Source organism: Thalassophryne amazonica, chromosome 8, assembly GCF_902500255.1.
Source record: "Thalassophryne amazonica chromosome 8, fThaAma1.1, whole genome shotgun sequence".
Lineage (NCBI taxonomy): Eukaryota > Metazoa > Chordata > Actinopteri > Batrachoidiformes > Batrachoididae > Thalassophryne > Thalassophryne amazonica.
In genome coordinates, this window is record NC_047110.1 from 68,340,912 (window position 1) to 68,453,748 (window position 112,837).

Here is a 112,837-nt window from a genome sequence, read left to right on the forward strand (position 1 = left end):
GATGTTTTTGTGACTTCACTTATACCAATCAATCACAAATATTTTGCTGATTAATGTAAACTTTAGATCATCTCTCTAACCCTAGTAGTTGCAGAGATATAATAGATAATGTTTTGTTCACACCATGTATTTGTTGACCTTGACGTTTGGCCAGTCCCCTCAAAAAATTAACTCTCTTGGGATATCTGTCCATTTAAGTTTGGTGAAAATTTGTCAACCTTTTTTTTTATCTTACTCACAGACAGACACACACAGGATTGATTACAATACCCTGCTTCACCTGCTTACCATCAGGTAAACATGAATGTTTTCAGCACCACTTACATTCATCAAAGTAAACCAGTTTGGCTGAATCCAGAATTTTTAAATCAGCAAAAAAAAACAAAAACAAAACAAAAAAACATACAAAATCTTGCTGCATATGACAACGTTCAGTTTTGGCACTTCTGTGCAACCTTGTTTTGTGCTCCCCAAGTACAAGGTTTGTTTCCATTGATTTTCACGTTGTTTGAAACAGATGACTCTAGAACAAAATGACAGCTGTGATTAGAGCGTCTACTCCCAGTGTATAACTGAACTCAGCATGATAGAGCTGGCAGATTGAATGCAAACTCACAAATACACAATTAAAATGCTGAAGTTAACTTTGTTTTTTTAGAAATCTAATTTTGGGAGAAAAAATGGACAAAAGTGGGTAGGGTTAGGGTTGGTGGAACAACTAATTTTTGTTTTTCAATATGTTTATTCATTTGGTTGTTTTGGGCCAAAATGAAAAGTATATAGCTTTTTTTCAACCTCGGTTCTATTTTTAGATGTTTTGAAGGTCATCTTTTCACTCAGGAAAAAAATGAATTAATTTAGGACATTATTTATTTACAATGAAAACACCCTATTTGCAAGTAGAAGCTAAATGGCTAATTATTGTTATTGGACATGGCAAAAAAAAAAAAAACTGAAAGCAAATGCTTCTGATTGCCACTCAACAGGTAAAACGTCTTTTGAAATAATCAGTTACCCAGACCACCTTTACCCCACTAAGTATACTTTTTAAAAAATTCACAGATGATACAGTTACATTAGACTACCATGTCCTACTTGAAAAGGGGCAGACTCCATCAAACCTAGCCCCTCCACCTCTGTCAATTTGTTAGTATTCTGTAGACAACTGCAACACAGTAGGATGGCTAGGCTAAGGTAAGGCTAACCATATATCGTGAGGTAAAGCAGCATGTGTTTAATTCTGCAGAAAAGCGGTCCATGCAAGTGGACACTTTAATGATGTTTTTCCTTATCGGTAGTGACAAGAAGCATTTACTCTGACTTTTTATTTTATTTTTATTTTTTGCCCAGTCCAATAACATTAATTAGCCGGTTAACTTCTGCTTGCTACCACTGTGTTTGTATTCTCAATAAATAATGCTTTGATTAAATTCATTGTTATCCTGTGTGAAAAGGTGCTACTCAAAACATCTAAAATAAAACAGTGATTAGGATGAAAAAAGGCAAACCTCTTTAAGGAAAGAAAAGCATAGTAGCATGAAACTCCCCCCGCCCCACCGGAAAAAAGAAGAAACATTTCTGTGCCCACATGCAAGACAGTGAAGCAGCTCATATATTGAAAAAGTACAATAGGCTACAAAACTTAAAAGTATTGACGTAAGTGTTATACTATGAAAGTGGCTCCACATGTATACAAAAAAAAAAAAAATCAAAATGCTGATTAGAAAAAGTCGTATCTTTTTGTGCAACATTTATTTTCACCAAACATTTGACTGAGCAGAATACATTTTCCAATCTAATGTAGAGCGCCACACGGAAAAACCTGACTATCTGTTTGTGTAACCATTCGACAAGCCAGGTGATTTCAGTGGAACTGTAAAGCGCTAAGTGCTGGAGGATGAAGAGCGTACTCGCTGTGTGATATGAGCTCTTTCTCTCTCATCTGGACCCTGTTATTGTGAGGAGGCAACAAAGCAATGCATTAGGAAGCGTGCTGGAGCCATGCGGCTTTGATGTGAGCTCGGTAACCACGGCGCAGCAGTGGCCGGTGTGTGAGCTCCTTTCCAATGGCTGTGTTGTGTAATCAGATGTGTTTACTGTGTATTCAAGTAAAGAAGTGGTGTAATCCATCCTCGCGAGAGTGAAGTTATTGAAAAAACTCCAGATGGAAAAAAAAAAGCAGATCAAGGCTCTTTATTCAGGATTTTTACAAATTCTTCATGTGATAATCCAGGTGTGATAGTGATTTAAAATTAGCAAAAAAAAAAAAAATATATATATATATGTATGTTACACACAACTGTGGAAATTTCACTAAACTATATTGATATAAGTTAAGATATTATTTACAGCAAATCCTTATATTAAAAGAAGCACAGTAATATTTGGTGTTCTGTCCTGACAAAACATTAATATTTGCTCTCGTTATTCACAAAACCACTGCAATACGCATGGCCACTCATATTTAATTATATAAGAAAATATTGTCATGGTTTATAACTTTACCTGAAGGGAAATTTCTCACTTTGTCAAAAAAAGGAGTGGAGGTCTAAGGTAAGCCGAACCCGATGCTTTTCATTCCGTTTTTTAAATTATATCCAAAGATGAAGGCTGAGCTTTGCAGCACTCTCTTTTCTTTACCTCCGGGCCTGTGATTGACAGCACCATGTGCTGCCCTCCTAGCCGCTGCAGTTCACAGCTCCTGTCAGAGGGGCGGCGAGCTCACACGTCAGAGAGCGGCTGGCTGCCCCTCAGCAGCAGGGGTTAGAGTTAGGGTGGTATGGAGCGGTGCACGGGGTTGCCGGCTCTGCCGGCACCGGGGCACTGTTGTCAGGTGGAGTGGGTCGTACAGTATTCAAAAAAGGGGTCCAGCCTTTCATCCGGCATGTCTGCCGCGCTTACTTTTTCTTCCGCGACAGGATCTGGCTGGTGGGCGCCTTCACCGTGCTGTACTGCACCTGTAAAAACAAACAGGAGTTTGGTCAGAGGCAGGTAATCCGAGCTCAGCGGAGCGTACGGTAATGGCTCCCCTGAGGAGAGCTGGTGCAGGGGAAAGCGAGGCGGGCTCGCCTGTAATGAATCATTTTTTAAACACAGGAGCAGAGGGGATTAATCACAGAGAGGAAGGATTTGAAGAGTCAAGGATTCCGTACCAGCGTATGCCCCCCACTCCCCCTCTCCGCCCCCCATTCTGCACCACAATCACAATATTAGAAACAGACATTAAGTGTTTCAGATGACCTGCCAGGCCAGAGAGGGAGATGCAAACTGCATAATCACTCCCTATAAGTTATGCCACCTAAAGAAAACTTTGCAGCAGCCTAAGAATAGTATGTGATGTTTAAGTCGAGAGGTTTCCAGCACTGGCTGATGTGTAACTGTCTTTATGGCTGTGGAAGAACCAATCCTGACTTTGATTCCTTCAGGCAAAATAGGACTGAAATATGACATCTGAACTTGTTTCTCTCTGCTACATGATTGTAGAATTAAGCTTCAGGAATGATTTTCTCGTGTGTCTTTGCAGCCTTCCATTTTTCCTTTTCATCAACGCCTTGATGTTGATGCGGATCGACAACATGAACTCATGTTGTAAAATCGTGTTGTCTTTTACATTGACAAAATTAAGATTTAATTTTCAATTTACTTTTTATTCAGATTTGTTACCATAATCCAGCAAAGACTGATCATAGAGTGAACTGAAAAGGAGAAGGGCTGGAATTGGAAAACTTGCGTTTGAAGCCGGCTTGCTGAGCTCAAACAATACGGCAAAATCTGTTGAATAAAGGTAAGAACTGTATGCTAATTAGCTGGTCTCCATTATTAGAATGGGAGATGGAATGTGGGAACAAAGTGACTGCCTCATGCATCAGAACATGAAACTGTCCTCAGAACTGACAGATGCTTCTTATTTCAGGACAGACACGGTGTTGTCAGAAGTCCCCGTTTGAGGGAGACTTTGTAGATGTGCACAGGCACTAATTGCCAAGTCACATTTGCTTGAAAGACAGGAGTCAATTTTCAGTCTTTGTGGTGTTTTTGTGTCCACACCTATCAGAGGATTAAAGCTCTAAGTCAAAAAACAAAATATGTGGGCTATTGTTTTGGGTCTCTTGTGTATATAATGTTGAGGTTATTTTTTTTTACAGAGTACATAATAAAATACACTTATGACGAATCTTAACGGTGTTTTGTTTTATGATTGGAGCTATTTTCAAGATGTAGTTTCGCTTTTAAACCCAACTAAAAAGTATTGTTTCCGCGGGATTTGAAAGTGAGTCGTTTTTCAAAGCGCCAACATTGTATCCCGATGGGAAAAACCCATACAAAGGAGTCAGAATCAAAATGTATTCACTACCTTGTTTTGCCAACTCAGTCAGCCAAATCTCAAACAACACAGGCTCCCGCCAACATCACAGAGAAGTCAGCAATGCCTCGCTGCAAGAGGACACCGCAGCGAAACAGACCCGGGTGGAAGTGTCTTTCCTGACTGTCAGGAATTTTTCGCTCAATTCTGCCTGGTGACTTACTGGGAGATGAAGGAACGGTGGCACTTCATTTCCTGGCTGAGCGAAATTCTCAGTCGGAAAAGAGCGAGCGGTCGAGACCACTTATTGCACCCTGACAGCTCTCCTTAGCTGCGTGATGTAAATGCAAATGACATATCAACCATGGCTAATATGTAATCACATATGGCAGCCAGCAAGAAGATGGCGGCTCATGACTACAATAATTGACTCTACCACCCTGAAGTGACTGAGACCACATCAGAGTTTCGGCACTGACACAACAGCCAGAGACGTCAGGACCCCTCTGTCAGCCCCTCGGCCAATCAGCAACTTTTATGTCACAGCGCTTCAATCAGAGAGGCAGAATTGCTCACAACAGACAAGACTGCAGCAATATTGTTGGGGACAGATCTGAGCGTCTCCTCTCTGTGGCACTACAGCAACAACGCCGAGCTGCACCGACAAATAATTGGGCCAAGGCTGCTTTAAAGGCAAGAGTCCATTAATAATCAAACAAAGCCAGAGGATATATTTCTGCAACACTTGGGAATTCTGGCACAGCAAATAATGCAGACATCTTCAGGGAATTCCCTCCCTATCTGTATGTAAAATTGGACCCTTACCTTTTCAACATCAGAAGGCACCCTCTTGAGGAAATCCAGTATTTTATTATTGTCAATAGAATATGGGCTGCGCAGCTTCTTGGTAAATTTGTTAACGCCTGTGAAAACAAGAACACATTAATAAATAAAGGTGTCACGCTGGTACTCGTATTTTTACACAGTTTCGCAGTGTAAAAATATAAACACATGAAGTTGTGCAGGCTTATCTGTCAAGAGAGTTTCCAGTAATATAGTGTCAGCTAATTCATACGATACTTTTTGAGTTGATATCCTGTATCCAAATGTCAAGTCTGACATAAGGACATCATCCGATGCTCACGCAAAGGTATCTGCTACTTTTAATTGTAAAAACAAATACAACTTTTTTCTTCTAATCACTTAGTTTTCAGTTCTTAGTTTTCTTTCCACAAGAGCTCCGACTGGATTGTTTCTCGCACGTCTATATTTACTCTGCAGTAGTGCAGAGACAACGCATCTCTTGGGTCTTGTAATGGGACCATTATATTCACAGCTTGGTACTGGCTGTAACTCAACATGCAGACAAAGAACCTAAGGACTTAAATATGTGCAAGCAACTTGAAAGGCTTGCCTTGCAACCACAGAGATGGGAGTTAACTGGGGAGGTAGAGGAGTGTCTCAGACTGTGCGTTTTTTGTTTGAAATATTTATTTTTTTTTTTTTTCTGTATTGATTGTGTTGAAGGCAGTGTGGAAGTACAGTGGTTGTGGGCTTACAGCTGGAGGAGGAGAGCCTGTTAAGGGCAGCATATCTCCCTGACCACTGAGATGACTGTCTATTCTCTGAGACTACTGCAGATAATGAGAGGCTAGACCAGGAGCCTACAGACTGCCCAAGGACATCATGTATTATATACAGCTTGCTACTCTACCTCCACTTTGTTTTCACACAAACACTAGGCCTTGTTTCTGCTGGGCACAGCTACACCAGCCCACACTGAGCGAAGGAAACCTCTGCTGCAGTCTGATCTTTGTGCATTTGCAGAGGTGTTGGGATGGAACAGTTCTAAATTGACTGTACTTTATTAAATTGCAGATTTGCAGTAATAAGGGGATGAGTGTTTCATTAAACTACTATTTAAAAGGATGTTTTGGTGACAGTTTTGCAAGGAATGGAGCAAATGTTTCCTAAGTGATGATAATTCAATTTCATTTATGTATACAACGCCAAATCACAACTTAAGTCGCCCTAAGGCGCTACACATGAGTTAGGTCTAAACCTTACCCACCACCTGAGCAAGCACATTGGCAACAGTGGTAAGGAAAAAACTCTTTCAAGCGTTTTTAATTATAGGAAGAAACTTTAAGCAGACCGGACTTAGTGGGGGTGATCATCTGCTTTTACCATACCAGCAAAACAAAATAAAACAAAAAACTCCTTTATAATTTTATAAATGTAAATTTGTTTTCACACTTACCCCATATCAGCACAATATATCGCAGTGGGATATAATATAATACTGCAGTTGCCACAAACAGCACCAAGAAGGCCATGCAAGATAAGAATGGCACCGACCAGTTGAATATGCTGTGAAATCATAATTAGGTCAGCGAAATTGTAAATGTCTTATACTGTAAATGTATAACTTTGGAAAATCAGAGTAAGCAGTAATAGTGAAGTTACTTCTTGATTCGCTCTCCGATGTTTGCGATTTCCTCCAAACAGTTCTGTACAACCAGCACTACTTCCTGCACCATATGGAACTTATCCATCAAGCCCTTTTTTCCAGGTTGCTAAAAATGATTAAAAAAAAAAGCACAAAGCGTGATGAGGCAGACCTTATGTCAATTGTTGGGCAGGGCAGACAAAGAGTAGTTTATCTCTGCCGTGCTATTATGTGTGATTTATCTATTGAATAGCCCATAATGAGCAAACACTGTACTACGCTTTTGAAGATGAGACAAACTCAGTGCTCTGAAGCTGTTATGTGGAGGGCTGCAAGATTCGCATCTTTTGTCCACCACACACAATAGAGCTGTTGCACAAGTGCAGCACAATCAAGACACTCTGGTAGATGAAAAGTGCAGAAAATACCATCCGCAATCAGCAAGACAAGACGACGCACACAAGAAGAGCAGAGGCCTCTCAGGTTAGGAGAGATCCCACTCCGGCCACCTGCATAGGACAAGTTTGGACTTGTATTTTTTAAGCTGTCAGTCCAAATCTTAAAAACTATAGTGCGTAGGATGTGTAACCATCTGTTCATTAGTGTGTAACCTGCAGCAGTGAGTTGAAGTGTTTTCCTGAGCTATATATATATATATATATATATATATATATATATATATATATATATATATATATGGAAGTGGACCCCTTCATGCAGGCCGTCATGTTACATCACCATGCTAATACAGTAGCGCAAAAGGGACATACATAGTCCATCTTTTGCATTAGATTAGACAGAACTTTATTAATCCCTTGGGAAGACTCCCTCAGGGAAACTGAGGTTCCAGCAGCACTGTGTAGCAGCATACAGGGTAAGAAGCACACAGAGTATCAAAAGTGAAAGTAAAAAAAAAAAAATTGCAAATATAAACAGTAAGTATTGCAGCTGGTCTGCTCTGTGTCAGCCTGATCCCGTCAGATCTCAGAAGCTAAGCAGTGCAGGATCTGGTTAGGACTTGGATGGGAGACCTCTTTGGAACACCAGTGGCTGTGTGTGTTTCTCCAGGTAAAACTGGAGTTGCGTCAGGATGGGCATTCGGTGTAAAACTTGTGCCAAATACCAGTGCAGATCTGGCTGTATCCGCTGTGGCAACCCCTAACAAAAACGGGAGCAGCCGAATGGACAACAACAAATAGAAACAGTAAGTCCCTTCGGCTGCTGCCTTGTTTTCACTCGGGGTCATGACAGCAAATCTGTGGTGGATCTGCATGTTGAATTGGCACAAGTTTTACGCTGGATGTCCTTGCTAACGCAACTCCACATAACATGGAGAAATGTGGCAGGGGTGGGGTGGGAACCGGGAACCTTCCAAACTGAAACCAAGTGTACTAACCACTTGGCCACCACCCCTACTGCAACTCTAAATATAAATACTCAAATATAAATACCAGTAATACTACTCACTACTGGCTTACTTGCTACTACTACTGTTCCTCTCCTTCCCGTCCTCTGTTTTCCTGTTACTCGCCCCCCGAGTGAGGAGTTGTACATTTTGCAGTGCGACCAGAAGACTGAAGGAACATGAAGACCCTTGTGAAGCACCTTGGGATGACTTAGGTGGTGATTTAGCGTTATATGGAATTGAAAAGGACTTAGTGGTTGCTCCTTTATACATGGTCTGCTAATTGCTCATGCAAGCTAACAATTTTGAGAACCTTCATTTTTGAGTAATGGAGGAGCATACATATTGCTTATCAGAAGACAATGCATGGCAACATGAATTCTCATTGCCAAAGAAGTGAAAATGTGAAAGCCAACAAAATTGTAATTGGTGACAGAATAGAGTCTGCAATCTCCCCACTAGAGAGAAATGAAAGAAATCCTACATGGTGCGCCTGCTTTCACCTTCCAGCTTCTTATACTATGCATGAGTGCTGCAGATATTTGCTTTTAATGTGCTGACATAATAACGACTGAGTCTGGCAGAGCAATATCTCAACATGTTGTGGGGGGTGGATGGTTCCAAATATAATAAATATGATTGCATCAAGGTTGGAAACAGCAATGACACTGAAGCCTTCCAGAGGCAGAGGAGTAACTAGAAATAACACGAGTAACACAAGCTAAAGAGGGCTGAGAAGCTTCACATCAAAAGGAGGAAATAATGACAGGAATGATGACAGAGAGAAGGGTGGGAGAGGAAGAGTCAGAGGGAGACAGGCAATGAGGGTACTGGGGGAGGATAATCTGATGGACTCTAACAGGAGGCTTCAGGATGTCTATATGTTTACGCTACAAGTCAGCCAAAGCCCAAGTCTGTGCACACTGACAGGGTCCAGACAGAATGCCTTTATCAGAGCTTCATGAGGCAGCCCTTGGGAACACAGCGACTCCCCACCATCAGTCCCACTCTTCTCCGCCAAAAAGAGCAGGAAGAGAGCAATTCCCACACTCATAGAGCACCCCCCCAGCAGGCTCGGATCTGGACAGACACTGGAGGCTCTGCGCTGTCCAAAAAAGGAAAAACTCTCACAAATATGCTTTCTTTCAGATTAACATCTCACAGGGAGTGAAGACTATCAAGCGTGTTTATGCATCGTCTTACCGCTCTCCGCTGCTTTGAGGAACAGAGCAAATCTGCATGCAAGTCCTCTTCCTCTACCTCAGGTGTTAATTGAGCTCTTTATCCTGAGTTTATTTTGAAAACAAGGAAAACTGTTTGAGTTTGCTAAAAGCTATTACAATCTGTGTCGGTGAGCTCCTGACAGACCCACTGCTGTGCACGGTGATCACTCACGTGCCTCATATGGGGCCCTACATAGCTTATATGCTTTTCATATTTCCATTTATGCTTAAAGGTATAGTCCCCTTTGGATTTTTCAGAAAATTGATAGAATTTACTTTTTGCTAGAATGTAGCTTTTTTTTTTAAGTGCCGTTATGTCTGTGGTGTATGTCACAGAGTTGCAGGTAACTTTATTGCTGGTAAGGTATCAACATGGCAAAACAATGAGTTCAATCCATGAGATCTTGCAGACGACATAAAGGAGAATGCACATTCATAAGATTTGAAGTTTATGTTGCCTTCAAAATGTCAGTTTTCCAACACAGAAAAATACATCCAATAAAGCTACAATAAAGTGTGTGTCTTTCCCATTCACACATTTTGGCAAAATTGAGTAACAATTTTGTAGCTGTAAGTAGCATTAATCTTGACAACTGGTGTTTTACCTGTCCAGCAGATATCCAGCAAAACTTCTAGGTGAAACATTTTGTGATTTTATCTGTAGTTTTGCCCAAAGGGATCTCTGATGGCTGATGTCTACTCAGTGTAGGACGTTTCAGGCATGGACATGTTGAATGAGGACAAGTGGGTATAGGATGTTCCAACAAAGGACATTTTGGACAAAGACATTCCATCTTAGGATGTTTTGTTAACAAAAAATCTGCCATAATATGTACATTTCTGCCAGAAATGACATCTTTCACACCCTGAATGAGCTCTAACACTAAATTAACCCTAACACTTTGTTTTAATAAAAAGGGACATGTTGTTTAATCTGAATATTGAAAAAATAAAGATAAAAGAGTGTGGAGGGATTGTCTTGGATGAGATGTCTCTTCAACATTGTGTTGAGGTCTGGGACAGTGCCTAGGGAGTGGCAAACTGGGGTGGTGGTCCCCATATTTAAAAAGGGTGACCAGAGAGTGTGTGCCAATTACAGGGGCATCACACTACTCAGCCTCCCTGGTAAAGTCTACTCCAGGATTTTGGAAAGGAAGGTTCAGCTGAGAGTCGATCTGATTGAAGAGGACCAATGCAGGTTCCAACCTTGCTGTGGAACAACCGACCAGCTCTTCAGTCTACCAGGATCTTGGAGAGTGCCTGGGAGTATGCCCACCCAGTCTACAAGTGTTTTGTGGACTTGGAGAAGGTCTATGATCGGGTACCCCAGGAGATACTGTGGGAGGTGCTGTGCTAGTATGGAGTGAGGGGATCCCTTCTCAGGGCCATCCAATCTCTATACTCACAAAGCGAGAGCTGTGTTCGGGTACTTGGCAGTAAGCCAGACTTGTTTCTGGTGGGGGTGGGGGTTGGCTTCTGCCAGGGCTGCGCCTTGTCAACAATCCTGTTTGTAATATTCATGGACAGGATATTGAGGCATAGTCAGGGGGAGGAGGGTTTCCGGTTTGGTGGGCTCAGGGTCTCATCACTGCGTTTTGCAGATGATGTGGTCCTGTTGGCTTCATCAGCCTGTGACCTCCAACACTCACTGGGTTGGTTCACTGCCGAGTGTGAAGTGGCTGGGATGAGGATCAGCACCTCCAAATCTGAGGCCATGGTTCTCAGCAGGAAACCGATGGATTGCCTACTCCATGTAGGGCATGAGATCTTGCCCCAAGTGAAGGAGTTCAAGTACCTTGGGGTCTTGTTCACGAGTGCGAGGACGTACTATTGTGATGAAAAGGGAGCTGAGCCAAAAGGCAGAGCTCTTGCTCTACTGGTCAATCGTCATTCCTACTCTCACCAATGGTCATGAGGGTTGGATCATGACTGAAAGAACTAGATTGCGGGTACAAGTGTTCGAAATGGGCTTCCAAAATGTCCATGGCTGGAACACCTGTGGACACCATGTTTAGTAACTGTGTTCATTGTTGTCATTTTTGGCAGTTTTTATCAGAGGAAGGCCTACCTCATTTTGTGGGCTATATAATGCTAGCAAAGGTAGTGTAGCAGTGTCATTAGGAACACCCCTTCCACCCCAAAATATGACCTTTGACCCTTGAACAGCAACAGAATGGAAACTGAGTGTGTCATGGCATCTTGTATTATCTTCTTCTTGTATAGTATCTTGTACATCAACTCATGTGGGTCAAAATCTTAAGTTCTTAGCAGGTGAGGTGAATTTCGAGCATATTGGTGATATAAGATTTTGAATCCTTTATTTGAATACTAAGTAAAAAAATTACAATGATGCTGAAGAAACTCTTTTTGTGTAGTTTAAAGCATACAAACTCCAAAGGGACTACAGCTTTAAGTGGTCTAATTACAAAACATACAATTCAAATCAAATTGGAGATATGAAGCATTACTTAACTGCAACTGGTATAAATGCAAGTTAAATTTAGTCAGGAATACAGCTCTGGCAAGAATACAGAGAAACCACTTCAGCTTTCATTTCTAAAAGAAAAACAAACAAATGGATGTACTCTGAAGTGTGCATCAAGAGGCTGAGCTCTTGTGATTATCATTACCCATCTCCTTTAAGATTCCTGAAACCGACTATCTCCACAGTGACCACAATTTAAGCTCTTCGTACATTAAATATGTGGTGATATTCTTCATCTTCGCTCATTTCTCTTTGCAAGGCAACAAAGAAAACAAAATGAGATACAGTGAAAAAGATCCCTCGCTGATACAGGAAGGAACGGTTAAAGCGGGGAAGGACTAAACGAATCCTGAACGTGGACTGATTAGGAAACCTGTGTGAAATCATATTCTCATTTCAGATAAAATTGTAAAAAGGCTTCCTTTTAAGATGGAGTAATAGAGAACAAATTTGATCTCCTGCACAAAAGTAAACATACTCTCACAGACGTGGGCTGTTATCAAATGCTGGGGAAAAAAAGCTCATTTAGCACCATTTTAATTGGAATAAACTGAGCCAAATTTGAGTTCTCGCGTTGGATATTTTTCTAGTGATTTTTTTTTTTTTTTTTTGGCAAACATATGAGATGTGCATCTCAATGAAAAACACCTGTGTTGCTGGCAAATTATCTCACATGGCGCTAAAATAAGCTAACAAACGATTCACTGCACTGAAACACACAAAGGGCTCTCGGAGGTTTAATGTGCCGGAGCGCTCTCATCGTGCGCACCGTGGATCGGTCTGGTTTGGTGTGCTCAAGGAGACATAGTGGTGACTGTGGAGGATCGGGTGAGACCCCCCAGGTCAGTATAGCACCGCTATTACCACCCCTCACAACCTCCACACACCCCACCCCCCCTAACTCCCAACTCCCCGGGGCGTCATGCACTATACGCCAGACCGGCATCACCAGCCGGCGGGCAATGAAAAAAGGCTGTTTCATCTTCTCTGTTGATTCCTGTTGGAGCTCTGCGGAGTTGTTTTGGCTCTCTGTTTCTTTATGTTATGATTAAATATTGTCTATCTGCACAATTGATACCCAAGGCCAAAGGGAAGTCACTTTGCCCGCACATAATTTGTAAGCTGTCTCTTCCCCCCTGAGGACAGATTTGTTCACAGGCAGAGAATCTGTTCTGTATTATCCCGTTGTAATGCCGCCTTGCCTTTCGTCTCTCTTTAACGTTATGCCTTCACATTCTTGGTGCTCTGACTGTGAGGTTTACATATTTCCTTCCTCAAGGGGGGAAAGGGGGAGGTGAGTGGAGGGGTAGAAACATATATGAGTGGTAATCATAACCTTCTCAGAGGAAAAAGCCTTCATTCACATGGTTAAAGGAAAGACATGGAAGAAGGGGGGAACAGAGGCTTTGAAGTCATCAAATTTAACACTGATCACTCTTTAACCCCAAATATTTTTAAAGAAGACTTTGATAGGAGGCGTAAAGCTACACTGCTTGATCTAACCGCACGATATCACATTCAAGTGACAGCGAGACCATAACAAGACGTTCAAATAAGCCACTTTAAATTAAAGCTGACAGCTTAAAACAAACACGTGCGACTGCTTAATTAGTAAATGAAATGAGATATTTCATTTCCTCCGAGTGTGAAAAAGCTTAAGGGGCTCACAGAAAACCTTTTCGAAAACCTTTACGGGGTGAAGAATTGAGTTTGAAAATACATTAAGAGTATTGTTAGAAAGACACCAGCATTCCTGAATGTATGAAAATTAAAATAGCAAACGTTCTTCTGTTATTTCAAGAAAAAAATGTTGATTCTACGATTCAGTAATGATGGAATGAAGCAGTTACATTTAAAAGTGCACAAAGAAAGCCTCGTTGCATTTAAAATTCACTGCTGCGGTTTATAACAATGATAGCAAAAGCAGCTTCCCCACGTTGTGTGCGCAGACATATCATGCAAGTTTCATCTGTGAATTAGACCATGCTTTCAGACAGGATTTGCTGGATGTGCCTGTATTTTATTTTATTTTTTTTTAAAGAAGCTGGCTCTTTCTGTTGCCCCAGGTCTTCACAACAGAATATATTGAGTGCATTATGGATATGAATCCTGGGCCTAGACACACAGCGCAAAGGGTCACTGCTCGGAGGCTTTACGTTAGTTCCATTCTTCATTGCCATAAAGCAATAATACACATTCCTGTTAACACTTCCTTCTTTACAGAACACATTTGGATGAGTATAATTGAATATATTCTGAGGGCAAGTTAACATTCTCAGGTACTTAAAGATTTCCTGTTTGTTTATTTTTTTTTAAAGACACTAGAGACATACATTACACTGCCAATTATTATATTTTGCATATGACCAAGTAAAATGTTGTGACAAAGTATAGTTACTGATGTGTAAATACATCCATTAGACGATGAAAGCACTGGAGGAGGGCTGATGATACCCTGTACAGACATAAAATACTGTGCTCTGAGTATGATGGTTATTTCAACATATAGGAGGAGTAGTAGCAGTGAGACTAATAAGACAAGCACTGTTCATCTGGCCCTATGGATTGCACATATTTGGGGGCTGTTGTTTTTGGAATATAGTGACTTAGCTTCATGATGTTTTCATAATATTATCATGATACCACTTACACCAGGCAATACTGGTGTAACGGATCACAGCTGATCCGTGATCCGTACAGCTGCCAACCACAGTTCGGAATGCATGTGAACTGTGGATTAACAGTATAGTTTACGTAAGTGTGATTTTGTGTCATGTTGCCTTGTTTTTAAAGTGACAACTGCATTAAAAGCAATGCAGTCACAGTAAAATTACAGTCTGGGTGGAGGTTAAAGCAGCTGTGTGTGTTCATGTCATGCCTTCATGATTGCTGCCTGTTAAAAATGGTGTCGTGCTCTGCTTGCTGCACACTCAGGGCACTTGCACATGAAAAAAAAATAAAGGTATGTTAAAATACCCTCGGCCGTATGAGCATTGTGTTCTTTATAATTTGCAGTTGTTTAAGTAATTATTAGGTTCCAAAAACCAGCAACCAGACTGTGATGTCACGGTGCAGCTCTAGTCTGATTGGCTGTCATCCCCCACCACTCAAAAACTAAACTGAAGAGACTGAACGCTAACATCTGCTAAATGTCTTTTAAATTACTTCAGAGGTATTATTAAGTTTGTAAAAACAGCGTTTTCAGTTTTAGAAGTGTTTATTCATCGCTTTTACATAATATATAACAAAGAGGATATATTTACACACAAACAAAACAGTTTTTCAGCGAGCTACCAACCTGTGACGTCACCATGCTAACATCCGCGAAATAACTTCAGAGGTGTTATTAGGTTCCAAAAATGCCATTTTCAGTTTTAGAAGTACAAGTATTTATTTATTTGTTGCTAGCTTTTCCATAATATATGAGAAACATGTATATAAACACACAAAACGAAGTGGTTTTGGAGAGATCTGATTGGCTGTCACAAACACTCACAAACAAAATGGAACAGGTTCTCACAGAATGTGAGATTTTAACCTCTCAAAATACCTCTTAAAGTATGTCAAGGTTCGCCATCATCAAACTTGTCCAAGGTCTGTGTCCCAAGAATTTTCCCTGTGAATTTGAAGACTGTGGCTATAATAGAGCTGTACACAGACACATGGATGGACGGATGGACAGACAGAGAGATGGATGGATGGACGGACAGACGGATGGACACCAGGTCTTCACAATGCCCGATGGCCATATGTTGGCCTCGGGTAAAAAGAAGACAGAAACTCTCAAAAATTAAAGAAGTTGAAGAGAAAGCATGCATCGTCTCTTTCCTGTGCAGCTTGCAGAAACTCCAGAAGACCCGAAAATAACAAGTACTGTATTCCTGACTTTTTTTACGATCATTTGTGCCACAAGACCACTGCCCTGAATGAATTTGGAGGGTAGAATTATGAGTTTACCCAAAAAGAAAACAAATATTAAAAAATTATAAAATCTTTATTATAATTATCTAATTGTTTACAATTCTTTTTTCTCGTTACCCCCCTCGCAAGACAATGTAGACATCCTCATCTCGTTTTAAAAAAAAATAAAACTTTGAAGTTAATAGATCAGCTTTGCTCCATTTCTTAGTTTTTTTTTTTACTTTTAATGATTTTGACAAAGACTCTTTTTTTTTAGTCACTGATACACTTCATACTGCAATTTATAACAACAACTAAGTACTTTTTTAACTTTGGACATTTTTTTCATTTTTCATTCAGCACCACAGGCAAAACGTTCCTTGTTTTCTTTGTTCATTAAGTTTTTTTGTTGTTGTTTGTTTTCTTTCATGAAAAACAAATTTCTGTTTTGTTTGGATTTTTTTTGGGGGGGGGGGGGGGGGTGATCCAAAAATGATCTGATACTTGGCTTGAGAAATCCTTATCCAATCTGAACCATGTGTTTTACAGTTTGTGCTACCTCTACAGTACCACTTAATGGCTAATGATTAGTCGATTTGTAAGCTTTGGATCACCTTACTAACCCCACTGGTTGTGGCGATAGTCTAAAAATGTGATTTTTGCATAATTGCAACATTGTTTCAAGACATATGACATTAGCCTGACATTGCTTATACCATGCCATGTTATCTGATTACCTGATTAATACAAGATTTGGATAAACTAGTGATTGTAGAGATATAAAAAAGTAATTAATTATCTAAACCTGCTTATTCCAGTTAAGGGTCAGACAAACTAGAGACACACAAACTCATTCACACTGTCACTCACAGCTATGCTGTTTTTATAACGTTATGATGGTGTCACTTATACTGTATAATGACAAATGATTAACTGATAAATGTGAGCTTTGAATCATCTCTCTGGCCCTACTGGTTGTTGGACTACCCTAAAAAAAGTTATGATATATATATATATATATATATATATATATATATATATATATATATATATGCATGGCATTATCATGGTATCACATATACCAGGTAAGGACAAATGATTAGCTGGTCAGTTTTTCTACTGGCTGCGGAATTGGCCTAAAAAATGTATTTTTCCTAAGTTTGATGAAACTGTTGTTCTGGGCTGTTTTATACATTGAAAAACACACACACACACACACACACACACACACACACACACACACACACACACCACACACACACACACACACACACACACACACACACACACACACACACAAGCAATGGCAATGCCCTGCTGCACCAGTGGAGTGCAGGGTAATGTTGGTAAATGAAGGTGATGCATTTTTATCACAGACAACTGCAGAAACTGATAATATTGTTTAAATTTGATTCACAAAGATTCAAAGGATAGGTGTATCTTTGTGGAATGCATTTCTGGAGTGACACTGAATACCCAAAGGAACAGAATAAAGACATGTGCTACAACTGTTTCACACATGCTGCCCTCATTTTGGATGCATAAAAATAGTCTATTTTTGGTTCAAAGGAAACTGTGGAGAAGTAACTGTCATTATCAGTGTGCTAAAATAACGCATACAGTACATCCAAATTCCCTGCTAGAAATCATCTTTACTATATATATATATATATATATATACATATATACGAGGGCTGTCAATAAAGTAACTGTCCTTTTTATTTTTTTCAAAAACTATATGGATTTCATTCATATGTTTTTACGTCAGACATGCTTGAACCCTCGTGCGCATGCGTGAGTTTTTCCATGCCTGTCGGTGACGTCATTCGCCTGTGAGCACTCCTTGTGGGAGGAGTCATCCAGCCCCTCGTCGGAATTCCTTTGTCTGAGAAGTTGTTGAGAGACTGGTGCGTTGTTTGACCAAAATTTTTCTAAACCTGTGAGACACATCGAAGTGGACACGGTTCGAAAAATTAAGCTGGTTTTCAGTGAAAATTTTAACGGCTGATGAGAGATTTTGAGGTGAGACTGTCGCTTTAAGGACTTTTCACGGTGCGAGACGTCGCTCAGTGCTCTCAGCCGCCGTCGTCAGCCTGTTCAAGCTGAAAACCTCCACATTTCAGGCTCTATTGATCCAGGACGTCGTGAGAGAACAGAGAAGTTTCAGAAGAAGTCGGTTTCAGCATTTTATCCGGATATTCCACTGTTAAAGGAGATTTTTTTAATGAAAGACGTGCGGACGGATCCGCGCGTCGGGACGCAGCCGACGTGGTGCAGCGGCACAGGAAAAACACCTCCGTGTTGATAACCATTTGTAAAATCCAGGCGGCTTTTGATGGCTTTCAGGGGAGTGAGTATATGAGAAATTGTTTAACAGCAGGACATGTTCCAACTTGTCCTTAAGGCTTTCAACAGAGGTGTTTTTCCTGTGGCGGAGCGTAATGTGGAGGTTTTCAGCTTGAACAGGCTGATGACGCCGCCTGAGAGCGCTGCGCGACGTCTCGCACCGTGAAAAGTCCTTAAAGCGACAGTCTCACCTCAAAATCTCTCATCAGCCGTTAAAATTTTCACTGAAAACCAGCTTAATTTTTCGAACCGTGTCCACTTCGATGTGTCTCACAGGTTTAGAAAAAATTTTGATCAAACAACGCGCCAGTCTCTCAGCAACTTCTCAGACAAAGGAATTCCGACGAGGGGCTGGACGACTCCTCCCACAAGGAGTGCTCACAGGCGAATGACGTCACCGACAGGCGTGGAAAAACTCACGCATGCGCACGAGGGTTCAAGCATGTCTGACGTAAAAACATATGAATGAAATCCATATAGTTTTTGAAAAAATAAAAAGGACCGTTACTTTATTGACAGCCCTCGTATATATATATATATATATATATATATATATATATATATATATATATATATATATACACACACACATAAGCAAGGATCATAGCTACAGGGTCAACCATATTTAACCACCAGCAGCATGCAACTTGGGTTTCATTTTAAACTAAGTACAGCAGTGACAGGAGAAATGTGCTGACATTATTTTTATACAACCAATTCCGCAATTTTTTCCCCTTAAGAGATGATTTGGCCGTACCAATCAATCAATCAATCAATCAACTTTTTTTTTATATAGCGCCAGATCACAACAGACAGTTGCCCCAAGGCGCTCTATATTGTAAGGCAAGGCCATACAATAATTATGAAAAACCCCAACGGTCAAAACGACCCCCTGTCAGCAAGCACTTGGCTACAGTGGGAAGGAAAAACTCCCCTTTAACAGGAAGAAACCTCCAGCAGAACCAGGCTCAGGGAGGGGCAGTCTTCTGCTGAGACTGGTTGGGGCTGAGGGAGAGAACCAGACATGCTGTGGAGGGGGGCAGAGATCGATCACTAATGATTAAATGCCGAGTGATGCATACAAAGCAATAAGAGAAAGAAACAGTGCATCATGGGAACCCCCCCACAGTCTACGTCTAAAGCAGCATAACCAAGGGATGGTCCAGGGTCACCTGATCCAGCCCTAAATATAAGCCTTAGCAAAAAGGAAAGTTTTAAGCCTAATCTTAAAAGTAGAGAGGGTATCTGTCTCCCTGATCTGAATTGGGAGCTGGTTCCACAGGAGAGGAGCCTGAAAGCTGAAGGCTCTGCCTCCCATTCTACTCTTGCAAACCCTAGGAACTACGAGTAAGCCTGCAGTCTGAGAGCGAAGTGCTCTAATGGGGTAATATGGTACTACGAGGTCCCTAAGATAAGATGGGACCTGATTATTCAAAACCTTATAAGTAAGAAGAAGAATTTTAAATTCTATTCTAGAATTAACAGGAAGCCAATGAAGAGAGGCCAACACGGGTGAGATATGCTCTCTCCTGCTAGTCCCCGTCAGTACTCTAGCTGCAGCATTTTGAATTAACTGAAGGCTTTTTAGGGAACTTTTAGGACAACCTGATAATAATGAATTACAATAGTCCAGCCTAGAGGAAATAAATGCATGAATTAGTTTTTCAGCATCACTCTGAGACAAGACCTTTCTGATTTTAGAGATATTGCGTAAATGCAAAAAGGCAGTCCTACATATTTGTTTAATATGCGCCTTCTTATTTGTACCACAGTACAAATAAGAAGAAACTGTGCCTGTCTGCATGCGTCACTCACTCTGTTGTGGGCCGTCCTTAAAGCGACAGTAACACCCCATAATCTGTTTAATCCCCATAAAATCGTCCCTGAAAGCCATATTAATTTTTCGAACGGTGTCCACCTGGAGGTCTCTCACAGTTTCTGGAATAAATTGATGCAGCAAAGCTCAAAATCGTTCAGACATTTATTCGCAATAAAAAATAGATGAGAGGGGTGGACCACACCTCACTCAAAGCCTGCTCACAGGCGAATGACGCAACCGACATACATGAAAAAACTCACGCATGCGCACGAGGGTTCAAGCTTGTCTGACGCAATCACACGTGATTCAAATCCATATGGTTTTTTAAAAAAATAATAAGGTCGGATACTTTTCTAACAGACCTCGTAATGTAGTATATTGATACTAATATGTTTATCAATCAAAGTCCAGCAGCTACCCAGTTAGTGATTTGACTAACAGTAAAACCTGTTGTATTAACATTGCATATGTGCAAATATAATCTTCAAACTGCAAACACAGCAGACTGGATGTACACAACCGTTGCTGAATCGCTAATATGACCACAGCAACAGTGAAATACACGAAGCAAGGGGGAGAAAAAAAATCATGCTGTGAAATAGAAGCAAATGCAAATGCAAAAAAACCCCCAACAACAACAAATTCATTCATTCATTTTCAGTGTATTCCAATTAAGTCTCACAGGGGAGCTGGAACCCATCCCAATGGTCATTGGGTGAGAGGTGGACAGGACGCCAGTCTATTGCAGGGCCATATATAGACAGAAAAACACACACCTATGGTCAATTTAATTTTTTTCCCAGTTTACCTAACCTGTATGTCTTTGGAAGTGGGAGAACCTGGAGCACCAACTCAAACAAGGGTAGAACATGCAAACTCAACACGGAAAGGGCCAAGCGGGAAGTAGTCCCAACAGTAGGAACGGTGCTAACCGCTAAGACACCGTGCTGCATCTGATGTGCAGATTTGCTCACAAATTTATTCATATAAGTTACAATAATTTCTACGTTTGCAAGTCTTTCTAATCCAAATATGCAACAACACTCATCAAATGACTGTATAAACATTGTTAGCTATTTTAAAAGATAAGATCAGTGCACACACCTTTTGGGAAACCATGCAAGCTTCTAGTTAGAAAACATTACAACTTTCAGTGTTTAAGCTACATATTATTATATTATATTTAGGGAAGGTGAAGGTCTAATGGTTAAAGTGTTGGGCTTGAAGCCAGAGGAACCTCGGTTCAAATCCCAGCCTGACTGGAAAATCAATAAGGGCCCTTGGGTAAGGTCCTTAAATCCCTAGTTGCTCCCGGTATGTTGTGAGTACCTTGTATGGCAGCACCCTCACATCAGGGTGAATGTGAGGCATTATTTGTAAAGCGCTTTGAGCGTCTGATGGAGATGGAAAAGCGCTATATAAATACAGTCCATTTATATTATATATGTTAGAACAGGTAGTGCAGTGGGATAAGGAGTTGGGCTGCCAACATGTAGGCCTGGATTCAAGTCATGCTACCAATCTGTGTCCTTGGACAAGACACTTAATTTGCATTGTCCCAGCCCACCCAGCTGTTAAAGGGTACCAGGCTTGGTTAGGGAAGCCTTGGGGTAGCATCCCAACAATCCACTTCATTTTACAGAATCATGGGATAAGCATCAGCACCAATGGAAAAAAAGAGCCAAGATCAGGAATACTACTTCATAGTAGTACACATAGAGAAAACATATTTTCCTTAAGGGGAAGGAAAGTGAAGATAAAATACCTTCTCTTCGTCTTCATCATCATCAACCATGCTTGCATTCACCTATGAGAAAATAAAGGGAGGAAGGTGATTTCAAACAGACGTGACATGTGAGCACCGGAGCATTTTTAACAAACACCTAGTAATGAAATTTTCGTTGAGTACATTCACCCCTATTGGGAGAGGCCTGTTTCCATAGAGACTGCATTACAGGGGTGACCTCACACAAAAGGAGAGGTGAAAGAGGGCCTTCCTCACAAGAGCACTGTCACACCAAAGCAATCTCATTTCTTCACAACATAAGCACACAAAAAAACAGAAAAAGAAAAGGAAAAAAATGCATTTAATTTGGATGCTGTTGCCTAGATCAGTTTATATCAAGTCATCCCTGACCCTGCTGTGCTGCACACTGTGACACTGCCTGAGAACAGATCTGTGTCACTGCCAACCAGAGGGTCGCAGAGGGGTGACGGAGTCTCCACACTGGATATGAGGGTGAGCTTAGGTTTTAACTTTGCCCATGGATAGCATCTTTGCCAGCAGCCATAAACACAATCACAGGGTAGGGGATGTTGCTTCAGGCAGGGTGCGAGAAAAGGTCAGGCCCCCGGCCGGTCAGTGAGAAGGCTTACAACACAGCGAAACCATGTGGCAGCCAGAAGTGTGAACAGCATTAACCTTCACAGAAGTGTAGGGCAAACATCATTTCCATAAGAGTAGATACTGCTCTGTACATTGTGTTGCCTTTAAAGATGTGGTGGGATGACATGAATAGATGATAGGTCTATTCATACAATTTGAATAATGTAATGTAAAAATGAAGCAAAAATCAAACTCATTCTTGCATTGCCACTTCACGCCATCAATATCCTTTTTAAAATTGTTCTGCACTGCCTGATATCTAAAGGCCAGTTTTCATTACTGCACTGCTGTATGTTAGCTTTGCCTTTAGCCGAGGTAGAGAAATTAATTATAGGTAAGTGTTCTGACACGTGTGCATGCCCCCCCCCCACCAACTGTCAGCTCTGCTGCTTCACATTGTTGTTTGAACTGCAACAAGTTCAAGGAGTTTGTTGTTTATGTCAACTGTTAAAAATGCAGGTGAATGTAAGCAGACAGAAATAAAATGCTAGGGTATGCTAACAGGCTGAAAACACGTCTTCTTCTTTGGTGTGTTATACACCAGATGCATTGTGGGTGCGTGGTGGCAGCCCTGCTAACAGGTTACATCTTTGATGAGGGAAGCGTCGTGTCTTGTATTGCAGCTGTTCTCAAACTTTCGCTTGGGGCCTATTTTTAGCAGCATGGCCGCAAAAAATAGAGAAGTGACCTGTAGGCAATCACACTGATATCATACCGGCAACTGTGAATAATGAACACCTTTCATTGTAGTTGCTGTCTCTAAAGAAGAGGTCACAGACATGAAAAACACACTTAAAAAAAAAAAAAAAGCATTTTAGCCATTGCAGAAAGTCATGTGACTGCTATCCAGTTACAACAAGTCAGTTTTCTGATCTTCACTTCACTAAATGCTAGCGCTGGTTATAGCAGCCACACAACATACTGGAAATACAGCCGAAACACCGCCAGTGTCAACATATGTACGGGCATGGGCCGTGACAGTTCAGTAGCTCAGCCTTCATGTGCACACAACAAATACAATTGAATAGAACAGATGTTTATTGTCATTGCATTTCTGCAATGAAATTCTGGTGGCACTTTCCAAACAGCTATACACAAAAAACAACACAACAAACAACGAACACCTTCACAGGATGACAAGACTTGCTTAATATGAAAAAAGGTGCTTACTAAATTATTAAGGTGCTTAATGCTTAGTTGAGTTAGGATAGTTTTAGATATGTAAACAGGCTGTATTATTGATTGCACATGTTGATTGTCCATTAATGAATGTTTGTGTTTGTGGGAGGGGGGCAGGGTGGAGTGATGGAGGCTACAGCTCTGGGGAAAAAGCTGTTCCTTAGCCTATTAGTCTGTGTCCTTATAGTGCGGTATCTCTTCACCGACGGCTGGGGAGCAAACAGGGAACATCCTGGGTGGCTGTTTTCCTTGCAGATGGCCCGTGCCTTCCTCTGCAACCGCTCAACTTCCGCAGAATCAATGTCAGGTGTCGCAGACAGAATGGTCCCCCCTAAAAATTGGTCCACCCTGTCTTCACTGGGCATGCGTCATTTTAGAGCTCAGCAGCATCATTTCTGAGCGTCACCAGCAATTCACTGATTATCACCTCGTTTCTGCTTCAAACTGCACTCCAGTCATCATCTAGCTCAGTGACAGATAGTTGAAGATTTTGTAGAACAATCATTTCCACATAAATTCAGCATTATTTCATGATTAAAGATGGTGGACCGATCAGAGCGCACAGCAGCTGCTGCAGCACCTACGTCATTTCAGAGCATCAATAACAACTCGCCAGTTATCGCCTCATTTCTGCTTAAAACTGACTTTAGAATGATTTATGAGGTTTTACCTTGTCATCTGATGGTTAATAATCACATTATGCCTTTGATCGCTTTGGGTATAGAGAGTCCGTCTCAGACGTGCTGCTGTGGTCCCAAATGGTGCATACTCAGTGAAAGCAGGGCAAACCGATTTTTAGGGGACTGTTCTGTCTGCGAAACCAGGAGCTCAGCTTCAACCCCTGGCAATAATTATGGAATCACCGGCCTCGGACGATGTTCATTCAGTTGTTTAATTTTGTAGAAAAAAAGCAGATCACAGACATGATACAAAACTAAAGTCATTTCAAATGGCAACTTTCTGGCTTTAAGAAACACTATAAGAAATCAGGAAAAATAATTGTGGCAGTCAGAAACGGTTACTTTTTTAGACCAAGCAGAGGGAAAAAAATATGGACTCACTCAATTCTAAGGAATAAATTATGGAATCACCCTGTAAATTTTCATCCCCAAAACTAACACCTGCATCAAATCAGATCTGCTCATTAGTCTGCATCTAAAAAGGAGTGATCACACCTTGCAGAGCTGTTGCACCAAGTGGACTGACATGAATCATGGCTCCTTTTCCCTCTGCTTGGTCTACAAAAGTAACCGTTACTGACTACCACAATTTTTTTTCCTGATTTCTTATAGTATTTCTTAAAGCCAGAAAGTTGCCATTTGAAATGACTTTAGTTTTGTGTCATGTCTGTGATCTGCTTTTTTTCTACAAAATTAAACAACTGAATGAACATCCTCCGAGGCCGGTGATTCCATAATTTTTGCCAGGGGTTGTACAATCCTCTGTGCTGTCTTCACCACCTGGGACACCTGGCATTCACACACAGTTAAATCTTTTTCTCATCAGACCAGAGAATTTTGTTTCTCATGGTCTGAGAGTCCTTCAGGTGCCTTTTGGCAAACTCCAGGTGGGCTGCCATGCACGTTTTACTAAGGAGTGGCTTCTGTCTGGCCACCCTACCATACAGGCCTGATTGGTGGATTGCTGCAGAGATGGTTATCCTTCTGGAAAGTCCTCCTCTCTGCACAGGAATGCTGGAGCTCTAACAAAGTGCCCATCAGGTTCTTGGTCACCATCCTTACTAAGACCCTTCTCCCCTGATCGCTCAGTGTAGACAGGTGACCAGCTCTAGGAAGAGTCCTGGTGTATCTGAACTCTTTCCATTTATGGATGATGAAGGCCATTCTCCTCATTGGAATCTTAAAAGCAGCAGAAATGTTTCTGTACCCTTCTCCAGATTGGTGTCTCAAGGCAATCCTGTCTCAGAAGTCTACAAACAATTCCTTTGACTTCATGCTTGGTTTGTGCTCTGACATGCACTGTCAACTGTGGGACTGTATATGTAGACAGATGTCTGTTTTTCCAAATCATGTCCAATCAACTGAATTTACCCCAGGTGGACTCCAATTAAGCTGTAGAAACATCTCAAGGATGATCAGTGGAAACAGGATGCACCTGAGCTCAATTCTGAGTTTTATGGCAAAGGCTGTGAATGCTTATGTACATGTAATTTCTTAATTTGTTTTTTTTTTTAATAATCTGCAAAAAAAACAAACTTTTTTCACTTTGTCATTATGAGGTATTGTGTGTAGAATTTTGCGGAAGAAACAAGAATTTTGTCCATTCATCCATGCTGTGGATACTTTCCGGGTGCACTGTATCTTTATACAGTACAGTGCATAACTGAATGGCATCATTATTTATCAGTGTGAGAAATAGAGTAACTACAATTCTTAAATGTAATTCGAGACATTCCTGCACTAACATTATTGTAAGGCCTGTACAAACTGCACTTCTAGAAGGTTTACGGCAATGCAATGAATTTCTTGTTAGCTGTTACGGTATGCACACCAGAGTGTAGACACGCATTTCGTTCAATTACTATTTGGTCGTATTATGTATGTTGTTCACTGCTAGACCAGCCATCCCAAAATGATTCTGTTATGGCGGAATGGCAGTTGATGCAATATCCACAGGGTACGCAATGCGACAGCAGCCAGACTCTATATTCTTTGATTTATTCAACACCTCACAGCATTCTCTATATATGTAGTTTGCAGTGGAATAGTTTGCTCATCCCTCACTTGGTTAATTCTGTTTCAAGCACTCTGGTTTTGTGTGGCTCAATACCTTCTTGCACCCAAGTTTGGTTTCCAGTCACTTAATTCCTGTGTGTTCGTTGTGTGTGGAAAATACTCAACAAAAATATAAACGCAACACTTTTGGTTTTGCTCCCATTTTGTATGAGATGGACTCAAAGATCTAAACTTTTTCCACATACACAATATCACCATTTCCCTCAAATATTGTTCACAAACCAGTCTAAATCTGTGATAGTGAGCACTTCTCCTTTGCTGAGATAATCCATCCCACCTCACAGGTGTGCCATATCAAGATGCTGATTAGACACCATGATTAGTGCACAGGTGTGCCTTAGACTGCCCACAATAAAAGGCCACTCTGAAAGGTGCAGTTTTATCACACAGCACAATGCCACAGATGTCGCAAGATTTGAGTGAGCGTGCAATTGGCATGCTGACAGCAGGAATGTCAACCAGAGCTGTTGCTCGTGTATTGAATGTTCATTTCTCTACCATAAGCCGTCTCCAAAGGCGTTTCAGAGAATTTGGCAGTACATCCAACGAGCCTCACAACCGCAGACCACGTGTAACCACACCAGCCCAGGACCTCCACATCCAGCATGTCCACCTCCAAGATCATCTGAGACCAGCCACTCAGACAGCTGCTGAAACAATCGGTTTGCATAACCAAAGAATTTCTGCACAAACTGTCAGAAATCGTCTCAGGGAAGCTCATCTGCATGCTTGTCGTCCTCATCGGGGTCTCGACCTGACTCCAGTTCGCCGTCGTAACCGACTTGAGTGGGCAAATGCTCACATTCGCTGGTGTTTGGCACATTGGAGAGGTGTTCTCTTCACGGATGATGCGAAGGAGATGTGTTGCACTGCATGAGGCAAATGGTGGTCACACCAGATACTGACTGGTATCCCCCCCCAATAAAACAAACTGCACCTTTCAGAGTGGCCTTTATTGTGGGCAGTCTAAGGCACACCTGTGCACTAATCATGGTGTCTAATCAGCATCTTGATATGGCACACCTGTGAGGTGGGATGGATTATCTCACCAAAGGAGAAGTGCTCACTATCACAGATTTAGACTGGTTTGTGAACAATATTTGAGGGAAATGGTGATATTGTGTATGTGGAAAAAGTTTTAGATCTTTGAGTTCATCTCATACAAAATGGGAGCAAAACCAAAGTGTTGCGTTTATATTTTTGTTGAGTATATGTATGTACTGTCAGTTAAGGATTTCCCAATACAGGCATGTTTTGATTCATTCAGCCCGATCATTCTGCGTGCTTCGCCTCATCTCTGCTCCTATGTAATTCTCAGACAGCAGCAACTGAGCTTCGTCACAGTGGCAGATCAAAAGCTTACAGCTGATTAAACACCAGGTAGCAACGCCACTTACAATGTATAGTTTAATTTCATTTCCTTCTTACAGCACATCGTCAATATGTTTCTATAGCTTAGAATCGCACTGACATCAGTGTTAGTGGATGTAGATGATCTCTATAGGAAGCCACTGGGACATTTAAAACTGGAACAATTGTGTATTTTAGCATTTTCAGTTTAAAAAGTTCTATTGAATCTATTCAACAATCTTTTCAATAAAATATAAACACTTTTGTTTTTGCATGCATTTTTAATGTACTGAAGTATGTCTATGAACACAAGTGGTTAATTCCCTTTAAATTTTGTTCAAAAAGTCGTTAAAAAACATTAGTGAGCACTTTATCTTTGCTAAATAATCATCCACCTGGGTAGTGTGGCATATCAAGATGCTGATTAAACAGCATGATTATTGCATAGATCTGCCTTGGACTGGTCACAAGAAAAGGCCATTTGAAAAGGTGAAAAAAGATCTTTATTGGGTGAAGAAGCCGGATGTGGCAAACTTGGTCTGGCTTGGCTACATGTTATATGTGGCATTGTGTTATGTGATAAAACTGTATGTTGGACTTTTATTGTGATCATCCAACGCAGGCATGTGCACTAATCATGCTGTTTAATCAGCATCTTGATATGCCAGCCAAGTGGATGGAATATCTTGGCAAATGTAAAGTGCTCACCAACATGGATTTTAACAAATTTGGGACAAAATTGGATAGAAATAAGCCTTTTTTGTGCACAGAAGAAATCTTAAATCTTTAACTTCGATGTATTAAAAAATGAGAGGGTAAAAAAGTGTTGCATTGGCCTCCCGTGGGCCGCCGGATCCTACGATTAGTCTTATCTGTATTTTGGGTGTTAGAAGATGCCAACATGGCCCAAAACAGAAGGTTCACTGGTCTTCACCTACATCTTTCAGAATATCAGTGTGAAATATAATAATAATAATGAATTTGATTTATAAAGCACTTTACATTAAAAGACAAATCTCAAAGTGCTTGATGGAAATTTTTGCAGGCCCACTCACTGACTCACTAAATATCCAACTCCATCAATCCTAAACTCGCCTGCTAATCGCAAGGAACAAAAAGAATTATAAATTGTGGATAAACAGACCAAACTACTGTCATATCGCTGCGTGTCTACAAGCATGTCAGGATGAAGGCTGATGTGTTCAGAATGCACGTAGCTTACCTGGTCCTGGTTATAGTTGGTTTTCCAAACAGACAGGTGCACATAGTTCCAGCCAATGAGTAGAAGCAGGAACAGGGGCAGCATGAAAAGTTCCCAGTACCACACCGTCAACAGGAAGATCTGAGAAGACAGGACTTGACAGCGTAATCCAAAGCACGTCACAAAGTAACACTCTCACCCAGCTTTCAAATCTTACCCAGTCTGTTCCCAAAACAAAATGTATAATGGATTTAACCACTTCCTAAATCTCATGAAAAGCACTACAGACCATAAAGCCTCTGAGATTTAAAGCCGATGGCACCAGATTTTACTCTTACTGGTTTGAAAGTAACAGACATTCAGGGAAAACTTTTAATATCTTGAAATCCTATTTATATACAGTGATAACAGTGAGCTGGCAGAGTGCCTTGCTGCTGAACAGAAAGTATGACATGGATAGGAATGGTGTGTTGTCTTTTAACTAGCACATCAAATCCTCTTAGATTCGGAAGCGGCAAGGCTCTCCGACGAGGCACATATGGCAACTGGAGAAGCATTTGCAACAATTTACCCCCTCAGTGGCGATGATACCGAGAAAAGCCAAGACCCCTGGTAGAAATAAGATGGATCACACTGAATGAGTAATCCTTCATAATTCTGTAAAGGAGTGGTGCTAAGCACATTGCACAACACCCACTGCATTTCACAGCAGAGCACTAATTGGATGGCTGCATTTAAGCCCATTTAGTGACAGCCTAATGAGTCTGTCTTCAACTTAAATTATCAAGAATGTATGAGAAGGATCACGCCATCGTCACACTGACAGGGATGAAACATAAAAGTTCCCCACAGCAACTTGAGTCTTAAAAATCTATTATTGTGTGACTGTGTGCAAAGGTACCCAACATATGGTCCATTTTCCTTTACCACAAATATATTGAGGTCCATAAGTTTTTGGACAGTGACAAGTTTTGTCATTTTGCCAGGAGCTGAAATGAAACAATCAAGATGCGCTTGTAGTGAAGACTTTCAGTTTTAATTCAAGAGGGTTAACAATACTTTCTTGTATGGTGGTCCAACAGACAAAGGTTGGGCTATGCAGTTTCTCCAGTCACAGACACAGAAGCCTGTAATGCCTTCAGATTTGTCTGAATGTCTTGGTGGCTTCCCTCATTAGTCCCTGTCTTGCTCAGTCATGTAATTTTTGATAATTGCCTGCTCCAGACAGATTGACCTTACAACACCATATGGTTTGTATTTCTTAATTCTTAACGTAAATAAAGTCCAAGACATCATCAGTGACTTGGAAATGTTCATGTGTCATGAAATCTTTTTTCCTATTCGCCTTATTGAGATATCCCATAACCCCTTGGGCGCCAGAGAGTTACTGCAGTCTAAACAATATAGAGAATCCACATGACGACAATTGCCAATGACGATTATACGACCAAAATATAATTTTTTTTTTATGCTTTTCATCACATTAATAAGAGACTGCATGCATGAGGCCCTGAAAACTTGCTAAAACAAATATTCCAAATATTGTTTAATCTGCGTGGAACTTCATAAACACAAACTGAATTTCAGACATTATATATATATTACTCTGGAACAAACAGGACAATAGGACAGTGTTGTAAAGGACAATAAGCAGGGCGTTAAAGAGCAAATTTCACTTTCCCCCAGAACGACATGAACAGGAAGCGATCGCAGCTCACAGCAAATCCCATTGAAAATAACCGGACAAACAAGCTGAGCTTCTGGCATGTTTACATAAAAGAAACACACTAACAATGTCTAAAGACCCAGATAATATATTCACAAGAGTTTTAGGCACAATATACAAACAGTTTTATGTTGCGATATTTATGCTGTTGTCCGTGTGGTTAAAGTGCTGCCTCATCAAAGCGTCTCAGTGCATTTCTCAATGTTACGGACATCTCGCAGAGCGGCGAACTCTCTTAACGTTCTGTGAGATTTTGCAGGATTTGAAACCTCAACAGGTCAAATGTGTCTTCTGACAACTATAGCCAAATTTTTATATTTCTATTCTTTTTAAGAAAATCCTTCTCTGTCCCACTCCACCATCAAACTGTATAACACGATGCTAAAAAAAACAAACAAAAAGCACTGTACAGTTTCTCCAGTCGCAGTGAAAGAGGCCTGTTATTCTGTTAGAGTTGGCATGGGCGTCTTGGTGGCTTCTCTCACTAGTCACGTTCTTGCACGTTCACTCGGTTTTTGAGAACTACCTGCTCCAGACAGAGTTACCATACAGTATTATCCTGTTTGTATTTCTTATTGAATGATGTAAATGAAGTTCAACACATATTCACTGACACGGAAATCTATCCTGTGACTTGACAAATGAAACTGGGTGTGAAAGTAATGATTTTTGTTCAAAATAAATAAATAAATAAAAGTCCTTATATGTATTTTGTCCAGGGGTCTGAAAATGGAGGGACTGTGTATAAAAATGAATACAATTCTGAACTGGTTAATGTGATATTTGTGTTAAACCCCTTGATTTAAAGATGATCTGATTTTTTTTTAAATTCACTTCCATTTGGGTGGTACACAGAGCCAAAAAACCTTATGGAGCTGATTATATCTCATTCTCATATATACACAACATTTCCATAGTTGACAATCGTATGCATGAGTTATATTTGTGTTTATAAGAACATGTTATTCAAGCTTGTTATTCAAAAAAGTTTCCTTATAATTATACCGACATCCTATGCAGGAGCAGCAGCACTGTGCATCACTGCACAGTCTGGGCTCAAAGAGCTGCAGGCGGCATGGTGCAGAACAATATGTTCAAGTTAAGCCTGAGACAGGACGTGAGGCACGGGGGCCTTAAGGCCTTAACAGCAGGCCTGCTGTAAACAGCAGGCTGCTCCTGTCACAGCAACCACGTAGAGTCCGAGCACGACGCTCCGGGGGCCAGTCTACCTACTGCCACACCAGCACTAGGTTCAAATAGCCACCAGGGAAACGTGAAGCATGAGTAATGCAAACAACATGATGGCTTAACTGCCCTGGGCTTCACCGCTGCACCGCTTGTTACCGTTCAATACCAATACCCATGTGACTGAGCAGAAGCCGACGCAGACACGGAAAGGGCTTATCATGGTTAAGAAACAAACAATGTGTTGTATTTTTGGGGTAGGAGTGCAGCCACAAACTAGTACTGCTTGGGAATTCCGAATAAAAGGTAAACAATGAATATGCATGATGTGCAGAAGTAGCTGCAGTACATCTCCTCTCTGTTATGAATAACCTACGTCATGTGTTGTCACCTCAGTTCCCATGAGGTGATTCTAAAGCGACGCTCCTCTCACCCCAGAGGAATTCAGCTGGCTGGCGGACAGGTAGCTTGTCATATTCACGGGATTTGTAGAAAAAAAGGAAAAGAAACTGGGGGGAAAATGTGCCTGGAAACTGACATGAGCACAGCAGGAATGTTGAACCTCCTTGCCCTCCCTGCAAAAGCCGCTACATTAACCACTAAAGTCTAATTGCTTGGTCTCTGTCTTCCTGTGCAAGTCAACAGAGGGAGCCAATTCATTTCCGCCCAGGGAGCCGGCAGAGAGAATCTGTCACAGGTATTCATAATCGCCCACTAATGCAAATTTCTGCTTGCCATGTTCTGGCTCAGTGGACAAGATAAAAGCCTACAGAAATACAATGCCTTGTGTCTAAACCTGAGAGCTTAAATGAGGGTATAAACCAAATCTGTCAGAACTATCTTCTCAATTCTTCCCTCATGGTGTGTCAGCTCATGTGTTCAGAATTTACATGCTTCTTTTTTAAAACGCTAATAAAAAATGATGGAGAGAAACAGCTGGTAAAAACTCTCAGATTCCTTCACTCAGGTGCGCAAACTAAGACTTTCACCGTCAAATACCCAACAGTAATGAGCAGAGGCAGGATTCCAGCGTTCTCTTGTCTCCGCATTCTCCGGAGGTTCTGTGAAATAGACAGAACTAATTCCCCGGTAAGTGGTTTATGTTTTATTATGAAGAATCTAAGTGATTTCAGGGACATGTTGGACAAAACGCAACATTTTAGATGTAACTGTAAACTCATATAAGAAATAATCCAGATTTTAATTGCCATCAAGGTTGACTCTATTTCGGTATTGATTTCATGAATGCGTATTTTTTACCGTCAACAAATTAGGTGTGACAAGTAAAGCGTACGTTTCAGCAAAATGCTAATTTGTTGCTTGGGCACTAAAACAGTCTTTTATTTGGCCAACAAAAGACGTAAAGCGACAAAGAAAAGCAAGAGGAGAAGGTAGTAATTAATGACATACATGAGCATTTAGGTTTGCACACTGTAGAATTGGATAACGAACAACTTGTAATTGAACAAGTGTTAGTATGTATGTCTGGGAAGAGTGTCTCTAATGTAGGAACCCTCCCTTGACAAACACCATTTAGCTGAAAAATGTCCGTATGATTATGCACGGGGTGCCTAGGGAGTGGAAAAAAGAATGGATTAATAAAACTATTAGCACACGGTGGAGTAGATGATGGAGATGCACTCTCCTTAGCCACCTGTAAGCGCTTGGAGAAGGGGGCAACCCTGGGCACAGCAGTTCTGCCAGCGGGGTTAAGAACAGCCTGACAGGTTTGTTTTATTGTGCCATTAATATGATTCTACTAAATGCATTCCTGCGCCTTTGCATGCAGATCCCCTGGCCAGCACAATCCAGCACCTAATAATAAAGCACTCAGCAATTAAAAGTGTGAATAAAATAACTTAAAGCTGAGCAAGCATGGCAGCTCCCACCACCCACACTCTCCCAGGAGAGGGAGAAGAGATCGGAGCAGGAACAAAGGGACAAAAACACCCTCTATAAGGGTTCCTACCATCCAGTAAATTGATTAATGGAGGAGGGGGGGCGGTGCAGTCCACCAACCAAACTACTGACTGGCACGCTTACCACCAGACTCTTAAGGCTGCCAAATGATCTCAGATTATAAATAAAAACATCAGCAAAATAAATAGCTTTGTTGTAACTTCGCCGACTGCAGGGTCACACAGTAACATTAAACTTGTAAATTGTTTTACTGTTAAGATAAAAAAAAAAATACTATTATTAAACAAACTTAAAGACATAATTAATTTTTGGCAATATCTACACTGCTGTTTACTCTGTGTTCTACTAGGAGGAAATTTCCTCCTAGTAGAACACAGAGCAAAGAATGCTCACTGGTGGATGGATGCATATCACATTGTGCAAAAAGTTACAAAAATGTAGTGTTTGATCTTCTTTTCTTCATCGTGGTCTACAGAAAATGAAAATTGGAATGTTCAAGAAATTTCAAATGTAACCCGCCCCCCCCCCCGCTTGTGAACAAACCAAACCGCAGAAGCAGTTAGCACGCTTGCCTCTCCAGCAGAAGGCCTCCACAGCTCAAAGCCACCTGTTTATTATGTACACCTGAAGGAAAAAAAATGGGAGCAGTTAAAAGAAACTGCTTACATGAACAAGATAAACCAATTACCAACTTACAGAAAACATCATCTTTAAACAATTTTTAAAAAAGATTTATTTGTGTGTATACTGCTCAGAAGATTAACAATTAATAATAAAATTACAGTATTATAAAAAATATAATGCAATGCTAAAATACCCTCGGCCGTATGAGCATTGTCTTCTTTATAATTTAACTTTAATTGGTATCTCTCTTTAATTGGCCCCTCTATCAATCAATCAATCATAAACAGTATTTATTTTTTAATGACATCTGCAGGAGGGCGTGCATGTACGCATAACGAGCATTTGACAAAAGCAAAAGTTAGCAGACGTTAGTGTGCACACTGACATCCGCAAAATGTCTTGTAATTTCTTCCAGAGGTATTATCAGGTTCCAAAAGCAGTGTTTTCGGTTTTAGAAGTGCTTATTTCTCACTAGCTTTTACATAATAAATAACAAAGAGGTTATATTTACACACAAATTAAACAGAGTTTGCAGCTAGCTAGACCAGCCTGTGATGTCACGATGCTAACATCTGTAAAATGTCTTGTAAAGCCTTCCAGAGGTGTTATCATGTTCCAAAAACAGCATTTTCAGTTTCAGAAGTGTTTATTTCTCACTAGTTTTTACATAACATATGACAAAGAAGTTATATTTACACACAAATGAAACAGAGTTTGCAGCTAGCTAGACCAGCCTGTGATGTCACCATGCTAACATCTGTAAAATGTCTTGTAAAGCCTTCCAGAGGTGTTATCATGTTCCGAAAACAGCACTTTCAGAAGTGTTTATTTCTCGCTAGTTTTTACATAACATATGACAAAGAAGTTATATTTACACACAAATGAAACAGAGTTTACAGCTAGCTCGACTCTGATTGGCACCCCCACTGATAAAAAAAACAAACGAACAAAAAGAATAAAATGAAACAGAATGTGACTTTTTAACCTCTTAAAATACCTCTTAAGATAGATCAAGGTTAGCCATCTTTGAATTTGTCCCAAGATCTGTGTCCCAAGAATGTTTCCTGTGAGTCTGGCAGTAATAGAACTGGACTTGAGCACGGACAGATGGACAGATGGACAGACGGACGGACACAGTCTTTGCAATACCCAATGACCTATTTCCTTTAAATATAAAAGATATTTCCTTAGAAGTTATATACAAGTAGAATAGAAGTACATGGAATACCTGATGGTTCACCAAAATATGTGAGTTTGAAAAACCACCACCCAAAATTTGCATTGTCTGAATTTTACTATTTTACAATGCTTCAGATCCACGTTGTGTGATTCCAAATACTGTACTGCCAGTATTATGTTTTAAAATTTATATTGAGAATTAAGATTCCAAGAATAACTTATGTTCTGATCAGAATTTTAGCATCATTATTTTACTAAACTTATCTTAGCTACTCAAAATTGAAAATCTTGAATACAGCTTTTGAATATCACCGAAGTGAATTCTCCATGAATTGGAGAATCCTAAAATAAGAACACCCCCTCGCCACCCCCACCGGAGTACCGGTATGCGGTTTCGGATAATGAATGGATGAGGTGAACGGATGGAAATAAAGCTTCTGGAAATGAACTGTACACCTTGAAACTGACTATTGAGAATTTCAGAAAGTTCAATTCAAAACCAAATAAATTCAGAAAGTTCTCTTTCAAACATTTCAGTGAAACAAAATGAAGTATTTCAGTTTAGACATAAGTAGGATATAAAGTATTCAGTAGCAATAACAAAATGTGAAAATGTGTTATTCCACCGCTGCTGTAATCCCGGTCATTACGGAAATGATTTGCTTCCACAGTTACATGATCAGGACTTCCAGAAATGTCCTGATTGTGCAAAATGATGTTCAGGAATAAATTTACAATCCTGTGGTTGTATATCTGAGTACAGATTCAAAAGTCTCAAAGTTCACACATTGTATGTGACACAGAAGTTATAGACGTTTTGGTGTTAAAGCCGAAAATCATGATTCTTATTTTAATATGATTATTTGTCATTTCAGTGTCACATGTTCAGCTTTCTGTCACAGTTTTAATTTTAAATTTGAACTCATACTTCACAAAACAAACTTTGTTCTCAAGCCTGCACTGAGCTGCCTGGAGTGGAATGAAAAGTGGCCGACACGGCCGGGAATCCTTCTGAGCGCATGTTCAGAACGGACTCAAATTTTAGCTCAATTTTGAGTTGCACTTAGCTATGCCAAACAACACGCAAACAGAAGCTGTTCCCAGGTGCTGCTCTGGAAAAATCGGCACCAAAGGCAGCCAGGTGTGAGGATTGCTTAACAACCCGCCTCTTCCGCTCAAAGCTGGAAAAGCCTTTGTTAACAGAGACGAATTCATACTCTTGCCTATTGAGGATCACTAAAGATAGTTTTCATGAAACACGTAACCCAAAGAGCACTGAGACCTGCTCACTACAGGGAGGTTGGCTGCTGGATAAACGACAAAACTTTTCTTGGACGTGACAAATTCAGGAACTTCAATACAACACATGACATGTTGCCCTCCAATTTTGTTATGCGAGTGTTGTTTCAGTAATACCATACTCGCATGTCGGAATGCCCAGGGCTGAGGACGGGGTAGGCAGATACATGAGTGCCGTTGCTATTGTGTTCATTGGAATGCCCACACCTCCATATATTTCAATCAAGTCAAGTCTGGAAACATGTGCTGGTATTGCACTTTGCCGCATCCACAACACAATGGAACCAGCATGGATTCTGGATGGCAACCACCCAGGCAGACATTCCCACATCTCTAAAATAACCGTCTATCTGCAGCATTTCTCAAGCTGCTGTGGACCTCAACACTCAGGCACCTGCGTGCTGGGCCATCAAACGTGCCCCAATCACTCTCACATTTGAAAGTGAGGTGCAGACTGGCACTTAGGGCCCTGTCACACCTGGATGATTTAGTCAGAGTATGCCAACATGTGATGGTCTTGTGGTTAAGCCTTGGGCTTGAGACCAAAGGATCCTCCGTTCAAATCCCAGCCTGACCGAAAAATCACTAAGCACCCTTAAGCAAGGTCCTTAATACCCTAGTTGCATGACATCACCCTGACATTGGTGTGTGAGTGTGAGTGGGTGAATGTGAGGCATCATTGTAAAGTGCTTTGAGTGTCTGATACAGATGGAAAAGTGCTATATAAATGCAGTCCACTTATGGCCAAAATGTCACAGCTAACACTTCCTCACAATGCAAGTGATAATCCTCATCTTCGTCTCTCTTAGTAAATGCTCATTTGATAGAAAGTCATTCCAGTGGTACCCAGGGATCCTCATGTCATTTCATCACAAATAAAAAATAAATCACAAATAACTCACCAGTTCAGTTCCAGACAGTGTCAGATCTGTTCTGCCTTCTGCGCAACTCTCATACTACAAACTCTCAAATTGACATTATTGTCATGCAACTACTGCTTGCGTACACTGATGACGCTGTCGCAGATAACGTGGACACGGCGATAAAAAAAAGTTGTGACTCATCATTTAAAAATCTTGCAACTCATAAGGTGCACGTTGAATCAACTTTAGCAACTTTCATTAAAAGGGGGTTGGCAGATGCTCAAGGAGGGAGGGGGTGTTCCAATGCACGGATATGGTTTTGTTGTACCACCTCAAACCTGTATCTCATCGCTCTGCACCAGGCTCTTTGGACCAGAGGCTGTATGCATAAACATGTGCCCTTCTGATGTATCTTTTTCTCTTGTTTCTTTTTTAGTTATGACTCCATGCTGCTTTCACCTGAGCGTAAAATTTTTGTTTTTTTAAGGTATATATCTCTATTCCAATAGCGTTGTTCACTGTTGGGGGTGAAAACAAGGACAGTGAAATTAATCAGTATTACTTCTTCAATTAAAACCATGAAAGAGATTAATCAGGAATGAAAAACACAAGGCGCTCAGCTCATGCAGGTCTATTTGTTTTCTGCTGGGCTGAAACAGAGTCTGGATGAGTGTTCGTGTCGGGGACAGAGGCGGCAGGCTTTAAAGTAGCTGTAAACGCAGAGCAATGAGACATGTAATTTGTGTTGAGCTTGGGCCAGTATGGGGACAGGCTTTCAGGGGGTGTCAGCGGCAGAGGAAGTGCAGATAAGATTTCTCTTCAGGGCAGGTAGAGTGGTGTGGCAGCCGCGGTGCTCTGAGCTAACGCTGATAAATATTTCACATATACGTTCCAGTCTATCAACTGGGGGAGAGAGAGAGAGAGAGAGTGAGAGAGAGGTGAAAGAAGGAGACAGAAACTCAGAGTGAGAATTTTGTATTCAATTCAGAGGAAAAGAAATGGGGCGCCGTCGTTTTTCGTAAGCTTGGCTAAATCACTTGTAGTAGTTCTGGAGTATAATACAATCTAGAATTAATGTGCAAGTCTAGCTAAGCTAACTAAAGTTAGCTTCAATAGCTGCTAAAATAACTGTGATCACGCTGAGCTGATAAACCACTAACCATATTTTTCTGAAGCTACTGCTAACCACTAACGTTTATATATTATACAACTTTAGCTTGTTTATCCCTTTCCAAAACGCCCAAAAAAACACGCCTAAAGAGCTGAAATTTAATATATTGAAGCCTCAACATGGACGTTTCAAATAAAGGTTTAGCATACCAAGCTCAGATGATAATCAAGGTGTTCATAATAATTACATGAACAATGAAATTAAACAGAAGTTTACATTCAACCTACAGTTCATTAATCAGAATGTATTAAATACTCCAAAAATAATCATAGAAAATAATTTCAATCATGTAATTAATGTATTTAATCTGTTCTTGAACCTATGCTCCTCTACCCCCTCAAAGTGTTGCTTGTTGTCTTCATGCAAAGTGTCCATTACATTTATTGCATTAGTATAGAAACTCCAAAATGAACAAATGTACGATATTTAGGGTTTACATTTTTTACTTTGAAACTTTTATTTAAAAAAAAAATGTTAGTTGGCTGCAGCAAAATTTAGTTTAAGATAATTTTTTAAGATAGCTTAAAAGCTAATCCTTGTTAGCATTGCTAATTTGGTTTTAGCTGATGATTTGAACTGTGCCCACCACTTTGGCAATTAATATTTTCTTATTTGTCAAGTTATGTATTTTGCTATATGCTTTTGTTGTGTATTGATACCAAATAAAATTTAGTAATGTATCCATTTTCGAAACATGTTATTCCAGTTATGGGTCTTGGGGGTCATAATTAGATATCAACATGAAAAATTATATCCACAAGTAATTTTATAACAAAACAACACCACAAAAAAGTATCAAATACTGTCACTCTGATCTAATTGGTGTGATGTAAGTGTTGACTGATATTTCTGTGATTTTAAAAAAGCCACATCTTACAAAGCTGCCTGCACAGTGCAGTGTAACATATCGTGTCTTTATCAATACACTGACGAAGCCAGACTGTGCAAGGCGATGCATTAGCATTTGCTCACAGGGCCAGCTTTGGCCGTTGTCTCCACGCCTGTCTGACACATGCCAGGGCCAGAGCAGCGCGAGTACGAGGCTGGACTGGGGCAATCACGGGGGGCCGTGTGGTGCCTGTCAAGCGGCGCTACACTGACCCCGCACTCCGGCACCGCCACTAGTGTTTAATCCGTGTCGGAGCGGTTAACACTGAGCAACCTCCTGGGGATGACAGATCTGCCATGTGAGCCTTTTCCCGCTCCCAGGAGGTGGGGAGGGGAGTGGCACGGACTCTCCCTCCCTGTCAGCTCGGCTCATGCACACATTAACACGCTGGGGCTGAATCCAGCTTCAGAGCGGCCACACATGGGCGGGTAGGTCGCCGGCACAGCTGCCTGGGGAAAGGTGTCGTCTGTGGCTCGGAAGGTGATGTGTATGTTAAAGGCGGCCATTACGGTGCGACACATAAAGGGGAGAAACACAGAGCGTACTTCAGCTAGGCTGAAAGCGCACAATACAGAACAGTACAACGCGTGCACAGAAACAGCCTTCCTCCCTCGAGTGCCAGCACATGTATTCTGAAGTACACTTGAACGTTACTTAAGTTGAATGGAATGCATTCTCAAACTGAAATCAATGTCCCAAACACAAAAAATGACAACGCATTTACAGCCTGAGTGAAAAAGTTTTTACAAACTAATAAGGCGACATTTTCAAGGTTAGACTTCGCATTCAGCCGATCTCGAGAGCTATCAGCTGACACGCAGCCACTCTAGGCAGCTAAATAATTTTAAATCATCAGGCATTGCTGAGTTGTTTGCATGTATCACTTAATAATTAATGGATTTTGGGTTATTTTCTAAACCGCAGATACACATGAACGGCCATCACTACTGTCCTTCCATTTGGTCTAGACACATTCCCCGTGCACAGCCTGTGTGAGAACTCCCACGGCCATGAGGGAGGGTAAGCATCATCCCCCCGTGAGACCGAAGACACCCGCTCCTCTAAAGGCCTCCAACTTTTTCCAAACACACAGAAAGCAGATGCAAAGCAGAAGCAAGACGACAGTTTGCAGGCGCGTACAAATGCCTCCACTGTTCCAACCAAAATAAAATAATAAGAGAAAAAAACAGACCACGCCGAAACGCAGCAAGGTGCTCACAAAGCCTCTCGTTTTCCAGCAACGGCGTTACAAGAACAATTATGACAACTCTGATTACGGCTTTGATCGTGGCCGCGCTAGTGTTCTACTTAATGCCCCCCCAAAAATGCTTTGGCACTACACAGGTGGTCTCCCGAGACCTATGAAGCCAGATCTGACCCCGTCCTGCCCTCAACTGGTTGGGGTGGGGGTGGGGTGAGACAATTCTATCAGTCCCCCCCCCAAAAAAAACCCCAAGAAAGCACCGGCTGCAGCTGCCAAGTGTGTTTACAGCTGCACCGCATCAAACATTCATCAAATGCCATCTTTACAGTGTGTGATGTGAGGCAATCAGCATCTCACAGCCTGTCAAACAAAGTCGAAAGCGGTCGCTACCTGGCAGTGTCAAAAAGAAAATGGTTCAAATACCCGCAGAAGATATACAGGTTTCTTTCTAGTCTCCACTCCTGACAGATGAGGTACCTCATATGTTAAAATATTAATTCTACTTAAATACTTAAAGCAGACTAATGACAGCAAAGCTGGAAATCAGCTTTAAAGTGTAAATGACCCCCACCACCACAACTTTCAACCATTTCATCTAAACCAAAATTGTACAGACTAATTTGGATGGCAACTGCATGTTCATTTAGGCTTTTTTTTTTTTTTTTTTTTTTTTTTTTTTTTTAATGGGAGAACTTGCGTCTAATGAACAGAATACAGGATTTTAACTCCCTGAGTTGTTCCCACGATTGGTTCCTTTTGGAAGACGTATGTCCCATTTCCAGCAGTGCTGTAGCACCATCTACAGGTCCCGTTGGGTGTGTGCAGCAAAGAACTACTGGCTGACCCCTCTGCAGTCAGTGCTGATGTATAGCACATTCATCTCACTCAGTCCTTAGTGAAAGCACATCTAAGGCCGTTATTTTATGAAGATTTTAGCTGTCACATTTTCTCTTTCTCAGAGAAGGGGACATGCTGTTGTCAAACTCTTGAAAAGCACAGATCCTAGCCTCATTACTGTGGGATAAACAAGCAGGGAGTCAGCAAAAAAATAAAAAAATCTAAATTTCCTGTTTGTATTTTCGTTCGCTGATGAAAATGTTTATGAGGGTTTACGAGAGCATTGTTTAAATGTGCAAGAAATACTTTTCTCTTTATTCTTACATTAGCCAATTAGAAACTCTCTGCTTTAAAAAAAAACGGCAGCCGTTGGCAGAAAAACTGAAGGTAACTTCAAAAAGCAAAGGAGTCGGCTGATGAGAATGCACATTCAAAACAAGCGACCTACAGCCCTCGGAAACAATGACAAGTTTTTCAGAGTTTTTTTCCACAACCCATCCATTTCTCTCCCTGATATGTAACATTCTGGTTCTCACTCGAGAGGGAAAGTTATCTTTCTGTGTGGGGGAAAAAAAAAAAAAGAGTTTACTTTTTCATTCCCAACCACTTGGTTAACACGAGCCAGAAAAGTGATCTCTCATGAAAATCTGAACACCTTACACACTTCATAATGCATACATGAATCTACATAAACAGGGTAGAAATGTGGACGGCGTGCAGCGTGGAGGTCAGAAAATTGGCCTGTGGGACTGAGTGATATAATGGCTAAGTATTCCTGGTAAAGCACTACGCAAGCATCCCGCAGTCCAAGCAGAAACCACAGCAGTGATAATGCATTACAGGATGCATATGGTGTAAAAGGCTCGGACCGGTCTGCCTGCTTGATAAATAATGCATTGTAATGTATATTAAAGCTAGACCCCACCGTCACAGCGTTTCCTACCAGCCGTACCCTGAGAAGCCTCGTGCTGCCTGCCACAGTGGAAAAGAGCAGACACTAGTGGCATAATTATACACATCTGAGAGGCAAGCAGAGGCCATCTGTCAATGTCTGAATCCGTTACCTTATTACCAGTGCCTAAAGATATAAAGATAGGAGAGGGAGCTGCTTTCAATAAGGCACATGGTGGCACGCTGCATCAGACAGCTCGGCTAACTTAATTGCAAATGATGACTGGTGGGGGGGGGGCTTCAGAGTAGTGTGGCCCAGAACGGGCAGAGGTAAGAGAGTGCCCAGTCACGTAACACCAACCCAGCTGACACGGAGGGAACATGCAATGTTGCTTGTAGATCGCGGTTCAGTTTTAACAGGAAAAAAATGTTGCGTCCAGGGCTTGGTTTCATAAAGTGGTCTAATCTTGCTTAGTCAACTAAACTCACTCATCTTCTGACATTAGTCGTTGCACAAAGTGTTTAGTCGGTTAGTTTTGCGTTACCCGACTAAAGTTTTTAGCCTGGTACAGAGGAGGCTAATCTTATTTTAGTCAACAAAACTTCAGTGTCTTACCTAAAAAAAATGGCGGCTATCATATATCACTACTTGATGGAACACTCGAGCATCCCTACGTCACTCATATTCCTCCAAAAGGAGAGCTTCCTCCACTTTTAGCAATGGTTGTAGCAGACGATTGCCATGATGTGTTTGTGACACTTCTCATATTAGCCACTGGGTGTCGCTGTTAAGCTGAGCAGTGTTGTGTGCACAAAAAGGCTTGACGGAAGTGTAGAAGAAGAACTGCTAGGCTAAGAGCTAAGCACATCGTTCTGGAGTTGTATGTGTCCGTAAATGTTAATAAAGCTAGTTAACCAAACAAAGGCTGGATAGTTCATGACAACAGCCGACAACTCTTGCGCATTGGAGGCATTTCTTGGCAACGACACTTGCAAGGCTGCTATACCCATGAAAATCATCGACTAACATACGACGACGAATCTACAAGTTTAGCTGTCGATGTGAAGCAGTGATTAGATGGATAATGTTTGGTGACTAACTGTAGTCGGCTAAGTATGTTTAATAGACTAAAAAAATTAGACTGTTTTTTGAAACCTGACACTGGTTTTGCAAGTTTCCACTGCAACGCTCACTGCTTTGAGTCCTGTAAGGATGGTTCGCAATGTTGTGTGCACATTAGTGGAATGTGTGCAAAAACATACATGTAATAATAAATTAAGAAATATGGCTACAGATCAGTCTAATTAAGCATGGCCATACCATGTATACAGTAACATTACCTTATCATAAATAAATAAATTGGTTACAAAGGCAGGGTCTGCTGTTGGCTTCAAGCTCACCAACCTGGAGGAGGTGGTTGAGGACAGAATGCTGGCAAAACTGCTGGCATTTAAGGACAATGCCTCCCACACCCTCCATAAGACACTGGACAATCTTAAGAGCAGATTAAACAACAGACTCATACAACCACACTGCCAAAGGGAACGGTACAGGAGATTATTCCTACGCAGTGCCATCAGATGCTTTAATATATCTGCCTCTGCTACCTGTGGTCTCTGAACAAGACTAAAAAGCCGATACTATTTACTATTTATCTGTTGAATTCCACATAATACCATGTAACAATACATGCCTTATAACACCATTGCTCCTTAATTAACGCACACTCAAACTGTGACATCAGATCCACTGCACTCCTGTGTGTTTCTACCTCAGGTTTTCTTATTGTTTATTTTTATCTTTTTGAGGTACCTGGTTGCTATGACAACTGATATTTCCCTTTGGGAAAACATATCTATCTATCTATCTATCTATAGTCACTGATCATCATGGCTCCAACAATCTCAATCACAATGAAGGAGCAGATTCTTGGTCCATTTTCAGTAACCTCCCAGCAACATTCTAGAGAGTCTACAAATGAACATTCCTACATAGGGAGGTGATGGTCTAGTGGTTAAGGTGTTGGGCTTGAGACCAGAAGATCCTCGGTTCAAATCCCAGCCTGGCTGGAAAATCACTAAGGGCCCTTTGGCAAGGTCTTTAATCCCATATTGCTCCTGGTGTGTAGTGAGCGCCTTGTATGGCAGCACCCTCACATTGGTGTGAATGTGTACCATTTACCCACAATGTTGTAGTGTCACTATTATTTTAATGCAATGTTCAAGCTTTTTCCATGAGCAGATTAGCTTTTCAGCTAACTTTGAAACCATAAGCAGCCATCATTTTCTATACCTATTTTCTATACCTCCCATGATTTTAATTTGTATGTAGGGAGACAATTTTCCTTCATTCACTGATTCATTAATTCATTTTTTATAGCCAGTTATTCCAATTTAGGGTCAGATGGGGGGTGGGGGTGGCTGGAGCCTATCCCAGCAGTCACTGGGCGAGAGGCATGGGACACCCTGCACAAGCCACCAGTCTACTTCACAGACAGTGCATCCAGAAAGTATTCTCAGCGCTTCAATTTTCCATATTTTGTTATGTTACAGCCTTATTCCACAATGGATTAAATTCTTTTCTTTTTTTTCTCTCAAAATTCTACACACAATACCCCATAATGGCAATGAGAGAAAATGTTTTTTTTTAGATGTTTGCAAATTTATTAAAAATATTTGAAAAAGAAACCCTGAGAAATCACATGTATGCAAGCTTTCGCAACCTTTGCCATGGAGTTGTAAATTGAGCTCAGGTGCATCCTGTTTCCACTGATTATCCTTGAGATGTTTCTACATCTTAATTGGAGCCCACCTGGGGTAAATTCAGTTGACTGGACATGAATTGGAAAGGCACACACCTGTCTACATATAAGGTCCCACAGTTGACAGTGCATGTCAGAGTACAAACCAAACAAGAATTGTCTGTAGACCTCTGAGATAGGATTGTCTTGAGGCACAAATCTGGGGAAGGGTACAGAAACATTTCTGCTGCTTTGAAGGTCCCAATGAGCACAGTGGTCTCCATCAGCCATAAATGGAAGAAGTTCAGATCCACCAGGACTCTTCCTAGAGCTGGCCACTTGTCTAAACTGAGCAATCGGGGGAGAAGGGCCTTAGTCAGGGAGGTGACCAAGAACCCAATGGTCACTCTGTCAGAGCTCCTGCATTCCACTGTGGAGAGAGGAGAACTTTCCAGAAGGACAACCATCTCTGCAGCAATCCATCAATCAGGCCTGTATGGTAGAGTGGCCATATAGAAGCCACTCCTTAGTAAAAGGCACATGGCAGCCCCCCTGGAGTTTGCCAAAAAGTACCTGAAGGACTCTCAGACCATGAGAAACAAAATTCTCTAGTCTGATGAGATAAAGATTGAACTCTTTGGTATGAATCCCAGGCATCATGTTTGGAGGAAACCAGGCATCATCCCTACAGTGAAGCTCTTGACCTCTGACTGGGGCGATGGTTCATCTTTCAGCAGGACAATGACCCTAACCACACAACCAAGATATGAAATGATTGGCTTCAGGACAACTCTGTGAATGTCCTTGAGTGGCCCAGTCAGAGCCCAGACCTAAATCTGATTAAACATCTCTGAAGGGATCTGAAAAGAGCTGTGCACCAACACTCCCCATCCAACCTGATGGAGCTTGAGAGGTGTTGCAAAGAGGAATGGGCAAAATTTCCCAAAGATTGATGCACCAAGCTTATGGCATCATATTCAAGAAGACTTGAGGCTGTAATTACTGCCAAAGGTGGATCAACAAAGTATTGAGCAAAGGATGTGAATACTTATGCACATGTGATTTCATAAGGTTTTTTTTATTTTTAAGAAATTTGTTAAAAAAAATAAATCATGTTGTCATTATGGGGTGTTGTGAGTAGAATTTTGAGAGAAAAAATGAATTTACTCTAGTTTGGAATAAAACTGTAACATAAAATGTGGGAAAAGTGAAGCACTGTGAATACTTTAATTATAGGCAAACTCAATGAAACGCTCACTCCAGCCCAGTGTCACATTTTTGTTGTTTTTTTTCATGCTCCCGTGACGAAATGCGTCAAATTTTCATGGGGTGTTTTTTAACTCACTATTCCTAACCCTACTCTTACCCCCGACCCTAACCTTAACCATAACCTAATCTTACTCTTTCTCCCCACCCTAACCCTAACCACCCTGACCCCCCCTCTTCACTTTTAATTTAGTGCAGCCATCACGGAATGAATGAGAATGAATTTGTGCTGCCGTGACGAAAATGAGACACTTTTCGTCACAATATCACAAACCAATAAATTAATGTATCTTTTGTGCTGCTGAATCACGACTTGCCGTGAGACCGGGTTGCTCACTCACACCTACGGTTAATGTAAAGTTTTCAGTTCATCTAACCTGCATGTCTTTGAAAGTGGGAAGAAGCCAAGACACCTGGCGAGAACCCACACAAACACGCAAACTCCACACACAAAAGAACACCAGGTCAGAAGCGAACCTCGGATATTCTACAGATCTGTTAGCTTCTACTAATTTTTTTCTGCTAACTTTAAGTCAGCTATCTTTTAAAAATAAAATGTAAAAGTCAAAAATGTTTGTGAACCCTAAAATCATACATGTTCTTCCTGAATATTTCCAATTCACTTAAAATTTTTCTGTGCTGTGGATAAATTGTATGTAATGAACAGTAAACCCTATAGCACCTGAAGCCCACTGGTGCAGCTGCTCATCTCATCTCCTGACTCCAAAGCGTGAAGCAGATGAGAATCAATGTTTTCATGGTTTATTTGTTCAGCCTTATCACAGTTAACTTTTCACTTTGCAGATTTAGCGGTTATCGAAGTGACTAGGTTAGATGTGCCCCCCCACCGCTTCTTTCTGCCAATGTTATTTGCTTGAAAATATTTTAAAAAATCACTGAAAATCTCAAACGTTTCCCTTGTTGAACTCACAGTTTGCTTCTTAGTGGGTGATGAACAGAAAGAAGCTGATTCACTCTCTGGGAAACTTTCACCATGCACCTTTGACAAAAAGCATACTACAACTACTCTGTTGCTGTCTGCTTTTAAAAATATCAGCCGGTGCGGTGTCATTTTCTGAAAACAGAGCTTTTTGTATTGAAAACAGCAGCATGATAAAGCAGCTGTGGGTCATGCCACAAGAATTACAAATACAAAAGACGACGGGGATGCAGCACACTGGGGCACTGCTGAAATAATACAATGAATAATTATTTAGCTGAGGCAAAAACATACATTTCACTAATTTATTAAGGAAAACAATACCAAATTGTGTTGACTTGTTTTGCTGTGTAAAATTTTAGAATTTGTTCCTTTTCTGTTTAATTTATGATGAAGTGTTTAAAACTTTTATTAAATTGCTGCCTTTGATTTTAAAGTTTTTAACTAACTTTTAAAGCAGATATGAGGTGATTTTGAAATGTAAGGTAGCATCTTCAAAAAATACTGTTCAGTGATTGTATGTCCCTTTGGCATAGGTTGCAAAAGTCACACCAAGGTCAAAGTCATGTGAGAGGTTGACGTGAAGAATGTTGATGTAGATTTTGGAGCTAATCTGAAAATTCATTCGATTTATATCACATTTACAAAGTGGTGCAACAGGCTGACGAATGGCAGAGCAATTACAATACCAGTCAGGACTAAATACGGATGACTTGTTTCATGAAGTAACAATCCCAAGGAAATTAAATTGGTTTTTGACAATCATGCAAAACAAGTCAATCTCAAAATTTTTCCACTTTAAACCAACTTCCTATTGGTTAAGAGGTTTCTTAAAAATGCATAAAGATATTAAAACTATAGAGTTCTGTGATCAAGCTCACAAAATAATAACCCCCACTCTGCCCTACTACCAGTAGCTGCTTGCATCAATGGTAGTAAATCTTTAATGAAATACCTCAATTAACAAACTTGTCAATCTCTGTACAATTAATTGACAAATGTGTCATATTAAACAAAAGTAACAACAAAAATCTGAAGACGTCAAACTGGAATTATTTTCCTTCCCGCACATCTTGCAATGGTGCACTATCCCCTGTGTGAAATTTCACTGAAATCCATAAAGTGGTTTGGAAGGAATTACGCTTACTAGGGCAATATCATGTGATGGATCAAATACAAAATTCCAATTATCTCCCCTCAAAGATGTCATACTAGAATAATTTTCCTTTGTGCACATGTTCATATGGTGTGCAACCACTGTATCAAGTTTCATTGAAATCCACCAACCCGTTTATGAGGATCTGTGCTTCTAAGACTCATGGACAGACAGATGATTTGGAAATAAATGTCTCCAAGTGATAGTACAATTCTTGTGTTGGTCTTGTATTGTGTCCAATCAGCAATAAATATCATCATAACTGACAACACCCATGGTAGCAACTTATAATGGTCCGGACAAAACTAAAGGCTGGGTTAATGAATGGACAGACGGATGGAAAGTGCCCGCCATATTTGTTTGCATGTGTAGCGGCTGCACTCTGCGTTGTGTTGTTATGACTCCGCCCATTTGCTCCCCTCGGGACGCGAACTCGCGATCTGCGGCATGGGAGTCGGACTCTCTAACCAGAAGGCTAAAACCCAGGGCTCTGGCCTTGTGACCAGAGAATCCTTTTGAGCTGTTGGGAGTGAGGTTTACTAACTACATCTGCACAGCGACACCTGCTGGCCTCCGTCACACTAACCCCCCTAAACTCACTCCCATCCGGGTACACGGCACCATAGTAGTGGCTGCACTCTGCGTTGTGTTGTTATGACTCCGCCCATTCGCTCCCCTCGGGACGCAAACTCACGATCTCCGGCATGGGAGTCGGACTCTCTAACCAGAAGGCTAAAACCCAGGGCTCTGGCCTTGTGACCAGAGAATCCTTTTGAGCTGTTGGGAGTGAGGTTTACTAACTACATCTGCACAGCGACACCTGCTGGACTCCGTTACACATGGGACAGAATAAATCAAAGAGTCCATCAATTAATAATCAACAGATTATAATCACTCATTGGAGATGCACCATCAAGTAAGAAATGATCATAAAAATAAAAACACTACTTCTGCGAGTTATTCTCTTTCATTCCAAGATCTCTATTTGTGTGCTGTACTCCAAAACAGCAGGTGGATCAGAAGTAGAAATGAAAGATTAGAGTGTGCCACCACACATTCCCATCGCCTGCAGAGGATCTAATTATAGGTGGAGGAAGATGGCCCCATCCCGCTGACCTGTCACCTGTCAGACTGCCGATCCTGCTCTCCTGCCCATATCCCTGCCTGCCTGCAGGTCTCTTCCTATCTGCCTCCACAGAGTGCACTCTACCAGTCTTTCTCTTTCCGTGCTCCAACTTTCTTTCCCAGATAGTATTCTGCCTCCCACTCTGCCCTTATACAATCGCCAGCATTGTTCTCTATCTTCCTGTCTGTGTGTCTGCTTGCCCGTCTGTCTGCTTTTGCTCTTCTAAAGGTTTGTGATACATTGTGCTTGTCCACTGCCTGAAGGGATTTGCACCTCGGGATCAGTGAGAAGGGCTTATAGAATACACCAGGTATGAATTGCATGTCATCCTGAGACAGACAGAAGAAAGGCGGTGAAATGAGAGTTCTTCACACACCCTGTCTGTGACCGTTTCCTCACCCTGACACAGCGCTGCCAGGGCTTTCCTGGCAAGTGTTCACTCTTAATCATGACATTACATGTGCTGTACTGAAGGGGGATTCACGGGGTGATTTAAGATTATTTAAGCTTAGGACCTTAGATCACATACCCTCATTAAAAACAGCTAAACACAGACATTTAAACAAGGTTCAAATCTCAGAGGCTGAATGTCACTCCTTTGCCCACAGAAGCCCAGACTGTGATCCTCATTACACACCGTCCCCCGGGTGAAGAGGCTTTGCTAAGAAGTAAAATGTACAAACGCCAAAACCCCACCCTTCAAATACACTCTAATGTCATCAGAAGTGAGGGGAAAGCCAAGTGGAGTTTGAGTTAAAGGATAAAGCACATCCATCACATACACATGGGATGGAAACAGAAGGCAGCCATTGTTTTTCATGGGGAAAAGACAGGCAGAGGGAGAGAAAACAGCTAAACCAAAGCTACTCCTTAACGACTAATTCACATAAAATGTTAGAGTTAAAACTGGGCTGCAGTGAAATGGGACAAAACTTGCTTGCCCCAAGGCTTAAGGAGAGTTCATTAACGTGAGGCAATGACTTACCAGAAAGGCTATTAGACTCCGTTGCGTGCTCTCCCATTGAAAACAGCTTTTAATGTACTGTAACGAGTGCAGAACTGCTGTGCTGAGTTTTCGAACCCGAGCTATATTCCGGGCAAGAATCTAAAGGAAAATAATTGGAACAAAACACAATAGTGTCATTCGATAATGGGCATGTTTGTCAGTTTGCAATGAAGTTGACTCAGCTTTACAATCCTGTATTTGTGTTGTTAGAAGTTTAAAGGCAATTAAACAAATTAGTTTGACTTTGAACAATGGAAGCTACAGATCTATGTAGTTTTGCTGTTGTTAATTTATTTGTGGGATGTAAAGGAAACACTATGATGTTCAGTTCCATTTGATACATTTGAATACAACATGCCTTTTTGGAGAATTTTGGGCATTCTTCTGTAAATTTTATCTCCTTTGGTTGGAAGGTTCTAACACTTGCTCTGATCTGCAACAAAGAAATGAAGAGAGAAAATTAAAAACTTTACCATAACCTGCATCAAAATGGATCTCAAGTGTTAATATTACATTTAGGACCTTTTCCTCTGTCTATAAAAACCTACTGTAATCTGTTAATAAATGCATTTGTTTGGACGTACTTAAATGACGCAGCAGTCTAACAAAACATCAACTCAAACTGTGAAACAAATATTCTGTTCCTCTAAAGGAAAACCCACAACATGACTTGTATCAAATCCGATTTTGTTTTCTACTGGTTATTTCCAACACCATTCTATAATATCAGATAATGTCGTAATATTGTCAAATATTTTGCACCCCTGGTCAATATATCCATATGATAATAACAATTCAGAATACATTTTACTTGATGCTTACTTGGTTATAGATAACCTCCAATTCCAGTGTGATGGTCCCTTTGCATAAATGTTTCAAGTCTTCTTTCTTCAGGGACAGGCATACCTCCTGTCCATTCTCAATCTTGTGGAATTGTAAAATACATCAGTATTGGAAAAATTACACAGACATGGTCAGAAAATCACATACAAGTTCTTAGCATTTTAGGACTTATCATATTGTCCTGTCTGATAATACAACCCCTGGCAAAAATTATGGAATCACCGGCCTCAGAGGATGTTCATTCAGTTGTTTAATTTTGTAGAAAAAAAGCAGATCACAGACATGACACAAAACTAAAGTCATTTCAAATGGCAACTTCCTGGCTTTAAGAAACACTATAAGAAATCAGGAAAAAAAATTGTGGCAGTCAGTAATGGTTACTTTTTTAGACCAAGCAGAGGGAAAAAATATGGAATCACTCAATTCTGAGGAAAAAATTATGGAATCATGAAAAACAAAAGAACGCTCCAACACATCACTAGTATTTTGTTGCACCACCTCTGGCTTTTATAACAGCTTGCAGTCTCTGAGGCATGGACTTAATGAGTGACAAACAGCACTCTTCATCAATCTGGCTGCAACTTTCTCTGATTGCTGTTGCCAGATCAGCTTTGCAGGTTGGAGCCTTGTCATGGACCATTTTCTTCAACTTGCACCAAAGATTGGCCATGACATTGACCCTATGTGTCTTTTTGCAAGGAATGTTTTCACAGGTTTTGCTCTATGGCAAGCTGCATTATCATCTTGAAAAATGATTTCATCATCCCCAAACATCCTTTCAATTGATGGGATAAGAAAAGTGTCCAAAATATCAACGTAAACTTGTGCATTTATTGATGATGTAATGACAGCCATCTCCCCAGTGCCTTTACCTGACATGCAGCCCCATATCATCAATGACTGTGGAAATTTACATGTTCTCTTCAGGCAGTCATCTTTATAAATCTCATTGGAACGGCACCAAACAAACGTTCCAGCATCATCACCTTGCCCAATGCAGATTCGAGATTCATCACTGAATATGACTTTCATCCAGTCATCCACAGTCCACGATTGCTTTTCCTTAGCCCATTGTAACCTTGGTTTTTTCTGTTTAGGTGTTAATGATGGCTTTCGTTTAACTTTTCTGTATGTAAATCCCATTTCCTTTAGGCGGTTTCTTACAGTTCGGTCACAGACGTTGACTCCAGTTTCCTGGAAAGTTGCCATTTGAAATGACTTTAGTTTTGTGTCATGTCTGTGATCTGCTTTTTTTCTACAAAATTAAACAACTGAATGAACATCCTCCAAGGCCGGTGATTCCATAATTGTTGCCAGGGGTTGTAATAACAATTAATAAAAACTTACAGCCAGCAAGGGAATGGCCATTTTCCCTAAAAACACTGGAGGTTTGTCCACATTCTCATCAAAGACAGTCAACTCTAACACATCGTGTATGTCTTTAACTGGACTGGAATATAAAAGGAACAGGAACATTTTATTCAGTTCTACAAAAGGACAAAGATACATTTCCATATTTCTTTATGCTTACAATGTCAAAGCTTTCTTCCATTCTGGATTAAGGGTCTTGTATATTGTCTGAGTCTGAAGTTTGCTGTTGCCAAGCTCAACAACACAGAAAGGGTCACTTTTTCCTGTTAAAGAAAAAAAAATGATACATATTGTTGATAAAATTGGCATGTGGCCATGTAATCAGACTACTGGGGTTACAGGTTACCATAGAGGTCTTTAGCAGCAAGATCGGACGCTTTTATGACCTTGACCTGAAGAAAGCCAACTTCCTTCACACTTCTGTATGAGTTCTTTAAGCTCTGAAGTGAGAAAAAACAATTACTGTATATGATTATAAAATTGTTATTCAAAAAAAAATTTGTGGCAGTGTGTTGACAAAAACATAAGCTTCCAAAACACATGGTTCCCATTGCAAGACCACCCATGCCCATTCTCCATGTAATGTGGAGTTGCATCAGAAAGAGCAACTGGTGTAAAAGTTGTGCCAAATCAACATTCATATCCATATTCGATCTGCTCTGGTGATCCAAAGCAAAAAGGGAGAGGCAAACCTCAAAAATGTTTTGCATGTACAGTTAATAAATACCCCACTAAAAACATACTATCAAAAAACTTAAACTTAAAAACTAAAGGCCCGGTCACATGGCACACGGTGTTAGCTGAATGAAGGAAAAAAGTCCCAAAGTCACAAATCGTCGAGAAAAAGTGGGCGAATGAGCCTGGACTTCTCCCATCACCGAAAAGCCTGCGAGTGCAGAGCGCATAAAAGACTGAAATGAAACCGAAACTAACAAAAGAAAAATGAAGTGAACAGCGACCCTGACGCTTATCAACAAAATCAAAATGAAGCGCCAGCGTGTGACCATTTCTGCAGCAAGTCTATGGTCTCCACAGCCACCTGCAGCAGCATTGTCTTGACAACGCACACACGTAACACGCACACACAACACGCACACGCAAGTCTTAGCCAGAGACGTTGAGAGGCTGGAGAGAGAGAGAGGCTGGAAGTTGGACGAAGTTGGACGACAATCAAACAGAATGCTGACGGTACGGGAACTTCGCAAACGATGAGGAACTGTCAAGACAGAAGGCAAATCGGAATACAGATGAATTGAGGCTGTCATCAGGATTCGTTCACATTTTTCAGCAATTTGAAAATTCTGACAAAGTGCCAGCTACAGAAATGAAGCTGGACGATGGTTAATTGATGTCTCCGAAAGCCAACGTAAGTCCAGATTTCTTGTTTCATTTTGGCTTTGATGTCCTTTGTTAGCGCCGTGTGACTGGGACATAAAACTCTTAAAAAAAGAAACATACTAAAGGCATATCTATTGTTTCATTTTTACAAAACAATATGCTAAAAATCTTTCTATCTGATCTCTCTAAAAGCTAGTGACTTAAAGTCCTTGGAAGTCCATTAGGTGATGCACAACTGTCTACTTATTTTGCACAAGCAGGTAATGTTGGACATCCAGGTACAACATGCAGTAATCTGAACTTGAAGTTCTCTGAACATAAGTCTCCTTCTGATTCTCCTCTGCCACATAAATCCCATTACAATCATGTTTTCAACAGAAGACAGTTTTGAGATGTAAATGGATACATTTTTTTGTGGGACTAATGTGGTAGTAGCACTGTGGGCACGCACCATCACATGCGTGATTACTGGTCACTGTGACCACTGTACTTGATAATTATATGGATGCTGAGTTCTATCATATTTGTCTTTGCATGTTGACAATTCCTTTTTGTACCTTGTTTATTTATTTATTTTATTATTTATTTTATTATTATGGCTAAAGCAGACAGTCAACCCCCCCCCCCCCCCCCCCCAAGTCTGATCTGCTTGAGGTTTCTTCCTACAATCATAAAACGCCCAAGGGAATTTTTCCTTATCACTGTTGCCACTGTCCTTGCTCTGGGGCAAACTAAAAGCAAAACTACCATGTTTAAAAGTATGCAAAATTAACTTTACTCTGGCATCCATATGAGAGAGGGCAATTTCAATTCAATTTATTTTCATTTGTATAGCACCAAATCACAACAAAGTTGCCTCAAAGCACTTCACACAAGTAAGGTCTAACCTTACCAACCCCTAGAGCAAGTACACAGGCGACAGTGGTAAGGAAAAACTCCCTCTGATAATTTGAGGAAGAAACCTCAAGCAGACCAGACTCAAAGGGGTGACCCTCTGCTTGGGCCATGCTACCGACACAACTGACAATACAGGAAATTATATAGGAAATTTTGGGAGATTTTGGGAGTCCATGCTGGTGCACAAGACGGGAGGCCTGCAGGAGAAAATGCCCACTCCCATCTCTGGATGGAGCTGCACCTTAAACAGAGAGAAAAAACAGAATCCGGCGGCAGAAAGACAACAAATACAGTATAATTTGTCAGCATTTAGCAACAAGAAAAACAGAAGAAATACTAAGGTGATCGCCGGCCACTAGCCCTAAGCTTCACTAAAAGACCCAGACTTTAGATAAATTTGAGGCCACAGCACGCTCCGTTTAGTAATAAAATTAATTTAAAAGGGTAAAAACCATAGTAACATACTATGCCAGTATGCTAGCCATACGAAAGGGAAAACAAGTGCATCTTAAGCCTGGACTTGAAAGTCTCTACAATATCTGACTGTTTTATTGACGCAGGGAGATCATTCCACAGAACAGGGGCACGATAAGAGAAGGCTCTGTGACCCGTAGTCTTTTTATTCACCCTACGAACACAAAGTAGTCCTGCACCCTGAGAACACAGAGCCCGGGCCGGTACGTAGGTCAGTTAGGTAGGGAGGTGCCAGTCCATGAATAATTTTATAGGTTAGTAACAGAACCTTAAAACCTGATCTCACAGGGACAGGAAGCCAGTGAAGAGATGCCAGAATGGGTGTAATGTAATCAAACTTTCTACTTCCTGTCAAAAGTCTGGAAAACTTTTGACAGCAAGTAGAAATGTCCACAGAAAATAGAACATTGCAGTAGTCCAATCTAGAAGAAACAAATGCATGAATCAGGGTATCAGCATCAGCCATAGAGAGGATGGGACGAATCTTCGCTATATTTCGCAGTCCTCTAATATCTCTAATGTGGAGGTCAAACGACAACGTAGGGTCAAAAATTACACCAAGGTTCCTCACTTTGTCAGTGTGATGTATGACACACGAGCCTAGGCTAAGTGCTAACTGGTCAAATTGATGCCGATGTGTCACTGGACCAAGAACCATCATTTTAGTCTTGTCAGGGTTTAAAAGTAGGAAATTACTAGACATCCAGCTTTTCACTGATGCAAGGCAATCTTCTAAGGATTTTATGCGGATGAGATTACCAGCAGTTATCGGCATGTATAACTGAGTATCATCAGCATAGCAGTGAAAGGTAATTCCAAAACGCCACAATATGTGCCCAAGGGGTGCTATGTCTAAAACCTGGTTTATTGGAGGGTTTTTTATGTTAGTTTATAAATATCTTCATGTCAAGGTTGGCTGGACCAACAATGGGGTGAATCAAGTGAACTAAATTAAGATTTATAGAACAGGAAGGTGCCTGCTGATCACATCTGATCAAATGAATTAATGTATGCTCCCCCCCAAAAAACATCATTAAAATATATATTAGTATTGGGTCCATGGCAATATAAAATTGATTTCAGATTGAACAAGGGATAACCAGAGAGCACAACACTTCCTCATACGCTACATGTTTTGACCAAGCTGCAACATTTGAGCTTTTTGACCCTAACCAGGAAGTGCAGTTCGTTGACTGGCTACTTGAGATTGGCTCCAAAAGCAAGCACATTCCCATAGAAGCCCATTTTAAAACATTCAACTTTAGAGCAGAAATTAACATGTTTACAGCCTGCTACAAAAAAAAAAAAAAAAACAGCTTTGGTCTCTATAGACTTTCCTGTACTGGAGGTGATTAGTTTAAGGTGTTTTAATTAATAAAATTATATATAATTGTGGGTGTGGTTGCTTTGAGTGACAGCGGCTGAACTCCTTCTCTCATTGCCTCCGAGTGTAACGGTGCCACTTGTCGTTGTTTTGTTGTGTCTGTTTGGGGTATTTTATTACAAACACCTGGAATAAGCTGGCTTGTTGTGCGGTGAAACGACCTAACAGATCATCTAAGACATTGCATCTAAGGCGTTGCAATATTCATGCTGTCAAACTCTCGTCTTATTTAATGTTGCATACTCACAGTGTTAGCTGGCTGGGGATATGTCATTCAATGCGCATATTAAACAAATATGTAGGACTGCTTTTTTGCATTTACGCAATATCTCTAAAATTAGAAAGGTCTTGTCTCAGAGTGATGCTGAAAAACTAATTCATGCATTTATTTCCTCTAGGCTGGACTATTGTAATTCATTATTATCAAGTTGTCCTAAAAGTTCCCTGAAAAGCCTTCAGTTAATTCAAAATGCTGCAGCTAGAGTACTGACGGGGACTAGAAGGAGAGAGCATATCTCACCCATATTGGCCTCTCTTCATTGGCTTCCTGTTAATTCTAGAATAGAATTTAAAATTCTTCTTCTTACTTATAAGGTTTTGAATAATCAGGTCCCATCTTATCTTAGGGACCTCATAGTACCATATCACCCCAATAGAGCGCTTCGCTCTCAGACTGCAGGCTTACTTGTAGTTCCTAGGGTTTGTAAGAGTAGAATGGGAGGCAGAGCCTTCACCTTTCAGGCTCCTCTCCTGTGGAACCAGCTCACAATTCAGATCAGGGAGACAGACACCCTCTCTACTTTTAAGATTAGGCTTAAAACTTTCCTTTTTGCTAAAGCTTATAGTTAGGGCTGGATCAGGTGACCCTGAACCATCCCTTAGTTATGCTGCTATAGACAGACTGCTGGGGGGTTCCCATGATGCACTGAGTGTTTCTTTCTCTTTTTGCTCTGTATGCACCACTCTGCATTTAATCATTAGTGATTGATCTCTGCTCCCCTCCACAGCATGTCTTTTTCCTGGTTCTCTCCCTCAGCCCCAACCAGTCCCAGCAGAGGACTGCCCCTCCCTGGTTCTGCTGGAGGTTTCTTCCTGTTAAAAGGGACTTTTTCCTTCCCACTGTCGCCAAGTGCTTGCTCACAGGGGGTCGTTTTGACATTTGGGGTTTTTACGTAATTATTGTATGGCCTTGCCTTACAATATAAAGCGCCTTGGGGCAACTGTTTGTTGTGATTTGGCGCTATATAAATAAAATTTATTTGATTTGATTTAGCATTTTTAGCAGCTGTCGGTAGGTTCACTTAATGCACGATTACTGAGGAAATATGCAGCTAATAACTCTTATTGTCGGCTCCAAAGTAAACTGTTATGAGAACCGCCATGCAGTCCCCAAAAATATGAGTTAATAAACACCCAAACCGAGGTTAACATGTTAGCTTGTGCATCACACTCAGGAAGGGGACGTGTTCAGGCCTCTTCCGTCACGCACGGAGCCACCCACGCTCCGCCCCTTTACACATTAATGAGTTCTTGATGAATCAGTACGGGCGGGGCTCTCAACATGGCAACGCCCAGAAAAAGGGGCATTTCGTGTTTTCTGGGTCTCGATAGAAAACCATTCTAACCCTAACACGCTTCCACCATATTTAATTCATATTGGTGCAAAATTGTTTAAACAGTTCTGACCTTGAGTTTAACCTTTCAAGGTCACTCAATGTCAATGGTCATGTGACCATCAAAAAAGGTGTATATGACTTTATATAAGTTTTTAATAGTAACCTCAGGTGAATCGTCAACCAGTTCCTCAGAATGTGAAGTGCAACAGGATTATTTCCTACATTCACCACAAGAACCTTTGGCAGCACCATGGCACAATGGTTCACACTCTTGCCTCATATCAATACACTTTAGGAGTCAATTTCACAAATGCTCAGTTCGTTTCTGTGTGGAGTTTGCATGAAGTTCCTCCCACCATCACAAACATGCACATTACGTTCATCCTCTTTCCAAGCCAAGATTTCAAAAGCTAGATAAGGAGATTGGCTACAAGTGTGTAGATCTGGGTTTGATACCCGGTCACAGTGCCTGTCTTTGCCCTCAGACAAAACAAGTCATCTGCATTGTCCCATTCCACCCTTGGCTGGGGAAGAAACCTGCGTCAGAGTGGTGTCCTGTCCAGGAGGGAGTTACAGACTCTCATCTGTTTCTGGTATAATCACCTGCACCAATAGTCCTCATGATCTGCATAGGATTTAGTTAATTTTTTAATAATTATTTTGGTATGCGCAAATAAAGGCTCTGAAGTTAAGCAGAGTAGGTCCTGATTAGTACTTGGCTGGGAGGCTGCTTGGAAAGACCAGGGGTTGTATGTATTTATCTCCAACTGGGATTGTGTCAGGAAGGGCATCAAAGCTTGTGCCAAATCGTCATGCATCTACCTGTGGTGACCTTGAACAACCAGGGCAAGCTAAAAGCAAGATGTAGGATAAGCAATTGGTCAAATTCTTTTTTGTCCCTCGACTTCTAGGCCATTTTTCTGCAATTTAAATCACTTTGTCATTGGTTGACCCTTAGTTCACCAAGTTTGGTAAAAATTGGATCAATAGTCTTCAAGTTATTTTGTGTTCACACAATAATACTCACACATTGCAGTACATTTCAACCAGAGGCACATATTTAAAAATTATATTTCTCATTTCAGTGTGATTTGAAATCCATAAGAAACTCAGTGTTTGCTTGCAATGTTGAATCTACACTGAATGATAAATGGCAGTGGAATGCTATATTAGATTAGATTGGATTAGATTAGAGATTAGATAGAACTTTAATAAAAGTAAAAAAAAAAAAAACAATTTGAAAATGTAACTATAAATACATAAATATAAATGCCAGAAATACTGCTCACTACTGGTTCACTGGCTACTACTATTCCTGTTCTTCCGGTCCTCTGTCTTCCTGTTACTCCTCCTCCCCCTGAGTGAGGAGTTGTACAGTCTCATATACTGACAGAGAATCTTTCTTTATATGTCAAGTGAAATAGCTTACAAATTTCTCCTCTACTGCATTTCTTTCCTCAACCTGTTCCAGCGGAGCAGCTTGGATGTCAGACAGAGAGACCCCCCAGCAGGGTCTCGGGGTGACCAGAAACACCAGCCTGCCCTTTCCTGGGTTCAGCACATTGTTGTAAAACTGCTTCTTATTAAGGCGAAGTCTTGACGGGTCAATCTCAATCCTGAGAAAAGATGAACAAAACAGGTCCATTGAAACACATTCGGCCCAACGGTTCTGCAGATGAGCAAACGTGAGCAAAATTAACACTCACATGCCCCAGGACTCCTCGCTCTTCCTCCCTCTCTTTGCGCACACCTCCACCTGCAGAAGTTCCTGACGCTCTTGAAGATGATTGAAGTCAAACTGCTCTCTCCACTGAGGACTGGCCTGAATGCAAAGGTTCTGAGGGCACAGATGTGGCGCATTTAATGTGGAAACTCAAACAGATGCAATTTTAAATTTGATGCACTACCAGGTTTAGCAGCTCGTGCATGAGAGGTGGACTTAAAGTCTTCACTCAGTCCAACCAGAAAGAGGCAGCAGAGGAGAAAGGTGTGTTGTGTGTGGATGCGTGTCTGGGTTTTTTTTTTTTTTTTTTTTTTTGGTGTGTGTGTGTGTGCGTGTGTGTGTGTTGCTTGCATGTGTGCATCTCGGTAGCCACTCTGGGATTGTAAACACTGACAGCTTCCAATTAGAATCAGCTTTGTTCAACAAACAAACAAGCAGAGAGGAAAGCAGAGAGGTTTACAAAGAAATGACACGACAACACGAGACAAGTGCGACACAAAATCATCAGGGGGGAGGCCAACAAGTACAGGTAGATGAACAGGGCATGCTGGGTATGCAAATGAAGGCAATGAAGCCCGGCACTGGAAGTGCACGGAAACGTGAGTGGCAGGCTTGCCCAGTCTAATGAGCTGCCTCTGCCATGGCCCAGTGAGCCAAGGTGGAGGTGAGTCACTGACGGGCACCTGCTGAGAGAAAGTAAGAGGTAGTGCTAGAAAGTCTTCAAGAGGTGCAGGGATTTGAGGAAAGAGAGAAAAGAGATGTTTAAAATGCAAGTTCAACCTTGCTCTTATACTTCTGATCTCCCAGTCGAAAGCGGACGTATAAGTCGCCTTCGCTGCACTGTGGCATGTCCTGTCCCTCCACCAGGCAGACACAGAGCACCCCATTCCACATCTGGTTCTTCATCTGATTCCTCTGGATTTCGGAGAAGCGTTGGGTCGGCGCCACCGCCTGCACCTGGTTATGCTGCAGGGCGTAGTTACAGTACAGGCGAGCAGTTAGTGACATTACCGCGTTGTGTGGGACACCGCAATCCCGCCTCGGCGCCTCGCAGTGTTTGCAGAGTTCATTAAAGTAGGACAAAGGTTTAGATTATACAGCACGTCTCTGTTGGAGCACATTAACACATCTCTACTGACAGGCGAGCCACACCACAGAGCCTCCTGGAGGGAGAGGAAGAGAGGGACGTCAGAGCAGCCAGATGTCCCTGGCTGTGACAGTCCCACTCATCACTGGCTCCCAGACTGAGTGTGGGGAGGCAGGACACTTGGCATACTGCACCAGAGACAGCAGGCAGCAGTGAGTAATGATGCAAACCACACAGCTCTCTCATCAGCAAATTATGCATTCATGCAGTATGTACGGCCAGCATCTAAGTTTACCGCGTGTCGGCATATTCATTCACTTAGAATTTAACCAGCTCAATAACAGTGGTGGACACAGTTTAGCTCATCAGCTAATAGCTAATTAGAGAAGCTAACTTTTTCCTTAGCGGAACAGCTTTCAAGCTAACTTGGGCAAGACAATTAACTTCCACTAAATTTAGTTCTGCTAGCTTTAAGTCAGCTAACCTTTTTTAAAATAAAGTTTAATGGGCAAAAACATTTGCAAACCCTAGAATCATACGTTTGTTCCTATTGGTGCTTATACACTAATCCATTAGGGCAGCGCAGCTTCGTTTGAACCCTGCGTGATATCGCGGGATTTGACCAGTTACGGGAACAACCGCTCCGGTTGCACATACTGTTTTGTTTTCAGCTACAAGCAGCAAAAGCAGTCGCAAAAAGTGTAGTTTTTTGGAGAACGGAAGACGAGGCAAATGTGAGAGGTCATGTCAGTAAGTGTTAGACGCGTATGATGTAATTTCTCTACTTCCGGGGACAGAAACATGGCACTTTCTCTGAGTTTTTTGGCAAATTACACGCAAACAAGGTGAAAATGCAAAGAAAAAGTGATGATGCGGTGGGAAAGTGGACATGTCTTGCGGTTTGTTTATGAGCCGGAGCTCAAACATATCAAGGCGGTTGTGTAGGCAAGAGCACGTAGCTGTTAGCTGCGTAGGCTAACACGTATTTAACCCCTTTAGCGCCCACCCTCAAATGATTCCCAATAAGCAGAAGGAGATGGAGGAGTAGGAGGACAAGCCAGAAAAAAAAACAAAAAAACTAAACAGATCACTAAAATAATTTTTCATGCGCATTTTTATTTCTTAATATTATTAATTTACGTAATATGTTCTAAATTATGAATAGACTGTATGTTGACATGAGCCTACTGCTTAATTTCATTTGTTCATTCCATTATTTATGTACATAATCTTGGCGTGCCATACCTTTTTGGGCACCTCCATGTTTATGCTACAAAATTAAATAATTTCAACTCATTATGTCTGATTTTCAGTGTTTTATATTTTACAAAAATCATGACAAAGCTAAAGTCACATAATAAAAGCTAGCGGTTAGCAACAGCATCAACTAAATGTTTTAGCAATTTATGAGTTTAGCATTATCAAAGTTAACATTTCAGTTAGTCGATTAGCGGTTATCGATGTAACGCTTAGGTTAGCTGTGCTTGCCACTGATAATGTGAAAATAACAGATGCTGCGAGTTAAAGAACTCTTTGGAAATCAAGGACAAATAGGCCCCTTCTCCCACCGTGTGTCACAGAGGGAGCAAGCGAGAAAAGCCTTGATATGTTTCCATGTTAGAGTTCCCGTGAGGCCGCGCGGTGATAGGCCAGGGCTGTAAAAACAAACAGCAGAGGAGTTGTGTCAGCCTGACTGTAATTAAAGAGCAGGGCCGTAATCTGCTGTAGCCTCTTTGATTGCTCGGCTCCTTCGGCTGCCCCGGTGACGCCGTTTCAAACGGCCTCGCTACAACTCCCCTGCTTCTCCGGCCCCTCCCCTTCGCTGCAGGGTCACAACCTGCATCGCCACCCAATCCGAGGGGGATCAAAGCATATCTCAGAGACCTGAATTAACATGGAATACCACAGGCACAGCCCTATAAATATCAGCCCCCTTCAAACGAAGAGGAACAGAGGGAGTGGAGGAGCGATATAAAACAGGCCTCAGCCAAGTCATCCCAAGTGTTTATCTTGGACACATTTCTATATCAGCGGCCAATAAAACAATTCCACTTAACTGTAAGTGGCCCCAAAAGAGAATCTATTCCTGGTCCTAAAAGGGCTGTGCGATTGCTTCCATATGGTGAGACAGCATGGGGACCGGCACGATGAGCTCAAACCCAGGTCCATTTGGCTGAGACCTCAGCACTGTCCGTCCACAGCTGTGATATTACATCCTAACATCTGGGTTATTACCCACTATGCCTGGGAATTATCAGGCTTGCCGATCTTAGGCATCCCACGCTGGCAACATGCCTCGAACAGCAGAGCCCTCCCTCCCTTTTCTCCCTCACGCCCCCCTCGTGTTTGAAACACTATCACACAGCAGAGTTTTACTTCACCACTTGCCATTCTCTGTGTTCGTGGTGGTAACACAGGGGGAGAAAATGATGTTCTGAAAGTGGGGGGGGGCTGTGTGTTCAGCACTTCCATGATAGGTGTTAAATGCAATAAGATATTGTACGTTTGTCCAAAAAAAAAAAAAAAAAAAACTGAAATGAGAAAAAAAATGGCATTGTTATATTGTTAAATTAGCGGTGTGATTTAGGCAGCAGAACGCTGTGCAGAGTCCCATCAGACATTTCTGTCTCCCTTTGAGTATCTTTAACCATCTGTAGCGGATAACCAACAATGTGTAGAAAAATGGCTTCATTCCTTTGTCATCTAATTTCAAATTGAGATTGTCTGCTGGACCATCAAGAGACTAAACAGTGGCAGATGCAGTGAGTACATAGGTGTGAATATAATCCCACTCGCTGCAGTGCGAGTCCCAAACAGCGAGCCTCCTATTTCACTCTGAATCTAATTACAGCTGTAATATATTGAAACCCACTTGAGAGGAGATGGACTTTGTTTACTACAAAACCCAAACACTGCGGCTATATTACGCTCTTTCATCACAACATATTCAGAGAATGTTATTATTTTCTATTTTGATCTGAATGCAATATTGTTTGACACATTTCGCAGCAAATGATACCACTGAAAATTATATGCATTGCAAAAAAAAAAAAAAGGTTTCTTTAAAATAACAAAAGAAATAGGCCGTGCTGAATCCAAGGTTACACACAAGAGCGAGAGTCCTGGAAATACTCCCCCGTCTTTGTTGCACCATAGTACAGTGAGATACTGCCCCCTAGTGCCAGAATATCAAGAGTATTTCATCAATTCAAGTAAAATCCATACCTTATTCTTCTTTTGTGGCCATTTCTGCAAATAGAAAACATGTTGTTAAATTTAAAATAAAAAATCAGGTGACGCCAAGAACATAGGATGACATATATAAATTCACTTCATATCTTACAGGGCTTCTTTTGAGAGTGGTATCTCGAAACATTATGCACACATCAACGATAATAACACCGCTGTCGTCCTCCTTACTTTTTGGATTTTCAAGCGTCAACTCCATTTCGTAGGTTCTGAGGAAAAACAGTCAAGAGAGGAAACTTTCTGAAGAATACTCACTTATTATAATCTATTCATATAATAATCATGTAAAAATGCATCACCTACTTGTACATTTCAAGATTTTTCAGGGAAATACTAGTGGAACCCATGAATTCGTCAGCGGTCAGATTTTTGTCAAAGACCTACAATGACATTATACGCATAAATAAAGTTCAGCAAATTCGCTGCTGACCGCCGTCGATAATGCGTTGGACTTTCAAATAACAGGCCACCAGAAATTTTAGGAAAAAAAAATAGCAGCACACGTACCCGAACCTCCACGGCGTGATCTCTATCTGGTAGCGGATAGGAGAATGACTCGTTCCACTGTGGACTGCAGGTTTTATAAATGACTTTGCTCTTGTAAAACTGTTTTCCCTCAAATTTGAACTTCACATAAGGATCACTGGAACCTACAAGGAAAAACAAAATTAAAAAAATTAAAATGAAAGGCATCAGAGGGCTGATACATATTCTGCAAACAGAGATACAATTTTAATTGTACCGCAATGGTAGCACAGATTTTAGTAAATGTGTGTTTTTGGTACTGTTTGTCTGAGTTTTATTAGGATAACGCAAAAGCTACAAAACAAATTTTCCTGAAACTTGGTGAAACAGTGGGGTACAGTCCAAGGAAGACACCATTAAGAAGTCAGTGGATCCAGTTTGAGTTAGATATGAGTTATGAGTTAGATAATGTATCTGTAAAATTATGTTTATTGTGGATGTTACATCTCGTTCAGATGCGCTGCGGCAATGAGATGCTTAGCGCACTGTTGCCTCTCAAAGAGAAATTCCCAGGTTTGACTCTGACCTGGTCCTGTCTGTGTGGAGTCTGCGATTACATTGGTTTGTATTAGTTCCTGGATCCCCCCTCTTAGTTGGTTCCACTCCAAAAGTTAACGGTTTCTGCCTTGTTTCTGCCTTACCCCACCCTTTCAAGAAATTTCAAGAAAATTATGTTTTTAATTTTTGTCTAATCCTGCTAATATCTAATAATTGTAATAATCTAATAATTTCTCTAATAGTTACAGAAGTATGTGCGAAGTGTTGATGGAGGTCTGTGCTGTTGAAGCACTCTTTAGTTTAGACTATGCTTGACCTTGACCTTTGACCAATGTGTTCCAAAAGTTAATCACCTACAGACTCGAACCCAAACAATATTCTCACCACATTTGTTAAAAATACATCCAGCCAGCCGTGCTATTTTGTTCACACACACACACACACACACACACACACACACACACACACACACACACACACACACACACACACACACACACACACGACCAATTACAATGCCCTGCTCATACAGCGGTGTGCAGGGTAAAGCCACCTTGACACTGCTGCGCAATTTGTCATGACAATGCGACCCGCTTTGTCCCGCTGGATGCCACGCATTGTGCCCTTGGATGCTGCGTTATATAAAATAATCGTTTCTTAGCGGATTAATCATTTGCTCTTAGAACTTGGCTGATGAAACCATCTCTCATTGCTCCCAGAATCACATAGCCTTTATCTGCAGCTGCAGCTTCTCTCGTGCGCGTCATGCTGTGGAGAACGCATTTGGAATCATGTCAAAGGCAGTTATTCATAATATTTATATTTTAATGGATTGGTAAAACAGTTGCATTTTAATTCCTTCTTTTGAGTTAGACAATGTAGATAAGGAGCGCCCACTCACGCATAGTTTACAACAGCTAACAACGACTTTACTCTCTGGCACGCCAGATTGCGTGCCAGAGAGTAAAGTACCTTAACGATAAACATAAGAGCATGTCCTGCTGAGGTATGTCATACAACATACAGAAAGTTCATTATTATTATTAAAAAAAACTTGGATTTCAATTTACAGTGAATGTGCGTTAATAACCAATTGCTTACCAACTGTTTACTTTTGTTGAAAACATGAAGAAAAAGAGAGATTTTAGTGTGAAACCACACACATACACAAATACACACCCTTCCCCCATGCTGGTTGTGTGAGAAAATGAAATATGTGATGAGGAGGAGGAGGAGGCGGTGCCCCCCCCCCCCCCCCCCACACACACACACACACACACACACGGCAAAAGGCAGAAACAGAGAGATGTAGCTGTTTAATTGTGAAAGGACCCGAAACACTCGCCAGCGTGAAGCAACCAAAAAACAAAATGTACAAGCAACCGGTGTTAATCTCCCAACTCTGTTAAGAAAGTCTGTCTGTGAGTGCCGTGGGGGTGTGGGACTTCTTTGTTTCTGCAATTGCATGCAGATTGGCCGAAAAATGAAAGCCAGCCCCATGCCTTCATTTGTGCAGCGGAATAAAGGGGTGCTTGAGAGAGCCTGCAGGGAGGCTTGAATCACATGACAAAGGCCCTGTGGGGATGGTCTGTCAGGCCTGTCAGCTCCCCACTCCAAATGAACATCTCGCAAAGGCAGGCAGGACCCACAGCAGCTCCACCCTGCCAGCCTGTGACAGGGAAACCTCCAGGCAACTTGACAGGAGGAGAATGTGGCAGCTAGCAAGGAGAAAAGCTCTGGCATGACTGAGAACGGTGACGATGGAAATTAATGGGGGGGTGGAAAGGGACAACAAAACCTGAGCAGTGGGGGCTGGTGGCGTGGGTCCTTTCAGAATATGTAATGATAATGTATGCCATTGGTGAGCCTTTGGCACAGTGTTAATTGTTGGGCAAACAGTGGAGAGACAGGGGGCGTGTGGGGATTGCATCATCACAGTGCCATCTTGTCAGAGAAACTAAGGTCTCAACTAGCAGGGAGTAGGTCTCTGGTCTTTTGCGACCATACAGTTAAAAACCTTTATATTTTAAAGATAATGTGTGTAGGATGTACTGCCATCTTCTGGTGAGACTGCAGATTGCATGATGGCATCACCGGTCATAATTTTGTTTCTCTTCACGTTTTTGATTCTTTGGTGATGGCGATTCATGCTCCTTTGTGTTCCTTTGTGATAAGCAATAGGTATGATCCTCCACTTCACACAAAGGAAGGATCTCAAACATGTTAGCCTTCACCGTTCTGGGTGACTAGCAACATGGTGGTGCAACATTACGGCCTCCATGAGGCTTATTTGTGGTTTGAAAGAAAGATCATGAAAACACATCAATTCATTGTTGCAAGTAACTATACACTAGTGAGCAGGTAGTTATGAATGCTATATTCCTTTTCTGGTAATAAACATCCTGAAATCCTACGCACTACCTTTAAGGTCAGTTTCAATATTTCAGACGGAAAAAAAAAAATGTAACATTGGAGAAAACAGATCTTAACCTTAGGGCTTGATTGGCATAAAGCAGAGATAGAAAATGAATGAATGAATAAATGAAAAATGGTCATGGATGTGAATCTGGTTAAACATATTGAAATTCTAAATCAAAAACTAGAGAACTGTTAGAAAGATCACGGAATAATACCACAAACAGTTGCTTTGCATGTATATCAGTAGTAGCAAATCTTTTGTGATGAAATATAACAAACTGGTCAACCTCTGTGTTAAAGAGCTCAACATGCAATTGACAAATATGATGTGTAAGAAAAAAAGAAGACGTCAGATGTAATATTTTCCTTCATGCTTAACTTTATATGATGTGCATGTAGTAATACAAATATATCAACTAAGGTCTTTGAGCACTACAGAACTGCCCTGGGTACAGGATGGCAACTGGCCAGGAAAAAAACAGTCCTTCCCCAATGCTCGTAAGTAACCATCTATCTACCACAGCCAGATGAAACATGGATGTCCTCTTGGCCTTCTCTAGCCGCTGCGATCCTCAACTCTGTTGCACCTATGTGCTGGATCAGAGAGACATGCCACATTGCCAAAATATTGCAACTGATGTACTTTCACAATTCAAGTGATACTTCTAACCATTCACTTAACAACACATCAACCCACTGGTACCTAAAGATCCTGAAAAGACCTATGACCAAAGATGCCATTGGTCACTGGCTGGTATCCAAGTCTCATAACCACTCAGTAAGACAGGAAGCACCAGGACTCTAAAGACTTGGCCCGTTGTTCCCCTACAAAGGTATCAACATCACAAAACGCCTCTGACCAGCTACCTCATGACTCCATAAGCTCTTTATAGGTGTCTCTCAATCTGAAATGCTGAGGACACAGAGACATGAATGTCACTGTTGGCATAAGTAAATGTCTATACAAGCTTGACATTTTCACCACATGCAGATCCACTTCTGATGGACGAGTCCAGAAAGTCATTGAAAACTTGGAGCTTAAACTTGATCCAGGACAATTGTAAACCCAGACACTCTGACTCCTAAAGTGTTACAATCAGGGCATCCATGGATTTCGCAAAGATCACAGCATTGTTTGCAAAGTCAAGGTCAGTTGTATCCATCCATCTATTTTGAAAACACGCTTATTCCAGTTAAGGGTCACAGAGGGGCTGAAGCCTATCTCAGTGGTCACTGGATGAGAAGATGGTTTGCCAGTCTCGGACCCGGCGCCACGAGGGGGCGTTTGGGGGCGACGCCCCTCACGTCATCAACCTCGCCCCCTCGGATATGAGAGTTATCAAAAATAAAAATAAAAAAGAAAGAAAAAGAAATACTGGAAAATATAGCGCCTCACAGTTTCACGGATTTTTTTTAGTCCAATTTTCCATGCTTTTTTTTTTTTTTTTTTTTTTTAACAGTGCATTGTGCTCTGCGTCCTCATCAAGCAGGCCGGTGTTCTGTCGAGATGACGGGACACCTGTTGCGGCACCGCGAAGGGAGAGCACGCGCATTGTGTTCTGCGTGTCTGTTTATAAGAATCTTCTCGCCCAGAAGAAAAAAGAGCGCCAACAACTACCCATAACTGTGTTCTTCACTCGGAAAAAGACACCTGCAGCGAGGTGTGAGTGGAAAAAGGCGCGACAGTGGCGCGGCACCAGGACAAAGAGGCGCGATCAGAGGAACTGTGAAATACTGGTCAGTCACTATTAATAATTTCTTATGTGTCCAACCTCGTAGGTTGATCGTTAAAATTAAATTCGTTAGTTCTAAAAGCCATCATAATTATTTATAGGAAAACAATCTATTTTTATTTCTCAAACAAATGTTTGGGCCTGAAAACAGGTTGGTCTTATTTTTCTACTAAGGTTTGAACTTTGAAAGTGTTTACACACAAGAGAAAAGTGAGAAAATGTTAATGCCTGTTTGAGAAAAGTGTATAGTGTGTAGTGAGGGGTTTTACAGCCTTAAAACGTCTATAATAATTGTAAAAAATAACGCTGACTACTTTACGGATTTCGCCTATTGCGGGCTATTTTTAGAATGTAACTTCCGCGATAAACGAGGGACCACTGTATATCTTCATGAAAGGTTTATGTGGGGTTAATCTACTGTCTCGTGTCATTTCTCAGATCAGTTGTTGGTTTGGTTTTGTGGTATGCAGGAGATCACTTGACCGAGGGTCTATACGTTCAAATAATAATTAAAAAATACTGTCATCACTCTTTACTCTTAGTCAGTCTCTTACAACGGTGTAGCCTAAATACACGAGCTTTCTAGGAGCGCACCCAATTCATTACGCACGCTCAGAGGCAGGTACCCTCCGGTGCGCACTTTTTTTGTGGGGGAGCGACCCCGCCCCCTGTGATAAACTCATCGCCCCCTTAATATTTTTTTTCTGGTGCCGGGCCTGGCCAGTCTATCGCAGCACAGACACATTGACAGACAAACACATTCACATTCTCAGTCAGTTTAGAGGCATCTACAGTATTTCACCCAACCTGTAGGTTTTTGGAAGTAGCAGAAAGCCGGAATCCACACAGACACAGAGAGAACATGCAAACTCCACACAGAAAGGACAAGGTCAGAAGTGAATCTGGGTCCTTCTGAAGATGAGGCAACAGTGCAGTTCCATTTATGGACACTTGAGTTCGCTGCTTGCTCAAAGTAAATTCAAGACAGAAGTAACAGCAAGAACATGGTGAGGCAGTGCCAAAGCGAACGTCAGTGTATTGACATCAAGACATGTTTGAATTAGTACATGCAGACTTTAACAAGCTGAAATTATAGGAATAATACCATATAGATCTTACATCTATATTGGCCTCTATACAATATAAAACCAGCAAACATTTTCAACAATAAAACCTGACTGTGACAACAAGAGATTTTAAAAGGAAAACCATTGTGCGTGTTAATGGTTGTGTGTTTTTCCAACCAGTAATTTTGTGGTAGAAAGAAAGAAAGAAAGAAAATGAAGAATAATACTTCAAAGTCAGAGAGATGTTACCATAACAGCTTGGGCTTTTTTCGTTAGTCCTCATAGTTTTATCATTAAGTCTATCTGGTTTGACTGAATAACTCCACTCCCCCACAGCTCAAGCATGTCCTCCGCCTTCTGCTTTGCACAGACACCACAAGAAACAACAAGCAAAAAAAAAAAAAAAAAAGCTGAGGGACTTACAGGTGCTTTTTGAAGACCCAGAAATATGGCAAAAGCAACTGGACTTAACTACACTCCGTAATAATAAGTTCTTGCAGCCTGTCATCAATGCGTCACCCTTAACTATGGCCAAAATTCTAAATGGCGAAGGAACTACATTCTTTCATAGCACACAATAAACCTGATTTGGATTCTTCTCATCTGTAATTCAGTTTCAATTTATTTCATTTATATAGCGCCAAATCACAACAAAGTTACCTCAAGGCACGTCACACAAGTAAGGTCTAACCTTACCAACCCCTAGAGCAAGCACACAGGTGGTAAGGAAAAACTCCCTCTGATGATAATGAGGAAGAAACCTCAAGCAGACCAGACTCAAAGGGGTGACCCTCTGTTTAGGCCATTCTAATAGTTACATGGTTTTTACAAAGTTTTACAAAGCGGAAGAAACAGAAAATAGAAAATCAAAGAAGATGAGAAGTCCACAAAGGCAGGGCTCGCCCATGCTGTCAGATCTGTAAAGATGTTCACATACAGACACAACAGTGTGATAAACAATGAATCACTCTTGTGAGGACCCCAGAAAATTACCATACCGGAGCGTTTGCGTGTGATGGCCAGGTTCCTGCCCTCCTTTAAGTTGATGCTGAGAAGGAATCTCTGGGACGTGGTGAGCCCCTGGATATCAAGCCCTGGGGTTGAACCCTGCTGAGGATAACCACTCGTATTTATGCCACGTTAATGTACTTTGGTCCACTTCAATAAAAGACAACAGAGAATACTCACACAGCTCTCTGAAGGGTCTTGCACATCATCAGCAAGGCTGCATCTTTCACTGGACACCTACACAGGAAAAAGGTGACACTTCTCACACCAAATTAAAATGCAAACACTTGCATATTACAGCTGGTGTCCAGACGTGTGCAGTTATAAATACACTCAACAAAAATATAAACGCAACACTTTTGGTTTTGCTCCCATTTTGTATGAGATGAACTCAAGATCTAAAACCTTTTCCACATACACAATATCACCATTTCCCTCAAATATTGTTCACAAACCAGTCTAAATCTGTGATAGTGAGCACTTCTCCTTTGCTGAGATAATCCATCCCACCTCACAGGTGTGCCATACCAAGATGCTGATTAGACACCATGATTAGTGCACAGGTGTGCCTTAGACTGTCCACAATAAAAGGCCACTCTGAAAGGTATACCAGTCAGTATCTGGTGTGACCACCATTTGCCTCATGCAGTGCAACACATCTCCTTCGCATAGAGTTGATCAGGTTGTCAATTGTGGCCTGTGGAATGTTGGTCCACTCCTCTTCAATGGCTGTGCGAAGTTGCTGGATATTGGCAGGAACTGGTACACGCTGTCGTATACGCCATTCCAGAGCATCCCAAACATGCTCAATGGGTGACATGTCCGGTGAGTATGCCGGCCATGCAAGAACTGGGACATTTTCATCTTCCAAGAATTGCGTACAGATCCTTGCAACATGGGGCCGTGCATTATCCTGTTGCAAAATGAGGTGATGTTCTTGGATGTATGGCACAACAATGGGCCTCAGGATCTCATCACGGTATCTCTGTGCATTCAAAATGCCATCAATAAAATGCACCTGTGTTCTTCGTCCATAACAGACGCCTGCCCATACCATAACCCCCACCGCCACCATGGGCCACTCGATCCACAACACTGACATCAGAAAACCGCTCACCCACACGACGCCACACACGCTGTCTGCCATCTGCCCTGGACAGTGTGAACCGGGATTCATCCGTGAAGAGAACACCTCTCCAACGTGCCAAATGCCAGCAAATGTGAGCATTTGCCCACTCAAGTCGGTTTACGACGACGAACTGGAGTCAGGTCGAGACCCCGATGAGGATGACGAGCATGCAGATGAGCTTCCCTGAGACGGTTTCTGACAGTTTGTGCAGAAATTCTTTGGTTATGCAAACCAATTGTTTCAGCAGCTGTCCGAGTGGCTGGGTCTCAGACGATCTTGGAGGTGAACATGCTGGATGTGGAGGTCCTGGGCTGGTGTGGTTACACGTGGTCTGCGGTTGTGAGGCTGGTTGGATGTACTGCCAAATTCTCTGAAACGCCTTTGGAGACGGCTTATGGTAGAGAAATGAACATTCAATACATGAGCAACAGCTCTGGTTGACATTCCTGCTGTCAGCATGCCAATTGCACGCTCCCTCAAATCTTGCGACATCTGTGGCATTGTGCTGTGTGATAAAACTGCACCTTTCAGAGTGACCTTTTATTGTGGGTAGTCTAAGGCACACCTGTGCACTAATCATGTTAGTGAGGTGTGCAGCTTTAATCAGGTAAAAGTCCTTATTTTAAGACAAAAGTGATGAGATGGACTTAACTGTTTTGCGTCTGAACTTTTCACAGGGTAGAAGAAGAAGCAGAAAAAGAAGCTGCCGCAGCTGAAGAAAAACATTCTTTGTTCTTAAGAAATAATCCTTTAAACCTGAAAGACCAAAATCAAGAGGGGGTATAACTTTTTATACTGTTTGGACAACACTTGTTTGGACTGTGTGAAACAACAAAAACAGGTCTTTTAAGAGTCCTGTGACTACTTTCAGCTGTGTCTTAGTTCAGGAGTTGCATCCTTCCAAGGCTGCGTTTTATGAAAATATGGCCTTCTGAACCATGGAGCTGTATATAAGAACTAGAGAGCGCAGTAGTGCTGAGCCGTGTGCTGGCAAGGAGGCGTGATTGCCATTTTAATTCCGGGCAAGTTAGTGATTTGTGTGCATAGAAGTTCAAGAAACAAATGAAATATGCCGGAAAGCTGCGCAAGTTGGCAAAGCCACAAACGGAGTAACAAGGGAGACAATATTTCCTTCCATAAGTAAGTGATTTTGGTTATTCTTGTCACTTTGTCTGTGATATCTCCCATTGTTGTTATGGGGCATTGTGTGTAGAATTTTGAGGGAATAAATGAATTTTATCCATTTTGGAATAAGGCTGTAACATAACAAAATGTGGAAAAAGTAAAGCGATGTGATTACTTAGTTGCACTATATATATATATATATATATATATATATACACACACATATATAGATAGATAGACAGATAGATACTTATTTTTTTTGTATTTATACTTATAAAGACTTATTTTCCCCACTGTGTGTGTGTGTGTGTATGTGTATATATATATATATATATATACACGATGGGCCAATAAAATGTTACCACTTTTTGATCGTACACAAGTTTTTGAAATGAGAACTTATTTGAAAATTTTATTTACAGACTTGTAACAGAAGCATCAAATTAACATTTGATACCAAAGGTTTCCCACTTTGTCTCTTGTTTTCTGCACAGTTCAATAATTGATGCAACACACACACTGAAGTTTGTGATGACATTGCCACACATCTCAAGAGGGATTCTCCGAATTTCTTTTTCATTTTCAGGAATTGATATTCCTGAAAATGAAAAAGAAATATTTGTTATTTTCGAAATTGTATGAATTAAAAAAGTGGGAACAGGGTTTGTATAAAATATAAGTAAGTATAACATTTAGTCATAGATAGTTCAACCTACAGTGTGGAAAATAAGTATTTGATACACTGTAGATTTTGCAAGTTTTCCCACCTACAAAGAATGCATAGGTCTGTAATTTTTATCGTAGGTACACTTCAACTGTGAGAGACAAAATCTAAAAAAAAATCCAGAAATCACATTGTATGATTTTTAAATAATTAATTTGCAATTTATTGCATGAAATACATATTTGATCATTTACCAACCAGCAAGAATTCTGTCTCTCACAGACCTGTTCATTTTTCCTTAAGAAGCCCTCCTATTCTTCACTCTTTACCTTTTATTAATTGCACCTGTTTGAACTTGTTACTTGTATAAAAGACACCTGTTCACACACTCAGTCAATCACAGTCCAACCTATCCACCATGGCCAAGACCAAAGAGCTGTCTAAGGACACCAGGGACAAAATTGTGGACCTACACAAGATTGGGATGGGCTACAGGACAACAGGCAAGCAGCTTGGTGAGATGGCAACAACTGTTGGCATAATTATTAGAAAATGGAAGAAACACAAGCTGACTGTCAATCTTCCTCAGTCTGGGGCTCCATGCAAGATCTCACTTCGTGGGGTAAGAATGATTCCAAGAAAGCCCAAACGTGGTTAATGGCCTGAAGAGAGCTGGGACCACAGTCACAAAGATTACATGAGTAACACATGACACCGTCATGGTTTAAAATCCTGCTGGGCAGCAAGGTCCCCCTGCTCAAGCCAGCACATGTCCAGGCCTGTGTGAAGTTCACCAATGACCATCTTGATGAGCCAGAGGAGGTATAGGAGAAGGTCTTGTGGTCAGATGAGACCAAAATAGAGCTTTTTGGTATCAACTCCACTCGCCATAAAGTATGGGGGTGGAAACATCTGCAAAGGGGGCAGGACGACTGCACCATATTGAAAGGAGGATGGATGGGGTCATGTATCATGAGATTTTGACAAACAACCTCCTTCCCTCAGTAAGAACATAGAAGATGGGTCATGGCTGGATCTTCCAGCCAGACAATGACCCCAAACACACAGCCAGGGCAACTAAGGAGGGGCTTCGTAAGAAGCATTTCAAGGTCCTGGAGTAGCCTGGCCAGTCTCCAGACCAGAACCCAAAAGAAAACCTGAAAGATCTGGAGAAGATCTGTATGGAGGAGTGGACCAAAATCCCTGCTGCAGTATGTGTAACACTTGAACTACAGGAAACGTCTGACCTCTGTATTTGCAAACAAAGGTTTTTGTACCAAATATTAAGTTTTGTTTTCTGTTGTACCAAATACTTATGCAATAAAATGCAAATTAATTATTTAAAAATCATAGAACTTGATTTTCTGGATCATTTTTTTTAATTCTGTCTCTCACAGTTGAAGTGTACCTACGATAAAAATGGTGGGAAAACCTGCAAAATTGGCAGTGTATCAAATACTTATTTTCCCCACTGTATATAACAGTTATAACTGATTTGTAAAAATACCTAAAAATCACAAATTAGTATCACAACCTCTTGGATGGATGGTATCTTATTAAATTGTGTTGTTTGACCAACAGTGCAACATTTAGAAATATTCAATTTACAAATGTTTAACAGAGACAAGTAGCAAATTCAGAAACTGATGAAAATGGAATGAGAGAATATTTGACATTTTTCTTGATATAGGAAATCTGCTATATTCAGTTATTCAACCAATAATTTCAGCACTAATAACTTTACTCAAACGTTCTATGCATCTCAACACCTGTTGACATGTTTCTAATTGTGTTAGAATGAGATTAAGTTTTTTTTTTTTTCCTATTTGTATATAGGGTGTCATTTAATAGCAGTTTGTTCACAGCCTTAAGTTTCACCCGCAGGATTTATCTTCATGAAATGAAAACAACTGTCATATCTGCATGAAAACCTAAAAGAAGTTGAATTTTTTGCCCATACATATACATTATTATCTGTAATTAGACTCAGAGTGACCTCTATTTCTTCACTGACCTCCTCTGACTCGACATCGTCAGGCAGAGTCTCATCCATGATCTGTCTTGAGAAGCGCTCACACTCCATGTCCTCCAACTCTGCAGTCCAGGCCATGATTTGCTCCTCGATAGGTGTACCAGAGGGCGACTCATCTCCACTTTCAACTGAAGGCTGCGTCGTGTCTAATGGTAGAGACCACCTATCTGTAGGACACTTTTCTCTTATTATTGCCTGAGTTCGTTTTTGAACAACCAGTTTTTTCTCCTCAAATGTGTTTTTTTCTGTGGAAGTGTTCACTTGATCTCCAAATGAGCTTGCTCTGGCCAGTGCTGCAGAAATAGGACTTAGAGATGATGAAGTTTCTTCAGGTGTCTCAAATGTCTCAGCTGCATCAGGTTTTGGTGTTTGTATGTTGGTAAAAATAGATCTTGGTGCAGGAATAGGGTCAAAAGTAAATCTAACAGGATCCTCTTTCATAACGTAGGCTCTTTCATGTGCTTGTGCATACAATTGTTCTCCATTTAGGGCCATCTGGCTCTCTGAGTCAGAATCTAAGACACCATCAGGTTCATCACTGACAGATGGTTGCCTGTCAGGTAAATTTCTTCTGTTCTTAGATGCAGGACTGGAACTTGTGAGATCTTTGCGCTTTGTGTCAGAGACTGAGTCCATTGGTTTATCTGTGAAAGACTGAGTGGCAGAGTCACTTGAAATGGAATCTGTTTCACTCTGTCCAAAAGAGGTGCCAAAGAAGATAGCTTCAGAACCCGTGGTCTTCAGTGCGCTGTCTGAATACATTTCCCCTCCTGGCAGCAGAGTCAGGTCTGGTACAGATAAACTACGTCGGTAGGCCAGCCTCTCTCTCTGCTTGCTGGGTGTTTTCTTATTTGGTATCTTCAGGTTGTTTAACCTAGCCTTCAGATTGAAGTTCCGAAAGAGGCGTTTCTTTTTTTTATCCATCTTCAGTAATAAAACCACCTTTCACATAAAAACAACAATCAAACCAAATTCCTCTTTTGCCTGTGTACAAGCATAACAGAAAGGAAAAAGTTTATCATTATTGGTCTTTTCCAAAGAAATACTGAACTGCAACAGCCAAATCTGAAATTCAGTAGATATATTGAACAAAAGACTAGCTTTGGTCATTTACTTCTCCACACTGTAAATATGCTATAACACTAGTACTCAAATGTTTTGTAGAGTCACATGGCCATATCTTCCAACAACACACACAAGTGTAAATGGGAGTTGTACAACTACAACAACAACTTACTACTGGTACAACGACTAGAAAACATTTGTACTGGACACCAGGATTTTTGCTGATCTATGGCACACAAATTACATTACCTATTGTAAACCTGCTCGAAAGTTCAGTGCAGAAGTGTTCTAATATTTTTAGGGTACAACATTCAGATGAGCCTAAGACAAGTGGGTTGACAATGCATGTACAATCTGCTTGTATGCACAACAAAACTGAACTGAAAACAGCCATTAAACTATAGATCTGTGAGCAAGCTCTGACAGCTGTTTGTTTGTATCATATATTAGTGGTAGTAAACTATTTTTTGTGATGAAGTACGTGAATTAGCAACTGGTCAACTGCAGGTGTAATTTTCAGAGAGTCTAAAAATAAATAAATAAATGAATAAATAACAAAAGGACAATTATCACCTTTTGAAGATGTCAGACTGGAATTCTTTTTCTTCATATGTGCACCACTGGGTGAGATTTCATTGATATCCACCAACTGTATGAGGGTGATTCTTTAACTACAGGCACTATTGGCCTTGTAAATGTAATTTCCACCACAATATAAAGCGCCTTGGGGCAACTGTTTGTTGTGATTTGGCACTATATACATGTGCTCTGATGTCACTGTTTATCTCCATAGAAACTACCCAAACAATCTTTCATACAAACTGTTTAAAGGGACATTAGTGTTGTGGTGGAAATACGGCAATAGTGTGGGACAACTACATTTTGTTTAAAAAAAATCACAACAGTTGTATGACATTGAATACCCCAATTATGTTTTGATTATTTTACTGATATTTTACTCAGAGGTATTTTAAAACATTAGAAAAAATGTTTCTTTACCATTCATTTTTATCATTGAAGATCAAAAGTCTGGGTGTGGGACAAGCACAATACAGCAATATTTGCATATAATGATGCTGAAAAAGGTGAAAAAGTCATCATAGACTACTAGAACAAATTTCTTAAAACACTTTCATTATAAAGATAACTATAAAAGTGTGAAATTTCCCCTTTTTTCTGTTTTTCATACAATATGATCAAAGGACATAATAAGTGCCCGTAGTCTAAGAATCACCCATTAAAAGGTTGGTTATCAGGTCAGTTCGTATCACCTACCAACTCGTAGCACAGGCTTGGTGAAGTCTTAGCACTTTCTAAATCAGCAAGGGGACAATACAGCCACTCGGTTTTATTTGTCTGATTGTTGTTGAGTTGTCTGTTGTAATTTATTTTAAAGGAAGTTAGGGTAATAGCAGGTTAACGCTTGTTTAGCATTGTGTTATCCTGTGCGGCAAACAGCTGCTGATTGAGTAATAAGCAGTAAATTCCAGAAATTGCAAACACTTTTATGACACAGCACAACATATTCCACGTCAGCGTAAACAAGGAGTGCCCACGGTGGGGGTGAGACGTGCACTAAAGGATTATTAACAGACTGTGAGGTCTGTACAGGGAAAATATCAGACCAGTGTGTTAGTACAGAGCGGGCAAAGCAAAGTCCGTGCGAAAAACACAGAGGTCTGATATCCCTGCACAGACCAAGCAAGTGAGGTTAATAATTTGTTTATTATATGGCTATTACATATATAAACACGCAAACTTACAGTAGCCTGAATATGAAAGCTGCTGAAGGCTCGTAGTCCGACTTGTTCGCGTCACCTCCATGAACTTGCTAACAAATGGCCCTGTGGTTAGCTGCTAAGCTTTCAATCTGTGCACTGAAAAAAGTGAATGTTTGAACTAACTTAAAAAAAAAGTGTTACAATTTGTAAAAACCTGAATGAATTCAGTTGTTTTGAACTTAAGTTTGAAAGTTTTTAGAAAGTTTTTATAAATTGTAACACTTTTTTAAGTTGGTTCAAACATTCTCTTTTTTCAGTGTATTTTTTCAGATGCTGGTTAGATATGCAGGGGTGGTGGCCAAGTGGTTAATGTGCTTGGTTTCAGTTCAGAAGGTTCCGGGTTCAAATCCCACTCCTGCCACATTTCTCCATATAATGTGGAGTTGCGTCAGAAAGGGCATCCAGCGTAAAAAACACCTGTGCCAATTCAACATGCAGATCCACCTTGGATTTGCTGTGGCGACCCCGAGTGCAAACAAGGGAGCAGCCGAAGGGACTTAGTTACTTACGTTCATGTCCAACTTGCTTTTTCTAATTGCGTTTTTAGCTTCTGGTTTGTAAAGAAAATACGTGTTTCGGACTGACTGTCATGGAAACTGGTCCGATAGGGGAAAATATCCAACCGATAATCAGCCAATCAGAGTGCGCGTAGCTTCGCAGCCATATAATAAAGCAGTTTATTCACTTTTATTTCCATTTACAAGAGCTGCCAGCTAACTCTTAGCATCGCATGCTATGAGTTGACCAAGCGGGTACTACAAGTTCAGTATAAACCAAAAGGACTTGTGTTTACGAGACAGAGGAGAAGCCAAATTATTCTGATATACCTCCCATTTTTTTTTTTTTTTTTTTTTTGCAGGGCGGGGTTGGGGGAGCAGAAAAACAAAAACAAAAAGCTACGGTCTTGCTGCTTGAGTTTCACCTCAGTGCATTTTGTTGGCTTCTCTGGTACATTTGCACACTTGAGGCGACTTTGTGAATAGAAGTGTTGGTGAACTCTGACTCATAAAGGACACAACAGGTGACCCTCTTCTTGGTGTACATCATGTAATACCCAACACATGACCATGCCTAATTAATGGAATAAGTTCAACTCCTTGGTGCCTGTCACCCTATGTTGCACTGACAACGCAAAAATGTGTTTGACATGCGACACTGTGCACCAAAGATCATCAAGATACGACCCACAATTTAATATTCTACAGGTCTAATATGTGGTATTGTGAAAATACATGGATACGTATGCACAAAATATGGTAAGTATCATGGCACACTAAGTGTTTCATGAAATTTGTTACTGTACACATCACCAAACACTTCAAAAGTGTGGAACAGGTTTAGTTCATCAAACTCTACATGTAAAAAAAAATTCTGTCTCTTTAATGAGAAAATACATATATCTACCAATTACAGTCATTACACCCCTATATCAGTCCGAAAACACACACAGTATGCATCCAGACATCAAAATATAGCAAACGTTTCATTTCTTTTTTTTTTATAGTAGCTAAATCAGTCATATACCTATGTCACAATCGAAATTGAAAAACAGTCAAAAGTCCATTTGTCACACTACTGCTGCCCTTCTTTGGGAAAACATGCTGCCACTAAATTGATGATGTACACTTGAATAAATACAGTAATTTAACAGATTTTACACTATAATACACATTACAGAGGATGTTTTTTGTCTTTAATTTCTAAGTCAGGATGCCTTGCCTCATTACTTTTAAAACACGCAACATTATGTCATTAAAAATTGTCATTAGGTTTAACGCCAAACATTTTTGCCATACTACTTCACTTTCTACATTATTAAAGACTAATTAAAAAAAAAAAAAAAAAGCAAGCTTCTGTACCTGTGGAGCAGATTCCTTCTGACAAAGTGCAGTTTGTTCTAAAAGGAGTGGTAAATTTCCTGTGTTTCAAGTAGCAAAAATATCCTGACCTGCTTAATGACAACTCTGAAGCCAAGCTGTGATTGGTAGAAATGCTGAGTCTAAAACATGTGAAACTGGTCACACCAGTCCCACAGGATGCATTTCAACGTCAGTGAAAATGCTGAAGAAATGAGTACACTGCAGCACTCTGTCAAAATTGTGAATACTAGCTGCACCATAGTGCTATGTACAACCACTGACTGTATTCGTTAGTCCAGATTATGGGATTGACTGTCAGACTGGGAAAAGAATTTGAATTTAAATCGCGCCTGGTGTGAGAATAACTCAACTCCATACGCAATACTTACACCTTACAACTGGTTTGTGCTATAAAACCAGTAAGACTCTAGGCTACGCATAAACTTTCCTGTACCAGGTTTACGCTGGTTTTTACTGCAGAGTTACACTGGAGCTCATTTTGGAACTCTATTACTTGTATGTACGAGGGCAGGCTGAAATGTTCTAAGGCTCCCCATGAAGGAGTAATGCATTAACTGCATTATAGTGAGCCTTAGAACTTTTCAGCCTACCCTTGTACAGTATTTTACTCTTCACACCCCAGCGCCACCACAAAGTCCCAAGGATGTAGATTTTCAACAAGTGTAGCTACACTGAAAAAAAATGGAAATTGTAGCAATAGGACACCGCAGTCTCGTTTGAACCCTGCATGATATTGCGGGATTTGACCACTTACCGCGACATCCGTTCTGTTGTGCAATATATACACAGCATAAGTTCACACAGAAAAATGGTGTACTGTTTTGTTTTCAGCTGCAATCACTGAAGCAGTAACGAAAAGTTTTTTGGGTTTTTTTTCAGTTCCCAGTGGAGAAGGGAAGGTAAAGTGAGTGGAAGACGTTTCAGTAAGTGTTAGCCTACACAGCTAAACAAACTACAACACATGTCCACTTTCCCACCATGTCGTCACTTTTTCTTTGCATTTTCACTTTGTTTGCATGTAATTTGTCCAAAAAGTCATTGAAAATGCTGTGTTTTTTTCCCTTGGAAGTAGAGAAATTACGTCATATGCGTCATATTTTACCCCTTTAGTGCCCGCTCTCAAACTAGACTGCGGTGCCCAATTGACAAGCACCATCAGCATTTATATATCGATGTAATGATGCTGTGATGAGACATGTGTTTACATTAAGTTGAAGTCTGTTTTGTCTGCTTGTCAGACTGTGACTATTTAAATGTTGTGAGTACATGTAGACCTCAGTGTTTCTAATCTTCCATAATCTAATTCGACAACACAACTTTTCTTATCTGTCCAAAACAGTACCAAAATACTGCAGATGGATTCTGCAACACGCCAAGGCATATGAAACGCTGCCTATGTGTTCATCTTATTTCATCCCTGATATTCGGCTCAGATCTGGCACTCTGCGGCTGCCTTGTCAGACCAAAATCCATTTCGTTCACACAGCCTGTTATTTGTTGACAGTGGAACATGAACACTATATGACAACAGATGTGTCTGAGTCTGGACCAAGCCTTATCCAATATTTGCTGGTGTCTTAAGGAGATCAGGCCCAAATGAAAGAACCCCAACTTGGCTCTGAGCTGAAAGGCAGGGTTGAGGATTCAAACAGGGCAAGCCCCCTACGGCAGGTGGCCTGTCACCCTCCTTCTTGCACAACTCAAACAGTCAAAGTCCCTGCCTAGTTAGTACACATCCATAGTGGACCTGTTGCATCCTACAGTACAGCTGGTCCTCTGGATGGGAAGCCAAGAACGTGCATTTTGGGGAGGATATGAGCTGAGTGATGCACGTACAAGCCTTCAAACAAAACACAAGAACTAAAATCTGGTTTGTCGAACATGGATTTATGCCATCATTCATTTTTGCATAAATGTAGCAGTATCGCAAGAATTCAGTTTAATTCATTCATTTTCTATACCTCCTTACACCAATCAAGAGTCACAGGACAGGATGCCAGTCTATCACAGGCCTGCAGATAGACAAACACCTTCACACCCGCAAGCACACTTACTGTATGGTCAATTTCATCCATCCATCCATCCATTTGCTTTATCCGTGGGGTCGGGTCTCGGGGGGCAGCAGCTCAAGCAAAGCACGCCCAGGACCTCCCGATCACACACACCTCCTCCGGGGGAACACCAAGATGTTCCCAAGCCAGCCGAGGACGTAATCGCTCCAGCGTGTCCTGGGTCTTCCCCGGGGCCTCATCCCGATGGGACGTGCCCGGAACACCTCTCCAGCGAGGCGTCCAGGGGGCATCCGGAAAAGATGCCCGAGCCACCTCAACTGGCTCCTTTCAACGTGGAGGAGCAGTGGCTCAACTCCGAGCTCCTCCCGAGTGACCGAGCTCCTCACTCTATCTCTAAGGGAGCACCCAGCCACCCTGCGGAGGAAACTCATCTCGGCCGCTCATCTCATCTCATCATCTCATGGTCAATTTCAATTCAATTCAGTTCAGTTTAATTTATTCATACAACTCCAAATCACAACATGTCACCTCAAGGCACTTACACACAAGTAAAGTGCCACCTTACCTACCCCATGATTTTAATGTAATTTAACCTTTTTTTAACAAGGTTAGTCCCATTGAGATCAAGATTTCTTTTGCAAGGGAGACCTGGACAATTAAATTTTACAATCCACCTGACCTGCATGTCTTTAGACGTAGGAGGAAACTGGAGCACCCAGAGGAAACCCACGCAAACACGGGGAGAACACGCAAACTCCACACAGAAAGGCCACAGGTGGGAATCGAATGTTGGGAAAGTGTAGGAACACGGACCCACAACAGGGGGCGCAAATGAACGGACAATGGAGGAAGTCAAATAACAATGCTTTACTGTTGTGAAACACGCACAACAAACACAACCGATTACAATGACAAAGAATAAGCCGAATTCCAACGGTGTCGTGTGGGCAGGCTCGAAGATAGGAGACGTCTGTCCAAGCGAACCGGAACCACCCGATTTCCTCCGCCACCCGAACCCGGGAATACTGGAGCCACCAAGTCCCGAACTCACAGGTGGCCCACGCCTCCGCTTGTCGGATCCGGTACTGCTGGCGAGGAACAGAAACAGTCAGATGTGGGTGCGTCTGCACCCAGCAACACGTAGGGTGGAAACACCACCTCCACCTCTCGTCAGAAATTACTGTAGTGTAGGAATGTGAGTACTTATCCAAAAAAAGTCCAATACAGTCTCCAGCTGTCCTACACACAAGCAACAAAGTATTATTGTCAAGACGATTACACAATTGGCTGAGTAGTTACCTCCTTGGTTAGAGGCGATATCTCGGCAGAGAAGTGGAGATGACGTCTTGCAGATATTACCGCGGCGGATTAGAAGATTGGTAACAGCTGTCGTAGGTGACCAGCTGTCACCCCGGCTGCTCCTGTGAGATGGCAGCGCCCTCTGGTGCCTGGAGCCCGCACTCCAGGCAAGGTGCCCTCTGGTGGTGGTGGACCAGCAGTACCTCCTCTTCAGCGGCCCACACAACAGGACCCCCCCCCATCAACGGGCCGCCTCCTGGCGCCCGACCAGGCTTGTCCGGGTGGCGGCGGTAGAAATCGGCCAGGAGGGCCGGGTCCAGGATGAAGCTCCTCTTCACCCAGGAGCGTTCTTCAGGGCCGTACCCCTCCCAGTCCACCAAATACTGGAAGCCCCGGCCCATCCTTCGGACATCTAAGAGCCAGCGCACAGTCCAAGCCGGCTCGCCATCGATGATCCGGGCAGGAGGTGGTGCGGACCCGGAGTACAGAGGGGTGAGGTGTGATGGGGCTTAATCCGGGACACGTGGAAAACGGGATGGATCCGCAGTGAGGCTGGAAGCTGAAGCCTCACCGCGGCTGGACTGATGACCTTGAGGATTTTAAACGGACCGATATACCGTTCCTGCAATTTAGGGGAGTCCACTTGGAGGGGAATGTCCTTAGTAGACAACCACACTTCCTGCCCTGGCCGATACGTAGGGGCCGGGGTCCGCCGACGGTCTGCATGGGCCTTCGTCCTCATCCGGGCCTGCAGCAAGGCAGAACGGGCGGCACGCCACACCCGACGGCACTTCCGTAGGTGGGCCTGGACCAAGGGCACACCGACCTCTCCCTCAACCACCGGAAACAAAGGAGGCTGGTACCCCAGACACACCTCGAAAGGGGAGAGGCTGGTGGCTGACGACACCTGGCTGTTATGGGCATACTCGATCCAGGCCAGATGGGTACTCCAGGCCGCCGGGTGCGCGGCTGTCACGCAACGCAGGGCCTGCTCCACTTCCTGATTGGCCCATTCCGCCTGCCCGTTGGTCTGGGGATGGTACCTGGATGAGAGACTTACCGTGGCCCCCAGTTCCCGGCAGAAGCTCCTCCAGACTTACGAGGAGAACTGGGGACCACGATCGGAGATGATGTCTGTTGGGATCCCATGCAGCCGGACGACGTGGTGGACCAGGAGGTCCGCTGTCTCCTGGGCCGTCGGGAGCTTCGGGAGGGCCACGAAGTGGGCCGCCTTGGAGAAACGGTCCACTATCGTGAGGATGGTGGTGTTGCCCTGGGACGGCGGGAGGCCGTGACAAAATCCAGGCCGATGTGGGACCAGGGGCGATGGGGCACGGGCAGCGGCTGGAGCAGTCCCGAAGCCCTGCGATGGTCAGCCTTGCCCCTGGCACAGGTGATGCAGGCCTGGATATAATCCCGGACGTCGGCTTCTAGGGACGCCCACCAGAAACGCTGCCGGACAACTGCCACGGTCCTTCGCACCCCTGGATGACAGGAGAGCTTAGAGCCGTGACAGAAGTCCAGGACTGCAGCCCTAGCCTCTGGTGGGATGTAGAGTCTGTTCTTCGGCCCAGTTCCGGGGTCCGGGCTTTGTACCAGGGCCTCCCGGACGGTTCTCTCTACGTCCCAGGTGAGGGTGGCCACGATAGTGGACTCCAGGATGATGGGTTCCGGTGGATCCGACAACTCCGCCTTGACTTCATCTTCATGTACCCGGGACAATGTATCCGATTTCTGGTTCTTGGTCCCGGGACGGTAGGTGATCCGGAAGTCAAAGCGGCCGAAGAACAGTGACCAGCGGGCTTGCCTGGGGTTCAGCCGCTTGGCGGTCATGATATACTCCAGGTTCCGGTGGTTAGTGAAAACCGTGAATGGCACGGACGTTCCCTCCAACAGATGTCTCCACTCTTCAAGAGCCTCTTTCACCGCAAGGAGCTCTCGATTGCCGATGTCATAATTCCGTTCGGCCGGGGTCAAGCTGCGGGAAAAATAGGCACACGGGTGAAGGACCTTATCGGTCTCTCCGCTCTGGGAAAGCACAGCTCCTATCCATGAGTCCGAGGCATCCACTTCAACCACTAACTGGCGACTAGGATCGGGCTGCACCAGAACGGGTGCAGACGAGAAGCGCCGTTTCAACTCCTTGAATGCGGCATCGCAACGATCCGACCAGGTGAAGGGGACTTTTGGTGAGGTCAGGGCTGTCAGGGGGCTAACTACCTGACTGTAGCCCTTAATAAACCTCCTGTAAAAATTAGCAAAACCGAGGAACTGTTGCAGCTTCCTACGGCTACTGGGTTGGGGCCAGTCTCTCACCGCCGCAACCTTGGCCGGATCAGGAGCAACGGAGTTAGGGGAGATGATAAACCCCAGGAAGGACAAAGAAGTGTGGTGGAACTCGCACTTCTCGCCCTTCACAAACAGCCGGTTCTCCAACAACCGCTGCAGGACCTGACGTACATGTCGGACATGGGTCTCAGGATCCGGAGAAAAGATGAGTATATCGTCAGATATACGAAGACAAATCGGTGCAGGAAATCCCGCAAGACATCATTAACCAATGCTTGGAACGTCGCGGGGGCGTTTGTAAGACCGAACGGCATGACCAGGTACTCAAAGTGACCTAAGGGGGTGTTGAATGCCGTCTTCCACTCGTCTCCCTTCCGGATCCGAACCAGGTGATACGCATTTCTAAGATCGAGCTTGGTGAACATTTTGGCTCCATGCAGGGGCGTGAACACAGAATCCAACAAGGGCAAGGGGTATCGGTTACGAACCGTGATCTCGTTCAGCCCCCTGTAATCAATGCATGGACGTAGTCCGCCATCCTTTTTACCCACAAAAAAGAAACCTGCACCCATCGGGGAGGTGGAATTCCGGATCAACCCGGCAGCTAGAGAGTCCCGGATGTAGGTCTCCATTGATTCGCGCTCAGGTCGTGAGAGGTTGTACAGCCTGCTGGACGGGAACTCAACGCCTGGAACCAAATCAATGGCACAATCGTACGGACGGTGGGGGGGAAGGGTGAGCGCCAGATCCTTGCTGAACACGTCCACAAGGTCATGGTACTCCACCGGCACCATCCCTAGATTGGGCGGGACTCTGACCTCCTCCCTAGCCTGGGAACCGGGAGGAACCGAGGAACCTAAACATACCCGATGGCAGGTCTCGCTCCACTGAACCACTACCCCGGACGGCCAATCGATCCGGGGATTGTGTTTTAACATCCAGGGGAACCCTAGAATCACGCGGGAGGTGGCAGGAGTCACAAAAAACTCGATCACCTCCCGGTGATTCCCTGACACCACCAGAGTTACTGGTGGTGTCTTATGTGTGATAGGAGGGAGTAGGGAGCCATCTAGTGCCCGTACCTGCACAGGAGAGGTAAGCACCACCAGAGGGAGCCCTATCTCCCTGGCCCATTTACTGTCTAACAGATTCCCTTCAGAGCCCGTGTCCACCAGTGCTGGGGCCTTCAGGGTTGAATCCTCATAAAGGATTGTAACTGGGAGTCGTGTGGCAATATGGGTGTGTCCCACGTGAATGTCTCGGCCCACCCCTAGCCCAGTTTCTAGGGGCGGGCGTTGGTGTTTAACCGCTCGGGGCAGTCTCTAACCTGATGCTCTGTCGAGCCACAAACAAAACACGCTCCGCGGACCAGCCTCCTCTGTCTATCTGGTGCCCTAAATGTAGCCCTGCTCGTGTCCATAGCTTCGTCAGCAGGGGGAGCTGTAACCCCACGTAGAGTAGGGGCCGTGGAGTGTGGGGAGGGCGGGACGCGGTCGGAACCGGAAGGGAGAGGGACGGCGCGTGCCTGGCCACGCCCTTCGTCTCGTTCTCGACGGCGTTCTTCTATCCGATTGTCTAATCGAATAACGAGATCAATAAGCCCATCTAAATCCCGCGGTTCGTCCTTTGCCACCAGGTGCTCCTTGAGGACCAACGACAGTCCGTTTACAAAGGCGGCGCGGAGGGCAGTGCTATTCCAGCCGGACCTCGCAGCCGCGATGCGGAAGTCGACTGCATAGGCAGCTGCGCTCCGGCGCCCCTGTCTCATTGACAGCAGCACGGCTGAAGCGGTCTCTCCTCTATTAGGGTGATCGAACACTGTTCTGAACTCCCTCACAAACCCATCATATGTCTGAAGGAGCCGTGAATTTTGCTCCCAGAGCGCTGTAGCCCAAGCGCGTGCATCACCGCGAAGCAGATTTATCACATAAGCTATTTTGCTAGCATCTGTCGCGTACATGACGGGACGCTGTGCGAAGACGAGCGAACACTGCATAAGGAAGTCCGCGCACGTCTCCGCACGTCTCCGCACAGCCTCCGTACGGCTCTGGGGGGCTTATGTATGCTTCCAGGGAAGGTGGGAGGGGTCGTTGAACGACCTGTGGAACGTCACTGTTACGCACAGGGTCGACAGGAGTGAGAGCCGCAGCGGCGCCCTGAGGGCGCGCTTCCACCTGCGCGGCGAGAGCCTCCACCCTGCGGTTCAGGAGGACGTTCTGCTCGGTCATTAAATCCAACCGAGCCGTGAAAGCGGTGAGGATCCGCTGCAACTCACCGATCACCCCTCCTGCGGACGCCTGTGCGCCCTGGTCTTCCATTGGCCGTTCAACAGCCGGTTGACGCACCTCGGGATCCATGACGTTGGCCGAGATATCATGTTGGGGAAGTGTAGGAACACGGACCCACAACAGGGGGCGCAAATGAACGGACAATGGAGGAAGTCAAATAACAATGCTTTACTGTTGTGAAACACGCACAACAAACACAACCGATTACAATGTCAAAGAATAAGCCGAATTCCAACGGTGTCGTGTGGGCAGGCTCGAAGATAGGAGACGTCTGTCCAAGTCGAACCGGAACCACCCGATTTCCTCCGCCACTGAACCCCGGGAATACTGGAGCCGCCAAGTCCCGAACTCCCAGGTGGCCACTGCCTCCGCTTGTCGGATCCGGTACTGCTGGCGAGGAACAGAAACAGTCAGATGTGGGTGCGTCTGCACCCAGCAACACGTAGGGTGGAAACACCACCTCCACCTCTCGTCAGAAAATTACTGTAGTGTAGGAATGTGAGTACTTATCCAAAAAAAGTCCAATACAGTCTCCAGCTGTCCTACACACAAGAAACAAAGTATTATTGTCAAGACGATTACACAATTGGCTGAGTACGTTACCTCCTTGGTAGAGCGATATCTTGGCAGAGAAGTGGAGATGACGTCTTGCAGATATACCGCGGCGGATCAGAAGATTGGTAACAGCTGTCGTAGGTGACAGCTGTCACCCCGGCTGCTCCTGTGAGATGGCAGCGCCCTCTGGTGCCTGGAGCCCGCACTCCAGGCAAGGTGCCCTCTGGTGGTGGTGGGCCAGCAGTACCTCCTCTTCAGCGGCCCACACAACATCGAACCCATGATCTTCTTGCTGTGACGCAACAGTACTAACCATTGTTGCCACTGCATGAGCAGGCACACTGGCAAAAGTGACAAGAAAAAACTCTCTCAGGTGTTCTGGATATTGGAAGAAACTTGAAGCAGACTGGACTCAGTAGAGTGAGGACCTCCTCTGACTGTACTAAAAATGCCAAAATAACAATTCAAAGCACAAACTGAACTGTCAAACATGCAGAGACAGAGGTTTTACAGTTAAGCAACCATATACATATAGAGTTCAGTGCTTGCAACAATTGATGGCTCAAAAGAAATCCTAATGGTGAAGATTTCAATACCCCCACAGAAACAGACTGTTTCATCAGTGGACAGACTGTTCCAAACAAAAGGTGCACACTAAGAAAACGCTCTGTGACCTACTTTCTTCTTTATCTTTGAAACACACTGTAATGCTGCAGAATGCAAAGAAAGACCTAACAGATAGGTAGGAAAAAGTCCATGCAGGAATATACTAGTTAGAACTCTACCTGCAGCATTTCAAACCGTTTGAAGACATCTAATGTTACTGGATGGCAAGTAAGAGAATAAGCTATTACAAGATTCAATTCTAGATTAAACAAAGGCATGAATCAATGTTTCTGCATCTGCTGTAGACAGAACAGGTCGAATCGTCATAATATTAAACAAATGAAAGAAATCATTATTGGTCATTTTTCTAATGTGCAGGCCAAAAGACGTGTTGGATCAAAGGTTACCCTGAGATTTTTTTTGCTTTATTACTGTGACTTAATGTTAATGTTAACTCAAATGGGTGTCTGTGTTTTACGGCACTAATACCATCATCTAAAGAAATTACAGGACAACCAGTTTTTCACTGATGCCACACAACTCTATAAAATCCTATTTTGCATTAATTGGCATGTAAAGATGAGCGTTATCAGCCCAACAAAACAGCAAAGGGTCAACTACAGAACCCTGCAGTGCCCATATTTTATCAGCTAGAGTTTTGAAGTAATGTTGTGCAAGTCACACTGAGATCTGCTGGATAAATGTGATGTCAACCATCATAGAATCCAACCAATGATACCGACATGATTTTCAAGCCTACCCAACAATGTAGGATGATCAACCGCACTTTGTTGGAATCTGCATCCATCGCCAGCAAAAGATCACTCACCACCTTAATAAGTGGCCCCTCTGTGAAGTGATATTGTATGTCTTAAATGTTGACCAAAAAAAACTCAAAAAGATCATTATCAGCTCTATGAATTTTTGTGACAAAATTAGAAAAGTTGCAACACTGGATGGATTTTTCTATTCTTACTTCATTTTCCTTTTATCTTTTCACCAGAATTTCAAGTACGATATCCAAACAATTTATACATACAGTTTCCACACAAAGTTTTAAACCCCTCCACTCTCGGATAGGACAACATCAATTGGCTGTTATTACACGGCAGAGACGTGCTTTCTGACTGTACCTTTTTAAATATTATATTTTCTATAATCCAATTTTGCTATTTTCTCATTGTAGGATACAAGAAGCATTTGTATTTACACACATATTTTAGATAGTGTTACTAATATTGTGACCATACATTTTATAAGCTACTACATATTTTTACAGTACCTGTCAGAATGTTTAAGAACAGAAACCCTAAACTTTTCATAGGAACAATCCTGTATGTTACAATGAAGATGTGGGAAAGAGTGGTTATGGGCCCCTTCACGCAAAATACGAATATGTACAACTCAGGGCCACTCACGGTGAAACAGCTCATATGGGCAAACCACGAAAACATTGCGCCGACGGGGAGGCATGTATGATCCCGGTGCGACGGTTCGTGCACACAATGGTGTCTTTCGGGCAGGAACACAGTGCGAGCCGCTGCACCATCACTCCACTGATATAATAATTAAAAAACAGCTGTATAGTGAATATCACTGGGTTGATATAAATAATAAATAAAAGGGGACACAATACAGAACCCCGCAGTAAAATAACCCTGGTAAAAAAAAAGTCACTCACAGGATTCAAACCAGTAAGCTCTGATTACCAGATGGAAACTTTACCACTGTGCTACCGTCACTGGCCTGTAATCAGTGTGTAAAAATGCCTGAAATCAAGAAAGACATGGACAAGGTGCGCTGTGTGCAGCCGCTACAGGCCAGTGCAAAGGTGAAAGATCTCATCTCATCTCTTCTTCAACTGCTTTTCCGGGTTCGGGTCGCGGGGGCAACAGCTCCAGCAGGGAACCCCAGACTTCCCTTTCCCGTGCCACACCTCTGACTGGGGGATCCCGAGGCATTCCCAGGCCAGTGTGGACATATGATCTCTCCACCTAGTCCTGGGTCTTCCCCGGGGTGTTAACAGTGCGAATGGCCACACATTTTCTAAGTGCCAAACGAGCAGTGTTAGATGTTCGTGTGTGTCAGCTGGAATTTGCCTGACACCTGTAGCCTTTGGTGTGCACAAATAGCAAATAACAAATAGTTGTAGCAACAGGTGTTGCAGGCAGCGATGATTTTATACGTTTTGCATAAGATTCCTGCTTCATGCGCACTTCATGCGCAATTCGACCACATTCGCACTACGAGTTCTGTAAATAAAGTAACGGTCCTTTTTATTTTTTTCAAAAACTATATGGATTTCATTCATATGTTTTTACGTCAGACATGCTTGAACCCTCGTACGCATGCGTGAGTTTTTCCACGCCTGTCGGTTACATCATTCGCCTGTGAGCACGCCTTGTGGAAGGAGTGGTCCCGCCCCCTTGTCGGATTTTCATTGTCTGGAAATGGCGGAATGAAAAGGACTTTTTTTCCATCGGAATTTTTTCAGAAGCTGTTAGAAACTGGCACCTGGAAACCATTCGAAAAATTTATCTGGCTTTCGGTGAAAATTTTATGGGCTTCACAGAGAATAAGGACTGTTACTACAGCTTTAAGGACCCCTTTAAGGATGCTCGGTGCACCGCGCTCCGAGCTGCGACGACGCGGCACAAGCCACCGGACCATTTCTAAACGGATGGCTCTGTGGATATGAGACCGTCATGTGCTCTTTCTCTGGTTATCACAAGAGTTGGACATCAGCCATTTTCCAGCAGATTTCACTTTTAACAAGAGATTTTGTCATGGAAAGCCGAGCGGAGGCGCGTAAAGACCGATTTGCTTTGGAAGCGAGACAACGGAACACCTCCGTTTCGGCGTGTCAGAGGACAAGTTTGGACATGTCCAGCTCTCCACAATTTCTCTGATACTTACTGGACTGGTAAGCATTGAAAGCCGAGATAGGCATGTCCAAACTTGTCCCATGACATGCCAAAACGGAGGTGTTCCTTTGTCTCGCCTCCAAAGCGAATCGGTCTTTACGTGCAAAGCCTCTGCGCGGCTTTCCATGACAAAATCTCTTGTTAAAAGTGAAATCTGCTGGAAAATGGCTGATGTCCAGCTCTTGTGATAACCAGAGAAAGAGCACACGACGGTCTCGTATCCACAGAGCCATCCGTTTAGAAACTGTTCGGTGGCTTGTGCCGCATCGTCGCAGCTCGGAGCGCGGCGCGCCGAGTGTCCTTAAAGGGGTCCTTAAAGTTGTAGTAACAGTCCTTATTCTCTGTGAAGCCCATAAAATTTTCACCGAAAGCCAGATAAATTTTTCGAATGGTTTCCAGGTGCCAGTCTCTAACAGTTTCTGAAAAAATTCAGATGGAAAAAAGTCCTTTTCATTTCGCCATTTCCAGACAATGAAAATCCGATGAGGGGGCGGGACCACTCCTTCCCAAGGCATGCTCACAGGCGAATGACGTAACCGACAGGCGTGGAAAAACTCACGCATACGCACGAGGGTTCAAGCATGTCTGACGTAAAAACATATGAATGAAATCCATATAGTTTTTGAAAAAAATAAAAAGGACCGTTACTTTATTGACAGACCTCGTATGTGTGAAGGGGCCCTAAGGCTAGACTGAAGAGAAGTGTGGTTGTCAATCTGGAGAAGGTGTAGTGGGGTGCTGAGATCCTGGATTGCTTGTATCAGACAAGTGTGACAGGGAAGTACGATAAGGTGATTTATGTACCTGTTCAAACTGGGGTTTGCAATCCAGCTCAAGCGGGATACATTTTTTTAAATATGAACGGCACAAATCAAATTTATGGCAGATTGTTCTCAACCCAAAAGCAACTCTAAAACTTCTTTCTCTGTCACACAGAAACACACACACATGCACATACAGACGGATGCATGCACACACCTGTGCTCGTTCAGAAGTCATCATCAGAAAACCGTCACAGGTCATAACAGCAGAATTTGCCATTTGCAGCACCAGACTGCAGGCTGATGGCGTGAAGTTAAAAAGTTAACTTTTTGTGAGCTTATAAATATACATGTGCATTGAAATCACTCTGAAAATCTGCAAGTCCATTTCTGTTCTTCTTGCAAATGATCATGGATTCTGCTGTATTCTGTTCCAGTTCTCTCGGTGGATTTATAATGCCAGACTCACGGGTCTCTAATAGTCACGCTGCTGCGTAGGACAGTAGGCTTAGCATGTTGACATGAAACAATCTTGCGATTCTTATTTATGAATATTGAATATACTCTTATGGATTTGTTACTCAAAATGGCCACAAGTGACAAGCTGTGGAAAACCAGGTCAGTCGGAATTTGGTTACAATTTCGAGGCATTAGGCTCATGTCAGCGAAGTCTCTGGGTTAAAATTAATCAGTTTATCATTTGGTATTCATTTCCAGTTTATTTTCTGTGCAAAACAGCACAGAGCTCCAACTTTCCAGTCTGATGTAGGATGTGGCTCAAGATGGTTTTCAAACCCCAGTCTGAATGGGACCAAGCCAAATTTGAAAAACAGGTCTGAACGCTATATGGCTAGAAACCAATCTGGAATTAATCTGTCATGAGCTGGATTGCAAACCTCAGTCTGAATGGGGCTTTATTAATCCACGACATGTGCAAACAAACACATCCATTCCATACTCACCTTTTCCAGTGCTGCAATCAGCATCATCAAGGTGAAGTATGATCTATACTCTAGGCCCTGAGTCAAAATGGTGCCAGTGCTTATCTCCAGATTCCACCCATGATTCCCCTGTACAGGATGCCAGTCTGACACAGGTTACTTCCCCAACCAAGGCCAGTACCCATTTACAGCTGGGAAAACTGGGACAAAGGAGATAAGGTAGGGCTGTGCAATATGACGATATGCATTGTACAATGAAAGAAAAATATCTTTTGTTTCATCTTATGCTCTATGGTTTATTTTGTGTTGTCACATTCTGTTTTGAAGAGCACTCTCATTTTACCTGGTTTGAAATGTCGTTAGTATTGCAGCTTACCTTAAAATTCCCATAACTGTAGATTTTGTGATAAAAGCATAGAATTTGGTACACATTTAGCCAAAGGTATTCCAAATAAAACTGGAATGTTGAGCCATCATAAAATTTCAATATGTCACCTATGGCAGTTTTTCAAAATGAAAACTGAAAAACATTTAAAAAAATATGTGCCACATTATTTGTCTCATCATAAAGATTCTAAAAATGTACAGTTTGGACTATCTATGGCTGAATGTTATGGGATAAAGGATGAAAAAGGTCAATTTAGTTTTGTACAGGGGTCAAAAGTTAAAGGAATAGTTTGCACCATCTTTCATGCTTAGTTATCACATTACAGGATATGTATATGTCATAGAATCCAATGGCTGTTGACCTTTTTTGGTCTTTACTTTGGATACCAAGCATTCAGCACAGTCAAAGCTATTCCATTTATGTGATAATCTAAACCCTTACCTTTTTAACACAATTGGAGTAACTTAAAGCTTTGATCCCTGTACAAATTGATATTCATCACCAGTTTTTGCTGTCTGTACCCCATAATTCCATAACATTCAGTCATAGATAGTCCAAACTATACCTTTTTGGAATCATTCTGATCAGACAAATAATGTGGTAGAAATTTCAATATGATTGGAGATTTTTTTTTTTTTTTTTTTTTTTTGACTCCTGTGTAATTCTTCATTGACCCCTGTAGGCCATTAGAGATCAGTTCCAGGATGGCTCGACATCTGAAAATAAACATTAATTTAGAATATGTGTGCCAAATTTCATGCTTTCATTACAAAATGCACAATTATTTTGCTATGTCGCCCACTATGTGTATATCGCATGCATTTGCACCTCCTTAAAAGCCACAAATTATTCTTTACCCGTCACTGTGAGTGGATTTCCTGTGCAGTTCAGTATCAAATTTCAGAGCGCAGCTTAGTGTGAGATCAGAGAGGACTTGATACACAAAATCCATTGCAGCCTGCAATGACAGCCCATCATGTTTGCAGAGGTGGCTGTGTTTTTAACAACTGTGAAATATTCATAAATCAACAGTTTATTTTTCATGAATAAAGGCTCTTCCCCCATTGAAGCAGACAGAGGAAAACGCAACCAGCGGCCTTTAATTTAAAAATCAGAGTGGGCATTTTACAGCGCCAAGAAACAAGTGGACGCATTGCTGCCACCTACTGTAAGTGTGGTCAAAATAGACAAGAAATCTACTCTAAAGTTCATGTTTAAACTGAAAATGAAATAAAATGAAGACACATCTGTTCTCCATGTTTTATCATTAGTATTTTCTATGATTGTGTCTTTTTTTATTCGTTTTATTTATTTTACTTCTTTTACCTTTTATGGTTAATTTTTTTATTGTCTTTTAATCTTATTTCATTTTATTCTGCTTTTAAATGTTTGTGAAGCACCTTGAGGCGATTACTCGTGATTTGGCGCTATATAAATTAATAAATTATTATTATTATAAAATAAATCAACCCTCGATTGCATTTCTTTGTCTTAAGGGTTTAATAAGGATTTGTATTTCTGTATCCATCTATTATGTTTTTTTCTCTTCTCTTTTTTAAAAGTGAGAAAGCAATCAACACTTTTGAATCTAAAACCTTGCTTTTTTTAATCCAAATAATACCTCACACAAATTACGAGACCTGGGACCGTTTCAAGGCATTTTGGGGCCCCAAGCAAAATGGACTTTGAAGCAATCCCTACACCTCACCACCCCATCCCATCTGTCCAAAGTCTACATGAACCACAACATAGACACACTGTTTAAGGTCACACTTTTTATGAATAAAATATTTCTTTGACATTGCATTTTGGGTGCTCACACAGTTTGTCGTTAAAATTCATAACTAGTTGTTGTCTGTGGGCCCCAGGTAATTGATTGGTTTGCTAGCAGGCCTGAAGTGACGGCACCAGTTGGTACCTTTTTGACTGTAATTATTTTTCTTCATGCACAGCTTCGAAAGCAACGTACCCCTTGACCGTAAGGACAGAGATCGCTCACAGACTGTCTTAATATTCCATACAATGTCACTCTGGATTAAATCTTTAACGGTTTCTCGTCTCAATCTGCAGGTACTACATGAAATAAGAGGTCCACAGTGAGTATATGGCATGGAGCTGCATAGGTTTTTAACAAGGGCTTTATTGGGTTTTTGCCGGTTTTAGATGCACTCAGCTCAGTAAAACTGGTTTTAGTCAGGTTTTTGCTGGCGTCTTGGTGAAAAGGTTTACAGTCTAAACCCAACAATGGGTTAAGGTTCAGGTAGGTTTAATTTCTAATATAATGCCTAAATAGATCCTTGTCAATTGATTGGTAGTTTGTTGGCGATATTGATCATTTATCCCATTTGGCATTTTGATCCATTTACCATTTGATTTTGGTTCCATACATTTTGTACCATTGCACGCCGTGACCACCGCGCACTCACACTAGCGGCGATGGTGCTTAGCTTAAAAACAATCATGGCAGGGTTTGTTTTGTTGACAGATGACGATTTAAACAAGCTTATTGATGGTGTTCATCCCTCTAACACAAAAAAAACAAACAAATCCAGTACGCCGTAAGCCATCTGGAGGCATTTGCAATATTCGTTGGGACATCTCTAGGTGAAATACAAGCGCTGTTGGATGAAGAGCTCAACAAATTTCTCTCACAATTTTTTTCTGGACTGAGGAAAGCAGACGCCAGTCAAAGAAGTCACTGGATGGCATCAGCTAGACTATGTTGTCAGGATTGTCTTTATCTGACTGTTTTTTGCAAGTTGATTGAGAACAATTTTGGATTGGATTGCTATTTAAAGTTTGTGTTGGACTTACACCAAAATGTAAGTCTGTTTTCTCTTAAATAATAAATGCTTTTTCATTTGTGCAATGGAAATAATTTTTCATTCGGTGAAAGATGGAATGTTCCTTTCAATGCAGCGCTCCATCGTCCACCTCATGAAATATTCAACCCAGTCTCACAGATTATTGTGATTCAGCAGCAGAAAATATACATTAATCTATTGGTTCGTCATATTGTCATGAAAACTGCGAAATTTTCATCATGGGAGCACAAATTCATTCCAATTTATTCCGTGATGGCTGCACGTAATTAAAAGTGCACCAGGGGGGTGGTTATGGTTAGGGGAAGGAGTAGGGTTAGGTTATGGTTAGAGTATTATATTATATATTATATAGTTTATATTTTTCTGTCAGGTGTGAAAAGGTAATTGATCGCATGACCACTGTAACTATGAAGTTGGAACCATAGTTGCTGCCTTGGAAGAAATGATCCAGCTGTGTTTTTGGTCATGTATCAGTAGACTGACATTTTATTGAAAAGAAACTATGCAGATTTATCACCTAAAATAAATTAAGCAGTTTAATGTATTAATAAGCATTTGGGAATTTTAAGTATTTTGCAGCTTTTCAGCACTTTTAATGTACTTATTACGTTAGCTACACACCTTCAATTTATTTTCATTTATATAGCGCCAAATCAGAACAGAGTTGCCTCAAAGCGCTTCACACAGGTAAGGTCTAACCTTACCAACCCCCAGAGTAACAGTGGTAAGGAAAAACTCCCTCTGAGGAAGAAACCTTAAGCAGACCAGGCTCAAAGGGGTGACCCTCTGCTTGGGCCATGCTATAAACATAAATTACAGAACAATTCACAGAACCATTTTTTACTAACATAACCACACCTTGTGGTTATGTTAGTAAAAAGTGACTCAGCTGCTAACACAATAACAAATGTAGCTAAAAGTACTCACTAGCTAACATTAATGCCTATTTTTATTGTGTCAAATTATTATATAGCAATGGCTAACTTTGATCTGCAGTGAAGCTCAAATGTGTAGAAAGTTAGCAGTTACCTCATAGCTTTTGACTCAGTCCAGGCTTGATCACACCTTGTGATATTTACTAGATATTTAATATGTATATGTCGCGGGCATGAACAAGCAAAAGCATCTCACCATGTCATCACTTTACAGAACAGAGAAAATAACAAAGAATAAAACAACTTTATTATAGAAAGATAAAAAAAAATAAACAATAATATTAAATCAAACCTTCACTGTGCCCTGTGATGAAATCACTACGACTGGTCCAAGATGGTGGCCCCATTTCTTGCGCCTCAGCAACCAATGTGGCGTCAACTCTTTATTATATTATTATTATTAATAATACTATATTATTATGTTTATCTACCATCGGTTTGTGGCTTTTTACGACAATGTTGTCCGGTTTGTGGCTTTTTCTCCACTGGGCAGATTTTTTGTGCCATTTCTGGATTGTGATTTTTTTTTGTTTTTTTTTGTGCCATTTCCGGTTTGTGGCTTCGCCTACCATAAGAGCAAGTGAGCAAGCTTCACGCCGGGTCAAGGATGAACGGCGCCAAAACCGAACATTGATAGGACTAATTTTTTTTGGAGCAGATACATATAGCAGATAACAACACTGAACAATGGACATTGATATTTACATTCTGGACTCACGCACCAATGTAGCAGGAGCAGTAAATCATCTATATATTAGAAGTGTGAGTAAGTGCATGCATGATTTTATTTAGTAAACTCAATGCAAGTACATAATTGTAAATACATTAAAAATACATGGATGACACAAAAAAAAGTAAAATAGAAGCAAAAATAAAATAATAATAATGATAATACTTATAATAATAATAATAATAATAGTGTGTATATGATAAGAATTTAAGCAATTTATAAATACATTAAAACAGTAAATTAACATTAAAAATTGCATAATTAACAGGAATTAAAAGGGTTGAGTTCTTCTTCTAAAATCTTTGCATTTTGTATCACTTCATGATGAAGTGGTGAAGAGGAGGATTTTCTTTAAAAGAAGACCTAAAAGTTTAGCTACAAATTGCCAGAAGGTACAGCTGAGATGCAAGCCTAGATCTGATCTGTTTTGGTGAAGGAATATCCTTCTCCGCTCTACTCCACTATGAAGCTAAGAGTGTTGATGCAAAATGCAAAATTTGCACTGTGCACAATTTCTCCAATCACAGCCACATAAGCCTATAGCTTCTTCTGGGTTGTCTGGGTGTCTTTCCACGCTCTTCTTCTTGCACAGTTACTCAGTTTTTGAGAATTGTCTACACCGTGCAGATTTACCATAAAGTACCATACTGCTTTTATTTCTTCATAACTGTTGTAAATAAAGTCCAAGACATAGCCAGTGGCAGCTTTACTACCAGAGAGCCTTGTCCACAACTACCATAAAAGATTCCAAGATGTCACTGATGTTAAAGGGGGCAACACGCAGTATTAAGAACAGGGTTATGTAAACTTTTGATCAGGGTCATTTGGGTAGTTTCTGTTGTCATTATGATTTAAAAAGGGTAAACAGTTTTTTTGTTGTTGTTGTTGTTTTTTGTTTTTGTTTTTTTTACAATAAAACCCAACCACTAATCACGAGTGAAAAAAGTTTTTGTGTTATCATTCATATTCTCTGAAAAATTGCCAAAAAAAAAAAAAAAAAGAAAAGAAAAGAAATCTGCCAGGGTTATGTAGACTTTTGATCACAACTGAATATTACATATACAGTGAGGAAAATAAGTATTTGAACACCCTGCGATTTTGTAAGTTCTCCCACTTAGAAATCATGGAGGGGTCTGAAATTTTCATCTTAGGTGCATGTCCACTGTGAGAGACATAATCAAAAAAAAAAAAAAAAATCCGGAAATCACAAAGTAAGATTTTTTTAATAATTTATTTGTATGTTACTGCTGCAAATAAGTATTTGAACACCTGTGAAAATCAATGTTAATATTTGGTACAGTAGCCTTTGTTTTTAGCATGGCGGCTTCTCCTGTCTCTCCCGCACTGTTCTGCTCTGGGTGTGAAATGTTTAGTTATTCCTCGGCCTCCTTTAGCAGTAATGGCACTTGTAATAAGTGTAGCTTATTCGTAGCTTTGGAGGCCAGGCTGGGCGAATTGGAGACTCGGCTCCGCACCGTGGAAAATTCTACAGCTAGCCAGGCCCCTGTAGTCGGTGCGGACCAAGGTAGCTTAGCCGCCGTTAGTTCCCTTCCAGCAGATCCCGAGCAGCCGGGAAAGCAGGCCGACTGGGTGACTGTGAGGAGGAAGCGTAGCCCTAAACAGAAGCCCCGTGTACACCCCCAACCCGTTCACATTTCTAACCGTTTTTCCCCACTCGGCGACACACCCGCCGAGGAACAAACTCTGGTTATTGGCGACTCTGTTTTGAGAAATGTGAAGTTAGTGACACCAGCAACCATAGTCAATTGTCTTCCGGGGGCCAGAGCAGGCGACATCGAAGGAAATTTGAAACTGCTGGCTAAGGCTAAGCGTAAATTTGGTAAGATTGTAATTCACATCGGCAGTAATGACACCCGGTTACGCCAATCGGAGGTCACTAAAATTAACATTGAATCGGTGTGTAACTTTGCAAAAACAATGTCGGACTCTGTAGTTTTCTCTGGGCCCCTCCCCAATCGGACCGGGAGTGACATGTTTAGCCGCATGTTCTCCTTGAATTGCTGGCTGTCTGAGTGGTGTCCAAAAAAAAAAAAAAAAAAAATGAGGTGTGCTTCATAGATAATTGGCAAAGCTTCTGGGGAAAACCTGGTCTTGTTAGGAGAGACGGCATCCATCCCACTTTGGATGGAGCAGCTCTCATTGCTAGAAATCTGGCCAATTTTCTTAAATCCTCCAAACTGTGACTATCCAGGGTTGGGACCAGGAAGCAGAGTTGTAGTCTTACACACCTCTCTGCAGCTTCTCTCCCCCTGCCATCCCCTCATTACCCCATCCCCGTAGAGACGGTGCCTGCTCCCAGACCACCAATAACCAGCAAAAGTCTATTTAAGCATAAAAATTCAAAAAAAAAAAATAATATAGCACCTTCAACTGCACCACAGACTAAAACAGTTAAATGTGGGCTATTAAACATTAGGTCTCTCTCTTCTAAGTCTCTGTTAGTAAATGATATAATAATTGATCAACATATTGATTTATTCTGCCTTACAGAAACCTGATTACAGCAGGATGAATATGTTAGTTTAAATGAGTCAACACCCCCGAGTCACACTAACTGCCAGAACGCTCGTAGCAAGGGCCGAGGCGGAGGATTAGCAACAATCTTCCACTCCAGCTTATTAATTAATCAAAAACCCAGACAGAGCTTTAATTCATTTGAAAGCTTGACTCTTAGTCTTGTCCATCCAAATTGGAAGTCCCAAAAAACAGTTTTATTTGTTATTATCTATCGTCCACCTGGTCGTTACTGTGAGTTTCTCTGTGAATTTTCAGACCTTTTGTCTGACTTAGTGCTTAGCTCAGATAAGATAATTATAGTGGGCGATTTTAACATCCACACAGATGCTGAGAATGACAGCCTCAACACTGCATTTAATCTATTATTAGACTCAACTGGCTTTGCTCAAAATGTAAATGAGTCCACCCACCACTTTAATCATATCTTAGATCTTGTTCTAACTTATGGTATGGAAATTGAAGACTTAACAGTATTCCCTGAAAACTCCCTTCTGTCTTATCATTTCTTAATAACATTTACATTTACTCTGATGGACTACCCAGCAGTGGGGAATAAGTTTCATTACACTAGAAGACTTTCAGAAAGCGTTGTAACTATGTTTAAGGATATGATTCCTTCTTTATGTTCTCTAATGCCATATACCAACACAGTGCAGAGTAGCTACCTAAACTCTGTGAGTGAGATAGTGTATCTCGTCAATAGTTTTACATCCTCATTGAAGACAACTTTGGATGCTGTAGCTCCTCTGAAAAAGAGAGCTTTAAATCAGAAGTGCCTGACTCCATGGTATAACTCACAAACTCGCAGCTTAAAGCAGATAACCCGTAAGTTGGAGAGGAAATGGCGTCTCACTAATTTAGAAGATCTTCACTTAGCCTGGAAAAAGAGTCTGTTGCTCTATAAAAAAGCCCTCCGTAAAGCTAGGACATCTTACTACTCATCACTAATTGAAGAAAATAAGAACAACCCCAGGTTTCTTTTCAGCACTGTAGCCAGGCTGACAAAGAGTCAGAGCTCTATTGAGCTGAGTATTCCTTTAACTTTAACTAGTAATGACTTCATGACTTTCTTTGCTAATAAAATTTTAACTATTAGAGAAAAAATTACTCATAACCATCCCAAAGACATATCGTTATCTTTGGCTGCTTTCAGTGATGCCGGTATTTGGTTAGACTCTTTCTCTCCGATTGTTCTGTCTGAGTTATTTTCATTAGTTACTTCCTCCAAACCATCAACATGTCTATTAGACCCCATTCCTACCAGGCTGCTCAAGGAAGCCCTACCATTAATTAATGCTTCGATCTTAAATATGATCAATCTATCTTTATTAGTTGGCTATGTACCACAGGCTTTTAAGGTGGCAGTAATTAAACCATTACTTAAAAAGCCATCACTTGACCCAGCTATCTTAGCTAATTATAGGCCAATCTCCAACCTTCCTTTTCTCTCAAAAATTCTTGAAAGGGTAGTTGTAAAACAGCTAACTGATCATCTGCAGAGGAATGGTCTATTTCAGAGTTTCAGTCAGGTTTTAGAATCCATCATAGTACAGAAACAGCATTAGTGAAGGTTACAAATGATCTTCTTATGGCCTCAGACAGTGGACTCATCTCTGTGCTTGTTCTGTTAGACCTCAGTGCTGCTTTTGATACTGTTGACCATAAAATTTTATTACAGAGATTAGAGCATGCCATAGGTATTAAAGGCACTGCGCTGCGGTGGTTTGAATCATATTTATCTAATAGATTACAATTTGTTCATGTAAATGGGGAATCTTCTTCACAGACTAAGGTTAATTATGGAGTTCCACAAGGTTCTGTGCTAGGACCAATTTTATTCACTTTATACATGTTTCCCTTAGGCAGTATTATTAGACAGCATTGCTTAAATTTTCATTGTTACGCAGATGATACCCAGCTTTATCTATCCATGAAGCCAGAGGACACACACCAATTAGCTAAACTGCAGGATTATCTTACAGACATAAAGCCATGGATGACCTCTAATTTCCTGCTTTTAAACTCAGATAAAACTGAAGTTATTGTACTTGGCCCCACAAATCTTAGAAACATGGTGTCTAACCAGATCCTTACTCTGGATGGCATTACCCTGACCTGTAGTAATACTGTGAGAAATCTTGGAGTCATTTTTGATCAGGATATGTCATTCAAAGCGCATATTAAACAAATATGTAGGACTGCTTTTTTGCATTTACGCAATCTCTAAAATTAGAAAGGTCTTGTCTCAGAGTGATGCTGAAAAACTAATTCATGCATTTATTTCCTCTAAGCTGGACTATTGTAATTCATTATTATCAGGTTGTCCTAAAAGTTCCCTGAAAAGCCTTCAGTTAATTCAAAATGCTGCAGCTAGAGTACTGACAGGGACTAGAAGGAGAGAGCATATCTCAGCCATATTGGCCTCTCTTCATTGGCTTCCTGTTAATTCTAGAATAGAATTTAAAATTCTTCTTCTTACTTATAAGGTTTTGAATAATCAGGTCCCATCTTATCTTAGGGACCTCATAATACCATATCACCCCAATAGAGCGCTTCGCTCTCAGACTGCAGGCTTACTTGTAGTTCCTAGGGTTTGTAAGAGTAGAATGGGAGGCAGAGCCTTCAGCTTTCAGGCTCCTCTCCTGTGGAACCAGCTCCCAATTCAGATCAGGGAGACAGACACCCTCTCTACTTTTAAGATTAGGCTTAAAACTTTCCTTTTTGCTAAAGCTTATAGTTAGGGCTGGATCAGGTGACCCTGAACCATCCCTTAGTTATGCTGCTATAGACTTAGACTGCTGGAGGGTTCCCATGATGCACTGAGTGTTTCTTTCTCTTTTTGCTCTGTATGCACTACTCTGCATTTAATCATTAGTGATTGATCTCTGCTCCCCTCCACAGCATGTCTTTTTCCTGGTTCTCTCCCTCAGCCCCAACCAGTCCCACCAGAAGACTGCCCCTCCCTGAGCCTGGTTCTGCTGGAGGTTTCTTCCTGTTAAAAGGGAGTTTTTCCTTCCCACTGTCGCCAAGTGCTTGCTCACAGGGGGTCGTTTTGACCGTCGGGGTTTTTCCGTAATTATTGTATGGCCTTGCCTTACAATATAAAGCGCCTTGGGGCAACTGTTTGTTGTGATTTGGCGCTATATAAATAAAATTGATTTGATTTGTTTGCAATTACAGAGGTCAAACGTTTCCTGTAGTTCTTGACCAGGTTTTCACACACTGCAGCGGGGATTTTGGTCCACTCCTCCATACAGATCTTCTCCAAATCTTTCAGGTTTGGAGTTTCATCTCCCTCCAAAGATTTTCTATTAAGTTCAGGTCTGGAGACTGGCCAGACCACTCCAGGACCTTGAAGTGCTTCTTACGGAGCCCCTCCTTAGTTGCCCTGGCTGTGTGTTTGGGGTCATTGTCATGCTGGAAAACCCAGCCATGACCCATCTTCAATGCTCTTACTGAGGGAAGGAGGTTGTTTGCCAAAATCTCGCAATACATGACCCCATCCATCCTCCCTTCAATATGGTGCAGTCGTCCTGTCCCCTTTGCAGAAGCGCACCCCCAGAGTATGATGTTTCCACCCCCATGCTTCACGGTTGGGATGGTTTTCTTGGGGTTGTTCTCATCCTCTAAATATGGTAAGTGGAGTTGATTCCAAAAAGCTCTATTTTGGTCTCATCTGTCCACATCACCTTCTCCCATGCCTCCTCTGGATCATCTAGATGATCACTGGTGAACTTCAAACGGGCCTGGACATGTGCTGGCTTGAGCAGGGGGACCTTGCTGTGCTGCAGGATTTTAAACCATGACAGCATCATGTGTTACTAATGTAATCTTTGTGACTGTGGTCCCAGCTCTCTTCAGGTCATTGACCAGGTCCTCCTGTGTAGTTCTGAGCTTTCTCAGAATCATCCTTACCTCACAAAGTGAGATCTTGCATGGAATCCCAGACCGAGGGAGATTGACACTTATCTTGTGTTTCTTCCACTTTCTAATAAATAATCATAACAGTTGTCTTCTACCAAGCTGCTTGCCTGTTGTCCTGTAGTCCATCCCAGCCTTGTGCAGGTCTACAGTTTTGTCACTGGTGTCCTTAGACAGCTCTTTGGTCTTGGCTATGGTGGACAGGTAGGAGTGTAATTGAGTGTGTGAACAGGCGTCTTTTATATAGGTAACAGGTTCAAACAGGTGCAATTAATACAGGTAAAGAGTGCAGAATAAGAGGGCTTCTTAAAGAAAAATTAACAGGTCTGTGTGAGCCAGAATTCTTTCTGGTTGGTAGGTGATCAAATACTTATTTGCAGCAGTAACATACAAATAAATTATTTTAAAAAATTATACATTGTAATTTCCGGATTCTTTTTTTTTAGATTATGTCTCTCACAGTGGACATGCACCTAAGATGAAATTTTCAGACCCCTCCATGATTTCTAAGTGGGAGAACTTGCAAAACCACAGGGTGTTCAAATACTTATTTTCCTCACTGTATATTAGATTTTAGCTTTAGAAGTAGTATTTTAATAATATGCATTTTAATAATATGCATCATAAAAACAACAGAAAAATAAATGAAATAATGAAATTAAATTATTGTGTATTTCTCTATTGCAAAAAGTACAGATTTTCAGCTTTAGAATTATATTACTGTTATTATTATTAACAACAATAATAACTATTTGTTATCTGAAAATACACAGCATAATAAATAATTCAATTACACTTTCAAAGTTTAAATTCAAGATATAATTTTTGTTTTTTGTGTCTATAGATTTGCTTTAGGGCATAAAGTTTGTACCAGCAATATTTTTTATGGTAATTACTTAAATGCAACAACCAATTCATGTGGTGGTAATTACCTAAATGCAACAACCAATTCATGTGGTTAATAAAATAGAGGAATGAACATCGAGATCAGCTTGAGCATACACTGAGGTGTTTAATAAAGTTGACAGTTTCTACCCTTTTGGACTTCACATAAGAACAAATTCTATGCAATATTTGTCGACTTCAGTTTATACAGAATAAGAGAGATCACCTAAATTACACATTAAAAGCCAATAATTTTACTTTTGTGAAGAATACAAATTTTGTACAACATCTAGCATAGTATCTTAACTGTTTAATAAAAATTTCACTTGAATATTCATTTTCCGTCGAAAATAAAATACCATTCAAGAGAAATAAAATGTAGATTAACTTAAAAGTCTCTTTTGAATTCAAACAAACAAGGTCATTATTGGCAACAAAGTCCAGCTTGTGCCGCCAAACGGTCTGATTGTTCAAACCGAAAAAACAGCTTCTTTACTTCTTGTGAACTATTAACTACAAACATTTACCAAACACATAGTTCTGTTTAATAAAAGCCATGAAGCAAAGCAGTGTACTCTTACACAGCAAAGTGAAGTACCGTATTTTCCGGACTATAAGTCGCACTTTTTTACATGTTTTGGCCGGGGGTGCGACCTATACTCCGGTGCGACTTATAAATGAAAAATATACCGGTAGGATCTCAATTAATTTACTGTAACAAAACAATTTTACGTGACAGAGTCGATCTATGTTTTAAAATGGCCACCGGAAAAGGAAATGCAATGCATCATGGGCACTGTAGTATGACGGCCATCCTATAGTTCACGCTGGTCGCGATAACCAATCAGAGAACAGAACTTTGGATGCGTATTCCTCACCTCACCCACAGCGTGTGAAGCTGACGAACACGGTGCTTGCTGTTATTCCGGCATGGCGAACAGAACAGCTTCAACCCTTGGATATCAATGTGAGCAGAGTGTTTAAGTTGACGCTGAGAGCTGCGTGGGAGCATTGGGTGAGCGACGGCGGAGGATTAGCGTGTGCACTTGGAAGGAGCTGGCGTCGATGATTGTGAAAAGCGTTTGAAGCAGACGAACATGGTGTTTATTCCGGGACGGCTAACAAGACAGCTTCAACCCTTGGATATCAGTGTGAGCAGAGTTGACGCTGAGAGCTGCATGGGAGCACTGAGCGACGGCGGAGGATTAGCGTCTGCACTTGGAAGGAGCTGGATCGACACCGCTGGGTGGTCATGAGCTGCGCAGGTAGGTGCTGCATGGTTCGGCTCGCAATGTGGTCCGCAAAATACAAACATATCTGTAGGTAAAATGCAGCTCACGAGAGGGCACTCGAGGCTTGTGTGACTGTTCCTGCGACTTCTGACTACCATAGAAAAAATAAAAATTTTAACGTTACTGATAACATAACAAGACAACGGAGAAGGCCCGAAAAAATGCCACCAAAAAGAAAATCATACTCTGCAGATTACAAGTTGCGACTGGTGAAATATGCATCCGAAAACGGTAGCCGTCACAATATTATCATCTGAACTTTTCATGTTAACATACCTGTATGTCCATGGGACTTATAGTCCAGTGGACCTTATTTATGGTTTATTTTTCTTTATAATGGATAAAGTGGCTGGTGCGACTTATACTCCGGTGCGACTTATTTATGGTTTGTTTTTCTTTATAATGGATAAAGTGGCTGGTGCGACTTATACTCCGGTGCGACTTATAGTCCGGAAAATATGGTAAGTCTTCCACAAGGGTTCACTGATTACCGTGTCCTTTCACATTCATCAGTTGTGCACAAATTTGACATAGACCAAAAAACACAGCAAAGTGTATCGCATTGCATTCGCTGTGCATTTTCTTGTGTGTCTTATCCGAGCAGAGGCAGGTCTGGTTAAGGTTGAGTGATCTTTGCATTGTTTTGTGTGGCTTTTATTTTGACTTTGGAAAAAATAAAAATAAGTGGTGTTATTTTTTTCTTTGGGATAAGGCATTTCCAGACTGTGCATAAAAATACAGAAACTACAACATTCCCTGAAATGTCATCAAGTGCTAAAGTATGTGCTCGACTATGAGTGTTTTGTTATAGTCATTTATTATTGCTATTTCCACCTGCTGTGTTAAAATGAATTACAGTATAAATTTCTACTTATGTGCAATATGTCTACCAGTGTGTATGAACATGAGATTCCCCAGAGTATCCCAATTGAAAATTTGATCAAATGTAAAACTGTTATCCCAGCAATCTCCAGATGTCTCTTCTTTCTAATGTTTGTAAAGTAAAAATGTGTGTGCCGTGTGAATAAATGATCAAATATCAGGGTTAAAACTGCATAGATCCTTACTGATGGCTACTATGGATTTGAAGATGCAGTGAGGAGAACACAAACCTCAGAAATACACAAGACACGCCACCACGAATGCAGAGTGATACTCCTTGCATACGACAAAAACTTCTAGCAGTGAGATTGAAATCAAGGAGACTGTATTTTATCTTTTTGAGGAGAACAAAACAAGTCCACTTTTGTCTCATCATGACACCATTAACACAGGAATTAAAGCCTTGCCTCATTCTGTGAAATTAGATTTTCGCTTTTCTGGTTCCTGAAGGTCAGATGCTGATAACGATCTGCTGAGTAACAGGGCGTGGATCCAAGGTTGTGTTTCTGGAGGCATTTAAAGCTACAGTGTGAAGAATTTAGTGTCATCTAGTGGTGAGGTTGCAAATTCCCTTATGCCGTCTCAAATCGTAATTTTGTTCCCTTCATGTTTTTACTTCTTTGGTGATGGGATTCACGTTTCCAAGCCTCCTCTTGCAAAAAGTATGATCCTCTATTTCACAAAATAAGGGTTAGCCTGCAGTAGCAACCAGCAGACAGCGTATAAGGGAGCAACAACTGATTACTCTTCTTCTGGCCGTACTGCAAAATGCACAAAGGCGGAGCAAGTGTCCTTCAACATGGAAGTGCAACATGGCAGCCTCCATGAGGGGGGCCGTTCCCTTGTAGATATTCTAATGCCTGTTCACATGACAAGATAATTATGTCGATTTCAGACCCAGTCTCTCCCTTCTAACAATCTTGAATACACCCCAACTATGGTGACGGCTCTAAAGATAATCTTATCAGATATTCCTACTGTGTGTGGTGTGTTAAGAACCCTCTAATCTGCTTGGAAGCACGTTGGGACTGCTCAGACCTCAAATTGGGGATATTCAACATGTCTGATTGTCTTGGCCCGATATCCCAGCGTGTGCAGTTGTCCCCCGAGCACAAACAAGCACGTAGCCTGTTGAATGTGATGTGCAGCCAATAAGAAAGTGAGGTGACAGATGCACGGAGGACAATCCAAAATCAAAATAGCTGTCATGGCGCACCAGAAATTCTGGTGCTCGCACTGTCTCCACTCCTTTAACCAACGCCTGTCCTTTTTTTTGGTATAGTTTTTTCTCAGTTGGAAATAGTCCACAAACTATAGCCATTGATTCTTCCTCGTCCACCACAGTTGTTTACTCCGAAGTCACGTTTAAATCTCAAGAGATTTTGTGAGATTTCCAGTCTGACCTGGGAATGTTTGTGTGTGAAATCCATTCCTGTGTGGTGTGTTGTCTTTACCATGTGGTTGCACACCACACACTGTACGACCAAAACTGTCATCCCAGCAATCTGTACAATGACTTTTTTGTAGCAATGACTTTTTTCTTTTTTTTTTTAAATTGCCAGGTGTGTGGTCTCTCACCTATTGAAAACCTACCAACCATTTTCAAATCTTTATATTCCGTTTCTGCTGATAAACACCCCTAAATCCAACACACTGTAGCTTTAAGGGAACAAGTGACATTTCATATATATATATATAGTTATGACATTTCAAGTAAGCCACTGTATTTACAAGAAATGGTTGCAAAATGTTTTGTGAGAAAGTTAGCAACCATTTCTACACCACTGAGATCCTACACTCGAATTAAAACAATCAAAACAGCTTTATGGAATCGTCTTAAGATGATGTTTCATTCCGTTAAGATACATCCAACCACCGTTAATTGCTCGCCAATAGGGGGTGGGCAAATTTGAGTATGAATGCTGGCAGTGTATTCAGCAGATGCTGGCATACAACTAACTACACGAGCGAACGCAAGAAGAGAGACGAAACCTTATTTCACCCAGCCATGTGATCATTTTCCACACATATGAAAGAGTAGAACCTTACAGCATTGCAATTACAATGTATCCAGGACAATCAAAAATACTACATAATAACGAATACAACCCTAAATTGGAACAAAAATGTACTTGGTGTCAACAATTGAATTTAGAAGATATTCCAGGCATATTTAAAAAAAATGAGGGTAAGCATTGACCAGTAAATAATCTACATTTTAAAGGTCTGCAATTGTAAACTTGGCTGTATTCCACAAAAATATACCTTTCTTGGAAATGGTGGTTGTACAATACATTCAGTAAGTACTCACACCCTGGTCGTATATATTAAAATTGCTATTTACATAATAAATGAAAAATGTTTGGCTCAAATTTTCAATTGTACAAACAAAACAGCAGATTCTTTTCTTCTTTTTTAAACCATGGCTTTAGATAATGATTTTCAAGATGTGACTTACATGACAATTTACACTGTTTGTAATGAAGCACAATAAAAAATAACTGACCCCCCCCCCCCTTCCCACTCCCACCCCTCACCCAAAATGGTGCATTTAAGTGATGATATGAATTTGTAAGCAAGTGGACAAATCAACACAAAATTACAGCTTTGGCTTATATTACTGATTAACTACAGAAGTGAACCTGTTGAATTTCTCACCAATTCAACTCTACACGCCCACACGTCTTACCGTAACTGCACATTATACAGCCGCCTCCACTTCTAAATTAAAATATGAGTAAGTACGTCATTATTGCAATAAATTCTTTTGATCTCTTGTGTGAAGTTTCACTTCTTTTTTTGTTTATTTTCAATTCACAAAAGCAGGTCGTATTTACTAAAGGACCAAAATTCCTGTGTAACTTGAATTAACTCCACATTCTCTACATCTCCCGATCATCTTCTGATCAACTGAATCAATAAATTAGGAGAGGGCACGCGAGATAATCTTGTTATCAGTACAGCAAGATTTTCAGGACAGTTCTTGCAGTGACTGTTGTGTGTGTGAGGGTCCTCAACCTGAAAGCAACACAAC

The 112,837-nt window shown here is 41.6% G+C and overlaps 2 protein-coding genes across 9 annotated transcripts in view; both read right to left on the reverse strand.

The window, feature by feature from the left end:
- Window positions 1–2,449: 2,449 nt before the first annotated feature.
- On the reverse strand, window positions 2,450–81,796 carry mctp2a (multiple C2 domains, transmembrane 2a). Of its 4 annotated transcripts, none has more exons than XM_034176555.1 (23): window positions 81,712–81,796; window positions 76,989–77,948; window positions 72,237–72,293; window positions 72,047–72,158; window positions 65,315–65,457; window positions 65,111–65,187; window positions 64,902–65,016; window positions 64,784–64,807; window positions 61,252–61,437; window positions 60,455–60,585; window positions 60,178–60,364; window positions 53,386–53,479; window positions 53,200–53,302; window positions 53,016–53,118; window positions 51,648–51,749; window positions 51,184–51,258; window positions 50,805–50,924; window positions 28,824–28,943; window positions 21,696–21,737; window positions 6,770–6,879; window positions 6,564–6,673; window positions 5,129–5,226; window positions 2,450–2,957 (listed from the first exon to the last, which is right to left on the reverse strand). In XM_034176555.1, exons 2-23 carry the CDS (start codon window positions 77,928–77,930, stop codon window positions 2,898–2,900), a joined length of 3,111 nt encoding a protein of 1,036 aa, XP_034032446.1. In that variant the 5' UTR covers window positions 77,931–77,948; window positions 81,712–81,796; the 3' UTR covers window positions 2,450–2,897. The 4 variants fall into 4 exon arrangements, with proteins under 4 accessions (XP_034032446.1, XP_034032447.1, XP_034032445.1 ...); XM_034176556.1 differs by having other exon boundaries at window positions 72,047–72,155; window positions 76,989–77,990; window positions 81,712–81,772; XM_034176554.1 differs by having other exon boundaries at window positions 76,989–77,990; window positions 81,712–81,772.
- A 27,819-nt stretch (window positions 81,797–109,615) lies between these two features.
- The window catches only part of mef2aa (myocyte enhancer factor 2aa), a 186,008-nt gene continuing 182,786 nt past the window's right edge, over window positions 109,616–112,837 (reverse strand). For all 5 annotated transcript variants that reach the window (XM_034176558.1, XM_034176559.1, XM_034176560.1 and 2 more), the window contains one exon: window positions 109,616–112,837. This exon is cut by the window's right edge and continues 716 nt beyond it. The gene's annotated coding sequence lies outside the window, so the exon portion shown is untranslated.

What these genes read in the sequence shown, in the direction of transcription:
- mctp2a (XM_034176555.1), bottom strand. Translation starts at nt 77,930, where the DNA reads ATGGATAAAAAAAAGAAACGCCTCTTTCGGAACTTCAATCTGAAGGCT. An exon ending in AGCGAGGAGTCCTGGGGCAT is followed by an intron (nt 60,365 to 60,454) that starts GTGAGTGTTAAT and finishes ATCTTTTCTCAG; the next exon opens with GATTGAGATTGACCCGTCAA. An exon ending in ATCGGAGAGCGAATCAAGAA is followed by an intron (nt 6,674 to 6,769) that starts GTAACTTCACTA and finishes ATGATTTCACAG; the next exon opens with CATATTCAACTGGTCGGTGC.